This window comes from Camarhynchus parvulus, chromosome Z (genome assembly GCF_901933205.1).
Source record: "Camarhynchus parvulus chromosome Z, STF_HiC, whole genome shotgun sequence".
Taxonomy (NCBI): domain Eukaryota; kingdom Metazoa; phylum Chordata; class Aves; order Passeriformes; family Thraupidae; genus Camarhynchus; species Camarhynchus parvulus.
Window position 1 is genome coordinate 22,303,736 of NC_044601.1, and position 124,727 is coordinate 22,428,462.

Genomic DNA, 124,727 nt, shown 5'->3' on the forward strand with positions numbered 1-124,727 from the left:
ACTAGCCATACATCAATGTCTTAGTGACAATGACACAAACAGACCAGCTGACAAGTCTAGCTGGAGTACACAAAATTACTAACAGTGATTACCTGTATTATAAATGTTGTTTCCCTTTGTTAGAGAAAATATTCAAAAATAAACCAGGTTAAACCAGACTAAAGAATAACTTTAAAGAGTTATGTCATGAACCATGTAGACAGTGATAAAGGAGAGCAAGTCAGCATAAGTCTTAAATAACTTCACTTTAGTTAAAATGTAGGAATGGAAAACATGCTACTTTCCTGATTGGAAATTCCAATGGTTAACTTGAAGCAACTGAATGAGCAGCAATATACTTCTCCCCAACAAGACAAGTCAGCTTATTTCTTACAGCTCTGTCTTTTCTTATGTGTATTTATTTTCAGGCATATGTATGAACTTCCCCCACCTGCTGAACAAGAGGCTGGAAAGCAACACCACAGAAAGGGACCTGGAGGTCCTGGTCGATGGCAAGTTGAACATGAGTCAGCAGTGCCCTGGTAGCCAAGATGGCCAAGGGTGTCCTGGGGGGCATCAGGCACAGCATTGCCGGCTGGACAACGGAGGGGATTGTTCTGATCTGCTCTGCACAGGGAATCTCCTCACCTTGAGGCAATTTTGAGCACAAAATTATGTTAAAACACGTTAAACTGTTAAAGGCTGTCCAAGGAGAGCCATGAGGCTTGTGAAGGGTCTTAAGGAGAAGCCATACGAGGAGTGGCTGAAGTCACTTGGTTTGTTCAGTCTGGAGAAAAGGAGTCTGAGGGGAAACGTCATCGCAACCTACAATTTCCTTGTGAGAGGAAGAGGAGGGGCAGGCACTGGTCTCTTCTCTGTAGTGACCAGGGACAGGGCCCAAGGGAATGGCCTGATGTTGTGTTAGGGGTTTGGGTTATATATTAGAAAAAGTTTCTTCACACAAAGGGTGTGGGCACTGTAACAGGCTGCCCAGGGAAGTGGTCACAGCACCAAGCTGGACAGAGTTCAAGGAGCATTTGGACAATACATTCCAGCACATGGTGTGACTCTTATGGATGCCCTGTGCAAGGCCAGGAGTTGGACTCAATGATCCTTGTGGGTCCTTCCAACTCAGGACATTCTGTGATTCTGCGAATTTTTTTAATTGGTAAGAAGCACTCTAAATACTGAATATTTTTGTTTAAAATAAATAAATAAACAAACAAACCAAGAGATGTAATAAGAGTGCAACTCCAAAAGTAACTTCTGCACCTTTCCCTGAAAAAGAGCAATGGCTGTTATCTAAGCCAATGACCCTTTTCAACATGCCTTATTTTCCTGATGTACCAAAAGCTGTATTTTTCATATTTCTTGAAGCCATGTTCAGACAAGCCAAACAGGAATAAAATTGCTTTGGCTGAGCTAGAGAGTAGAACACAACGGTTGAAATAAATTCCAGAGCCTCCTTCCTTGGAGTGCATCAAGTGGAGAAGGACAGACCACGGTAACGGCAAGATTTTCCAGGGAAAATGAGGAAGAGTACTGGGGGAGAGTGGGTAGGGAGCGAGGAGAGAGGAAAGATATGAAAACTGCCGGGTAAAAAAGATTCCTCTGTCCCTGTCTCAGACAACATGGCATCGGCAAGCACCCAGGCACACTCATGCAAATACAACACACGCCGTGCTGTCTGCCAGACCTCGTCCTCTTGTCGGGCTGGGCGCCAACGACGCGAAATGCAATCCAATGGCGTCCCGCACCCTCCTCCCAGTAAAGAGTTATTTTAAAACTTTACGCATAGTGCTCGGTAGCAACAGTGACAAGGGATAAAAGGGCAAAGGAGAAGGGCAAGGGAGGGAGCACAGGAACAAGAGGAAGGGTAAACCCTACCAAAGCTGTTGCAAAACGGCTGCAGCAGCATCAGCGGGGAGACCCGAGACGGGAAGGATGGCTCAGGGTCCGGGAGAGTCAGGGACGGCGTCCGAGCCCCGGCGAAGCACCTTGCGCCGGGCTCGGCACCGGCTGCTAGGGTGGCCCCGGCCCGGCCCCGGCCCCGCCTGGCGCTGAGGGCGCTACCACGGCCGGTGTTTCCCGCAGGGCAGCGTAGCGCAGCCCGCACGACAGGCGAGGCGGCGGCAGCGCCGCAGGAAGTCGGCGCCCGAGGGGGCTGGCACGGGGGCGGCGGTGGGGCGGCCCCGCCCGGCCCGGCCAGGCGTCCGCAGCGGTCGCCCGCCGAGAACCCCCGCCAGCACCCCTCGTGTTGCCGCTGATGGTGCTGCCGGGGTCCTGCTGCCCTCTCCCGGGACTCGTCCCGCTGCCCCAGACGGGCGCGTCGCGGTGCCACCGCCCGTGCCCCCTGCTGCTGTTCCGCTCGCTGCTCGGGCTGGGGCTGCTGCAGACCGGCCTGGGTTGCGCCCTGGTGGCTCTGTGCTTCGGGGCGCTGTCGCTGAGCAGCGCCCCTCAGGTGAAGAACGCGTGCCCCCTCTGGGCCGGCTCCTCGGTAAGTGACGGCCGCGGGCCGGATACGCCATGCTGGGGTCCGGCCGTGCGTGCTCGGCACCTGCGGGGCTGGCTGTCCCGAGGGATCCGCGATCCCGCTCCTCCGCGACCGCTTGGAAGCAGCTTCTGGGTAACGGGGCAACGGCTTTTTACTGACAGCTTTGTAGGATGTTTGCAGGACCCCAGCGGAGTTACAAGCGTCGAGACAAGCACATAGGGGGCTTATTTCCTGACGTGCATTTTCGAAAGAAAAAAAAAGTACTCTGTTATTTTGCGCTATCAGACACAGGATTTTCAAAAATTATTGTGTGTGTAGCTGTTGAATGTTTGTGCTTTGTGCCTTTGATCGTAGGCATAAGGTAGGGATAAATCAGCAATGTTCCTGGGGAAAAAAATGGATGGACTTAGCACAGTTTTGGAAAGACTACTGAAAGAAGTTATTCCATCTCCTGTTGGGCCCTGCTTTAAACCACAGGTTTATAAATATGGAATGTATGCAAGAGTTTATATTGCAGAAGCTAGGCAGCAGTAAGCAGAAGTTATTAAGTGTAACAGAGTCAGATTGATTAGTGCCAGTTTGGGCCCTCCAGCAGTCAGAAAGTCATGTACTGGGTTGGGACACTCAGTTCCTGCTGCCTGTGTGAGCAGTATCAGCTTTTCCCTTGCTTTACACATTTCAATTAAATTGCCATGTTGTTCACCACCTGTAAAAATGCACTCAGTGCAGTTTTTTGGGGATCAAGTAGTTCCTATTCATCTGTATAATGCAGTGTTCATCCCTGAATGTACACAGTCCTTCGGGGGTGAGGGAAATCCAGACCATCCAAATGACTTTGTTTGGTATCTCTTGTGATCTTTCATCCTTTTTGTTTTGTTTTGTTTCTTTTTTTTTTTTTTAATTCTAACTCTAGGTTAAAAGTTTATATAACCAATGGACATTCTTTGAATTCTGCCCACAGAATATGTGCTTTTAAAATGCTTTAAAATTGCATGTGTAAGATAGAGGTATTCAGTATTTTTAATAATCAAGAAGGGTGTTGATTTTGTTTGGGGTTTTTTAAATTATATTTCTGAAACAATAGTACAATCAGAAAAGTTATCAAAATACTGTTTGGGTGTAAAAATATGTGTGAAAATTTTAGTCCAGAAGCAACCTGGAAAAGCAGATGCCATTAAAAGCTGCCTGCTGTATCTGGTTGGCTGCTCTTTGGTTTGGTTTTCTTTTCATTATGGATGCTACATGCTGACTTGTGAGGGGCATGTCAGGAAAATTTTGAGAAGGACTTTCTTTTCTTATCAACAGATGTAATGAAATAAATTTGCAGTCATGAAGGAAAAAAAATTATGTCAGCGCACATTGATGTGCTCTGTTATAAAATCATGTGTCCATTTTGCAGTTGGAGAATTCAAAAAATACTTTGTTATGAAACTGCGGTTATGTATGTGGTTTTGCAACACCAGTGATGATATCAGTAGGTGTTTTGGCCAAGTTGTATATGCGTGTTACGCTAGATTAGATTGATCATGTCAAGTGAATGAAGTTATAGAAGGGATTTATTAAAAATACTAGTGGATGACTTCCTGGTTGTTCCAGTCTTCCTGTTTCTTTTTGGGATAGGAGCTTGGCTGGCTTAGTCACAATGTCCATCAAGTTAAAAGTATAGCTGTTGACTTATGGGACGTACTTAGAAACTTATTTGCCTTTCTTTATAGGGTTCCTATTCTTCTGTGAGAGAGTATTCAGGTATGCTGTTTGTTTCAGTTCTACAGCAATTCTTTACAATTTCTTAATTGTTTGGTCCTATAAGATAAAGAAAGAATCATAAGGTTCAGTTCTGTGATTTAGCAAGTTTGGTCTAAAAACTGCTGTTGCAGAAGAATGTGCTTTTATTTTAACTTCTTTCCTCACCCTGATACTGGCATTCATCTGATTAAATAGCAAAACTTTTCAGGCAGGTAGTGGTAGTGCTCTTTATTGATTTTGGTAGGGTTCATGCTCTGGGTTTTAGCTCACCAGAATGATCAGAAGTCAGCAAAAGGGAAGAGGGAAGTAGGCACTTACTGAAGTGCTGAGATGGTGATGGAGAGAGGGGAGGAAAAGGACAATTTTTAGATTTGCCTAGCCATGTTGCAGAGAACAAATACTTAGTTGGCTGAAAGCAGTTATTTAAGGCAAATGTGGAGGTTGGAATTGCTGATATACTACTTGTCCCCATGCATGTTTTCTGGGAGGCAAAAGTAAGAAACCAGCATATGTAACTTGGTTGTTATTTCGCAGGATGCTCTTAGGAGCAAAGAACTTCATCAGCGTAGGTATTCTCTGCTTTAAAGTTCATCTTCGTATCTTCCCAGCATTGCTATAGTATTCCAAAGTACAGTAATAAAAACAGTGTAAATAGCATTTTGTAAACAGTTCTTCACTTCTTGGTGACGCCATGTTTTTTTATGTTGTAGGCAATCTTATGTGGAATTTTAGGATTAACAACATGGAAGAGGCCAATGCGGCTTTTGGTAAGTATGGATTAGACTTTGTAAGGAAATTATAAAAAAAAAGAGCCTAATTTAATAGTTGTCATTAAAAAAATAATCACCCCTTTCTCCTTTCAAAAAAATAGTGTCGAGTCTCTTTTCAAATTGCAGAATCATAATTATTTAAAGAGAAGTCAAAGACCATGCAAGGCCATAGTCATTCCTGCATGAATGAAGTCCTCTGTAAGGGCAAGAGGGGACCATGTCTGGAAGAATTGTTAATGTTATTTAAAGCACACATTTTATGTATTTTTATGTATAAGAAAATGCTGGCTTAGAATAAGTAATTTAGTTCTCCAAGGTCGTGCAGCTTAAACTGAAATGAGGGAGATGGCTTTAAATCCTAGCTTAGTTGTAGTGTTTTAGTTTTTGACAATGGGTTTGAGAGCTAATGTAACACCTTACAACAGGATCCAGTGCTAGTTTCATGTACAGTGGACATTGCATTGCTGTGAGAGTAGATTGATGTGCAGGGTGTGTAAGCTGTTTCCACATGTAAGTGAAATCTGAAGCTGTGTAGCTCTTAATGTCTCAGAGTTGGGATTTGAAAAGGAGCCGTGGAGTTGCTTTTGTTTGTGTGTGAGTTTAGCGAGTTTTTGCATTTGGTTGGTTGATTTTGATTTGTTTGCTTTTGTGTATTTGCTCAGAATTTTTTACCTTACTGTCACTTCTGAAGACATTTTTCGGGCCAAGGCAGTTGTTTTAATTTTTCTGCAGCACTCTTTTGGGGTCCACATGGGTATCAGTGAGGAGTACCAAGGATTATATGTGTGAGCTGTGGATAGAATCATAGATTTCACCAAGGTTAGAAGAGAGATTTGAGATCATCAAGTCCAACTGTCAACCCAGCACTGCCTCAAATCCCTAAACTACATCACTCAATGCCAGATCCAGATGCTTCTTGAACACCTTCAGGGATGGTGACTCCACCACCTCCCTGGTGCATCCTATTCCAAAGCATGACCACCCCAACAGCAAAAAAGCTTTTTCTAGTGTCTGATCTGACTCTCCCTTGTCTCAGCCCGAGGCCATTTTCTCTTGTCCTCTCACTGCAGGCCCTGTAGCAGATTCAGGCCCCGACTCACCTCAGCCCCTTACAGGGAGCTGCAAAAAGCAATGAGGTCCCCCTGAGCCTCCTCTTCTTGAGAGTAAACAACCCCAGCTCCCTCAGCTGTCCCTCATGAGAGATGTTCCCCAGTCCTTTCAGGAGCCTCGTTGCCCTTCGCTGGACAGGCCCTCAGTGTCCCTTCTAAAGTGAGGGGCCCAGAACAGAGCACAGACTTGAGGTGAGGCCTCCCCAGTGCCCGGTCCCAGGGCTCGATCCCTGCCCTCGTCCTGCTGGCCACTCTGTTCTAGACACAGGTTGTGTGCCACCAGCCTTCTTGGCCACTGGGCACACGCACTGCTAGCTCATGTTCAGCTAGCTGTCAACCAGCACCCCTAACATCCATTGTTATTTCTCAGTGTGCGTTGGTTAACATGGGCAAATTTTTAGGAGTTTTGTAGATATAGAGAGGAGTGCACTGTTAAAGACTCCCAATCTGGAAGGACCATATTTTCATCAAGATAAATGTACATGCTGTCAGTCTCAAACTGCCTAAGGCTTGCGCAGTACTCCTGTGCTAATACTGCCTGTGTTCTGTGCGGTTTCTATAGCATGTTTTTGCTCTTTCACTCTTTTAACATTCTCCTTTGTATAAACCTTATTTTCCTTTCCTAGTTTTACCTAAATAGAAAACACAAATTATTCTTGATCCCCTCTTTTATTTCAAATGGTCTTTAGGATGGTCACATGCTGAAGAAGATTGCCCTGGGATATTATGCAGCAGGAAAAGTTTTTGACATGAAATTGATAAAAGCTCTGAGCAGCCTGCCATGATTTCATAGCTGACCCTATTTTGAGCAGGAGATAACACAGGAGTCTTACAGCTCTCTTACAGCCACAATTATTCTGTGATTATGTGATTCTATGTAACTGTTTGGGGTTTTTTTCTTATTTGTATGTGAATTCTATAGAAGTTTGATTTTTGATAGCCAGATTAGATCAGCCTTGACACTGGGAAGCATTTCTGCTAAAAGAGCAGCGAAAGCCTGGAACAGGCTCCTAGAGATGTGTTTGATTCCCCGAGCTATAGGTGTTCATGAGGCATTTTGGACAATGCACTTAATACTGTGCTTTGATTTTTGGTGAGCCCTGAAGTGGTCAGGCATTTGAACTAGATGATTGTTGTAGGTTCCTTCCAACTGAAATATTCTGTTCTGTGTGGAAAAATAAAAATAAATAAACATTAAACTCTTCTTGAGGATAAGGAAATAATGCCTTAAACTAGCTACAGTCTTTCAAGGACAGATTGTTAGTTTCTGTGGGCATATTTATGCTGGGCTAAATATCTATAATGTCTACCCTCTACTAACTTGAATGTTTTCTCTAGGGAGTTATGGAGATGCACTATTAAACAAATTGCAAAAGCGAGCTTCCTAAATGTCTCAGCAATGAGATCATTACACAGTCATGACTTAGAATTATGATATTCATAAGCAAGACTAGAAAACTCATTCAGAACTAAAACATACCCATTTGTCAGTTGTGACTGTCCTCCTCTTACAACTCCTTGTGTAAAGCCTTAGCACTCCCAGTGATGGTTTCTGCGCCGGCAGTTTATATACAGACACGAACGGGACGGGACTACTGAAGGATGCATCGGAACCATTTATTTTCCAGAATCTTTATAATACATAGTTTTGTCTATGCAAAGATCTTGACAGTTCGCATCCAGGCAGCAAGCCAAAGAAACTCACTTGTTACAAGTCACCAAATACTCATCCCACCCAATTACACAGAGAGAAAGCATATTGACAGTGATTCTATCTAATCAACATAAGCACACGTAGCTGGGGTTAAAACAATACTTGCTTGTTCATTTATAAGAAAACAAAGCATAAAACCCTATTCATAATTTCATAATTCATATTTCATATTCATAACCCTCTAACTTTATAGATTCCTACAGTTTCTCACTGTCTGTGTTTGGGTTTTTGTGAAGGGTCAGGCTGTCAAGGCTGCCACTTCAATTCAAGGCCTTGGTAATGGAGAAAGGAACCAGACTGTAGGGTTTTTTTTCTGTGATAGCAAGATTCTGGTGCTGCTGATGCTTGAAGAAAGCACAGGGCTGCAGTGCTGTGAGAAATGAGCTGGGGATGGGCTGTGGTGTTTCAGCCACTCGTTTTTTTCCTTGGCAGGGAGAAAGGAAGGGAAACACATTGATTACAGATGTAGTGGACCTTTAGTAGCACCGTCTGTGAAAAAACAGCCGTGAAGAGGGATGGATGTGATAAGACCTTTTAGTAAATAAAATGGAGAGCCATATTTGGGTTTTGCCATCCACACTGTTTTACAGCTGTATTAACAGTGTGGGACGATACTAGATAAATAATATATCTCTGAGAGAGGGTACTGCAAGGCAAAATTGTCATTTATTTTCAAGGACATTTTTGCAAGGAAGGCCTAGCCTTGAGCAGTACAGCTGCTGAGAAGTCTGGTTTCAGTCCTTCCTTGATTTTAGGTGTTTGCAGAATTTCCATTATGGATATCGATATCAAGTGTCAATCAGTTTTGGAACTCAGCTTGTAACGCTTGTGCTTTGAAGCTGATTTTTCTTTGAGGTAATGCTGAGTTAGCACTGGACTCAATGGTCTTGGAAATGTTAATGATCCTATGTTTCTTCTTCTTTAGGACTGTCCAAATACATTAATGTGAAAAGGGAAACTCGCCACCCACCCCTCCAAGTTACATGGGTATTGGCTCTGAACTGTTCTGGGCTCAATCTTCCTCAATGTTACCTTCCTCCATGCATAGAATCCAGTTTCTTTCTCTCTGCTCCTAAACTCCTTCCTTTCACACAGCTTCAAATCTTAGTTTTACCTGAAGGAACTTAAATTCTTTCAGAGAGTACGTCAGTTCTCCCTTGTTAGTTTGATTGTGGGTGTTTTGAGGGCAGTTCATGTCTTTGACAGGTCATGCTAGCTGCTATAGTGTCTGTCCTTACTTATATGCCAGATTGGACTGATTGGAGTTTATGTTGCATTCCCAGGAGTTGCCAGGAGCCGTTCATGCTTTGCTGAATAAAGAAGCCCTTAGCTAGTTAAGCATCCTTTCCTTTCAGTCACGCACAAATTAGTTACAGCCCTGGAGAGTGCTTTTTAGGTGACTCTCTGTGTTTGTTTCTGGTTTTGGGGTTTTTTTCTCCAAGTGAAACAAAGACTTCAATTTAAGCATCTCTCTGGTGTCTGTTTGGTGCTTGAGTTCTGCTGCTAAAGAGGAGATGTAGCTGTGATTGAAAGAAAGGGAAAGGGGTGCCACCATCCAACAAGACACTAGCTTGTTGTGCTGTGCAGTTTAACTGCTGCGGCTGCAAGTACTGGGGAGCAGACTGGTACCTGCAAAATGCATGGGATCAAGAAGTCAACAGAACACATGCAGGCTGGTTGGATGTGACTGGCTTTCAGCTGTGTCAAGTACTGCATGCTTTATACCGTTTGCTAGCACAACAGCTTTTGTGTTCATACATGCTGTTGTTTTCGTGTAAAGCTTTGAGGGGTTTGACAGAAAAATCAAGAGTTGCACATCCAGCATGAGTCATTCAGTCTCGATTCTTCAGATGTTTTACAGTGTGGTCACATAAGGATTTGAAATTTTTATTTGAAGCACTTTAAATGTGTTATTATAGTTGGTTAATGAGAAATATCTACAGATCTTACTTTGAAAACAGAAAAGTTTATGGAATTCAGGCTTTATTTATAACCTGGAAATTTTTGAAGAATTTATTTAATTGAAAATTTTTATCCAAAGAAATATGTGTTCCAGAAAACTTTAAATAAAGATTTCTTAGGGCTGACTACTGCTATGATATCTGCACCTTGACAGATTTTCATTAATTTAACTAAAATTTAATGTATAGATCAAGATACTTCATTCAGGCAGTGTTCTTAAATTTTAGCTCTGCTAGTAACAGTGAACTGTGAACAGAAGCTCCCTATCATGTCCCTGACCCTGAAAACCAGTCTCTCCATGGGCATGTGCTTTATGACAAGCATTTGACTTGTGAGAACTACTGTAGTAGTATCTTTTTTACCTGTATTTTAGAAGTAAAATAGTTCTGTATTAACCTCTTTGCTCACACTCTAGACTCCAGCATTAAGTCAATAAGTAGTAATTATGCACAGGTTTTAAAGTCAGTATAAGGAAATTGAAATACTCTTTTAGTTGTCAGATTATGAAAAGCTATTAGAAGCTTTTAGCCATTTATATGCTGCAAAAGCTTTTCTCTCATACATGGGGCATTTTAGTGCTGCATTTAAAATATGTGTCTTTTTTATTAAATGAATTAATTTGTCTTTTCATGTGGGGCTTTCCTTTGTCCACCGTTGTACTGTGGGTTTCCATACAGTACAATGAATAGCTCTCAAAACTGACAGAAATCTAATAAGGTCTTATGAGTTTTAATTATTGCTATTGCTGCTGTGCAGGTGGGAAATTAATAAACGGATGTACTCTTTTCTACAGGATGTTTATAAAGAATATATGTAGGCTGTAAACTGATATAAGAGTTGTTGAAGCAACTGTTTTTTCTTTCATTTAAGTGCCTGCTTGGGCATCAGTCTTGCACGTGCATGTTCAAGTGAAAGCAGTTCCTGTCTGGTGTTAGATACTTGCTTCAGTGGCAGCAGCAGCCGCAGGACAAACAGGAACTTCCCATTCAGAATGAAAGATAGTGTCAGAGCTTTACTATGCAAATTTATTCTTCCTTGGAGTCCTCAAAAGGCATGATGATGGACTTTTTTACCTGAAAGAAAGATCATACATGCAAGACCTTAGCAAATATGAATAGAATACACTTCACTTTCGTGTAGTTTAATTCATATGAAGGTTCCTCATGGCTTTCTGCAGCTGTTCACAGTCCATGTGTATCTAATGCTCTGAAGATGAAGCTGTGAGCCAAACTAAGGCCATAGTTTGTTTCCGTTTTTATAACTGCAGTCAACACCAGTTACATCTATTTTAGTTTTTGAAATACCATGTTTGCCTTTCTCTGTTCTTTTCTAAATTGAGAAGAACTTCTCTCCTCTGGGTAGGATCTTCTGTTGCTGGGATGAAGTGTAACCCCTGTTTTTACTTGTAGGTGAGTAGACGTTTAAATTTGAATCTGCAGGAGAATATAAGTAACTGAATAAGCTGATAGTACATGTTAGATGGAACAGTGAGTGACTGAATAAGTGGGCACAGAAGGTTGTGATCAGTGGTGAAAGCCAAGCCAGCCAAGGACCAGGGGTGAGCCTGAGGGGTAGAAAATGAGGGGCCAGTACCACTGAAGCGAGTGCTCTGCACAGTGGATCTGAGTGCACTGTCAGCACAGGTGATGCCAGACTGGGAGGAATGGCTGATACACTAAATATTGCCGTTTGGAATGACCTAGACAGGCTGAAGATTGCATTGAAAGGAATCTCCTGAAGTTCAGCAACATGGAATACAAAGTCCTGCCTGCGCAGGGAAATTATCCTATCACACAGGAGGGAACAGCATGGTGGAAAGCAGCTCTGCAAAGAAAAACTTGGGGATCCTGGTGGATAACAAGCTGTCCATGAGACAGCGAAGTGCTCTTGTGGCAGAGAAGACTACTGGTGTCCTGGGCTGGATTAGGCAGAGACTTGCCAACAGGTCAAGGGATGTGATCCTTCAAACACCTGGAGAGGTATGAAAGCTGTGGCTGTTCAGCCTGGAGGAGAGGAGGCCCAGTGGTAATCTCCTGCATCTCCATTAATAGCTGATGGGAAGGAACAAAGAATAGTAAGCTGAACCTTTCTCAGTAGTGCTCACTGCCAGGACAAGAGGCTGTGAGCAGAACTGAGAAAATGGGAAACTCCATCTGAACATGGAAAACAACTTTTCTACTGTTCTGATGGTTAAAAACTGGTGTAGGTTACATGTAGAGATAGTCAAAACTAACTGGGCATTATATTCAGCAGCTTGCTGTAGGTTGTGACGGTGTTCACAGGGCTCTTAGATGAGGGAAGAGACGAGGATTTGACTCTATATTTCAGAAGGCTTGATTTATTATTTTATTATATATATTACATTAAAACTATACTAAAAGAATAGAAGAAAAGGTTTCATCTCAGAAGGCTAGCTAAGCTAAGAATAGAAAAGAATGAATAACAAAGGTCTGTGGCTCGGACAGAGAGTCTGAGCCAGCTGACTGTGATTGGCTGTTAATTCCAAACATCCACATGAGACCAATCACAGATCCACCTGTTGCATTCCGCAGCAGCAGATAACCATTATTTACATTTTGTCCCTGAGGCCTCACAGCTTCTCAGGAGGAAAAAATCCTAAGGAAGGATTTTTAGTGAAAAGATGTCTGCAACAGTAGGTCACAGAATCACAGCATGTTCTGGGTTGGAAGGGATCTTATGCTTCCAGGTCCCTTGTTGTGACACCTGCTTGAACAGCAGATTAGATTTAAATGGTCTCAAGGGGTCCCTTCCAATCCCAGTTATTGTGTAAAAATGCTGACCACTGATTGGAGCAGAAAGAAAAAAGATTCTTTCTCTTGACAGTCAAGTACAATGTCTTGTCAACTGTCAAGATGTGTGGTAGAGAGTTTTGTGGTTATGGTTCAGATCATGGTAGTATTTTAGATAGAATCTAGAGGAATTATTCTTATCTTGTGCTCATTTGGCAGGATTTTCTGAATATTGGATTATTCAGTCAAAAATACACTATATCTATAAAAAAAACAGATCAAGATTACATTTGCACATGGTAGAATTTATTAGAACATAAATGCAGAACGTATCATCCTTGTTTCACATATTTATTATAATACTCTTTCTCTTCCTATTTGTTCTTTGATTTCTGGCATTCCTTTAGTAAAATATTAATGATTTTGTTTGTTTTTCAAAATTTTTAATTAGAAGTCTTGATTTTAACTGTAACTTTTTATATAGCTTTTTATATAGCTATAGATGGAATTGTTTCCATTGCAGCTTCTGTACCACAGGAGACAACTTAAATGTGAGTTTGCTAGCTTATTTTTTTTTTTTAATCCTTCTTTACTTTGGCCACGTAACTTCTTTTCTCCATTTGTCGTTGTCATGGTTTGACATCCCAGAAAATCTATTTCATCTCAAACCACGACAGTCATCAGCTGAAAAAGGAGAAACACACCTCTTGGTTTTTTTATTAATATAATTTAATGAGAGTTGTGCTATAAATATGTTTTATGTTGAAACAGCTTCTGTTTCACTTACAGTATTGGCTAATTCCTAATTATCAGTGCCCTGTGTTGAACCCAGTTGAAAAGTTTTCTTTATATGAAATACCTGTGTATACCAAATTTTTTTCTCAAAGTAGTTTTTTGTTAGAAGAGTAAGTAGGATAATTTAGGTAAAAGCGTAAGGAAGGCGTTTCATTCATTTACATTCTGAGCATGGTGCAGTTTTTAAAAAATCATTAGATTCTGTGTTTGCATGGAAAAAAAATGGCACTCAGAGTGCTTTCTAGAACGAAACCCCTCTTATCTGTGGTTTTGTGATTAGTACAAAGCTAGGACAAAATACTCTTCCTCTTAATAGTTTATAAATTATTTTGTTTTTAGTGTGTCTAACACAAAGTAGTCCCAGTTCTCTACAGAGATTCACTAATAGCTACATCAATTATTAGGGGTTTTGGGATTAAAATATACCTTACAGGATAGTGTTATCATCAAACTAGCAATGACTAGTAATGTGCAATTGAAGAATTTAACTTGCTTGCATAGTAATGCTCTTTGGCTCATGTCCATTCATTGGGGATTATTTCCCTGAACCTCAGAAAATGGGAACATAATTTGTGCAACAGCTGTTACTTCTTTCTGCTTCAGAATCTAGGTAGCTAACCATGGTACATCAGATAAATTTATTTGGAAGGCCATTGTGTTCTTTGCATGTTTAGGAAGTCGTTGTTACTGGATCTTCTGTACGTCTGGAGCAGGACTGAACTCATGTCCCTCATAGAGTCCTTCTCTTCCTCTGTATTTTGTGATATCCTTACTTGGACCATTTTGCTACAAAGAAACCTGAGTGAGCAGATTGTTATTAAGAAGGATGCTTTAGGACGTTAAGAATCTGATACTTGCATTGTGGGATTGAATGCTTAAAGAGGAATCTTACCTTTATTTGTCTCTAAAGTAGTAGTCTTACCCAGTACTTTTTCTTGAAGTACAGGATATTTTTGCCTGTATGAATGGGGCCAGGGATGGTTCTTTCGTATGTCCAAAATCCACATCCAAAGTCATGTAAGCATAGATTGTAAGGTGAAAGCAACACATCATTTTGTCCGCTGCTTCTGCTTGTCCTTTTTTCCTGTATTTATTGCTCTTGCCATTGCTTGGTTTCTGGTGTTTTATAAACTGTGAAAGTATTATCTGATTTCCTAATATTCTGGTTTTAGTAGCCAGGAGGAAATGAAATCATGCGTCTCAAGTCTCTAAAGTGTTTCCATCTTTATTGTACTGGAACAAACATTTTTCATATATTTGTGCTGCAGAATAATTTTGGAAGTGTGCACAGTGAATGTTGTCTTAAGATGTTTCTTCCTCTTCAGGTTTCTTTACTGTTCTGAATGTGTTGAGAGTTAAACTTGGTGGGAGAGTGTGACACTCATTGGAAGTTGGGCAACTTGCAGATCATACTTTGCACTCCAACAAAACCTTTAATTTCTTGTACTGTTATTACTGACATTTTCAATAGTTGCATAACTAGTCCAGAATTAGGAGAGAGAAGACAAAGAATTTTGGGAATAGGTTAAGACACCTTGGGGCACTGAAGTCATGGGCAGTTTTGAAAAAGCAGAGAGTCATTCCCAGCTTCAGCTTGTGAATGGGATTTACTCTGTAATAGTTTCCTTGAGTTGGGTTTCTGTGCCCACTGCAGTTAACTTTGTTTTCGTGTTCCAGGTTAACCTGTTTGTTCTGCTGTCTATGATCAGTTTTATGCTGAACGTGACTGGATTAATACTAGGATGTCAAGGCATTCAGTTTGCGTCTGGGGTACCCAGATGCGATTTGGTAAGCACGCATACTGATTTACATGGATTTCTTCTCATGATGGCATAGTAGCTTGCTGTGCTGAGATCACAAATGTTCTGATGTAGAGTTGCAAGTAATTAAAGAACTAGCACAAGGGATTTTTGTAGTAATGTAAAAAATATAAACCATTGAAAAAAGCCTGTGTGTGGGTAATGGTGAGCTACCAACAAAATGTTCAGTTCATTATAATGTGTGGGTGGAATTATTCTTCCTGTTTTGCCTCACCTGGGAAGGACCATTCTGTGATACCTTGCAGCAGAAGCTGTGAGAAAAAAAAATAAGGTAGATGAAATCATAGTAGCTTTTCAGAACACTTCCGCTTGAGGAAGATGCAGGAAGGCAGGACAGAATGCGAAAGATTTTTCTCAAGTGGTTGTCATGAGAAATAGAAGAATCACTATTGATGAACGGGAAACTGTGGAATAATTGAAATTTAAGGATACAGTACAGAGTCACTTGTTGATAGAGATGATTGTGTGTAAAAGCTTGAAGGACTTTGTGGGCTAATGGAACAGATCTTTGAATATATATTTTCATTCATTTATTCTTTCAGGAAAGCTGTTGTTAGTTCCTTGACATACCAGTATATGTATTGCAGTGAGAGTCCAAGATTATAAACCCATGGGAATCTAGATTAATCCAGTATCACTGTACCAAAGCCATAATGAGAATTAATGATGATATTCCAGATGAGGTGGTCAAATATTGCAGGAATTTCTGAGTTGTCTGTAGTTGGAAATATAGGGTACAGCAAAAAGACATTCCTGGAATCATCAGTTATTTTGTAGAGTGGCTTCTATAGGTGGAAGAGTGCCAACATTGTGACTCCAGAGTTTGAAAGCTAAAACCTCGATTATTTCTAGATATGGAAGCATTGAATTTCTGCTTTGAAAACTAAGATGATAAGATTAATTTGAAAGTGAAAGTTACAAAAACCTGTGGTGTACAGATATGGCTATTAATGATTTGACTGCGTTGAAATTAGAGTTGAGGGTTTCATTCCATCCATAGAAATGCAAGATATATTCTTGAACCATAGAAAATGTGTACAGTTCATATAGAGGGGTTTGCACAACAGTCAGAGAAATAATTTCTAGGCAGTTATGCATTGGAAAAAGTATAAGTAGTAAAATAGCTTAGCAATCAGTGCAGCTTTGATTACAATAAGTTGTATTTAAGTGTTTTAATGCAGTACCCGTAATACTTTCTCTCAAATAAGAAGTGTATAACACAGGAATCATTGGCATACCAAACTGTTCAGTTATATGATCCTGTATTTCCAGTCTGCTTTGTAGTCATGGGCTTAGTTTAAGACAATAGGTTCTATATTATGCAGGTAAAAATATTGCATAAAACAATTAAAAAGTCGAGTTTTGTTTTTTGAAGATGGATATGGATGAAAACAAGACTTGTTTTTGCTGTGAAGAACTTCATCCTACTACCTGCACAGAAGCAAAGGCTGTACTGAAGCTATACCACGTGAAGTCATGCAGTGCTGCCCACCGTGTTCTCAAGGTACCCTGCACACCCATCAGTGGGTGCAGTATACTGCTTTTATAATGTCCATTCTCATGCAGCAGTGCAGAGCTGAAGTGTTTACTGGGAAAAACTTTGTTATTTTTCTGGCCAGTCAGAAGCTCTTCATGGTACTGTAACATGACAGGAGGGGGGAGGGTTTCATGTCTGGGTTTTGACCAGTGCATTGCTGAGCCAATAAGCAGTTCTTGCCTGTTTTTTGTATTTAGTTCCACCAAAACTGCTGTTGAATCCAGACAAGATTACAGGGGTAAATGAGATCTAAATTTTAGCTAATTATTTGATGCCTTTGTTAGTCTTTTGCACTTCTCAGCTTTTTGTGGCTTACAAACTGCTAAAATAAAACTCCCAACCAACACCATCTTCAAATATCAAAAGGCTTTGACATGTCTTTAATGGTGATCATCTTGAATCTGTATTTCCCACAGAGAACTTATGAGGAAGGTTGTAATTCTTGGATGAGTAAATGGATAAATCACATCTGAGCTATATTAAACCCTTCTGGATCTCTCTGTCAGGACAGTAAATAGTGTAAAACAAGTTTTGCGAATTACTCCAGTCTTGAAGATTGTGCTGAAGACTTCATCCCATACATTTTTTAGAAGTAATTGCCATGATCATCCCTGTGTTTTCTCTATTTGTTTTAGTTTTGTATTATTACTTATTATTATTTTTACATTTACAAATACCATTGTTTAATTTTTTAATTTCGATATTCTTCATGTTCTTTAGAAGGTTCTCTTAGCTCTTAGTGCCCTGAATGCTCTCACTGCCACAGTTTGCTTCACAGCGGCTGCCCTGCATTACTTACTGACACTTGCATCACGAAGATCCTGCAGCGTAAGTGAGCACCAGGCATTGCCTGCCATAGAGAGTGTACAAACAGTACTAACAGATTACACTGTTCAGCAATATTTATAGCTCAGAAGGCTTTTAACACAAGTTTTTTTTTAATAGGATGAATGTGAGATTGAAGGTGAAGATCACAATTTGGATCCTGATGACTTTGTCCCACCTGTCCCACCTCCGTCCTATTTTGCAACTTTTAATTCTTGTACTCCACAAAGTCACAGGTAAAACTGTACACTCCCTTTCTTCTAGTGTCTTTTGAAACACTGCCTAATCTTTTTTTTTTAAGATTGTTTTCTCAGGTGAAAAAGGTTTGTGATTTTAGGGGGATTAAAAAAAAAGAAGGAAAAACCTATTAGTTTGGAGAAAGCATAAATACAGTGTGGATAAGGGGGTAAAATTTTGTGGTTTTGAGTTTAGATTCTCTAGGAACTATTTCTGGGCGAGAGAAATACTACTGCTTGACACAGCTGAAGACTTACATGATGCTGTCAAGAGGGGGTGAGGACAGCAGTGGGAAGCCAAACACAACCATTTGGCAAGCCAGAGACTCTGAATGGTGTTCCCCCTATGACCTGAGTCGTTTTCCTTCTCCCTCTTGAGTTCTTAGGGCTGACTGTAGGGTGTGTTTTGACTGCACTGCTTGAAAAATCCCTTACCTTGCAGGTTATTTGCTCTTAAAAGTAACTTGCAAGTTGGCTTTACTAGTTTATGACTCACGTGGGGCTGTTGGAATCCTGGATGCTGAGAATTTTAAACTTTCTGTGCTTATAGGCATAGACCCACAAGAGAACACTGCATTGGACCTGAGGCTGTGAAGAAGGCTTCCAAAACTCACTGATAGTGCTGAGATAACGGGTGTGTAGTTGGTTAGAAGTGTGTAGTATCACAGGGTGGAAAACCTAAGAGTTTGGGATTTTAGAATATAGAAATAAATATGAAGCAAGATGGAGGTTTTAGGGTGGAGTCAGGTTGTTATTCTTTACCTTCTTCCTTCTTTTTCATGGGTTTGTGACTGTGATGTTTTGTAATTGGGCAGAAAAGTCCACATTGTGGACTTTTGGGATCAGTCTTTGGGATCAGTCATTGGGTTAAAAGGGAAAATAATCTAGGTGTCATTAATTGGATAATTTAGTGTTAAAAGACCTTGTAACAAGAGACTGTTAGCCATTTTGTGCCTTCTAATGAAAAGCTGCAGAACTCATGGTTGTGAGACTGTTTTACTCATAAATAATAAACACCTGAGTCAGAACATGAACTAGTATCTCAAGTGCCTTCAGGGCTGCATTATTTTGTTCTGAACATACAATATTTATGCATAAAGTATTACGGTGCTCAGGCAGACTGTATGACTCTTTTTCAAAATTCCTCCTTTTTGCAGTGAGCAGGAGTGTTTAGTTTATTTCACTGTTTCATCAGAAATAGCATGCATGACTTTCAATACTGTATGTTCCTGGCAGAAGTAATTACAGATTTTGGGATTGCCTGGAAAATTATAACATGGCACAACAGTAGGATTTAGAATGAACAGGTCCTCTGAAACACTAGAGGCTGGATTTGAATTCAAAATACTACTGAAATCCTCTATTTAAGTATTGGTTCAAGCAGCTTATGACAACAGAGTGGAATGTATAATGATCTCTTTGTAAGAATAATTATTTATGCTTTTCACAGCTCTCCTGCTTTAAAACGGACCATTTGTTCTTTGTCTAGCATGTCATTCTGGATGGTTATCTCCTTCCCAGCAGCAGTACATATATATATATATATATATATATTTATATTTATATTTTATATTTATATTTATATTTATATTTATATTTATATTTATATTTTGGGGGGCACAGGAGGGTCTGCTGAACAGTATTTAAGGCTTCTGTGGTCTAAAATTGAGTAGCTACCTTGCCCGTGACTGTGTTAAAAGTGGTTGATAGTAATACTGAAGTAACGATAGTAATTACGGGCTGATAGTAATGCTGATGATGACATCTTTCTGAAGTCAGGCTACTTGTTTTAGGGTGTTCTGGGTAGTTATACAGGAGTGCAGAAGTTAAAGCAGCAGACTGGCTTTATTTCTGTTTTGGAAGATGAGTAATTATGACTCAGCCCAGGCTGAATCCTCCAAGAGCGGCTGAGATGGGATGTGGCCATTTCTCAGTCAGCCTTCTCACACTTCTTCCTCCCAGATTGTACCCTGAGCTCCTTTTAGCTCCTGTGCCCTGGCTTTCTGTGCTGAGCTCCCTGGTCCCTGCATCCCAAACCTTTGTGTGCAAGGAGGGTGTGACAGGAACCACATCCAGGGAGGTGAGCCCCATCTGCAAGCTCCGAGACAGATATATCCTCTGAAAAGGGAAACACTACACTCATCAGAATTTGTGCCAAAGACATGTTTGGAATGGGCAGGCCTACTCTGCCACTCTTTAAATTGAAACATCAGGGGTCCAGATGTCAAAAGACAGTTGGTTTGCTCGCTTGTTCATGGGAAACTTCTACATTTGTTGTATTTAATAGCAAAAAAACCCCTAGCCCTTCAAGTGTCTGGTCAATTCCTATCTCTGCTCTTGTTTCATACAGTAAAAAATAGCAATTACATTATTTTTCAGGGTTGGCACAACACAAACAGTGAGAGCTGAGTTTCCAGGTGAAAAATAAAATGTGAAGTTTAGCAGGAGTTGGCCTTTGATCTTTGTGGGTCCCTTCCAGCTCAGGATATTTTATGATTCTATGAAAGTGTCACAAGACGTGTAAATTTAAGGGAAGGGATAATGCATGTTGGGCAGCAAGGCCTAGAAATCTACCTCAGTTCAGTTTAAAATATTGTTCAGATACCTCCTGGAAATTACTTTTACAATTAAGGGACTCCAGGGAGTGCTTTTCTAGTTGCATATTCTGTAATAAGTTTTACCATAATTGTTGGACATAGCATTAATTTTCAAGGTATGACTGAGCTGGGTAGGCCAGATCAGGCATGTTTAAAAACAAAACTAAGATTCAAAACGTATATAACTTTGTGGCTTACATTGAATGTAAATTCAGCATCAGCATACTAGGAAAATGTGAGGAAGTGATGTTGATGGAGGATCTGTCTCCAGAATTGTTCTGAAGCCTTTTGGAACAGATTAAGTAGATTGTAGTTAAAAACTATTTTAGCATATTTTGTTTTCCCCATTTTTAAGATTAAAAAAGATAATGGCCAGCTGTCAAAATATCTGCTTTCCTTTCCTCAGATTTCTCTGTGCATTACCTCCGTTGCCTTCATAAGGGGGCTTCCAGCTTCGCGTTTTGAAAGTTATATTCTTTTCCTGTCTGTGCAAGTGGTCTTCCATCAGCATTTCTGTCATTCTGCCCTTTTCTCTGAGCTTGCAAGAAAAAACTTTCACAGTCATCTTTGTTCCTTCTAGCCAGTCTCCAGAGAAGCCCTAAATTCTGTGAGGAAGGACTTGCTTTATAGAGAGTAGCATCCACTAGTGATGGTGAATGAAACCTGACCAAAATTCAGAGAGCAAAATATGGGTTTCTGTGTGTTTCTTGAGGTTCCTGCTCAGCACCAAATCAGCAACTAAAATTAAAAAATAAAAAGCAGAGAAGAACTGAGATGCTTTGGGTCACAGACTTCTCTGAGGATTGTGTTGGGAAGGTCGTCTTGCTAGCTCTGCTGTTGACCACCGCATTGTTACAGTGTTCCTGGGGCAATGTAAATGTATGTTTATCAAAATTAAGGCTTCTCCAGGCACTATTCTATTTTCTTCCTTCTCTGAGCTACTTCCTAAGAGAAAGATGTTGCAGTAGAAGGCCTTTGGGATTTCTGCTGTGGTAGAGGTTTCAGAGAGCTCTTTGGAAACTGAGGAGTAAGATCAGCTATGAGGTGCCTTTGCCTCATACAAGCCTTTGGAATTGGTCAGCCATAATATTGTTGCCTTTCACAAAAACAGCCTTTAGTTTGGATTTGGCTTTTTCTGTGCAGCTGTATCTGAGCATAAAGCACCAGGTCAGAAGTATCTTGAATTTAGGTTATAAGTAAGAACTCAGTGGTTCACAAAACTCAGAGATAGGCTGTCACATTTTGAGTGACAATCTGTACTTTAATTTTTTGTCACAAAACTGAATCTCTGAAGTAAAACTGGAATGGGTTCCTAGGCCCTGTGCTGCCCAAAGATGTTTGAACTCTGGGGAACACACTAGAGAGGCACGTCCTGAGGAGCTAAACTGGGAATTATTCCTGCAATCTTCTGAGACAAAATCTTGCAGATCTTGGCGAGTCCAGTACCTGTGACTTGCATCCCAAAATCTGATCTGGCACAGAAAGCCGGTGGGGTTTGGTAACAGGTGATGTTTTTCTGCAGCTGTAAGGCCATACTAATAGATTTGATCTGTGTTATTTATTGCAGCACACCTGTCTCTGATGTGATTTCACTGCACTATATTTATGTAACACGAATCAGAGGGGTTGAAGTGTACTGCCCTCTGGACCCACCTCCACCCTACGAAACTGTGTGCAGCTTAAAAAGCTCTGAGCAGGTATGGGCCACAGGAGTTTAATGTCTGGTTTGGTTTTTTCCATTCTAAGGGAGAGGTTGCACTCAAGCATGGTATATGTACATCCAGAGGATACATTTGATTATGAATGTAAATTTCACCAAAGATTTTAATTAGTCATTTATCTCTGAAACTGAAAAGTTTTCTCCACTTGGAAAGCTGCCCAGGCATAGGGAGAAGGAGCAGAAAGCAATGTGGAGCACACCTGTTGCTGGTTATTCTAAAAGACTTCCTTGCTTTACTCTGCTTACTCCTCCCATGAGGGACTAGGTCAAGGTTTTTGCATCAATGGCCATTCTTTTTCACTGGTGTTTTCAAAAGACAGGCACTTTTTCCCAGAAAATACTGGATAGGATCAAATTCACTGACCTAGTTGATGAATATGAATATTAGACTGAAGATGAGTATATGCACTGGCCTTGATTTTGCCATGGGATTGAAGTCATATCACACAGTCTCTCTGTAGTTAAGAACAGGTATTACATTTCTAAGGTGGATGTTGCAGTTCTTAGAAACGCCAGAGAAAGGTGGTGACTTGTGATTTTTCAACTTTTGTATTCTATTCCAGGGAGGTGCACTTCAAATAAATGGTGTGGAAGAGCTTGATTCAGGGGAAGTAAGTGACAGGCAGTCCTCTCAAGGTAAAAAGTAATTTTAATGTTTGTTCTAGAATGTTCCCTCCAACACATACAACTTAATGCAGCAGCAGCAGCATTAGTTCTTTGACAGACAGCCACCATACTGCAAACCAGAAATACAGAATCATGATTGTTTTGGGGTGGGACCAAGGATTAATATTTAAAATGTTTAAAAGCACAGCAAGTTGTTTTCATGCAAGATACGGAAAGAAGGATATGTTTCCTTTTTAGTAACCCAAAAGTTAGGTTTTGACACTATACCCATATGTTTTAAGAAATGATGTCCACCTCTGGTGCTTCCCTTTGCTTAGTGTATGTGATGGGGCCTGGTAACATTTTGTTGCTGGTAAAAATAGGAAAAGGATTGAATAATGCAGTACTGTGTGGACTAAACTGGGAATTACTCCATTATCCAGCCTATACTGGAAGAATTACTAAATAATTTCTGCATCCTGGTACAGGAGATAGCTAAACTTCTGTTAGAGACCACATCAAGTTTGCTCTGCACTGTTTTAGAAAACCATGGCTGCCACTCAAAAGTTTTTTTTAGCCTAATGTTTGTTGCAATGTAGGCTTGTGGCTGAACATCATTAACTTCCAGCTTTTCTAGTACAGCCCATGAAAATGTGTTCCAATTTTCATTAGGACTTGGCCATTATGGCAAGATTGTCTCATTTGCAATATCCACACAACAGAGTAAAGACTGGGGCAGGGGGGAAGCCCCAAATCTTTTATTTAAGTGCAGCCTGTCTTCTGCCAGCCTACTTACTAAATTGTAAAAACCCTTGGGTTTGAACTGCATCAGTTGGAATTGTTCCAGTTATATGGAGTCAGGGGGAAAAAAGAGTTTGCGTAAAGTCATACTTTAGCCAAATGTCAGCTCTGTCAAAATCCCTTTAAACTCTGACTGTCTGCCTGAAACCTCTGAAAACAAGCACTTGGGTGCTTATGGTGTCTTGCTAGCTGTGATAATCAGAATGAAACCTTTTGCTACAGCTCCTCTGGATTTCTTTCTCAAAGCTTTCTTGTGGATAAAAGTCCTGTTGCTGTCTCTGAGCTTCCTGTGCTCAAACAAAAAGAGGTTATCAAATATAAGGATACATGCTAAAAAGTTATGGGGACTGGAAACAGGAAAAAAATAGCATAGAAAATGCACTTGCAGGGAAGGACAGTCAGGAAAGTATTTTGTCTTGTTTTGTCTTGTCCAGTTTTGTTTTGTTTTGTTTTGTTTTGTTTTGTTTTGAAAAAAGGCTCTGATACCACATTGTTTGAGGCATTTGTATTTAAAATTTTCCTTTAGAAGAATCAGACCTACCTGAGCACATATGGCAAAGGGTACCCTCCTCTCTATCATCCTAACTGGTTTGTCCAGTATTTTTTAATAAAAATGTCTGTAAAGAAACATTTAATTATCAGCCTGCCTGTTAAATTCAGATAAAAAAAGAAAGTAAGCCTCTTAAGAAAGAAAATTAACTCTGCTGCTTCTTCTAGATGCCAAGGCTTCCTAGAATTTAGGAAAAAAGAAATACATGGAGCAGAATATCTTTCTTTATTTAAATTTGGAGAGGTGTACTACATCTGGCTGGAATGGAGTTAATTTCCTTCATAGCAGCCTGTGTTGCTGGTTTGGATTTGTAACCTGGGGGGAGTGTTCCAGCATTGTCACTGTTCAGGGACTGGCTGGGATCAGTCACTGGTGAGTGACTGCTTTTGCATCACTTGTTTTCCCTTGAGTTTCTTGGGTTTTTTCCCTCCCCACCTCACTCCAGCTGTCCTTAGCTCATGAGTTCTGCCACTTCTGTCCTTCAGTTCTTCTCCCCATATCACTGGGGAAGTGTGAGAGTGACTGTGAGGGACTGAGCTGCCTGCTGGGGTTAAACCACTGGAGGAGGGAAATACAAGGATGAGGCTTATGTTGGAATTGTGGCAGAGGAAGTCTGTGGGCGGTCTCAGCTGATGCAGTGTAGCAGTCTATAAATAAAACTTGATCTTTCAGTTTATACTGGCGGGCTGTCATGCCAGGGCATTCGTGTATGACGCTGTGATTCCCTTGGCATCATCAGGGCTGATCAACTGAGCATAGCTCCCGATGGAAGTTAGAGCTGTGGACTACTCTGCCAGCAGAGTGAGGGGAATCCTGACTGCTGTCTGCAGGAGGAGCTGTAAAGATTCTCTGTGCCAGCTAAAATTGTTTTACTGACTTCGTAATCACTCCTGTGAAGCAGAAAGGGACTTCCCCTGCTGACTGCAGTAGGAAGGCAATGCAACATTTTGCTGGTGGCAGGAAGTGCTTAGCTGCTCTGTATCATTACAAACTAGGTGTACGCATTTCCAGTTCACACCACCATGAGACAGTTATCTCTCTGAAACATTAACATTATTAAGGATTATCTTAAGATCACAAAATCTGTTGATTAATCTCTTTAGAATTTAAAAAAAATACCAAACAAACAACCTCTCCAAAGTAACAGCAGCATTGTACCTTCAGGGCTTACTGCTAACACAGCTCCACTGGTGTTGAAAAGGTTAGATTGGTGATGGATTCTTTAAATCCTGCATGATTCTTGATCTGCCATATTTTGTTGTTGTGCCTTACCTTCTGATTTGCTAGGCTGGTACCTGTTTTATATAGGTTGTGTCACTCTTTCTTCTCTTAAGAGATTCTAAGTTGCATTTGTGTAGACAATAAGGTGCTGTGCTCAACAAGTACATATCATCAAAGCCTAAATTTTCTTAATGCTCCTGCCACTGCTGCATACCTGTTAAGAGTGACACCACAGATTTTTGCTGTGTTCTGAATAAAAGACTATTTACATGAATTTGGTTTTGTACTGGGTTTGCATGACTAAGTTTTGGTAGTGGCAGGAAAGCTGCTGGAAGGTTTGAAGCTTCCTTTATGCCTGGCAGAGCTCCAAAGATGGACCTGCTGCTCGAGAAGACTGGACCAGTTAGAAATTATGGTAACACCTCTGTGACAGCATATTTAAGAAGGGAAAATAAGTTACTTTGCAGATGTATTGGTGGTCAGAGAAGAGTGAAGTGAGAATATGTGAGAGAAACAGTCCTGCAAACACCAGGGCCAGTGGAGAAGGAGGGGCAGGAGGTGCAGAAGTTGCTTCAGGTGCTGGAGCAGAGATTCCCCTGCAGCCCACGTTGCAGCCCATGGAGAGGCAGCTGTACCCTTGCAGCCATGGAGGTTCACAGGGATGCAGAGATCCACCTGCAGGTCATGGAGAACCCCCACTGGAACAGGTTGGTGTGTGCAAGAAGGCTGTGAACCCATGGGAGGCCTGTGCTGAAACAGGCTCCTGGCAGGGACCTGCAGACTGCTGGAGAGAGGAGCCCATGCTGGAGCAGGTTTCCTGGTAGGTCTTGTGACCCTTTGGGGGACCCACGCTGGAACAGGACTGACCCCATGGAAGAGTGACCACACTGAAGCGTTTTATGTAGAACTGTTGCCGTGGAATGGACTCAAGCTGGAGAAGTTCCTGGAGAACTGTCTCCTGTGGGAGGGACCCCACACTGTGGAAGAGAAAGGACTCCTCTCCCTAAGCAGCAGCAGAAACGTGCCATGAACTGACTGTAACCCACATTCCCTGCGCTGCTGCAGGGCAGAGGATGAAGCCCTGGGGAGGGATGGGGAAGGTGTTTTTAAGATCTGTTTTACTTCTCATTAATTCTGCTCGTTTTTGGGTAAAGTCAGCCAATATCCACGAGCTGAATCTGTTTTGCCCATGATAGTAATTGATGAATGATCTCTCCCTGTTCTTATTTCAAATAATGAGCCTTTCATTGTATTTTTTCTCCCCTGTCCAGTTGCAGAGGGGTGTGACTGTGGTGGGTACCTGGCATCTGACTAAGGGCAGCCAACTACAAATTTTTTAACTCCTGAATGATCAATGAAATTGTTTTTTGTAATATGCCAGGTGCCACTAGATGGAGGTACAGAACCAAGCTTAGTGAGAAGTGAACACAGCTGCATCCTGTCCTGTTCATTAAATGGCAGCTCATAGTTTCACTCTTAGGAAAAGAAGGAGTGGGAAGGATGTAGCATATCACAAGAATGCAGGAAAATATTTAAGTAAATATTTTAATTCCTTTTTAGGGGCTGGTCACTGATTAACAAGATACCTAATTGCAAAAGTTGACTGACCTCTCTGACTGTATGCTGTCTTATCTTGGTACAACTGCCTATATGCAGGAGGATTTGAGGCTCTGTGAGATTTAGTTTTTCCCCAGTAAAGCTGTAGTTCCCTTCTCTCTGATCAGGTACTTTAAGGTGATTTTTGTACTAGGGTGTACTAGACTGTAGTCAGCCTTATGCAACTGGTACTCCGGTTGCATAAGGCTGAACAGGTTTTTGAAAACATTTAAACAAGGTTTAGACAAATGTTACTGTTCAGTAAGTGTGGGTCTGTGCATACATACATGCACCTCTGGACCTTTGTGACCTCTGTCATTACAGATTTTCAGATTTCCCCATTACAGATGGGAAAAAAAATCAGTCTCTAATAATGGCTTCTACAGATTAGCTTTATTTTGACTACTTCTACTTTTCTGTTTCTGATTATTCAGCTGAAGAAATTCAGGAGCCTTCCAGCAGAGTGAGCCTTTCCCCTTCAAATGCATGCTGTGTGCCTGCAGGAATGAACAGGAGAGCCTTCAGTCCCTTGCGGAAATGTTCCAAAAGTGACCCTGGGCTCCTGCACTGCCAGCTGCCTCAAGGTGACTCTGTTTTCTCTGTCAGTGATTGTGTAATGGTTCTTGGAAAGAACTTTTCAGAAGTTCGGTACATCAAACCTCGTACCTGCAGAAATCAGCTGCTGTTTCCCAACAGAGCACCTGCATAACAGTACTTTGTGCTTTGCCAAACCTTCTCCACCTAACTCCTTATCGTGCTGTTTCAGGTTTTCATATCTAGGAATAGGGTCTGTAGCAGGGTCTGGGTATGAGGGAGGGGTAGTGGAAAATGAGGAGAGAGAGCACACAGGATTCCTCAGTGCACTGACATCTGGAGTCTTACAAGTGCACTTGTCAATGTGAGCAGTAAGGCATAATTAGCTTGGGGATTTTGTATTAGCCTATAAATTTGCTCCCCTTTTATCAAGCCTCATATTGTCAAAAAAAAACCTCTAAAAATCCACCCATGGTGGAGAGTTGATGAAATTGCTTTGGTGTCAGTGATCTAATTCTGTTGCTGTGGGAAAACTGCTAATGTGACTACACAGTCTGTGATACTGCTGACAATCTTGAAAAAACCTGTCAGGAGTCACACAGTTTTTAGTAGAGGATATTGGAATCTCAACAGTAGCTGCTGATACATGCCAGCACTCAAAATGTAAGTGCCAATGGGGCATGTTAGTAACAGCCATTTATTTTGGATATTGGGAGCATGCCTGTCTGGATTACACTTGCTGGTTTTGTGGAATGTTTTCATGGTTCTGCTGTATCATGTGCTTTTTTTTGTCCTCCTATCAACTTCCACCACGGCGGCCCAGAGAATCTGCTGCTGAAGCAGTAGTTACATGACACAGAAACTATTCATAGCTGTGAAAGCAGAGTGCTTCCACTGTTAAGAGACCCCACGTCAGGAGCATTTGGAAGCTTTAGGCTCGGTGTTCCTGAGGTTAGGTCTGTTCAGCAGTTAGATCTGAGTTAGTCACCAGTGCTGCAGAATAGGAACTCACTGCAACAGAGGAATTTGCTTCGAGGTAGTGCCCTTCTTGCTGGGAAGTTTTGTGTCTCCTCCTAACAGTTTTTGGTCTGAAGCCAATATTAAAGTGCTTTTTGAATAATCTGTAGGTGTGGTTTTGGGTTTTTTTGGTTTTTTTATTCATTTTAATGGGGTCAAAATTTGGAAACTTGTTTATACCAAAGGCAGTGAATTTTTGACCAAAGGTAGCAAAATTGATTCTGTATTGCCCTTTGTTTAGTCCTTGCAAGGTAAATTTGAATGTTTTGGTGTGGGTTAGGTTGTTTTGGTTTTTTTCATTGAATTTCAGTATTACTAGCTTCCAGCTTTGCAGGTAGTGATTTTCAGGTACAATTTGTCCTCTTGACTGCTAATAACTAGAAGTCAGGAAGAGTTTAGGAGACATCATAAAAGCCTTATACCTTTATGTTTACATTAACACTCAACAGGCATTTCAGGTCTCTTCAGATGAGAAACAAGAGAAAGGAACCAATTGTACACAAAATGACAAAGAGCTTTCCAAAGGGGAAGAGTCCCTCCAGACACTGTGACATGTAATATGCACTCAGTCATAGCTACATATGACTGTTTTACAGGCATTTTGTGTAAATCTGATAGAGTGAGCCTTCCAAGCCACCCTGACCATACCACACTGTCAAGTTGTACAAGGTTAAACCATGCACTGCATCCTCACTGAACGAGGAGGGGAGTCTCTGGGAATACCATGAACTGTGCAGATTGTTTACTTGTTTTTTGTCTTCGGGGACAGTGCTCAGCTGTGAAACTGCAACACTCAATGATGTAAATCCACTGAACGCTGTCACCTTGCGGAAGAGCTCAAGAGCCAGAGCTTCGAAGGGAAGACCCCAGTCTCTGATAGACTATAACTCTTACATGGACACTAAACAGCGTGTGGCATGGATCCTTGAGCAGTCCTGCAGCATGAGCCCAGACATACATGACTTGGTGGAAAATATCAAGTCTGTTTTAAAATCAGATGAGAAACATATGGCAGAAGCTGTCACCAGTGCCACTTTCCTTGAGCAGGTAGTTTTATTACTTGTACTGATCAGATGTTGCCCCTGGTTCGGAAGTATAGGTTTCCATTTGCCAGTCTGTGTGTCAGAGTTCTTGGACCAAACTAGCTTCCTTCAGCACTACAGTTCCATGTAGGGCGTGTGTGAGAGGCTGTGACATTTTCTGCTCTATCACCTAGAAGCCAGAGTATGTGTGTATTTAAAAAATGAGTCAGTCTTCTATTGAGGAATCATGAACGGTAAATAATGTAACAGCATTTTATACTGATTGTGGCAGAAGAGAGGGAGAGATGTTATAAATAAGCAATTGCTATTGGAAACCTGAAGGAATGGAGGCTGACATGGAAATTTTTATGTCAACCCGCTAGAAGCAACTTTTTTGTGTTTGGCTCTCAGGATAAAAATAAGACCTAGTGCTAAAGAAAGAAAAGCAGAAAATAGAAAATTTGTGCTTACATTAATGGAGTGAATATCCAGAACTTTCAGACAGTGCACACTTCATCAAACAAGTGTTTTGGTAACTTACAGACCATTTGGGTAGATAAATTGATTCATGCATAGCACAAGTGATTTGCTATGACAGCTGGTTTTGGTTTGGGTTCTCATGCAAAACACATCAGTGTCATTTAGGCTCTGCAGATAAAGTGGGATTTCCCACTGCAGCCTTCAGGCAGCAAAAGCCTTGACAAATTTGACAGAAACAGGAGGAGAAAAGGCTCCTTATGAGAATTTAATTTATCACACAGGCCTGAAGGTTATTACAGTTCAGTAGCTTCTGCAAGGAAGCAATATTTAGGTTCCTTCTATAACAATACCAGACATGCCATAGGTTGGAGTGAGGGAATTCCTGTGCATCTTTAGTTTCCCCCTTTTGAGGGGGAAACTAAACCAGCCTAACAAAAACGCCACAAACAACAACAAAAATCACCCCACTCCTTTTCCCAAGTAGGACTCCTTTTCCCGTGCCTCCTTGGCAAATGCTAGGGGTTTTAAAGCTTTTTAAATTATTCTTTAAACATAACAGACAACACTACAACTAGCTTCTTCCTAGTTGGGTAAAAAACTATTCTAACAGAACAAGAACTAGAAAACAAAACTGATTTAAACTTCTCTTTTATTTTTAAAGGTGATGACACCTGCCCAGCAAGCCACATCATTGAGAGTCCATGTGTTGCCTTCTAGATTGCACCCTGGATCGCTGTACCTGGAGAGCTGTGGTGACCTGAGTACTTTCACCATAGAGGGAGAACAGCTAGCAGAGAGGAGAATCCAAAGAGCAGAACATGAACGGCCTCACAGTGTTATTGGTGTTATTAGAGAAACTGTGCTTTGAGCTGGCTTTTTGGTAATTCCTCAGCAGAGCACTCCTGTCAGACATACACACACATACTGCAGAGGAAAATCATCTCTGGCAAGTGGGTGGATGGGTTTGTCAATAATCACCTTCTTTTTTAATACTCTTATGCACAGACTCCAAAGGGGGAAGATCATTCAACAAAGAGCAATGAGCAGATTGAAAGCTGACCTTTACTGGGCTCTCAGCTGCAGCTCGTCTGTTTGTGATACATTGGTGCCCTCCATCTCTGAAGTTTGGTAACGTGTAGTTGTGGGGTATGATGATACATCATCCTTGTGGAAGGAGCTGTCAAAAGCAGTATTGAAGAACTTCACAAATTTTTGGCATTTTGGCTTAAATTAAAATCTCCTGTCATGGAGACCTTCAGATACGAACTAAGTAAAAAATGCTGAACAGAATTCTAAAATTATTCTTTATAAAGGAAGGCTGTTGATGTGCAAACTGTACTAAAAATAAAATCTGTCTTAAAAAAGTGCTCTTTTGTCTCAGTGAACTTCTCTCTTAATGGCAGAACATTATTTTTGTCTTCATGATGGAACAACATCCAAACCCAAAAGCACAGGTGTTTTGCAACAGGTGATGATGGCTTGTTCCTGTCCTGGGAAGAAAGGCACTCTCTGGGTAGTTTCATTTAAAATGCTGTTTGTTACAGCAGGTGCTATGAACAAAGAAGCTAGTATAGCTAATTTTATATTCCTTCACATGCTGGGAACCCCAGATTGTGCAGCATCAGGCAGGGTACAAGTTATGCAGATCTGACCATTTTACCCCATTTAGATCATCTGACATAATAAAAATTTTCTTAGAGAACAACTCTACTCATCACTTCTACAAACAAAAGGGCTGTTCACATGGGACATTACTGCTGCACATCTAGACAAAGGCAGAGACACACATGTACTGCTGGGTGGTATTTACATTTTGAGTACCACTGGGACTGCCTGCAGGCTCCCTTTTTAAAATAAACCATCTAAATTTATTCTGTGGCCAAGGGACATCCCTGGAGGTCCATCTGTAGGACCAGCACAAAGCACAGCACAGGCCTGGCCCTACTCAGGTAAGAGGCACATGGATCACAAACTCTTCATGTGCCATGATTTTAGGTCAGGATTGCTCCATATGCTTCTGCACTGAACATTTATTTAAATTACAGTCCCAGCCCTGACACTGTCAGTCCACGCAAGTCACCAGCATCACCTCTTCACCTGCAAGGCTCTACAGGGTGCTGGAACTGGGGTGGGGTCTGCTTGTCCTCTGTGTGGATCCCAACCATTAAAAATGCTGAAGGAGGGGGCAAGAAACATGTCCCCTGTGTATACAGCAAATCTGCTGAAATTTTTGTCTGTACTGCTAAAGTTAGGGTTTATGTTTATCCACAAAAATGCAGAAAAGTTTGTAACACAGAAATTGGTATGTACAGATAATGGAAAGAATAAATAGGAGGATGGAGGGTGGTACACAGGGGAATGCAGAACAGAAGCTCAGCCTGTCTATGCGCCCTTGACCAGGGACTTCGCAATTTCTTCCATCTGTCATTTAAGCAACTGAGGTGAAATACTTCATTCTCTCATGTTGATGGTATTTGTATTTCATGTTATGAACAGCCACTAAGTGGCTGAATGCCCATGTTTAGTTTTCTTCTGAATCAGCTGGGGTGTGTATTGTCATTTTTGTGCTTTCAAAGTACTCATGAGAACCTATGAGGCACAGAAAATCCTATGAAGCCTCACCAGAATCAACAGTCCCTGGATGACTTTTTTTTGTTGACTTTCAAATATGATCATATTTTTCATAATCTCTTATATTTTTATTTTATGATTATATATTAAAAAAAATTAACCTTAGCACAGGCAGTTCCAGGATTAATTCTAGGGACAGACATATCAGAATTCTACTTTTATTTATTGAAATGATATTAGGTCTTCAGTAATAAATCATGCTGATAACATTTAAAGGAAAACAGTGATTTCCGAAACTACTCTAAGTGTGAAGAATTTTTATCAAAGCCCCATTTATGAAAAATTCCTACTTAAAGTTATTCAGTCAAATAAATAATATTTCCGTCACAATCACAGTAGATTAGGACTTTGTTTAGGAGCACTAGTGTCATGTATTGCCTGAAAAGAATGCTGTTTTAAAAATAAAGGTAACAGCATTGCTTCATGCCTGCAGAAACATGGATAATAATTACTCCAGACTAAGTGGCAAAAAAGAAGTTCAGACACCTTCCAATGATGCATGCATTCAGCATTGGCAAGTCAGCCTCTAGGTCAGTATGAGCAAATTCTCAGCCTTGTCTGAGGTATTTTTGTTTCGTATTTTATTGTTGCAAATCTTACAGACATTAGCGCTCTGTTAAATGAAGGAATGTAGCACAGTAAATACATCACAACAAAATAACTGGCCAGAAACCCCTCACCCTATCCCATCCAAAGCAAAAAGCCCACTCTTCTCCCCTCTGTCTCTCCCCCAAATCAAACCAGCACAGCTTCATTAGAGAGGTCAGAGACCTGTGGCAGAAAACATCAGAGTAATTACATTCAGTAGATGTGCAATATCAACATTCCAGGCTCACATATATTTATATATATATTTATATTTTTATATAGAGATCATTAAATGTTTACAAAGAACAATATTGTTACAAATACAATACTATGCTTTTCCCAACGCTTTACAATAATTTCTATTCATCCTCTTTACAGAACAATAGTACAACTTCATAGTCTAGGTACTGCGCTAAATATATACAAGAGATCTCAACCATGTTGCTGTCTTGAGAAATACATATCTTTTAGAAAAGAAGGAAAGCTAGCAAACCTGGAAATCCAAACTGAGACTCAAACAAGATTCAAAACAAATGTGAAACTTCTCAAAAATAAAAAATACAAGGGATGTTTCATCCTTAATGTAAACACTGAAGAGTTAATTAGACTGTACGAAGCAGCAAGGATGAAAGAAAAATAATTCAGGTCTGTCACTGAAGAAGGAATGTAAACCTTTGAAGGAATGTTCCTTTACATCTGTTAAAAATCCCCATATCTGATCTATCAAACCGCTGCAACAGTCTAGAGAACAGCCAGCTTTCCCATTTGAGTTCCATTTACTTGAAACTCTTTCTGTTTACAGAGTAAAATGGGATTGTTTACAAGACTGCTCTCAGAGGTGTGCACACACTATGGACCTCTCAGTTTAGAAATTTTATGCACATACTGTAACTGAAAAAATGAGATTTTTTTTGCTAAGCTCTGGTCCTGCAAGCATTCATTTGCTTAATTTTAAGCACATACTTAGGATGAACAGTAACTTCACAAACCCCCAGCTGCAAGATTTCCAAAGAAACAGTGGTTTCTTCTCCTAACACATTTGCACGTTCAGATTTTCATCATTTCCCCGTGAAGTGAGCTAAAGACTTCACCACATGGGCTAGACAGAACCACAGAAACAAGTGAAGTGGAGGGCATACACATAGCAGGAACCAGAAGCATGATAACTGTGTCTTCAAGAGTTCACTAAGTTTCCTCAGGCAATTTATGGAAAGGCTGCACTGTATAGAATCTTCTAAATTGTACATGGTTATATACCATATTTACATTTATTACTATATATATGGAAAGTTCTAGAAAAAAGGTTCAAATTATCATAAACCAGATGTCTACAGTTAAACAATATACTCACAAGCCATTAATTATCTTGTTGCTTCAGTGAGGCAGCAGAGTTAAGTACTAACCTGGAATACTAACACCATTCTCTTGTGCAATCTGCTATTCTGGAGCCTTGGATTAAATTATGTAACAACAATAAATGCAGTAAAATCAAGTCATTGTACATTAATCTCAACACTAAAACATATCCCCTTACTACAACAGTTTATGCACCACTTCATTATGTCCCTTAAATATCTGCTTTCCACAGAAATACAGTTCATCCTCTAACTCTGATCAGGCCATGGCTATCCATGACTTTAGAAAGCCAAAAAATGGACCCCTGACAAGAGTGCTCAGTGGTTCTCAGCAGTGTTTGGAACAAGTGCACATGCACACACCCACTTCCATGAATCCCCATAGCAATGTCTAGGATCATCACTGGACTGCAAGCAACGCTTACATTGCACAGCTCACGTCACAACAAGTGAGACACAAGTGACTATGAACAACACCGCATTTGCAAAGCAGAAGTGGCGTGTGGCTGTGTGTTGTCTGCTCTTGTTTTCATCTCACTGAGCCTTTCCATCACAGCAAAACACAGCACAAACTGTTTGTTTAAAAGAAATCAACATACTAGCCTGGACTAAACGCATGGTTCAACTTCAGTATAAACACCAGTATACAGTCCTGAAAAAAAGTAACTACAGAGAATGTAGAATTCTCTCACTAAGAAGAAAAGACACTGCTTCTTTTTATTTTGAACCCTCTTAAAAAAACCAAAGGACCCAACCCAGCCCCCTTTTCCCCTTTTGTCTCTAGCATGCAACTTAGAGGCTAATCAAATACAAGATTTCAGACATCCCTACAGTTAATCATCTTCATACAAGTGCATATAGTACACACATATCTCTTTTAAGTGCCATATATATGGGAAAAATCACAAGCTAAATTATATAACAAAATAAATAAGTTTATTCCTGCCTCATCCTTTCAACTGTTACCTACATATCATGAACTAAATAGGAAGTCAATAAAATTAGACAGGTCTTTGGACAAAAATATATGTTAAAACTGGCTCAGAGAACAAAATTACTTAGAATAGTCTGCAGATCTCTTATATTCAAACTTCATAAATAGGAAGCACAATTTTAAAAATGTCTATATACACTGGCACACATGGCTATGTGCACCAAAATCGGAATTAAGAGCCTAGAAAAGTGTAGCTATTCAGCAGATCCCCTCAATATTTTTCTTGTGGCTATTTAAAGATTCTCCCCCCCCACTTCTTTAACTTCTAAAATCAGGAAGGGACTATAAAACACAAAGCTGAAGAAAACTAGGAGATAGAAACCTGGGGGCAGAGAGAGGGAGGCAGCTGTAAAAAATGCCTCCCAAATTTCTTAGTGTAAGTAATGCAAGAATAGCATGCTTCAGGAACTTATGGAGTATCTTCTGGAGTCCTACTATCATGAAGAACAGATGACAGAGGGGAATTAAAAGGTGTGTATTTGGACAATTCATTTTACAACAGCAGCATTTACTGAATCTTCATAAGCAGGCAATTTTTCCTGAGGGCAAAATAATCCTTTTGGTATTCTACTTTCCCCACAGACACAAACGTTTAGTACTGAGCTTGGTGCCTGTGAGAAAACAGGGCAAGAGAACCAAGGTCACAGGCAGGATATCCAAGAGAACACCTTTTACCCTCTACTTCTATCTATTTGGTAAAGTAATTTTTCATTCAGCAACATTTAATTTACTCAGTTTGTAAAATTACAGCCACAGAAATAAAACTGATTATGTAGCATGAAATAGAGCCATCTGTGAATACTGCTGTAAACTATGCTGCTGTTATTTTCCTGTTTTGCATGTGGAGCTGTATGAAGTTTCACTTGTAAAAAGATGCAACCAAAATAGTTCCACAGATACATTTTGCCCCTTACCAAAATGGTGGGAAGAAGAGGGAAAAGGGATGAAGGAGAGAGCAACAGAGTATTTGTGTCTGTGATGCGGGGAGAGAGAAAGAAATGTCTTTGCAGACACAGAAATGCAGCACTAGAGAGACAAGCACTAATGAGGAAAAAACATCTTCCATGCACACTGTGGCGGTGAGGTGCCAGCTTCAGATGTAAACTGGTTGCTCTTGTGCAGTCAACAGTCTGTACATGGCAGCTGGCATAGTCTTCATATGGATCTAAAGGAAATAAGCCAAATTAATCCATGTTCCTAAACATGCATACCTCACGTGAAGGACCCAGATAAGGTCATACAAGGCAGGAAAAAAGGTAAAACTTGAGAGTTTTCATACCCTTATTAAAGTATTGCAGGTGATGATTTTATGAAACAGTATGCTTAGTATTGATGAACCATCTAAAATTGTCCACATGTCCTATTTTCAAGGTACGGTTCTTCTAAAGCATAGAAGTATGGGGCAAATAATGAAAGAAATGGTGCACAGGCTTGCTCTCACTTCAGCTTTTTAGATTTGATAAGCAACGGACCAATAGTGGTAGAACAGAATTCCAACACAGTTTGTGTTAGAAGGGACCTTTCAAAATCATCTAGTCCAAACTGCCCTGTTGCAGGTATCAACAGTTTTCACTAGAACAGGTTGCTTAGAGCCCTATGTAACCTGGCCTTGAACACTTCCAGGGATGAGGCATCCAAAGCTTCTCCGGGCAATCTGTTCCAGTGGCTCACCAACCTCATAGTGAAGGATTTCTTCCTATGCCCGACCTAAAAATCTACTCTCTTTCAGTTTAAAACCATTGCCTATTGTTCTGCACTGGAGACCCGGTAAAAGCCTCTCTCCATTTTTCTTAGAAGCCCTCTTTACACATTGAAAGGGTGCTGTCAGGTCTCCCTGGAGCCTTCTCTTCTCCAGGCTGAACAATGAAACCCCTTTCAGCCTTTTCTCACAGGGGAGGTGCTCCAGCCCTCTGACCCTTTTCATGGCCTGCATCTGTATCTGCTCAAGCAGGTTCATTTGTTTATGCTGAAGGCCCCAGAACTGCACATAGAACTCCAGGTGGGGTCTCACAGGAGCAGAATACAGAAGGGAAAATCACCTCCCTGTTGGCCACACTGTTTTTGATGCAGCCCAGGATACAGCTGGCTTTTTGGGGTTTCAAGTGTTCATTCCTGGCTCATGTCCAACTTTCCTTCCACCAAGTTCCTCTCTTCAGGGCTGTTCCCAATCCCTTTAGGCCCAGTCTCTGTCGATGTAGGAGAGTGCCCAGACCCAGAGGAAGGACCTTGCACTTGGCCTTGCTGAACTTCACAAAGGTTACATGGGCCACTTTTCTGGCCTGTTCAGGTCCCTCTAATGGCATCCCTTTCCTTAAGCACCACTGATCATGATGTCACCTTCAAACTTGCTGAGAGTGCAACTCAATCCCACTGTCCATGTCACTGATGAAGACATGACAGACAGAGTGCCAGTCCCAGTACAGTCCCTTGAAGGACACTGCTCGTTACTGGTTTCCACTGGTTGTTACTGGTAACAGGACTGAACTCTGCTATACTGCCTAGACACATTGCTGGTTCTTACCTCACCAACAGCATTTGAGAGGATGTGAACGATTTTCTCATGGGGTGTTGCTACAACGCTCTGCCCATTGATTTCAATGATCCGATGGCCAACACGCACACCTCCTCGCTCTGCAATGCCTCCTCTCATAAGGCTACAGATCTGCAAGGGAGAGCACAAATTTACCATGGGCTGGATAAGGAACAGAGACTTTTGACTACCCGTTTTTTGCCTGCAATACATGAATCAACATTTAAGTGCAGACTTGCAACAGCAAATTCTAAGATGCAATCTATCACTAACTCCAAAGCAAAATTTGTTAGTGACGAGTAACTAATGGATATTCTCTTCCAAGAGCAGAACACACTGTCAGAAAAGGCTGTTTGTGTTGTACATCACAAGTCTTTTGCTTTGGAAATTTGAGCGTATGAAGGACCTCAATTTAATGATGTTTGTTGGGCAGATGCCTTACAACAAAAAGGATTAAGAACAGGCTTTTTCTTTTGAGATCATGCAATGACTTGGTTGAAGACATATATGATGCATGCTGAAAGCAGACCCTTCCACACATTTTTGGTTTTTTTAAGCCGAAACAACTTTTTTATTCTTCTGTCTGACTGTAAATTTGTGAAATAAGTGGAGTCAAAGACAAAACCTCATATTAACACAACTTTTATATCTCAGACTTGACAAATGCAAAATCCTGCTTGCTGTAAGGGGGAAAATAGCAGCTTTCCTCTCCTCACACTGAAACTTAACCACAAATGGAGAGGAAGTTTCGTGTGTGTTAAAGCTTCACCAGAAACAGTGGAAGCTACTTACTATCCCATTCTGCACACTGAAGCCCAGCTGATATCTGAGGTCTGGTCTTCTGATCAAGACTGTGGTTACTGGAGGACATCTAACTATGTTCAGTTTAACCCGGGCCTGGTTTTTCAAACCCTGAAAAAAAATACCAAACTGAGAGTTAAACATGTAACATGAGTAGAACAACAACAAAAAAAAAAGGTGTTGGAATGCTGACATGGGAGCAGCCTTGAATAAATAGATCTTTGTATGCATTGTACCAGAATCCCATCACTGAATGCCAGACACAAGGGCATTCATCATGAGATGAGTGATAAAACATCAAATTTTTCTTGCCAAAAATCCAGCAGAGTTTTGTTAGGAAAATTAGATTCCTGTTGGCAGTTTCTTCCTTTGATAACAGAAGTCATATGTAAAAGGATATTAAATCAGGTCTATGCAGCTCACCAAATGATCAACAACTTTTAAATAAATAGCTAAGTTAGTTTTCAAACAGTTGCTTCCCTATACTAATATATTAAATTCTGTGAAGCAAACAGTAGGTCCCCCTTGTATCATCCTTGTATAAGCAGCACTCACATAGTTTCTATTATTCACAGAATCACAAGATGAGTCAGGTTGGAAGGGACCACTCTGGATCATCTGATCCAACCTTCCAGCTCAAGCTGGGTCATGCCAGAGCACATGGCACAGGATTGAACCAGATGGTTCCTGAATATCTCCAGTGAGGGAGACTCCATAGCCTCCCTGGGCAATCTGTTCCAGTGCATGATCACCTACACAAGTTATTCCTTTATGTTCTCATGGAACTTCCTGTCCATCAGTTTCTGCCCATTGCCCCTTGTCCTGTCGCTCAGCGCCACCAAGAAGACCTTGGCTCCATCCTCTTGGCATCCTCCCTGCAGATACTTACACTGATGAGGTCCCCTCTCAGTTTTCTCTTCTTGAGGCTGAACAGGCCCAACTCCCTCAGCCTTTCCTCATAAGAGAGATGCTTTGTTCCCTTAACCACCTTTGTACCCCTCCCCTGGACCCATTCCCAGAGCTCCATGTCCCTGTTGTGCTGAGGAGGCCAGAACTGGACACAGCACTCCAGATGAGCCTCACCAGGGCTGAGCAAAAGGGCAGGATCACCTCCCTTGAGCTGCTGGCAGTGCTCTTCCTGAAGTACCCAGGACACCACTGGTCTTCCTGGCCACACAGACACACTGATGGCTCATGGAGAGCTTGTCCACCAGGATCCCAGGTCCTTTTCCACAGAGCAGCTCTCCAGCAGGTCAGCCCCAGCCCTCCCTGGTGCATGTAGTGGTTTTTCCCCAGGTGCAGGATCCTGCATTTGCCATTGCTGACTGTCAGAAGGTTCCTCTCTGCCCACCTCTCCTGCCTGTTGAGGACCCTCTGAAGGGATGCACAGCACTTGGGTGTCAGACACTCCTCCCAGCTCAATCAGTGAACTTGCTGAGGAGGCATCTGCCCCTTCATTGAAGACGCTGACAAATAACTTAAAAAAACTGCACCAGTATTGAACCCTGAGAGACACTGCTACCTAGAGACCTCCAACCTGACCCTGTGTCACCGATTATGACCCTCTGGGATCTGCCATTCAGCCAATTCTCTATCCACCTTACTATCCACTAACCCAGTCTATATTCCCTGAGTTTGTCTACTAGGATATTGAGAGAGACAGCGTTGAAAACCTTGCAGAAGTTGAACATCCACTGCTCTCCCCTCATCCATTCAGGCAGCTGTTTTTCCATAGAAGACAACTAATCTAACAAGGCATGATTTACCTTCAGTGAATCCATGCTGACTACTGCTGATCACCTTATTGTCATCCACATGGATAGAGATGGTCTCCAGAACAAGGTGTCCCATCACTTTCCCAGGGATAAAGAGAGGCTGACTGGACAGTAGTTCTCTGGTTCTCTTTCTTGCCCTTTTTGAAGACCAGGTGACATTTGCTTTTCTCCAGCCCTCAGACAAATCTCCAGATTGCCATGAACTTTCAAAGATGATGGCCAGGACCCTTACCATGGTGTTTACTAGCTCTCTCAGCACTCATGTGTGGTGGTGTTCACAGGGGTCCCAGGAAGAGGGAAGAGATGAGGATCTGACTCCATCTTTCAGAAAGCTAACTTATTATTTTCTTTTATATATATATACTATATTATATTAAAACTATACTAAAAGAATAGAAGAAAGGATTTCATCAGAAGGCTTGCCCAGAATAGAAAAGAATGGAATGATAATAAAATCTTGTGACTGACCAGACAGTCCAAGACAGCTGGATTGTGACTGGCCATTAATTAGAAACAACCAAGACGGACCAATCAAAGATGCACCTGTTGCATTCCACAGCAGCAGATAATTATTGTTTACATTTTGTTTCTAAGGCCTCTCGGCTTCTCAGGAGAAAAAAATCCTAAGGAAAGGATTTTTCATAAAACATGTCTGTGACACTCATGGATGCATCACATCAGGCCCATGGATGTTCAGATTTTGAGTTTGCCTAGGTGTTTGCCTTAAGTAACTCAATTCTCTTTGACCAAGGGAAAATATTCCTTCCAATATTTCTTTACCCTGATCTCCTGGGTCAGAGATCCCTGAGGGCTGGTCTTGACAACAAACACCAGTCAAAAGGCACTGTTCAGTAACTCTGCTTTGTCTGTCTCCTCTGTCACCCCTTGCTTCAGTAACATGTCCACATTATCCTTTGTTCTCCTTTTGTCGCTGATGTATTTGAAGAAGCCCATCTTGTTTTCCTTGACATCCTCAGTCAGATTAACTTCCAAATGGGCCTTGGCCTTCCTCGTCTCAGCTCTCCTTAGTCTGACAACCTCTTTATATTAATACCAAGAGGCCTGACCCTGCTTCCATCTCCTGTGTATTTCCCTGCTTATGCTTGAGTAATGACAGGAGTTCTTCCTTTATCCATGCAGGCCTCTTGACCCCTCATCTGACTTCTTGCACATTGGAATGCGCAGTTCTTGAGCTTGGAGGAAGTGATCCTTGAATATCAACCTCCCCTGCAGGGCCTCTTCCCATGGAATTCTGTCAACATCCCTACAGAGGCTAAAATAAGCTCTCCTAAAGCCCATGGTTACCGTCTTACTTGCTCACAGGCTGGCCCCAGTCTTCACACCTCCAACAAGCCCTTTCCTGTTTGTTGGGTGAGGTCATGCAGCACACCCATTTCTTGTGGGATCCTCCACCATCTGTGACAGGAAGATGTCACCAGTGCTCTCCAGGAACCTCTTGGATTGCTCGTGTTTTCTTGCGTAGCTTCTTCCGAAGAGGTCAGGGTAGTTAAAGTCCCCCACAAGAACCAGGGCCTGTGACTTCAAGGCTGATGTGAGCTGTCTGTAGAAGGCCTCATCCATCTCTTGACCAGACATCCTGTAGCACACACTCGCAAGTGTCACCTTACCAGTCCGCCCTTTTATCCTAACCTTTAAATTATCTACTCACTCATCATCTACCTCAAGATAGAGGTTGATACATTTGAAGTACTCTTCCTCCCTTCCAACTGAGTTATATCACATTCACCATGAACTCCTTGCTACTAGAACAAAATTGAATGAGAAAAATTTATTTTTACTGTCAGAGTGGTAAAACACGTATTACCCAGAGAGGTTGTGGAGCATCCAGTCTTGGAGTTAATCAAATCCTAGTGGGCACAGCATTAAGAAGCCTGCTCTATTTTGAACCAAAATGTTGGTCTCGTCCAGCTACAGGAGTGACTGCCAGACTCAAGAGATTGTGTTCATATGGCTCAGTGAAAACAAAAATGTAATAAGCCACAAATAAATGCCAGCTTGACCCTTTGTACAGCTTTAAGTACTCAGAGCTCTTGGAGACTGTTAAGAGAGATTTTTGAAATTATTAATTCCCACAAAATATAAGCCATAAATCCATTTATAAATGAAATTCACATAAAGAACTAAATGCTTTCTAAAAAATACAGCAACTTGCAGCTCACTTAATTAAACACCTGCCAATTCCAGTATCTGCTTCTAAATTCCTTTCATACATACAGTAGAAATCTAGGTCCCACTGCAATCAAAGTATCAGACACTGACTTCAAATGATTAATTCTGGAAAGTAGTTTCTACTGTAGCTAAGGTAATACACTGAAGTCTCTACATAGAGTTTACTACTGCCGATTCTGTTGAGCTGAGCTCCAGATTCAACAGTGACCTAAGTAACTAAACTGGCATCCTGGCATGATAAACTACCTTGAAGCCTGTTTTCTTGTCAGTGCCTTAAACTGGATGTAATCAACACTGGGTGTAAACAGCTGTCCCCACAGTGCTGAGCTCAGCTTGGCTCATTCTTGAAAGTTGCTGCACGACAATGAATGGGTGTCTGATCACAAAATGACAAAGCTCATGGCTGTGGGAGCTGCCTGTGCTCCACGCTCAGGAGAAAGAAGATCTGAACTCCACCTCTTCCATGACTATGGACTCCTCTACTCCGGTGAGGAATTAGCAGTGCACCTCACATGCTCAAGGGCCATTCACTTTCTATAGGCAGATCTGGACAACACCATATACTGCAGAGAAGAAGGACTTCTCAACTTGAACTACACTGTGGGCACGATATTTATGGAAAAGTCTAAGGGGCTTTTGACTCAGCATTCTAATCCTGAGAGGTGGGAGTCATGCAGAGTACCGGGGATGCCCATTTCTACGAGGAATTTAAGTGTCTAACCTCAGTCATCTGAATTCACTCAGGGTACATGCACAGAATAGATTTGATACTGTCATGCCCTTACTTCCCTGCTGAATGTGCAAGTTACCTACATGTATTCCCTGGGATAAAAAAAATAATGTCATCCCTAATAAAGAATCCTTTTAATTTTACAGAAAATGTATATATTTCAGTAGTGGGTGATCTTCAGAAGTATAGAGACTGGTAACATAAACTGATCAGAAACAAAAAAAATTGTACTTTCACCACCTTTCTTTGTTTATCTAGTTCCTGAGTATACTTCTGATAGGAGCCAGTACCAGATGCTTTTGAAAAAGACAGAAGTAGCATAATCTTATTAGGGAATAGCCACTGCACATGGAAAGCTTCTTCCAAGCTCCATCAGTTTGCAACTGGCTTATGGCAAATTAGGACCAGAGATCACATCCATAATACAGAATTATCTTGTTTGAAGTGTTTGTGACATATATTTATCCACATAATATTATCATCTTTTCAAAGGAATCCTTCCAGCATGCTAAGGAAATCTGAAATTAGGCATATTTCCACCACATTTAATGATCTGCACTTAGATAATTCATATACATATTTGTTTCCAAAAGTGCTATATGAATAATTCCAGATGTGTGGTTATGAAGATCTGCAAACATACAGATTATCATCTCTTCAGAAAGACAAAAAAAAAAAAAAAGGCTGGCAGTTCCTGTGGAAACTGCAGTAAGTATCAGGGAAGAAGAGAAAGGCCTGCAGAAGCTGGAAACAGCAAAGCTGGTTGGTTCTGTCTTGACAAAATACTGATGAGCACAATAAAATCTCCATCTGAATAAAGGAAGTATAACTTATCACAGTTTTAGAAATAAAAATTATGTGGGATGGGAAGCAATTACAAAGAGCCTAAATTTGAAGGGTGTTTTGCTTTGATGATGCTGGCACAAAGATATGTAATACAATTTTTTTTCTTCCTTTCTTCACAGATTTAAGACTGGTTTTGCCATGATTTCAGTTTGTCACACATGCTGTCATTTCTACTGACTGAATCTAAAATTACTGCTTTGGTGACTTATGCATCTATTACTTATCAGAACTCAGTATTAACAGTTTGGGAAGCCTGAATGGGAAGTCTTTATAACAAACATCTCAGTTCAAGTATTAAGAGATAATCCATAAAGGAAAAAAAAATTACTTTGTACTTTTTCTTAACATGGCAAATTTATCTTGTAAATGGAAATTTATTTTTCAATTTAAAAAAATACAAAGTGAAAGAAAAATTTGCATAATACAACTTGTTACCAAAAAGTTGCCTAAATGAATAAGTCTAACAGGTACATTGCTAAAAATCAGGGAAGAATGTCTGTATAATGCACCACCAGCATTACATTATGTGTCTGTATGTGATGATCTGCAGAACTAGGCAGGACCATTTCAACAAATAACTAATTTCAATAAATAACTAATAAATAACTAATTAACTTTGTCTCAAACACTCTCTAGTGATGCATCTTTCCTGCTCTTTAAACACTGATGTTGAAATACTTATTCCTTTGTATGCTACAGCTGCTCTAGGCACTGTTCAATTCCAGATGACCTGCAAGCTTTTCACTGTCACATACTTTTCTGACAACTAGAAGAAAGCTCTTCCAATTAAAATGCCCCATTTTATGGAAGTGAAGAGAAGAACCAAATAAGCAGAGCACTTTGAAATAACTTGGGCAAAGATGCCACAGAGGGTATGTCTTTAAGTCAAAGTTTTAAAGCTTTCAAAATAGGTATAAACAAACAAACAAAAAAGCATTTACTCTATTTCATCCAAATATTAAGAAGTATTTGACAGCTAGTAAGACTTATGACAATATTAGGCACCTGTGCCTCCATTTGTGATATAAAATTTCAATATACTGTGTACCTGATAATATCTTCCTTCTGCACAGAATATTCCTTTGTGAAGTTGTGCACAGAGTCCTGGTACACAAGTAAATAGCACAGCAGTCTGGAATGGCACTGGATATTGTCATTCTGGACTTGACCAAGACTTTGATGCTGCCTCTCAAGATAACGTCACAGCCAAGCTCAGGAAGTGGTTGGTGAGGTGGATTGAGAACTGGCTGAATGAGAGTTCAGAGGGTTGGGATCAGTGGCACAGGTCTATTTGGATGCCTGTATCTAGTAGTGTCTCCCAAGCTTCAATACTGGGCCCAATCTTATTTAACTTATCATCAGAGATGTAGTGCCTACTGAGAAAGCTCACTGATGACACACAAGCTGGGAGGAGCGGCTGATACCCAAGCACTGTGCAACCCTTCAGAAGGACCTTGACAAACAGGAGGGGTGGGCAGAAAGGAACCTTCTGAAATTAAACAAGAGCAAATGCACCTGGGGAGGAATAATCCCTGGCCCCAGCACAAGTTGTCCATGAGCCAGCAGTGTGTCTGTGTGGCCAAGAAGGCTGATGTTATCCTGGGATGCTTCAGGAAGAGCACTGCCAGCAGCTCAAGGGAGGTGATCCTGCCCCTCTGCTCAGCCCTGGTGAGGCTCATCTGGAGTGCTGTGTCCAGTTCTGGCCTCCTCAGCACAACAGGGACATGGAGCTCCTGTAGCAGGCAGGTCCTGTTGAGGGCTATCATTAGGGGATTGGAGCACTTCACTTTGGAGGAAAAGGTTTACCGTTGGACTCAATGATCTTGGAGGTCATTTCCAATCTAAAATTGCCACAGTTCTGTGAAAGGCTGAGGGAATTGGCCCTGATCAGCATTGAGAAGAGACAACTGAGACGGGACCTCATCAATGATGTTAGATTACACTACTTTCAGTGGTCACAGTCAGAAAATTGGTGTGGTGTAATTTACACTATTTTTTCAGATCATGAAATGCAAAGTGCTATGCAAACATTTGGTAAGAATTTACTTCAGTTTTATACTTTATGCTTTTCAATTATGTCTCTTTAAAATGTGTAGCTACCAGAAACATTTTCCCTACCTTTATAATGCTCTGACATGTTGAGAGTGGTAAACCAACCAAGCTGGTCCCATTGATTGACATGATCTGGTCCCCTATGTTCAGCTTCCCAGACTTCTCTGCCGGTCCTCCATGCATCATGTTGGCTATGATAACTGTAGGCAAAATGGATCCCCAGCCAGACTCAACAATCACCACACCTAGAATTTCTCCCTTTTGCTTTTCAATGTAAACCTGTATAGTAAGAAAAAGTGTTTAAAAAAAGAGTTTCTTTTACACCCATGGAACTAATATCATCCCCCTCCAAACATTCACAAACCCAACAAATATACCCCTTTTCATTTGCAACCTGCCTTCCTAATTCAAAGGCAAAACAAGATAGGGTACATGTTTTACTATCTTTCATTTGCATTCAAACATTAAATGACACACAATACAGACTTAGTGCTGAACACCCCTCAGAAGTAATTTCTGTTTATGAATAGAAGAAATTCCAATGAAGGAAACCCTGGTGCCATGGGCTTGGTAGACAAAGCTAAATAAGAAGAGATTGCAAGACTTTACAACTTTGCATTGGAAAAACATTACCTGTGTGCTTCAGTTGCACACTGGTTCATTTTTATCAAGCAAGCTGCAAAGCCTTCTGGCACACACAGTTATTTAAAACCTGAAATCAATCATGTTCATAAACACCGCTGCTTCTATAAATTTTATGTTGTTCACTGTAATTTTTTTAATTGTATTAATCTGTTAATCTGCTTTAAGTTCGCATTCAAACATGTCTGAAAATTGTTTGGTAAAAAGAACAGAAACAGATGGTAAATCAGTTGACTGCAGATAAATTTGGGGTTCACTGTTTGCATTTGAAACAGAACAGATGACAGGGTGTTCTATTAGGGAGGATATCCTAGACTAACTGAGATAATTTATAGGAAGTATTAATGGTTTTTTAGTTTCTGCCAACACAGGCCTGCAACTGATAAAGAGCAGCTGAATATTTGTGGGGGAAAAAAAAAGGATACATACATCTTTGCAATTTTCAGATTTGGAGAAGTGAATCAGATCATCATTGTACATGTCCTGGGTATTAAGCAAGTCGCTATATTCTTTCTGGCTAAGGTCTTCTGGGTTGATTCCATTTGCCCTCAGAAATTCTTGGTAGGCCACACTAAATGCTTGACCTATGGACTGTGCAATCAGCTGCGCCTGTAGCAGTTCCCAGAAAAGGGAAAAGAAAAGAAAAAAGTGAAACATTCTGATGCTCATATCCACTGACACTTTCTGTTACAATCACACCGTAAAATGGATCATCAAGTTGATGAACCTACAAGTTACTGCAATCCAGTCTAAAAAATATTTGTGCCTCACAAATTAATTTTAAAGACCCACAAAATCTCAACACATTCAGGTCTGCCATGAATCTAGCTCAGTAAGCAATTATAAATTACAAATATGAGAAAGACATCCTTTCACAGGTAAGAACTGCTAATGTAAGTGTAAAGGTAGAGCCACCGCAGTGACTGTGGGTTTCACCTATCATTCTTCCCACACATGCTGCTCCCAGATGGTACTCCCTTCCAGCAGAAGCAACGTTATTCTCCGAAGCAAGCAATGAAAAAGAAAATGTCTACTAGGAAACACACAACCACATTTAAAAGGGTATTTCCAACTTTTCCTACCATCCTTTACAACATTGATAGTGACTCCTATCTCAGCCTCAGACAAAAAAAGGAAAAAGGCAGCAACTCGAGACCAGATCAAGCCCTAAAGTAACTGCACATGGTCATATGCACCTCCTTCTTCATCCTGCTACTACCTTCAGCCTCTATCCCCTACACTTATTTCCCTCATTCCAACTCACATATTCCTGGGAGTTCTCTGCCTCCTTCCTACTCATTCTGTCCTTTGTGAGCACCCTCTTGCACCTGCAGCTTCCCAGAGTCTTGTCTGCACCCAAAGCCACCAAATGCACCTCTCACTACATTGCATTGCTCCCACCATGAGCTATTTGATTCCTGCAGCTGTGGGACTGAAACTGGGCAGCAGGCAGACGTGGGGAAAGTTCTGTGCCAAGCAAGGCCAGAGGGATGCCCAACTTCGACACAGTAATCGTGGTCAGGCAAATAAAGGGCAGGAGAGCAAAGCACAGCATGGTGCAGAGTACTGCTGTGTATAGGTGGAGAGATTCACCCAGTGAGCACTGTGTAGTGCACAGGAGGTGGCTGTGGTGTGCACTGAAACACAGGGCCGCCTATGGCAAAGGCAGGGAAGAGAAACAGAGAGCTCCACAGCTGACAGTGGAGGCCTGGCAGAGTACTGGTAACGAATGAATGCTGCTCAGGTGTACTTTTATACAGTCTGATGGCCATTTTTAAAGTCCAGTTTGGTCCCTAATAAAGGAAAGGTTCCCAACACAGAAATAAAAATGTTTTATCTTAGCTCAAACTAGCACTAAACCTGCTAATGAGAACAGCATGATTGCTGGTGCTGAAAAGACCAATATGTAGGCCAGTAGTATATTACCAAAGCTAAGACCAATTTTGACAGCAAGGGCAGCAAGGCTAATTTTGACAGCAAGGGCAGCAAGAAAATGGGAAAACTGCACCTCCATAACTTGGTAACATAAGTGAAGAGTGCAGACTTTACATTCATATACATGCATCTTCACTCCCAGGAAGAGATCAGACCCCCAGCATTTGGACACATCACTAATTTATGGTTCAACTCATCTAAAGGTACACCTCTAAACAGCTGAAAATCTGGTGCTGTCCTCTTTAGACAAAGACTCATCCAAGCAGAGACATGTTCTGGCCAACATCTACTCACAGGCTTACAGCTTCTGTTTCACTTACTGTGTGGATTCTGCCAAGTACCCAGCCACCCCAGAAGAAGAAAAGACAGGTTTTATAATATAAACAGGCCACATTACTTCACTGACGGTATAAAATCTTTGAAGCTGCCATTTTGTTGCTGCTGCAGTCCTTCCATTCTGACTGTTAGTCACTTCAGTATTTGAAATAAATTTGACAAGTTACCAGTGAGCTATATACCATGACTAAGGAGAGCTGATATAATCTGCAGGTTTTCAGCATATTTTCCCCTTGAGCTTTTCTTAGATCTACAGGCATTTTACAAGCCAGTTGGATTTACATAACACAAATACAGGCTGATCTAAACAAACCATAGACTGGGAAGTTCAAATTTTAGCTAGCCAAAGTATTAACAGCAGCCTAGGAAACAGATCTGGAAAGTATGGATCATGCAAAGGGTCAGACCACCCCACAGTAAAGGAAAATAAGCCCAAGAATGTGGCACCTGACAGTTTGATTTCTGCTTTTACAACTTGTCCAGTAAAAGAGCAAGCAGTGTCCAAACTTGTGACTAGAAACACAGGAACAGCAGCCTCAAAGTGGGTAGCATGTCAAATGTTATTAACCAAAAAATACATTGGCTACTGTATTTCATACCAGATTCTTAAAAGGCTTTACAAAACAGGTTTACAAAACACATTATTTTGTGGAAAGAATCCAGAATTTTTACATGCTGTCAATTTTGATCCAGGATTACTTTCATCAGTGCTCATCCTTACTTTTTAACTGCAGCAGTGGGTCATGTATACACACTCATGGGCAATAATATATTCAGGGGCAATAATATATTCAGACAGAAGTTTAGAGGGGATTACATTAAATTATTACATAAAATCAGCTCCTTATTCAAGAAAACCTTCCCATCTCAAAGTCCTCGCTGTACACTGTAGTTTGGAAGACATGGAAGAAACTGGTATTTTTACTTACTTCTCTTGAGCATGTTAGTTTCCCACATTACTAGGGTTAACTTGACTGTGATCCTAAAAACTGCGTATCTAACCACTACAATCTAGTAAGTTTGATTTTACTTTTCAGTTACTGAAAGTTACTGTTAAAATTACATAAAATTGGCAAGTTATAAACACTGATTGTCAAGACAGGAGATCAAGTCCTGTGTAAAGTAACTTAATCCTGTGTAAAGTACCTTAACTGTGCCGCAGATTAAAATTTAGTCATTTATGTCTCTATTCAGCATATTTTGGGATTGCTGAAAACTTTCTTTGCTGGCTTTTTGGTATGATGACAGTAACTACAGCCCCTACACAAACCACCTGAAAAATAAAAAATCACCTTTCTGGTATGCATCAGTGACTGATCCTCAATGCAAGACAGGATTAGAATTTCCCTATGAAAACAAGCATCTCTGATAGACTTTCCCTCTCCTATGCAAAATTTGAGCTGGTATTTGTAACCTGCAGCAACTGGACCCTCCTATCACTGATACTGGAAGGCACTGAAGAAACTTTAAAAAAGTAAGCATTTCTACAAACACCAACTTCCTGTGACATATCATGTCCAAACATATAAATGGCAGGCAAGTTCCCCTGCTTAGATGAAATACTGGGTCCAGTTCAAAAGCATATAGGACCACTCACAATGGGCTTTGGGCCTATCAAAATTGCTTACTTTTCCACCCCTAGAAAACTGCAAGACAATGTAATTGCTTACATCCTCAGACTCAAAGACATGACAAATCATTTTGTACTGCCTCTTTCCATCTTGAGAGGGGTGAGATGCTTCCACATTGTCCTGGGAGTTAGAGCGTGGCATTCGCCTACGAGCCATCAGAACAACTATATTTCCTATATCAGCAATGTAAGAAATGGTCCGCAGGGGATGATCCATCATGGTTTCCTGGGGAATAAGAAAACCAACATAAGCAGCTGCTTCAACTAGGATCTTATTGGACATCTAGCATCATACAAATATCTGTAAGACCTCTGTTAGGTGAAATCTGTAACATCTGTCATGCGTGAAGGGAAATACAACAGAAACCAAGAGTTTCATTTTCCAAAAATAAAACAAAGAGAACGTTTTACAGCATTTTTTTCTGTGGAAAAGTACATCAAGACCTGAATTGCAGAACCTGCATATGCTGAGCATGTATGTGTACAGGACTACAAGCAAATTATTGCAGCTAAATATTTTGGGCTACTCTGGGCACAATCAATACTTGATGTAGCATGGCTTAGAAGACCTAAGTTGACTGCAATTATCTCACCCACAAATTCTAATTATTTCTATAGTCAGACACACCGGAGTAATTGCTTGTATGACATGGAACTTGACCATGGATTTCTGCCTAGAGGGGAATATAAGATCCAGCACATTTTAAAGACAAATTTTAACATGTACGTGAAAGTCTATTCCAGTAGTCTTTTCCAACAATCCTAACAAAGATGTCTATGTCTATACCTGTGTGTCTGCATTCAGTACTTTTATTCTCTGTGTAGAAATGAAGAGGTCCACTTCAGTCATGGGTTGAGATTCACCTTCTGGAGCCTGCAAATAAATGGATTAGAGTCAAACAAACACATTAGGTAACATACTTACTAATAATGATGTTAGTTCACGTACAGGGGTACACTAAGACACAGTTACCAGAACAGCAATGCAGGATAGAGTATTAGACTGCAGAAGCAAAAGATAAACACAAAGATGTGGAAACTATATCATATATGTGAAAGTGAATTGGGTATTGTTTGAAAAAAAGTTAACCTCATAAAAGCTTGCCTGCTATTTTTTCCTGATTCAGTAAAATTATACCTGACTGCAGCATGAATTATAAAGATTTTTTGAAAGTAATATGATTTTACCATTTTCTGCACACTATGAATCCCACTTCAAATAAGATTTTCATACAAGCCATAGAAAGGCCTAATAGTATCTCCTGCCTGAGGAATTTTTGTTTTGGCTAGCAGTGGCTGCCAAGACCAGTGGAAAAACCTGTACCACAGGAGGTACTGTTTGAGCTATTCTTAATGCAGCTCTGGCAAGAAGACCTTCACAGTCAGACAAGCAGTCAGACAAGATACTTTTCAAGCAGTAACCCACTAAAGAAGTAATATTTTGTTAATAGAAAGCAAACATTTGTAATATTTTTAAAATTACACTTGTTAAAAGATAGTTGAAAGCTCCACAAACAAAACAAAATGAGTCAATCTCAGTATATTACTGTATGTATAGACAAACTTTTTTTTTGCATCCAGCAATTTGACATCTCTGTGAGTCAAACAAAGCACTCCAACATAAAGATTAAATTAAAATAAAAAAGTCTAAAAAAAAGTAAGAAACCCCAAAACAAACAAAAAACCCCACAGTCCATTTTAATCCATAATTTTACAATGTGTAAACCTTTGCCATGTCAGTCCTGATTCTTTAATATGCATTTTGGGTACTGCCTGTAACCATTTGATAGATCCAATCTTTCTTCTATTTCTAACATGAAATGGCTAATGAGAAGCAACAAAAAATGGCCAATCAGGCAACTGATTTCCCAGATATGTCATGGTGGCTCAGAAACAAATCTGAAAAAACCTTGCTGGATGCAGAAAATAAAACCACAAAATAAAAAGAAAGGGAAAAACCCTCCCAGAAAACAAAAGAACAAGCATAACATCAAGCTGATGGAGTTTGTACTGCACCTTCTTCCTGCTTTTGGCTAATTTCTGGGCCATCTGCTTAGCATGGAACAAACAGAGACAGGAGAACAGTTAGAAGAACTTACAGAGACTCCAAATCAAGCAGGAATCTACAAACTAATGTCAGGGCTCACAGACTACTAGCTGGTCTAAATTAGTCCCTGCTTAAATTAAATTCCGCCTTGTTTTTTTTTAGCTTAAAAAATTGTAAAATTTCATGTTTAGCACAATTAATTTCAGAAATTAAAAGAAACAGCACCAAAAGAGTCAGGAAGAACACAAAAGGATTGTTTTTTCACTTAAAATGTTACTTGCAACAAACAAGGTAATTTTGAGTGTAATTGTTGAGGCTTGGTGAGGGGAGGATGGTTTAAGAAACAGAAGAGATCTTCCCCTCACTTACAGCAGTGTAAACCATTACAAGAAGTTATTTCTTTTGAAGGTACACCAATGTAAAAGGTGAGAGAAAAATTGTATGCTTTCTTTATTATTACAGGTTTTTCAGATCTCATACCTCAACAGACTTCAAAAAAACAACCTCCTTAACACTATGCTGCTTTTTCCTGGAAAAATGACATGACAGAAGGTAACTGTCACCATCATTTTCTCTTTCTTCTGAGCAAATAAATCAGCACCAATGTTCACACAGTGAACTGGTCAACAAATCTTCCTGTGACACCTACACAAAGATATGTCCCCACTATCACATTTTTTCAAGCAAGCAGTGGAGCATGTGTTTCAGCTCCAGAAACACCTTAAAAAACATTTCTACTAACAACCCAAACAAACATAATTTTTACAGTCTTGAGTCATGAATTCAATCATGAATTCAAACCAATGGTGAACTGAACTTAACAGACCTGCTCATTGAAGGAATGCAATACTCACCAGGCTGGCAATTAGCCCTTAACTTCCAACAGTAACAGGCTCTTTTTAAATTAAATTTACAGGCGTGCTCATGGTGGGAAGGAGGCTTATAGTTACAAGCTTCAGACAGACTCAGCACTAGCTACTTCTACAAAGAGCAAATAGGAGGCCTGAATCATATGACACATCAAACATTTTAATACTGATGCTCACAACTTAAATCTGTCAGATTTTGTCTAAACAAATCTGAAAGCAGCTACATAAAGGTTAGGCCACACTCCTTGTTTACAAATAGAAATATTCTCAAAATAGCTTTTAGTCACCCTTTTCAAACTAAGAAGTATTTTATAGCCTGGTAGGTTATTTTGCAACAGGTGATTGCAAACTATTGTAAAAGCAATTAAAACTGCCTTACATGGCAGGCTCTTCATTACATTACTCTCAAATTAAATTAAAACTCAGAAATAATATACTTATATTGAGTAACAGCTGCCTGTCATACACTGGGCAAGGAGGAGACACTCCTTAGATAGAGCATTTAGATATCCTTCCAAATTCAAGCCTTTCTTTCTCACCTTTCCCAAACTTTAGAATCATGGACCTCCCAAAAGAAGAAAAGTATAGGACAAAATTAAGAAAAAGGAGACAGGGGATGAAAAAAATCCTGGAGCTACAACTTTAAAATGTAGAATCAACAATTTACCAAATTATACTGAAATTCAATATACTGAAAATTCTGTTCTTCAAATGGAAGCATACTGAAGAACTACTTTCAAATATTTCATAAAATAAGGCAATGATATGGATCAAGCACTTTTAGTAAGTGATTTAACACTGCATGGAAATGTCACAAAAGAAGTTATGGTCCATGAACAACAAAAAAATTGGGATAATTCTATGCAAGACATTTTATTAAACAAATCCTCGTTATCACCACATTATTTTGCTAACTCAAATCAAAGATTATTTCTGTACTCCTAGAAGAAAAAAAAAACCCGAATATACCTAATCCACACAATTTTTTTTTAATATACAGAATACAGGATTTTCATTTAAGGTAAATGAAATGTATTTATTTATATAGATGCAATTTCCAAAATTACAATACATTAAAACCCAACAAGCTTCTGCTTTTGCTACAGAGAGGTCCTAAGTTTATTCAATCCATTTAGTCCCTACAAAAAATGTTTTGCAACTCAGTGAGCATGGAGAGGACACCGAGTGTGTGAAAATGTGTGAAATACTAAACTAAATATCCCACATATGCGTTCTATCTTAAATTACACTCAGAAATTAAACCAGGTGTTACCTAGAAATGTTCAAACCTACCCCACAGCATGCTAAAAGTGCCTCCTAATGAAATACTCCTAACTACATTTGATGAACAACTTCAAAGCAGTGCATCTGTTTAAACTTAGCTGGACTTCACAGGGATGAAGGCCAAGCAAGAAAACACCCAACTCTTGTACTTTCACCTGAAAAGATACTTCTTTAAAGAAGAAGCCTGGAGAATTGTTTTCAAAGTCTGTTCATATTCCAAATGAATGAATACGTGGTCTGAAGGCTCTGCTAAAAGGAGTAATTTAGACATTATTAAATTCAGACAGTACACACTTTTGTGAAGGTATAAATAACAGGGCTCAAACAAAGCTCTTCACCTCTTTTTAATACTCAGCTTCAAGTCTGTGTATTTTAAAAGCTCATTCTTAATTTAAAGCTTTGTTTTCTTCAACAGTGGAGAAATGGTTGACATACAACAAGAAAGGCACTCTGTAAACAAACATGAGTAGGGCCATAATTTACACATCTAGGATATGGGATATCTGATGCAGTAATGAATCTGTCAGCAGGAAGCCCATCTGTCATAATCAATTTCTCTCTGAAAATTATTAGCTTTAATGGCAACCAGCAACAAAACCAGCCAAAACCAACCCTTATAAGCCAAGAAGCCTAAGGTGCAGGGGGATTTAAAGCCTGTGCTTTACTTAGAAGTAGAAAGCAGTAACTGTCCAAGAAGTCTTCTAAGGTAATGTGTACAATATACAAGTCAATAATTTTCTGAAATACATCGAGTTTCATAAAATTAAATACACCAGCTAGGTGTATTTTACCAGGTAACAAATGCTATCACTCAGGCCTCAAGCCTGAGGCAAAAGCACTATAAGAAAGGATATCCATGCCTGCTGATTTACACAGATGCACAAATTATGGTGTTAACAAGTAAAAGGCATTAAATAGATTTCTTCTGTTTTGATGCACAGAAATGCTGAGGCATAACAGAACCCTCAGAAGAGTATTTTGCTAATGAATGTCTACAAAATATGTTTTGTATCAGAGAAAGATTCTATACTCTTACACCTCTTAGGCCCAGTTTGAATCAATTCAGGTTTTCTTTTTGTCTACCGTAACCCTGCAATCTTTTTCTTAAGTGTATTCCTACACAAGCTTTACCTTCTAGGTACAAACTTCCTGTGGTTCAAGTTCCACTCCTGATACCTATTTCCTATGACAACTGATGCTAATCTTTTGTTTCACCCTCCAGTGACGTGTCCCTCCTAGATCCAGCCTCACCAAAGCCCTCGCTTCTCTCCCTTACCTTTAGTTCCTGTTCACTCAAATCAGACAAGTTTTCTAACACACACCCAAGCATCAAGAAGGAACACAAAGAGGCTACTAAACAGAAGGGCAAAGCCCTATTTGCTCAGAGCAGGAAAAAAACAGACTCTATAAGAAAAACTCTTCACTGCAGGTTTGTGTAGAACACACCAAGACCTTCCATTGTTGAAAAAGCTGCATGAAACATATTTTTAAAGAATGTCACTTAATCCAGAGTCGCCAATGAACAAAGATAAATCACTCTTCTGCAAAAGGTTTCATAGTTCAACGTAGTAAAGACTTCTAAAGAGATGGTGGAATATAATCTCTAACAGGAAGGCTACATTGCCACCTTTTCTAAAATGTGAGTGTTTACAAATTTCAGAGACAAGGTTACAAGAGCTTATGCATTTGAACACCAGCAAAATTACATTTTTTGGAAGTTGTCTCAATGGCTCTATTTGGAGCTTCTGCGTCAAAGTTATATACAGAGACTAAACTGAACACCTGCCATTGAAAGCAGTGGAAGGAATAAAAGGAGTAGGAAGCATCAGCTGACCTTAACAGATAATATTATTGGTCTTGCTGAAAACCTCTCCTCTTTCACTCTGTTTTATATAATTGCACACCAAATCTGGCTGGAAGCCAAAATAAAATATACAAAAGAAGAACATACAGATATTAAAATAAGAAAAATTCCCAGAGTAGGTTGTGTTAATTAGCTGAATTAGCAGAAGATGAAGCTGTGTGCCTACTAGCCAGCCATGTATGGGTAGTGGGAATGTTGCAGCATCCTGTACAACTGTGCAATACTTCATCCACACACCTTAATTTCAGCTGACAATGTCATAATTGTAACTTACTGTACAGCAGCATTCCCATTGCTGGAAATGGCCTGTACAGAAATCAGATGGAATTTCTCTTTTGAAACAAATTTTTTCAGATTCCAGGACAAATTATTTTTTCCCCACTTCTCTTTACCATCACAGGGTTTTTTTAATCAGCAAATCAGCTCACAGCTGTTATGTGTGGAGAAACAAGTGTCCACAACAGGGTCAAAAAGAACTGCAGTCACTACAACAGTAGCAGCTCCATTCAGTGCCAAGCCAGAAGCAGCTGCAATACTTACTAGTTATTTCCTTAACCTGTTTTCCCTCCACACCCAGGTAATATCTAACTTTGACCACCACTCACTTCAGATTCTGGTTTAGTGTACACAGCTTGAGTATTACCACAGGGAATTAAAATGACCTGGTAACATCCCCTTATCAGTCTTGTTCCATAAGCAGCATACGCGATTTATTTTGCAAAGGAAAGGTGAGGCACCTTTCATTCTGAAACTACAGATAACCCCACCTGAAAAACATACTGCATAAGAAAGAAGTTCATATCCACAATCATAAAACAGCCATAGAAGAAGCGGCAGGAATTACTCCTCACCTTGATCCTGCTGACAGCTTCCTGAGCCTGCATCATTCTCACATTCTTGGATGGAGTTTTATCAGAAAGGAGTTGAGTTGAACCAAGGTAATTGGCAGCAAAAATGATTCCATCAATTAGGTCTTCAGGATCGCAAGGTCCAGGAACTGTAATACAGGAAAGCCATCACTGAAGACAATCATGGTGAAACACAGCAAAAGCAGAACTGAGACAACTTGAGTCTGTACCTGATGGCTGCAAATCCTCCTCTGAAATACTTCAGTTTAGCATGACAAAAAGGCAACCAGCACTTTCAAAGGCACTAAAACATCAAACTATAATTGTATCGGAATTTGTGGTGGGCTGACCCTGCCCACCAAACCCCTTCTATCGCTCCTCTCCTCAGAAGGGCAGGGGAGCAAAAATATAGTGAAAGTCTCATGGGGCAAGACAAGAACAGGGAGAGATCACTCATCAGTTACTGTCATGGGCAAAACAAGACTCCACTTGTGAAAACTTGTTTCATCTATTACTGATGAAGACAAAGTAGAATAATGAAAAATAAAAACAGATGTTACAACACCTTCTTCCTGGACTCACTTTTATTCCCAATTTTCTTTATCTCCTGCACCCAGAAGTACACGGGAATGGGGGCTGTGGTCAGTTCATCACATGCTGTCTCTGATGCTCCTTATTCATCATGGAGAAGAGGCCTCACATCCTTCCTCTGATCTAGAATGGGATATCTCCTACGGGAGACAATCCTTCAGAACAGACTGCTCTGGTGTGGACTCCCTATGGCATCACAAGTCCTGCCAAAAAGCCTGCTCCAGGTGAGCTCCTCTCTCCAATGGGCCACATACTCTGCAGGGAGCCTGCTCCAGTCTGGGATTTCCATGGGGTCATAGCCTGGCTTTTTGGGCATCCATATGATCTGGCATGTGGGGCCCTCCCTGGGGTCCTCCAGGGGCTGCTTGTGGGTATGTGTTCCACTTCGAGCTCCACTGGCTGGAGGGGCACAACTGCCTCACCATGGTCTTTCCCATGGGCTGCATGGGAAACTCTGCTCTGGCACCTGGAGCACCTCCAGTCCTTCCTACTCCACTGACCTTGTCTTCAGAGATCCCTCTTTTACACATTCCCAGCCCCTTCTTCTCTGGCTGCAGTTGCTGTGGAACAGAGTCTTTGCCCCCTTCTTAAATACATTATCCCAGAAGTGCTACTACTGCCACTGATGGGCTCAGCCTTGGCCAGTGGTGGTCTGTCTTGGAGCCAGTTGGCGCTGACTCTATCAGACAGGCAGGAAGCTTTCAGCAGTTTCTCAAAGAATACACCCTTGGTGCCTACCCCACTACCAAAACCTTGCTACACAAACCTAGTACAACATCTCTCCAGCCAAAGCTACAATTGTTAACCCAGCCTGTTTCTCACAATAGCTCATTGTTTGTGAGTAGGGATCAGCCTGGAGCATGATTTTTCACTGTGATAAAGGGACAGACACAGTTACTTAGCTCGCTCCTCACCCATCAAAAACAGCCTTGCAATTCTCAGACCAACAGTCACAGCAGAAAGAGGAAAGGTGCAGTTTCATAGCTGCCATCAGGCTCTTTCTTGCTTGTGCATTAACTACAGTTGGTGCAACAGGCAAGAACAATCTGCCCAGAATGCTCAACACATACCACACATCACAATATTTTTATGCCACAGACCCTTAAAAATAGTAGTGTTAACAAGGATACTGTGTTAAAGTACTGAATTAAATAAAAATGTTATTAAATACACAGAGCATGGGCTCTCTTGATGGCAAACCAACACTCTTAGTCCAGAGATCCTTAGAGATCCAACACCCATCAACTTCTGGAAAAGTGGAAAGTGATGGGGTGTAAAGTGTTCATAACCAAGCAATGCAAATCCTTACAAAGCAGCACTTAGGATTTGTAAGATTTTTAATGTTTGGCAGCCTTATGTAAAAATTTTATACATGAAAATGTTCCATTTTGACACCACGTTTAAACTGTCATGATCCAAAAGTGAGGCTGGTTAACTTAAGCAACTTCCTGTTCTTAAAAGTAAGGGAAAACAATTGTTCCTCAAGACAAGTGAAATATAAATCATATTAAAGAATGCTCATGGTAAATATGTTCACATTTTATCACAGAACACCCGTGTTTATGTTTGTCTTTCTTTTTTCCTCTAAAATCAAGGGGTATCTTGTACTATAAGGTGATGGGGCTTTAAGTTTGAAATTACTAACAATGCCAATTTTGTTCTAATGATAACATATAGGACTAACAACCTCTCAGAATGAGCATGCGTGGCTTTGGCCTCAAGGAAAAACAAGTCATTATAATGATTAAAATAAAAAAGAAAGATCTGGAGACAAGTATCACACTGAAACTATACACACAGACAGAAGCACACATATAAATCTTGTGAGCAAGCTTGTCTTCCTTATAATTTTTTTAACACAAAAATTAATGATTAGCAAATTTAAGATGCTCATCTCCAGTGTGCAGTTTGCTCAGGCAGTATGTATCTTGAAAATTCTCAAAATGAACAGTTATTTGCAAGCACATGACCTAAAGAAACTGAGTTATTTCCTTAGGGAAATTCATGCATTTGGAAGTACTACATATTTACACAGAAATCACACAGCATTCTAAGTGCTACTATTACTCTACACATAAGGCCTTTTCACCACTTCCACCACTATACTAAAGAGGTGCAAAACTTTTTATAGTACAATTTCTGATCAAAATTAGGGGGAAAAAATGGGAAAAGGTATAAGACTCTAAGAAAGTGCATATTAAACCCCAAAAAAGGTAATGCTCCAATTGCATCAGAGGTGAGCACACAGACAGCACTGTTTTTTAGAATACCTCCTCCTTTTATTACCTCTGACAACAAAACTATTACCTCAATGAAAACATAGCATAGGTGCTGGCAAATTTTTCCTTGGACTGCTGGTGCATAAAAATGGAACATTTGTAATTTTAAGGAATTTTGCACTGGACCAAGCACCAAGAAAATTTTAGTGTACCATTTATTTTTTTCCTAAGGTGGAGATAATTACTTTTAAAATATAGATATATATTCCTATATATAGAATATATAGTCCCTTGATAGGACTATCAATAGGAGATGAACTTAAATTCTAAGAGAGATCATTGCTCCAAAATTCCAATGTTTAGCTATGAACTAACTGACATTCTGGTCAGAGATTCCAAAACAGGCAGCTTATACTCTGAAGACTAAAACAACAATCAATTTGCAGTCTAAAGAAAATTATCACATTATCAACTAAACACCGTATACTGTAAAGCAATCCAAAGAGTGACAAGGAAGTCCAAATAAAGTATTACATCAACTGTATTTCTAAAATTTCATCAAGCACATGGAACAACCACTGTCAATGGAAAAGTAAAAGCAAAACAAAACAAAAAACTTCTATTTTCTGCTTCTGTCACAACTGCACAACTGAGCACAACCTGTGCTCCTCCTGCAGAAGAGACAGGATGCAGACTCATACAAAAAGTAACAGCAGTTCATGGGGCAGGTAACTTGCTTTTTCATATTGTTCCGAAAAAATTCAGCACTACTGAAACCTTAACTCTGAGATGGGATGCAGTATTTAATAAAGAGACAAGTAGTTGTTAAACAAAGCAGATTTTCACTGGCGGGCCTGTCCATAAATCCAGCTGAGATTAGATTGAGACTGCCAATTGAAATCAATGCCAGACAGAGCCCTACAGTCTTCTTGCTTAGTCTATTTATCTTGTCCACAAACATTCTTATGTGTTGTGCAAACACCATAAAGAAAGCAGTGTTTTAAGTGATACCGAGGGGAAAAAAGAGCATAACTGATACAGACACAATGAATGAAACACCAAAAAACTAAAAGCTCCATGTTTCCGAATTTCTGAAGGAGCACAGTAGGATTTAGCTCAGGTTCTGAATTAGACACAACGTAATCTAAATCAGTACACCCAACCCTAGTAGCTTTTCTATTCAGCAAATAAAAGTAAAATTTTATGCATTATATAGGTGGGTTTTTTGATGCGAAAAAAAAACATTTAGAAAGTGTAGAACTATCTTACCTTCAACATACGTTGGAAATGAAGCCAAGCTTTTTCTGGACTGTAATTAAGACAAAAAGGATTTCAAACAGAACATAGCATGCACAAATATGCATTAAAAATTTCTCCGTGCCAAAAAAACCCAAACTTTAATTAGCCATAGCTATTAGTAAAGATAGAAACACTTATTATTATTTAAATTTATTATTTTCAAGCCCTAAGCACCTACTATGGTAAATTCAATGTATTCCACTTGTGTCTACTTAGTAGACAATATGGTAAGACCAGACTTCACTTACTTGTTGGTCTTCACAAGTGCATTAATTATCCACCAACAGGTGCACTACTTTTAATAATCAAGAAATATGGAGGGAAGTACATAATATCTCAAAGATACTGGATCTTCCAACTAGAAATAAATGCGTACAGGAATATAAAACTTGCACTTTACTGTTATAATTCATGACTGAAACCATCCTTAACAAAATACAGTTATTCATTAGGAATGGTTTTAGATGTATCCTTCACATTAACAGTGCCTACAAAAAGCATTCTAGATTTTAATAGGTTAGGGAACAGCCTCTGTTCTCTGGAATAACGGGATTCACCATGACCTCAGCACCAACTGGCTTACACGGTATGGAGCACAAGAGCACATTTGGTAGCACCAATTACATAAATAGTGAAGGAATAAATAGAACCTTGACCTGTGCATGCAAATACACACACTAAAGTAATACCATACACCCTACTGGTATTTTCTGTGAAAGACTATGAGACTAATCCTTCAGATATCTGATGGCTACAACTTTCAGTGGGTGAGGTTCACCACTTTGTTTAATTAATAACATAAACCATATACAAAAATTTATCAAACAAAATTGTATGCGGCACTATATAATTTGTAACGGATATACTGAAATACCTGCTGCTACCATAGGCAGGTAAGTGGATAGTTAGTGAATTTATGACTGATTGTACTATCAGTAACTCCTCCAGTGACTGCTTAATATCATTCTATTAAAAGAAAATCTATACACATGATCAGAATAATGCATAAAATCTTCAGTAATTTTAAGTATCATTCCAGATGATGTATGTAGCAATAGATGCCAAATTATTTTTCTTTGCAACAGGCAACTTACCAGGATTTGTGTACTAGTGGAAAACTCAGGTAAAACAAGAAAGGTGACAATTATGTAACAGGTTGACTGACTTAACCCCAAGGAGTCTTTTCTTTTGTAAGATATGGAAAATTTATGTTAACAAATAATATTTTTAACCAGCGATGCATGTATTGCTATAAAATAAAATTAGTGAATTATAAGCAAAAGGCATGTGAACAGACAACTGAGTCTGTGCAAGCTTTAAGTTCTTTTCATTCCCTCTGAAAATTACTAAGCTGTTTGAGAATCCAAGAATCCTGTCCATCAGGTTCTGCACTAGCATCAATAAAGATGTCAATAATCAATGATCTGCTGCTGCCAACACATTTAAGCTGCTGTGAGAACACTGACATGCCTTCTCACATCTGTGGCTCTTTCACCTCCTCAGATGAATGCTCCTACTGGAGCATTCCACCTATCCATATAGACTCCAACAAACGTTTGTAATAGTTGCTGATGTAGTGCTAAAGGGGGCATTCAAACACTGGGGTCTGGCAGGCATAGAGGACAAATCCCCTACAAACGAGAGGCAGCTCACATACATAAATACTTTACAAAGGATATTTATTTTTAAGCAGTGAAGAAAATCTTTGGTACAGATTTAGCAACTGTTCACCACCCTTACCTAGTAACTTAATTTTCAGGATAGAGTGGTGCAAACCACCATCATGTATGTCTTTATTCTCACTCAAAAACATAATTTTTCTTGTTTATTACCCAGGTAGAAAGGCATTCTACAAAAACCATTAGAAGAGTAAAGTAACAGGTGAAGTTACCAACAGGTGGAAACCTACACCTCTTAATTTTATATAGTCATGAATAATGAAACATCAAGGTCACTAATATTTTATTACTTTCAATAATCTTGTTGCCATCTGCTATTAAAAATTTATATTTAATAAAAATGTTTCTCTAAGACCTAAAAATCCAGAATTTATGAGGCTGTTTTATTACTTTTATTCTTGCATTAGAAATACTAAAGTGGGAATTATTCACTATCTGAGGGAAACTAATAGCCCAATATAATCTACAGTAAACCTAGTTTATCACCTCTGTAATTTGAGTAAGCACATCCTAACAACTGAAATCAACAGTGTTTTGTTTGTTTTCTTTCTTTGAAGAAGTTTACTGAGACCTAAAAATAGCTAAAATATAAAATACATAGTGATAAAGTCTGTAGCAAAGAATGCTGAAGGCTTTAATAACCTAACATTAAAGCACAGGAAAACTTAAAGGCATGATTTATAGTTGAAAACATCAGAATATGAAAAATTATGAGTTTCTTCAGTCTTTTGAAATTTTTCATTATTTTGTAAATGCAAATGCAGAGTGGTACAACTACATACATCTTACAAGTTTTTCCATCCCTTGATAATCGCAGAAGTAAAAAGGAATGAATGGATTATCTGTGTTTCATTTTTAATCCACTTATAGTAGATCAGGTTTTTAATTTTGAAAAATAACTCATCCATTGCTACCAGTAAAAATATGATATTTTATTATGGCAGTTTCTAGATTGTTTTCAAGTTTATGAAAAATTTTTGCAGATTTTTCTGTTTACAGAAACTGCTACTCTATCCAAATCCAAATCCTTTTTTCAAATTTTTTTTTTTTACACTATGAGCAGTTCTATTCATGCTTATTTTGTTTTGGTGGAAGTCCTGCAGCCTAAAGCACTACCAGGTAAGGGGAAAAATCCCAAACTATGTAGCTTTATTCTGAGAAGCCTCAAGTGAGGAACTGAATTCTGATTAAGAATCACTTGCAGGCCAGTTTCTACAATGGCAAAATATTAAGCAGCATAATTTATTATGTAAAAATTTAATTTAAGCCCTTTTTCATCTGGCTGACAAATACTCTTTCTTAGCGGGTGGAAAAAAGGAAAAGCCTTCTTTATTTTGTCTCTGCTACAGAGGGGATGTTGGCTGTTTGGTAAATTAGTACCCTGCAGCCTGTTAAACAAATTTAAAAATTTAGTGACAGCTGAACAGAGAGTCAGAAATGCCAGGACAAAGAGTCTTCAGTATGTTAGAAATTCAGTCAAGCATAAGGTAAAGAAGCATAAGAAAGAAAAAAAGAAGAAAATGGATTGCACAGGTACAAGGGAGCAAGGAAAATTAAAAGGCATAAGCAGCATGAACCAGACTGTGGCCTTTAAAAAGGTTTTACTCTACCTCTTTATTAGTGGAAGCCTCTGCTGTACTGCAGACATCCTGGTGATGTTGTCTGCTTGATGATTCAGCACCACGAGGTGAAGAGGAATCTGGAGATGGAGACTAGACATGGCAAGAAAATCAAAAGTTATTTTGACTGCCCAGTGTAGAAATTATTCTTTCATTTTCTACATCCTATGCTCTGACATTCTAAGAAAGAAAAGGCAAAGTCACTTAAGAGTAAGCTGCGATGGGAGAAAAGTGACCTTAAGCAGCACACAGGGATTCAGCTAAAGTTCATTTAGTTGTCAAACTGGGAGAAATGAATAAAAGACTGAAACTTCCCCATAAGCACACAGGCCCTCAGGTATTACTAACATGAAGTGCTAAACTAATCTGATCTGAGCAGAGGAAGGTCACAGTGGTTGTCCATAACAGTTATTCCGTTATCTTAGAAAACAACTTTCATAAACTGTGCAGAGTAATATTGGTGTATTCAAGAATTTATTAATATATTCAATGTCAATTCAATACCAGTTTAATCAAGGACTGGGACTCCTCAATCTAGATACAGTAAAGACTTGGAAAATATTCAACAGTTCATGCTGTCAGCTCAGTACATGCTCTTTAGATCAGATTTCCTCATTCTCCTTTTTCCATAAACAATTCATGGAGAAACTCTCTATGTGATTGATCAACAAGTATCTTGATAAAGGGGAAGACTGTTTTGGGAAAGGATATTCTACCACAGATAATTCCTAATGAATGCTGGTGATGAGAAAAAACTGTAGCAAGGTATCTGAATTACAGAGTAGGGGCCCTGGTATGAGGGTGTGACACAAGAGCACAGAATGTGGAACTAATGAAGGTGACCAAAATGAAAGAGTACAAAGCTTTAACCCAGTAGGCATTTCTAGAGGCAGATTTTAAGGAGATACCTACAAAATATATCTGCCCAAGCAGATGAAAGTGAAAATCCTCAAAAGGGAAATTTAGCATTTACCTACAGCTGGGTATTCAGCCCAATAGCCCTGGCATCCTACACTCTAACATAGGAAGAACGCAGCTCCAGCTGTGCCAGCTCAACAGTTCATCACTGATGGCAAAACAAGTCAAATGCTATTCTTATCTTTTCATAAACAGTATGACATAGCTTTTCTCTGAGTCAATGAGTCATATCAGAAAAGGGGTACATTTCCAGTGGTCTGAGCTGGCAGCAGCTCCACCCTCATGCTCTGCATCTACTGCAGCCGAAAAATTGGGTTCCATGAAATAGTCTACAAAAAACCCACAAAACAAAACCAGGAACAATAATTAAAACCCCAAACATCTAAGTTTCTCTTAGCCTCCCTTAGATATGAAATGAAACAAAAAAACATAACTCCCTTCTCCACTTATTTCTCTTTACAGACATTCCTCTATCTCAGATAGTAACTAAATATTAAAATTATAGTTAATTAATAAATGCTTCCAAGGAGTTAAGAAGCAATTCTTTACAGATATTTCCTGTGTTAAAGAGCAATCCCTGCATCTTCCTGTATTTTGAATCACAACTGCAAGAGAGAAAATGATGCAGCTGTGAAACCATCCCCAGAAAGCTGGCATATGATTGCACCATCAGACTGAAAAATTACTTGCCACACAAAGCACGTGAGCAGGGACTGTGGGAGAGATACAGGCTCCCTTGAGTTGCTGTGTAATTACCAGTCAACAGTGTCACAGTGATGCAACTGCACAAATGGTAACTCCTATTTACATAAGGAAGAGTTTTCAAGGTGCTCACATTCTTATTATTATGCAGTATGTCTGTATTAGGAATAAATTTAAAAGGTTCATTATACTATCAATGCAATAATGGCATCTAGACATTGTAGCATTCAAGAGCATTCTTTAAACAAGAAAAAAAATCAAGTTAAGCATGGTATGTGTAAGTGCACACACACAAAAGCGCTCTTTACAGCGGCTGAAAACTCTCATATTCACATACTGAAGGATAAAGATTAATGATTTCATTTAAACCAGACAATTAGCATTAAGAAATTGCACATAATTTGAAATGTACTAGCAGTTACTCCAGTAGCACTATAAGTGCCTTTATTCAGGTACTTTTATCTATAAAGTATCAGAACTAAGTTATTACATGGCTTTCCATGTGCCCTCTTTGAACGGCTGCTCAAATATGTGTTTTGTGTGAGAAAAACCCCTGAACAACAACAACCAAACAAACAACGCCCCCAAAACCAAACCAAGAACCAGAACTACCAAACCCAAGTATCAAACATCTTACAAAGTCTGCTGCATGACAGGGCATGAGAGCTGTCCTTGAAAACATTTGTACAGCAAAGTCCAGTCTTTGAAGAATTAACACTCAGTTCTCTTTGACACCAAAACGTGTTTTTAGAGGCACTGTATATAATGTACAAGGAAAGAATGCAGAAGAAATATTTTGATGGATCATAGTGGATAGATAATTTGCACAGCTGCTCTAAACAAAGTCTAAAATAAATGCTTAGCAACTGTTTCACTGCCATTTGTTATGAACAAAACAAGTTTTAGAAGCCTAACAAAGCTGTTATTAGAACAAACACAGTAAGGTCACATGATGCACACTGTTATTAGGCACAGAGGTCTATTAATGGAATTAGATTTTTTTTTACATGCAGCAATAAAAACCTGATAGCTATCCCTTTTTCCCTTGAATTTCTACTTACATTTTTCTTACGATACTCAACCTGGTACATCCAAAAATTCTCCATCTCAGTTTTGGAGTTGTTCAACTCTTAACATGCAACCCACTCCACCTGAGAAACCTTCCTTGCCCTTGTGCAGAGGGATTTAGTAACGGAACTTGTGAAAGGAGAGGATTGTGTTGCATCTAACCTATCCAGGTCAATCAGCTGTTTCCTATACAGCTCATGAAGAGACATGTAACTGACACTGAAACAGTGAAACTTATAAAAGCAGTGTTGTTTTATGTGCTTTTAGCAGCAGATCATTTGAAGAGAGTACAGCTTGCCGGTTACATAGGTTAGGACAGAGAGGATGAAATCATAGAATCATACAGTCATAGAATCTTTTATCTTGGAAGAGATCTTAAAGATTATCTAAATTTTACTGCCCCTGCCATGGACAGGGACACTTTCCAATACACTGGGTTGCACAAAGCCCCAGGCAGCCTGGCCTTGGAACACTTCCAGGGATGTGGCACCTGAATAAACTGTACCAGTGCGTCACCATCCTCACACTAAAGAATTTTTCATGGTATCTACTTTGTCAATTTGAAGTGGTTCTCCCTTGTCCTATCGCTACATGCCCTTGTAAGAAGTTTTTCACTGACCAGCATCCCTAAGTCCTTACCTGCAGACCTGCTCTCAATGCATTCTTCCAGTTTGTGTTTGAGACTGCCCTGGCCTATGTGCAGGACCTTGCACTTGGCCTTGCTGAATTTCATGAGGCTCTCACAGGTCAGGTCTGCCTCTCAAGCCCACCCACATCCCTCTGGATGGCAACCCTTCCCTCCAGTGTGCTGACCAAACCACTCAGCTTGGTGTCGGCAAACTTGCCAAGGGTGCACTCAATCCCAATGTCCATGCTGCTCACAAAGTTAAACAGCACTGGTCATTTTTTGTTTTGAAAAAGGTGGTTTATTCAGAGCTTTTTTGTAGCACCATATGTGTGGACAAATCAACAAATGCTTCAGAAATTTAAGATTCACTTAAACAACAGGACATTACATTTGTCACTAATGTTTAGTGACAGTAGTGACTAGTATTTGTCACTAATGTCTACCTACAGGTATTATGGCACAAGTATGGCAAATTCCCCTCGTACATTAGCTCAGGAGACAATCGGATAAAGCGAGAGCTTAAATTTTTAAATTTTATTTCTTTTAGAGATAGTGCTCTGAAAAGAATCCATAAACATTAGGAAAAGGTCAAAGCACTATGGAATCTTCAGGTCCCATGCACAAGCATAGCCAGATGCATTCTATCACAAGAACTGCCTATATCAGGACAACTATGGCAGTAAATCTCCCAGGCTTTAGGCCAACTATGTGATGGCAGTGTCCTCTGTCATTTGTACAGCTCAAATTCTGTTCACTAAAATACAGATTGAGAACATAGGTTTTAGTAGGCATAAATATCCGTAAACAATGAAGCTAAAAGCTAATGATTATTAGTTGTCTTTGTTGAAAATTTGTTTTAAGTACAGTGCTAAAAATGGTGGGCTTGATAAAAATATTACCAACTTAGCACTTCAAGCATACCTGCATACTGTGGCACAATCTGTGCAATTCAATTTATAATTCTGACACGGGGATTTAACTTTGTACTGTAGTACTGGTACAACTGCCTCTGCAAATACCACATGCACTTACCCATCAGTTTGCTGTGTGGTCCAGGACCTGCCCCCTGTCAGGCTCTGCATACATGATAGGAAAGATGACCTGAGACAAGGTTACTGGCTGAACTGCTCCTTCAGAACAACACATCAGATTAACTGTTATAGGACCTCTCCATAGAAGAATTTCAGGCAGCCTAAAGAGATGCCCCCAAAAGGCTCCTCCTGTGCCCAAGACAACTGATAAGCACCATTTGTCATTTTAACTACTGCCCTGGGTAGCTAGCATCTGAAGTGAGGGGCTCTGTCAACAGGCAACTGTGGGTCAGGACTCTGATCCAACAGCTGATTCATGCAGTTGCTGCCACAGAAATGACCAATTTGCTTATGGGTAAGACACTTGCTGGTAATCAGAAATCAGAAATTATTCCTGCCTATGCAGATAACATCACGTACTACAGTCTTATTACACATTTAACAAAGGAGATGTTTTGTGTGTAGCTTGAGGTAAACAATAGCAATAGATCAGATATGCTGGAGTGATCACATAGGATCACAGATCAACAAATGCAGTTTGGGAAGTTTTGGTTTGTGAAATTTTCCCTTATCCAGGTGATGATGTACTGCAAAGACAGAGCCTCCTGTCACTTACCATCATCTGGACAATGAAAAACAATCCCATTTGAGAGATCAAACTCAGTGCTGGCTGCTTCTCTGGGTACAGACTTCCTTAGCCATAGCTTCACTTCAACTTCCAGTGCAGGTTTATGTGTCAGTCTGAAAAAAAAAGACTGTGGATTCTTCCTGTGTGTTCAGAAGATTTTAACTGTAGCAAGTGCTGTTTTAGTTTTCAACAGCACAGAAAAATCAAGTTACTTTCATCTTTCAATGACTGAAAAACGTAATCAAAACAATATTCAAGGGGTTATGTATCCAGCGCTCACCATAATTTAGAAGCCAGTAATTCATCTGGGAGTGTTTGCCTTCAAGCAGACTGATCGCTAAATTTAAGCTTTCTTTTGTGTGATTGATAATGCTCTGTATTTTAGTTTGCTTTGGTTCTTTACTGATTTTTGGTTGGGGCATTTGGGGCTTTTTTTCCTGGATAAACGTAAGTCTGGGTCTCTCATAAATGACAAAAAGCTGACCTATAGTTTGTGTACTCAACAAACAGTTTTAAAAGACCTACTCAGAAAAAAACTCAACACACTGTCAATAAAAATTCATCTTTATTTCAATTGTTTCCTTTTCCTCTTTTTTCCCCTTAGTTCATTTATTACTGAAGCCTGCTTAATTATTTAAAAGACTTCTCCATTGCCTTTTAATAATACATTACTCCTGCGGTGGAAGAAGTGAAGCAAATTCATCTCCATGAAAACACAGGTATCAAAATTGAGAAAATCCTGCAACTGAGAATGCAAGGGTTGAAATAAAATATACATAACCAAAAAAACAACAGAGAAGCAAAACAATGCAGCTCAGTTCTGTTCCACCTGGCAGACTTGTCTTCAGCTCTGAATTTCTACTTCACAAATCTAAACCACCCACATACGTGATTTTACTTCGTATTAGGGTTTATTCTAGCATCCCGCCACCTCAAATGTCTGCAGAGGAACCGAGATTATAAACACCAGTGACAGGGCTTTGCAAAACCAAAGTCTTGTCATGCAGAAACAAATTATGTCCTGGACATCCACAAAACTTGGTTTTCAGATCTATTACCCCAAGGATAACTGAACAGAGCTCAGAAAAAAGTCATGGTAATTGGTCCTCAAATGGACAATTTCTACCTCCAAGCCACTGTTTTCTTCTGATTATGGCAGAGTTGAAGCAGTCAGCCTGCTTCCACTCTCTTTAATTCACAGCTCAAAAAATGCTACTTGACTTTTTGAGCCCTTCTAGTGCTTTTCTCAGTACGTTTTTGTACTTTCCCCAACTAAGTAAGCAACTCTTCTCAAAGCTCTGTAACAAAGATACTTTTTTTCCATATACTTTAAATACCATAATATTTCATCACATTTTGAATTATCTACTACACAAAACTGTAATCCTTTCCACTTGAACATGTGGATGAACATTTATCCTCAAATCCAGATCCATGCTCTGCATGTATTCTATTTAGACCTTTAAACACCATAACTTCTGTGCTTAGCTAGGCACATTCACAGCAGGTTTCCAGTGGAGAATCTGACAAGAATGGTGAGCAAGACCTTGCTCAGCCTGGAAAAGAGAAGGCCTTGGGTGACCTAACTGCAGCCTTCCAGTGCCTGAAGGGTGCCTAAATGAAAGCTGGAGAGAGATTGCATGAAAGAGCATGTAGTGACAGGACAAGGGGGAATGGCTTTAAACTGAAAGAGGGCAGGTAGAGATTAGATACTAGGAAAAAATTCTTTACTGTGAAGATGGTAAGGCACTGGAACAGGCTGCCCACAAGAGATGCAGCTTCTTCATCCCTGAAACTGTTCAAGGCCAGCCTGGATGGGACTGTGAACAACCTGGTCTAGTGGAAGGCTGGAACTAGATGATCTTTAAGATCCCTTCCAAAACAAACTATTCTATGATTTCATTATTTTTTGAGTGAACAAAATCTCTCAATTTCACGATCATAAAACACAATCTTGTTCCATAAGAATCGACAATGCAGTTCCACAGCCTTTTCCATCAAGAGCCAGTTTCCTGATGCCACACTTCTTGCAGCTGTGCAGCCCTAACTGCTATTGTATTTGAAAGAGAGATCTTCATGAGGTCATATCCAAATGATGGTCTGCTTTGGTTTAAAAGGTTTCTGATAAACAGACTTTGGAAATATATGCCAATTGTACAGACGTCATTTGTGTGGCAAATGTTAAAAAATACTCTTACTGTCTTTATTCAGAAGACATTGAGGATTTTTCACCTTTTATCACATACACAAGTACACCTTCCCCACAAACTCACTGTCCAGACCACCTCTGATTCAAGTGAAAGCATACATCATTAAACCGAGGTGCACAAGCTACACGGCAGCTAATATTCTCCATTGTTAAATATTAAAGAGGTACCTCTTTATTTATTTATTCACAGAACTCCGCTCCCTGCCTCCTACACCACAGGACTACCAGAGTTTATTACAGCAGAATTGTCCATGAGGAGTGAGCAATTTACTTTTCTCATACACCTCACCAAACACTTCTTTTGAGAAGAAATATCCACGAATGACTGATAATCCTGGTAGATTAACTTGCGAATAAAACTGGTATCAGTACACACATATACAGTGATCAGTATTTTTCTTACTGTCGCAGTCCTTGCATGTCTTTCCTAACAGACCCAAACTATACCTAACTACAGGCTAGCTAAATACCTCTAAATTGTTAACTTCTTAAAACAGTCTCTGGACACTTCTAAATGGCATCGTACCAAACATTCTGCTGTGAATGTATTACCCAAATGCTTAGCACTGGGCAGTAATAGCCACTTTCTTGGAAAAAAAAAGCAAAGGAGGCTGTTGTATTATTTAATGAGCCTCAACCACAAATCATTCTTCTTGCTTCACTGGTCTCCAGTGGACAGCTTCTAGCTAAACAAAAAGTGACTGTTGTTTGTGTCTAAAGAAGTCTTATGAGTTTCAGTATCACATGATTAAGAATGCAGTATTATTAGAAATATTTTCAGGTAAGTTCTATCTCTGAAAGAAAATTGTTTAACACAATTTGAGGATAGTTTTCAAAGTAGACCTGCAAAATAACTGAAGGCAAAAAAAGCATCCAATTTGCATTATTTATCTGCAGCAATTTGATACTTCTAGGGCAAGAAAATGGTGTCTGCCTGAAGGTAAAAACACTCACATTTCCAGGTCAATACTATAAATCAGACTGAAAAACATCTCTGGCATATACTGGTTACACTGAAAAGCCCCCATCTGCGATTCTGCTTTTTTCTTGAGGGGGACAGAAGAACAATTTATAGTTAGATGAATGGGCTCCAACTATATTTTTATTACATTGACCACTTATGGTCACTTGGTCAACACAAGCTATTTTTGCCCAATTTACAGCAATTCTAAGCAATTCTAGGAATACTGCATTAAAAAAAGCAGACCGTTTTTGAGCTGTCATCTAAATTAAAGAATCCAGTAAAACAAATATATATCTCCTCTTCAGAGAAAAACAAAATTCCTACTCAGTCCCAAGTCCCTTCTACAAGTCTGCTCCTCAATTTGCTATAGATTTTCTAAATTATTTGTGCCATTTACTTCTTCCTTCCAAGAACACAGACGCTTTGTACATCTACAGCCATCATTTCTCTCTTTGATGAGCTATAACAACTGTCATTATAAATCACTGTTTTGATTTCAGCCAGCCCTGAAAATTTCAGTCAGGTTCTTATCTGACATGGTGCAAAAAATATTGAATGAGGAATCAAATTTTTTGAGCAAAATGGGAACCTCTTTGTACTTCAATATCTAATGCATGCAGAGACCACTAAAAATACCTGTTTTGCTCACTATACGAGCATACCAGGCTGAGTCATATCAGCACATATCTGAAACGTTCAATTCTGCAAGATGCACCTGGTATATTTGGAGAGCAGGTGAAGCACCTTCAGAAGAACTTGGTGCTCTTAGGATCCACAACCTAATGTCACCAAGACCATCATGGCAATTTGTTATAATTAGTTAGGAAGCAACAGGAAGTTCTTTGATCCTCCAAGCAGTAACAGCATTTTCAGACAATATCGGAAACAAAACGTGTAGAAAAGAGTAATGTGATCTATTTGAAAATATGGACAGAAATAATTTTAGTTCTGTAAACTTCTGAAGTGAAGTTAAAAATAAATCCACACAAAGTAATCTGGGGAGATTTCTTCCCTCACATGACTGCAATCAACTCTGTAACATACATAATTTTAAAAATATTTGCAGAAATAACTTTTGCAATACAGTTGTTTGTTTGGGCTTTTTTTAAGGTTCAATTAGGTTTTCTATTAAGAATCAAGAAAAAAGCCCTACACCACCCTCCTCACTGTGTTTCCAACAGTTTTGCGGGAAAAAGAAAATCTGGAAGCTGTATGCCTCAATCAGCTTGCATGTTTTTACAGCATCCCAAACACCATGCTCCAAAAATCTCTTCCTATCTGTAGAATACAGATAGTTTATCTGCCTTCCTCATTTTGAAGGCAGACAAACAAATCAGAAGCCTGTTATAGATATACCTGGCATGTGATCTTTTTTCACTATCTGAATTCCCTTTGCATTAACTGAGGTGTCTTGAATAGCTCCCATGCATTCCTAGAATGCTACAATAATTCAGTCTAAAATACCAAAATAACACACCGTAATTTCTACTTCTGCTGTTCTTCAAAAAAAAAACCAACCTAAACCAAACCAAAAAATAAAAAGAAAAAAGAAAACACAAAAACAAACAAACAAACAAGAACCCAAAACCCCAAAACAAAAGCAAACCCAAAAAACTCCAACCAAACCCAAACAAAAGGTCACAAAACCCATTCCACAGCAATATAGAGAAATGCAGCAATGTTTGCAGGTACTGGCCCTTAAAATAGTAAGATAGGTACATGTAATAGATACTTTTTGGTCAGTAAATTAAGCCTCCCAGCTCTTTTTGTATAAGGCATAAATTTAATCCATTTAATAGTTGTTTATGAGCTTACTATATAAAATAATGCAGAAAACTGATAAAACTTATAGTAAAAATTAACTTAAAGACAGCTGGAACCCCAACCTGGCAGACAGCCCTGATCCAAGATAAACCTTATGCCAAAAGCACACAATTTCAGAAATGCTAATGCTTAAATCTGAATAACTCCCTTCAATACTCAGGTTGCTGTAAATACCACTTTACAGTGATAATGTAATACACTGAGTTCTAGACACTGCAAGTTGACATGCAAGTTTTCTAGAATATGAATCTGAACTATGATATCATCAAAAATAATATTACCAGATTTCTGATAGAACTGTTGGGACTGTTACATGACAGAACATGAAACTTAGAAATTTAAGAGTTAACAAAAGCATACAAAGATAGACAGTAGAAAACTGCTTGGCTGCTAATCTCAAATATATTATGGCAGTAGAAAACATAACAGCATTTGTTTCAAAAAAGACACATAAAGAGCTTCATGTGACAAATTCTTATACAGCATACCTGGGGTCAGCAGTGTTAAACAAAGAAAAATCTGACTACTTGATAATGCACATTTACTTCTCTTATGCTGTCCAGGGTACAAATTTAAAACAAAGCACTTTTTCAAGAATGAGACACAGAACAAAAATAAAATGCACCCTCCCTCACTGCCATGCACGTCACAGTTAAAAAATTAGACACATAATCTGAGAGGTGAAAGCTTTGTGTACTCACATCCCCATCTAGCGGCCTCTGGTCGTCAGAATCCCTGGAGGGACTGATGTCCTGTCGCATCACCCAGATAGGCTCCTTAGGTTCATCAGGGGTATAAGGAGAACGGATGGTCCTCGTCTTCACTTCCTCAATAGCCTCTTTAATATCCTTAATGGCCAGTGAAATTGCATCTCTTTTTTCCTTGCTGTACCTCTGGACAGATTCTCCCGTACCAGATGTAACTCGAGAACCAGATGTTAGCTGGCCATTACTTTCATGCCCACCACTGACAGGAGCCTGGCCATGCTCCAAACTCTGCTCTGACTCTGGCATGTCTTCAGCTGCCTTATCTAAGCTCTGGGAGCTCATGCTCTGCTTCACCTCTGCTACAATCTGATCAATGTCCTCCTCTTGTTCGTAACTATCCATTCTTGGGTAGGGTGCAAACTCTGCTTCCTTTTCAGGGCTGTCAGACTCTCCGTCAGACCGTTCATCATAATGGTGAAGGCGGGCACCAAGTGCCTCCTTGCGGTAATTGTCAGCTTCCTCCCTCTCCCGCTCATACTGCTGGATGCCCTCCCTAACATCAAGATCTGGTGTGTCTCCTATTTCCTCATACACATGCTCCTGCAGCCCATAGTCAGCGTAAGCCTCGGCATACTGTTCATCCTCTCCTCGGTGGAAGAGGCGATGTGTGTAGACGTAACCCGAGTAGGCTGCGTTCATGGCTTCCTCGTGCTCGATGGAATGGAAATGTAAGTGATTGGGCAGTGTTCGGTTATGAATGGCCTCACCATGCTCAGCCTCAGCATTCTCCGTGTACTCCTCGGACTCAGGTCTGTACTGCACTGCATACGCACTCTCATCCTCATTTTCCTGCACTCTCTCAACATCATAACTGTCCTCCACTGTGGCTATCACATCCCCTTCTGCAGTATCTGTGTGATTGTGGAAACCACTCTCAGTGCTGGCTGACCGAGCTAACATGCCTTCCTCCTCCTGCCCAGACAGGCCCACGTGGCTGCTGTTGGTGTGCCTTGGGTAGCGAACCGCATACCTCTGCTCCTCTTCCACCTCTGGGTGCTCCAGGTCAGCTTCCACTGACTCACTCACTGCTTCGTTTGCTGGCTCTTCACTGATCTCCCCCTCAGGTGGTCCAACCAAATGGTTCATGGCAAATTTTGGACAGTAGGTCACTTATTCTGCTGACATTTTGTCTATCACAGCTGGAAAGAAAAAAAAATTCAGACATTACTCCCAATAAAAAAAGTGGAGTTAACAAACAGAAGCAACAAAATGCATCCTTCCTTCCCAGCAGACAAACATTTGACTAAGCTCTGCAATCAGGTAATAGACAGCACAACAGTATCATCTCCCATGCAGATCTCCAACAGCAGCAACCAATAACAACACCCTTGGGGACTGTACTTCCCTCTTCCATGGACAAATTCTTTATGGAAGTATCATTTTCAAACAATCCCTTGGAGATACCTGTATGCACTGCAGTAGCATTGCAAAGATGCTGGCCTATTAGAAAAGCTAATTTTTGCCAGGAGCTGAGATTTTACCATGGCAGAGATGACAGAAATATCACAGAATCACAGAATTTCTAGGTTGGAAGAGACCTTTAAGATCATAGAGTCCAACCCATCTTCTAACACCTCAACTAGATCATGGCACCAAGTGTCAGATCCAGTCTTTCTTTAAACACATCGAGGGATGGTGACTCCACCACCTCCCTGGGAAGATGATTCCAGTATTTGACCACTCTTTCTGCAAAAAACCTCCTCCTTAATTCTAGCCTGTATCTCCCTTGGTGCAGCTTGTGACTGTGTCCTCTTGTTCTGTCTGTTGTTGCCCGGAGAAAGAGACCGACCCCCAGCTCACCACAGCCACCCTTCAGGAAGCTGAAGAGAGTGATAAGGTCACCTCTGAGTCTCCTTTTCTCCAGGCTGAACAACCCCAGCTCCCTCAGTCGTTCTTCATACAGCTTGTGTTCCAAGCCCCTCACTAACCTCGTTGCTCTTCTTTGGACACACTCAAGCATCTCAACGTCCTTCCTAAACTGAGGGGCCCAGAATTGGACACAATACTCAAGGTGTGGCCTCACCAGTGCCGAGTACAGGGGAAGAATTACCTCCCTGCTCCTGCTGGTCACACCATTCCTGATACTGGCCAGGATGCCCTTGGCCTTCTTGGCCACCTGGGCACACTGCTGGCTCACATTCAGTCCGCTGTCAACCAGCACCCCCAGGTCCCTTTCCACCTGAGCACTGTCCAGCCACACCGTCCCCAGCCTATAACGTTGCAGGGGGTTATCGCGGCCAAAGTGCAGGACTCGGCACTTCGACTTATTGAACTTCATCCCATTGGTTTCTGCCCATCCATCCAACCGTTCCAAGTCCCTCTGCAAAGCCCTCTGTCCCCCTAATAGATCGGCACATGCTCCCAGCTTAGTGTCATCTGCAAATTTGCTAATGAAAGACTAAACCCTCATCCATGTCATTGATAAAAATATTAAACAGAACTGGCCCCAGCACAGACCCCTGAGGGACACCACTGGTGACTGGCCGCCAGCTGGATGCAGCACCATTCACCACCACTCTCTGGGCCCGGCCATGCAGCCAGTTCCTAACCCAGCAAAGAGTGCTCCTGTCCAAGCCACGGGCTGCCAGCTTGTCTAGGAGTATGCTGTGGGAGACAGTGTCAAAGGCCTTGCTGCAATCCAAATAAACAACATCTACAGCCTTTCCTGCATCCACTAGGCGGGTTACCTGGTCATAAAAGGTGACCAGGTTGGTTAAACATGACCTACTCCTCCTAAACCCATACTGACTGGGTCTGATACCCTGGCCATCCTGTAAATTCTTTGTGATGGCACTTAATATAAACTGTTCCATTATTTTGCCAGGTACTGACGTCAGGCTGACTGGTCTATAATTACCAGGATTCTCCTTTGCACCCTTTTTGTGAATGGGTATCACATTGGCCAGCTTCCAGTCATCCGGAACCTCACCAGTGAACCAGGACTGTTGGTAAATGATGGAGAGTGGCTTTGCAAGCTCATTTGCCAGCTCTCTCATTACCCTGGGGCGGATCTCCTCTGGTCCCATAGATTTATGAACATCCAGGCATTTCAGTAGTTCTTTGACTGCCTCCTCTTGGATAATGGGGGGACTGTTCTGCTCCCTGACACCATCTACCAGCCCAGACGGGCAGGTGTCTTGAGGCCACATCATCTTCCCACTAAAAACTGAGGAAAAGTAGGCATTAAGCACTTCCGCCTTCTCCTTGTCTCCAGATACTAAGTTCCCTCCATTGTCCAATAAAGAACAAAGGCTGGTCTTACCCTTCCTTCTAGCATTAATGTATTTGTAAAAACATTTTTTATTATCCTTTACAGAAGTTGCCATTCTAAATTCAAACTGAGCTTTGGCCTCCCTAATTTTTTTTCTGCATACTCTAGTAGCCTTCTTGAATACTTGCTTAGAGACCTGATCCTCCTTCCAATGCTGATATATCCTCTTTTTATTACTAAGTTCCTCCAAAACCTCCTTGCCCAGCCAGGCTGGACGTTTACCCTGTTGACTGATCTTTCGGCGCACAGGGACAGTCTGTTCCTGTGCCCTCAAGATCTCTGTTTTGAGGCATGCCCAGCTTTCCTGAACTCCTTTGTTTTTAAGGGCTGCTTCCCAAGGGACTCTCTGAATAAGTCTCCTAAACAGGCCAAAGTCTGCCCTCCGGAAGTCTAATGCAAGAGTCTTACTGGTGCTCCTCCTGACTTCATCAAATATTGAGAACTCTATTATTTCATGATCACTCTGCCCCAAAATATTTCACCTTTGCTCCAGCACTTTCCCCACAGATCACTAACTTGGAGCACAGGAAGGCTGCTGTAATGTAAAATAGCAGATTTAGTCCTGTCACAGGAGTCCAAAGTTACTCAGATACATGACAGCTATGCATTCAATACTCTTTCAGTATGACATCTTCAGGTGAACTAGGCACCCTAAGCACTTTTAAAAAATCAGTAGAAATTAAAGTTCTACTTTCAGGGCACAGTACATCTGAAGCACCTGTTTCTTCTTCCTAGAGAAGAAGAAACAGGTGCCTCTCCTCTTCATCTTCCTAGAAACAACACAGTTATCTTCCTGGAATCTACCTATAATCAGTTTAAGATGGCTTCCTCCCTAAAACATGGTGAAGACATTTCTAATATTCATAACCATGACTGCATTAAGACTAGAGCATCTAAGCCTTGCTAATTGAGTAAAAATCTCAAAAGGTCATACGGTTACTAGAGAAGTAATAAAATAATGCCAATAATAAAAAATATGCAGGGAACAGAAAAAGGCCCATCTAGCTCAGAAGGTTTTATTTTTATTAAACAGTTTCAGCTTTTTGGAACCTTGTCCTATGTGTTTAAGATGCAGTGTCATAAAGAGGACATGTCATGTCCTTTTAGCTACCTAAATCAAGCCACATATCCATAAATAAAATACAGCTCTAGCTTGTGATTTACAGATAAGTACTAAAAGAAAAGGTACCTATTTGAAGACTGCTAACTTGAAGGATTTATAAAAGCATGCATCAAATGACAACTAAAAAAACTAATGTGAATGTGAAATAGAACTTGGATCAAATCTAGTAAACTGAGGCAGGGAGGCTCAGGTGGCACTTTGCTGACTAAATGAGCTCTGTGCAGAAGAGCAGTAGGAAAAACTTCCTGTGATGAGAAAGTAACAGCAATTTCAGTTGCTATCTATTACAGAAGCTGACAGGCAGGCAAGCCAAGGTGCGAGTCACTTACACTAAACTTCCACAGGAAATCCAGAGGGCGCAGCTTCCAGCTCAGTAAACACTCCTTGTTTTTGTACATCTAATGTTTTAGCCCTTTAAACAAAGGAGCCCTTAAAAAATTACAGTTGTAAAGTAATAGCTAATAAATCATATAATGTGGACCTATAAGGATGTTGTACACAAACTAATCCCTTTTCAAAATAACTATGCAAAAACACAGTTTGTTTTTTCCAGCTAATGAAGGTGTGTAAGGTTTCAGTGACAAGATAAAGTCTTTTCCAGCTAAGACTTCCAAGACATTAGGAAAGAATGGACAGAATACTAGTGTATATACTAGTGTGCACCAGAACTAAACACTCTTCCCCCCACACAGCATATGGTAAGAAAGCAAGAACAACAATATCGGACAGCCTTCCACTTTCAGCCCACAAAAAGGGTGAGGATGCCAAGGTGCAAGAGCTCTTTGAAAAGTCCTTCCCAAGGAGATTAGAGCAGAGGAATAAATTCGGTGCAGGTAGCTTGGTTTGCACCCCACAGTGTGAGCTGCAGATTGAGCTCAGGGTAGCAGGAGCCTCGGGCAAGAGGCCAGGAAGTGCCAACTCTCTGCAAAACACAGGACACAAAGATGCTGGCACCAGTCAGGTGGATGGACAAGATGGATACTGAGACACAGCCAGGGCCAAAGACCCAGGAGGAGAAGTGAGACTTCGGCACACTTGGACTGTGAGGGGACAAGAGCCCAGGGGTTCCTTTCTCCAGGCTCCATCCCTCAGAGGCTCAGAGCTTGAGTAGTTTCTGTGTTATGGCACCATGAATAAATGCCTTTATGGAAAGAGACATCCAAGCCTCTGCTGTGGGAAACCTGGGGTCACCAGCCTGTCGTGGGTTTACAGGAAGCAGGTTTTCTGGGAATGGAGTGGCCAGAGGCCAATAGGTGTCCAGATTTTAAATTGACACCAGGCTTGGCCACTGAGGGTGGATGCGCCTCTGAGAACACAGGGGTTAGAAGCAGAGCACTCCCTTGGGCTCTCTCTTTGATTTCCGGCCAGCAAAGAGCCAAGGCCTCCCCTGCCCGGCTTCGAGCTGGGCGGGGGAGGGGAAACCTGCGCCCGGCAGAGGTAGGCCTGACCCCTCAGGATGGAAGGGTGGTGGGGGCACCAGGAGGCGTTGGGCACCCCCCCAGGAAAGACAGAGGGAGAGAGGCCCCGAGAAGATTTGGGCAGCCCCCCCCACCCCCCAGCTAGAAGATGAGAGAGAGAAAGCTGGTACAGGCCTGTGGCCTTGAAGTGATATCGGCCTGTGAAGAAGGAGGGGGAAGGGGGGAGTGCAGCAGGGAAGGAGCCTGGCCGCGTGCAGAAGTTTGTTAACCCCTTTCTGGACAATGAAGACCTCACAGAGCATTTGGACCTTTCCCGGAGGGGAGATGGAGTGGATGATAAAGAGGAAATGGGCAAGAGAATGACAGTCGGAGCAGTGAGTGAGGCTGGGAGAATAAAGAAGAGGCCGGAAAGAGATGATGGAGTAGCTGGTTGCTGGACTCTTTTTGGTACAGCCATGGACAGAACCGTGCTTCCTCACGACACAGAGGCTGCATGCAGCGGGGAGGCGATGGCTCAGAACTGAGAGGGTTCAGTGTTGGAGACCCCCCGGCCCCAGGGGGTAGACAAGTATGGGGGGGAGAAGAGGTCCCGGGATGAGAGAAAACTGTGCTTTTTTTGGAACTGGTCAAAGCACCCTTAAAAGGATAACCCTTGAAGCAGCTCTGTTCCTTGTCCAGTGGTGAGAGCACTGGGCATGCAAGGAAGAGGTCACCATGGCCCCAAGAAGGACTCCTCTCCTCTTGATGGACTGGAATTGAGTATTTACAGGGTGATGGATGGAGACTTGAAATTTGGAAGATGTATTGGAAATGTGGTGGGGGGGAGGAGGAAATGCTTTTTGTGGAGTTTTCATTTTCCAGGTGTGTGTGTGTGTGTGTGTGGTTTGTTTTCCTTTTGTAGTTTAGTTAATAAACTTTTTTCTAAGGTAGAGGCCTGCTTTGCTTATTTCCTGGTCACATCTCACAGCGAACACCAGGGAAGTATATTTTCATGGGGCACTGGCATTGTGCCAGTGTCAAACCATGACACAGCCAGGAAACCTGGGCTGACCCTGTGAGAATGTGCAAGAATCAGGGGGGACCAGTCAGGTCACTACGGTCCCAGCTGTGACAGTCCCTGGTGACAGAATTGTGACTGTCAGAGTCTCATGAACAGTGAGGCTGGGAAGGCTCTTTAATATGGCCTGCTTTCATTTAAGTAAATTATAAAATTTCCACTCTTCTTTACATAGAGAGAATTAGGCTAAAATAGAGGGTTGATTAAAAAAATCTACCTAAATTTGTTGCATTCAACTAGCCCCTGACTTGGGACTCAGTGTCATTGGTCATCCCCAGAAGAAGGATAGTGCTAGCCAAAACAAATCAAGATACAGATAAACACAGGATAATGATCAACTTTCTTAAGTTTTATCACATGTATCCTGATACATCTTTTACTTAATTGTGTTTTTAGAAAAGAAGGCAAAAAAATCAGCTACATGAAGATTACTCAAGTCAAATAAGGTATCAAATGCCATAATTTTTATGACAATAGAAGTACTGGTAATTGCTGAAAATAAGATATCCTGTTTTAGAAGTCTTAATACATGTTTGCAACATAATGAGTTTTATGGACAGATGGCATCGCTGACATGTCTTAGAGAGATTACAAATCACAAAAAATATGGCTGAAAAACACCTGGGAGACCCATCACTTTCCTTTGTCAAAGTTATAGCTTCCAAAGTTCCACATGTAAAATTTTTCTCATTTAAAGAATTCCCTCAGCTTGATTTCAACTACTGACATCCCAAAACTTTCAAGGTTGCGTATTTTGAAGGGAAGAGGAGGAAATGTCAAGCTTTACTGAAAGCTTTTTACTGAAAAACACCTTTCTGCTTGCCTTTCCTCCTATAAATTAAATTCCAGCTTTTAACTTTGAAAACAATAACTTATTATTTATTTTGAAATCTAAAAAAATTCTTATTTGTTTCTAAGTAAGTTGACTTAGAAATCTGATCTGAATGAAATGGTGTCAGGTCACCTCAGTGTCAGTAACCTTCAATGAAAAGTAAGCTTCCAAGTCAAGAACATTTATTTTACTGTTTAACAATCAGTCTTTAGGATAGTGAATTAATGAACACCCATGAAGACTGGAGGTTAGAATTTACTAAACCCCTGTTTGTACATGGTAGCTGGAAGACTACTAAACCCCACTCATTATTTATTCTTAGCAGCCCTTTCCTCAAACAAATACAAGGCCTGCCTGATGCTTCCCACCAGACAAGCAAAAAGCCCTTTATTTCCTGCAAGTGAACAAAAGTCAATAATCTACACAAAATACCACAGACAGAAGAGAATATAAGCAAGAGAGGTTATCTGACCTTGGAAATATAGACACAGCACTGATCTGAATGATATTATAGTCTCACATTAATTACCCAGAACAGCAGCTGTGCACTGGTAATCAAACATATTTGGGAAAGTGCTCTGTAAGCACTCTTAACTTTGCACACAGGACTTGATGGACGAATGTGTCTCCACAACAGAGAAATCAGAGGTTGATTACTACTGCAACTAACTCTTTGCTGAAGGTTAAACTACCTTCCTATCTGTAAAGAAGAGAAAAAATAATATATCCATATATTTCTTAAGCAACATAAAGTTGAAAGTTTAAGAATTTTTCTCTGCTATTTTGAAACACCACCAAAGGGCAGACTATCATCCTAGAGCAAGAACTCAACACACAAGTCAAGTTCTACTCAGGAAAAGATATGTAGTAAGAAAACGTGAAAGCGCGAGTATTCAGATTCCAATTTGGTTTCCCCTTTCTTACCCAAGTCCAGATGAATAATTGTTTGATTTCTTGTATATGCAGCCAGAAAGGAAATAATTCTTATTATTGTTGTTATTATTATAAATATTACTTTAAGGCTTTATTTTATAAGAGCATTATGTATTATATTTCCACAATTTAATGCTGACTTCAATAAAAGCTCACACTCTTGATACATCTGTCAGCTATAGTTAATGTCTCAAAACAAAGCTGTGTGCCCCATGGAACTAGACTACACACACACGTTTTTCTGTCACATCAAGGATAACAGGAGAACTCAGGAAGGGACCACAGGAGGTCTCCAGTCCAACCCTTCCCAAAGCACAGCCAGCTTTGAGCTAAGACCAAGCTTCTCAGGGCCTTATCCAGTTGGGGTTTGATAACCTGCAAGACTGGTGATGGCAACAGCTTGTCTGGGCCCTGATGCTAGCAATGGACTGTCTCTGCAGGAAAAATGTTTCTTCCTTACAGTCAGTTTCATTTTCTCCTGTTTCAGCATGTCTCAAATGCCTCTAACTCTCCTTCCCACCACACACTACTGTGAGGAGCCTGGCTGCATCTCCCCTGTCCTGTGGGCAGTTGACATGGAAGCCATCCCTCCTCTCAGCTGAAGCAACCTGATCCTGCCTCTCCTGTGTCTCTTGTGGCTTCCCATCATTTCCCATCAGTATCATCCCTGTATCAGGAACTCAAAAAGGAGGCAGTACCCAGGTGGGTTCTGGCAGGCCCTGAGCAGAGGGGATAGTTCCTATCCTACCCTGGCTCTCAGGATCGTGTCTGTCTCATACTGCCCCATGTGCAGCTGACCCTTATTTTACTGCCTGGGCCTTGTCCCAGATCTGCTACTTGTCCCCACCAGACCCAGCCGGTATTGTCATGAGGGGTATTTACATACACACATACTGAGTTTTTTAGTAATTATTTCATTTATAAGAAGCATAACTGTTTCTTCTTATTTGGCAGCTGAATGTGTGAGCAAAATAGTTTTGTCTTCCTTAAAATACTTCAGCCACATTCACCCATGTCTTCCATGAAAAATAGCTGTTCTTTCAACATACTTACACATAACTCCAAATGAAACTAGGAGTACAGGGGCCTCTGACTGAATTTTCAAAGGCATCTCACCTCAAGTGGAAGTCTTCTTGGCACACTCTCTGAGGAATTTCATAAAGCATCTCTGTTTTCCTGACTTCAGCAATACACCAATGTTTCACTTGTACAGATCTCAACAAGGCATACAAACACAAGCTACCTCTCAAAAAACCAACATAGTCTTTTAGCAAAAACAGATGACTTTGAGAAACACCTTAATTTTTTTTTTCTTTAAAAAGCCCCTATGGTAGGAAATTTCTGAGAATCTGACAACATATGCAATACCTGCTTTGAAGGAGTTCTCCTCCTATATCAGGTAACTCTTTTCTGAACTGCAACCTGCTTGGGAAACCTCATTGCTTCTGCTGTCATGTGCTAAGTAAGCTCATCCAAAACAGCTTTAAATAAAAAAGTTGTGAAACTTATATTTCTTATCAGTCAGCAAAAGCAGCACCTGGAAAGTGACACTAACATCCCACAACATGCACACACACACACATATTGGTTCATAATGAGGCTGAAAAGCTGTGAACACTTACAGTAACTATAAAGCAGAAAAGCTGCATGCACAATATTGCTCTGCACACAAGAACCCACAATTTTTGTTAACAGTAGACAGATCCAGAATTTATGTTCTACCAGCATTTAGAGCACTCAAAACATTTTACACTTTTCATCCCTTCCAATTCACATCTTATCCAAAGCTAAAATACACTGCTGAGCAAGAAACACCATTCAGTAATCTTCAATGCAGGCAGTCCAGATCTCTTAAATACTTTAGGGCACTGGAGATGGGGAGCACTCTGATTAGAAAAGGAACAGATCCCTCTCACCACCTAACATTTAAGTCATGCCTGCACAAGAAATAGAGGCAATACATGGATGGAAGCCATCCATCTGCTGCCAGAGAAGGTTAATAGATATTATGGCCCAAACAGGCAAAATTAACTAAAAGTGAAAAATCTTGACAAGGAACCACAGGCAACCTCTGCAGTGAAGTGCAACAATTAGATACACAAGACCAAAAACACTTTTAAAAACACATCACAAATCCCAGATCATAAGTGGTTAAGGGAATAAAACTGACTATTGTCACCACCAAAATGATTACGCTTCCTAAATAACAGTCCTATTAACAGGTAAACTAAGGAAATTTGGGGTTCGCTTTCACTCTGGTGTCATTTTCTGGCACGTTACTGCTGAGTTTATTCCTGGGTATTAGGTCTTGCATCTTTAAGTAGCAGACAGATCATCTAAAACTTAGAATGCTGGAATTGTTACTCTGGTATTCAAACCATGGTTACAAATAAAATCAATTTTCAAATAAGAATGAAAAATTTAAAAAGTACATAAGCACTGTCAGAGTATCACAGCATTTAAAATCAGTATTACAACGCGAAACTAATGTCAATATCTGTTAGAAGTACAACTACGAAAAGTGAATCTATACCAAACCTAAGTTCATGGCTGTTTGTAATTTACCATTCTTTCTCCCCTATGTAAAAGGGCAGAACTGTCTCAGCGAATAGAGTATAAAATGCTGGGTCCTCAGTGATGAATTCTGAATTCAAATTATCTTTACACTAGTGGTATTTTTATAGCAATGAAGACAATCTTTTCTCTCTATTTGAACAAAGAGGGATTAGATCTAACCTAACAAAAGGAAAAAAAATTTAAAAATCAGCCTAGGAAGCCTAATACCCTTTCCATCCCCTTAAGAGTCATTACTAGTGGAATATAAATAAATGTAGACAAAACTAAATTATATGATCCAGTGAACTGCAGGACTGACAACATAAGCAATGCCTGCTTTGGCTACCTTCAGGGTGAATAAGAAGGCCTCAAGCCTTACTGACACAGTAAGAACAAATATGTCCAAAAAATCCTTGGATTTTCCTCCTCTGGCTACACATAAAGATTTGATCAAACCTTTCTAGCTATAACAGGCTTACTCAGTTGCATTCTAGGCCAGTGTTGCACAGTCTAGATACAACTATCTTGGATGCAAGCGAGACAGAGGATTCATTGAATTGTCCCTCAACTTTCCCTCCTTAAAACACCAATTCTGTCACAGGAAGCAAAGTTGTCTATTGACTTAAACTCTAGCTTTTAAAATTCTTTTGTGTAATCAATCCACAGGTTCTGTCAGGTACACAGAAATATTTGGATGATGTTGAGATCACTTCAATGGTTTGCTAGAATGTGATAGAAGGCTTTTCAGCAAATTCACAGCTATAAAGAATACCAAGGAATACCAAAGACAATAAAGTCCAGCTAGTTAAGTCTGTCAGCCTCATCAGCTTCTTCAGCTGTCACAGAACACTGTTTCAACTTATGGAATTGGTACAGAAATAGTGCTGAAACCCTGATAACTTCAGTCACTCAATCAGCAAATACATTTGTTCTGAAACACTCATTATTTCCTGAGAATTTCAAGTTAAGGATATTTCCTCATGGAAAGCAGTCATGGTTCAGACAGCATAGAATTAAAAGATCTGATTCTCCTTTAATTCATTTTATTTCACAAGTTCCAAAGGAGCTATACCTGAATTAAACTCAAAAATGGGGACAAACAGGATACAGAACTTCCTTGCCTTTCATGTACTTAAAAATGTACCACTGCCTAGCAACTGTAACACATAGTTACCAGAAACACTGGATTACAAAACTCCCAACCCCAACCCTCCACCCTATTTTTATACTAGGAAAAGGAAACACCTCAAAATAGACAGATATTATTTAAACTTTTATTTTTATTACATTTGCACTTTACTATATGTCTTTTTGACAATGACTTTTCCAAGTCTTTCTCTGAGAAAGTCATTGCTGAAGACAATATGTAGGATGTGGAGGTATTATTCAGAGTGGGGAAGTACAAGCCAGTCAGAGATGAGATAGCTAAAATTCCCCGGTATTTGGTCATGAGCATGCAAGTTCTTGCCAATCAGAACAACTGAACTAACACTTTTTATCTGCGATACAATAAGCTTTTAAAGGACCTGATATATATCTGGACTGCATTACTAAGAAGAAGACTTCAAGTACTAGCTAGTTTTGTCTCTTAGTACTTATTTCTGAGTGACAGCAAGACATCAGGTATCTGCTTCCATTCACAGAAATTAAGTAAGCAAGAGCATGTAAGGGCTGCGGACTAATAAAAACTCATGAAAGAACAGTGAAATCCCACCAACAAAAGTATTTCATTTAGAGTCACAACTGAAGTGACAAGCAAAACAAAAAACCTCCAAAAACAAACAAACACCCACAAAATCAAAACAATATATTAAAAAAACCAAACAAAAACACCAAACACAAACAAAAAAAACCAAACCCAAAAAACAAACAAAAAAAAAACCCTTGGTGGCTTCAAATCGCAATATTCTCAGAATTAAATGCTAATTTAACAGATTCAGTCTTCTGGGTATACTTGTAGGTATCTAGGCGGGGAAAAACACCTCACAAGAAACAAGAACTATGACACAAAACAGATGCAAAAGAGAAGGAAGTAGGAATGCATACATGTAGGTTACAGGAGATTAAATTTAACTTTTTTCTCCTCTCTACATGGACAGCTGTCTCTTGTACTCTATTTTCTATTACCATTTCAGCCCATATAATAAGCCCTATCTCATCTCTAACCATTAACTTCTAACACTTGCAATCATTTCACTACTTCTATTTCATAAAGAAGCTGCTGATTCAATCCACATTAAAAAAAGAAAATCAAAGCTACACAGTTCAGCTCACGTGTTTCCAAAGGCTCCAAAGAAAACTGATCTGCCACTTGTATTTTCTCATGGATTGGCAGCTGTGTTCCAGTGCCCTACCATACAGATAGTTCCACAGCCATCTCCAAAACTATATGGGAAGATGTCATACAATTACTTCCAAGCATAGTCCTGAGGAAAGAGGTAAAAAACTCTCAAGCACATCTTCCACTGTTACAACCTTTCTGAAATGCTGCGGCCACTTGTCAGCACTAAAGCAGATGCACCACAAGGCACCGCACACCAGATTTTCATTAGCATGAGTGGTCTGTGTGGCTAGACCAGCACCTACCTGCATTTGACTAGTCTCACCAGACAAATCTGCCTGCTCCAGTCTCCCCAAACTAACTTTTTCCTATCTCATAACATTAGCAATTCTGTGCCTTCTATGAGTTTGAAAGCAAGATACAACCTGCACTACCCCCCAGAGCTGATGAGACAAGGGTTACTCGTCCAAACGGGGAGGACATCAACATCGTTCGTTTCTCTGAACTAGGAAGATCTTGACCAAGACCTACTTTTTCAGCACAAGCACATTCCTGTTACTGAAAATAGGTGCTCCAAGGTGACTACACATGAAATCTGTTCCCCAGACATAATTAAACCCTAATGAAGGCTGGCATTTCTCCACATCTGCAGCTTATAACAGAACTTGAGGAGTATTAGCAATTGCACTGTTCGCAGCTCAGGGTGCTCAGATGCAGAGCTTGCTCAGAAATTACAGTCTGAGCAGGGAAATGGAAGTGATGCCTGGTTGCAGCCACTGGGGTCCCATCAGGTTAAGAAAAAAAAAAAATCTGTTGATGCTAATCAAGTTAACTAGATCATACACACTACACTACCAGACAGTGCAAATCAAAAGCAGATGCATTCTGTAAAAGGCACCCATACACTTGCCAGTCTCTACCTGCTAAGGAAATAAACTGACCAGAACACAGCTACACAGGAGAGTTTGGAAGAAAAAATTAAGAAAATTGAGGAGAGTCACCCAAGCACGCTTTTCACAGCTCTATGCAGTATTTACAGCTAGAACCTCCACACAGACCAGCTCCAGTCCAGGTACACAGACAACAGGAAAACGGATACAGTGTAACAGCATTTAAAGATAAAGTCACAGGCAAAACAGAACATAAATTAAAAATGTTCTCAACACACACAAGGCAGCAGTTGCTTAGTTTTAAAAATTATTTGTACCCTGCCCGACAATAGTTTTGTCTACCTTTGAAAGAGAAACGACAACCAAAAGTTATTTTTTCTTCTCTTTTTACATAGCAATATTTAGATTTTAGTAGAAGCATGTATTCCATTTAAAATATTTTATTATGCATTCCTAACATTACAAAATCCTTTTATATTATTAACACACCCAACCAGTGGAATTACAGTAGAGAAAAGTGGCAACTAAAAAGGGTGATTCTAAGGTAAAACATATTTAACATGAAAAAAATTAAAGGATGAACAGAACAATCCTGAAATGTTTCAATGCTTGAAGTACTTATTTAGCTACTCACTGGTTAGTATTTTTATCCTTTTTGATCGCAGTCAGCCTGACTTTCAATGGCTTCTTTCACTTACCCTCAGAAGTTATTATTAAGGCAATGCATTTCAAAGGCACCCATAACCCTTTCTCTACAGGAAACAGGAGCCCTAATTATCTTGCTCTGTTATATTTTATAAAGTGAAGATAAGGAATTTCTTAGCTGTTCCATTAAACCTAGATAGGGGGGATTCTACAATTCCAGGGAATCATATATTTGAAATTATTCTGGGTTGGTTTTTTTTATTCCTTTTCAAGGAAGTACCATTGCTCCAAGAACAGAACGTCTTTCTCATCTGAGATCCAAGCTTTACTGGTATTCTACTTTTTGGTGGTATTTACCTCAAATTAAAATCCATGCCCTGGTGTTTATTATCCATCAGGCAAAGCATTGGTCTGACTTCTCTTCAAATACCTGAGCTTTGCACATGTGACATGATAAGACTGTACATGCTAACTTCCCTTTTCATTGCTATACTACAGGATCCTTTCGTTTTTAGTTTCTTAAATTCAAGACAAAACGTACTGAGGATGTGATTTCTCTCATGTTTTAAAACAAAGGCAGGAAGTCACCAAATTAACTCTAAACATGGAACTAGATCGTAAAAGCAATGAAAATTAAAAAAGAACTACACATTTCTTATAGCTTTGTAGGTTGCTACAGGATTATTCTAAGTTTAACACTTTACGACAGAATTCAGCACCGTGTTTCAAATCAGTCAGGCACATGGCTACTGTCAGTATTAAGCTACATGAACTTCACTGGACAAGTAAACTTTTAGCTCTATAGAAGCTGTAAAACCCATGATCAGTAAATACAAGGTCCTAAGAGGCACAAACCATTATGCTCCCAACTTTTTGCTTGCTTGAACTGCCGCATACATAGTTTAGAAAGCCCTGCAATTTTCAAAGTTTATCAACCCAAAACATCCTTTCCATTATCCTACAGGGGACTTACATTGAATTACCAAGCTATTAGACATTCACTTACTTTTGAAAGTAGTAACACAATATACTCTTCATTACAGTCTTCTGAAACTCTGCCAAAAGGGTTACTAAAAACTAAGACTCCAAAATGCTATTCTGCCATACACTTCTAAACACGTTAAATCAGCCACCTGAATAGAACAACTTTTATGTATAAATGCAGCTGGTCAACAATAGGAATTTTACACAACCAAATTTCAAGCCTTTCAAAAGTTCAGGCCAGTTTTCAAACAGCTCACAGTTACTCGTGAAGATCCTGAGCTCAAATACACATCATCCAAACTCTGGAACAAAATGTGAGTCGCTACAAGCTGAATGTTTCAAAAATTTGATTAAAGCCATGTTTAAAAAAATTCAAATTAGTCCTGGGAAAACAATGATGGATCTTTCAGGCCTATGTCCAGGGGTTTGGCTTTTCTAAAAGACTCTGAAGTTCTAACTCACATCAGTTCTAAGGGAAAAAACATCTTTCCGTGACTTAGGTGAAAAAAATGGAAGCAGAGAGGAAGGTGAGGGAGCATGGGAAAAAAATCTGCAGTTTGGAAAGGGAATAGATTGTCTTACACACTTGTCAGAGACAGTTTCTCAGAGTAGGTTTAGCTATGTGTTTTAGCTTGGATCTGAAGGATGCTTTTGAAGGCAATTTGTGATGGTCCCCACAGACTGTACTTCAGTACACATTGTGGAGCAGACTTGGATATCACCTAATATATTTCTTCAAAACAACCATCAGAATTGGCAGAAAAGAGGTTTTGAGCTAAGAAATGCAGGTGAATGGCTGCAAAATAGATTAACCTAACAGCAAAATCCTAAAAGAAAAAGAAATAGTTGTAGTGACAGAAAAAACAATACATTATTAAAAAAAACCCCAAACATAGAGTATCCTTTTCCTTCCCAAAGATTCAAATAAAACCCAACCCAAGCCAACCCAATCCAAGCCAACCCAATCCAAACAAACAGAAAAAAACCCAAAAACCCAAACCCAAGAAAAAACTCTAAAACCACCAAAATAATTCTTTGTACTATGTTATTTAATTCTGGATGGTTTGAGAATCTAAGTAACAATCACAGTTCAGCTAACCAAGCAAGCTGAGAAGCCAAATACAGATTTATTTTACAGCTTATATGAGTAACACCATGCAGACAAATATTTAGAGGGCTCATACGGGAAACCTTATTACTACCCTGGAAAGCAAATGAAAAAAAAATCAGCAAAAGGAGATGTTCAAGGTGCAATGAACAAGAGCCAACAAGCTCAAAATCAATAACTCATACCTGCTGCAAAGAACTAAGCCATTAAAAAACACTTAAGGAAAATAAGCAAGAGAGAGTTTGCTGGTACCCCACAACAGAAGGACAACACCATCTGAGTGACTACAAAACAGAGCAGCCAAAGGCTGCTGAGCAGCAATGACATCTCCCTTGGCTCCCAGCCATGGCAAGTGCAGCCAACTCCCATCCCCACACATTTCCCATGTCTCAGAGAGGGTGGCCTCTGTACCATCACGGTCCAGGTTTTCCTCACCTTAGCCTCATTTATGCATAATAGAAAATGAAGGTGTGGCTCTCTTTGCACTGTTTTGCCCAGAGGAACCTGAACTCTGCAAAATAACAGACTTAAAGAAAAATGGACACAACCCGTCTCTGTTCTCTCCTGTCCTCACCCCACAAGTAACTCTTTTGGTCATACACTGGGCAATTCCTCCTATCCACGTACATGTGTGGGGGAAGACGGGTGCCTTCTGTGAGAGCTCAGCTGGCAGCAGGGACAGCAGAAGTCCATGTCCGGACAAGACGTGCAGCACCAGCAGGTGCTGGGGCTTTGCCAACCACAGACCTAAGCATTCGGATGACAGTATTGAAGGACCATCTGCAAGCACATTAGCTTCCCTAGATTTCCTGCCAAGCTGGGGGGCTTGTTAGGTTTCTTCCAATAAACCACACTTTTTACCGTTTTGGTCCCAAGGCCTGTATTTCTCCTGTCACCTCCCTGAAAGACCCTGCCCAGAGTCACAGACAATGGACTCCTCTACCAAATCCCAAAACCCTCAACTGTGCATCCCCTAAGCAAACCTAGGGCTACTCAGAGCTCTTCAGCTGCCCACTGCCGTAACTGATTGCAGGCTCTAAGCTTCACAGCACAAACACTTGCCAAATCTGGGTCATAATTTAAGAAGAAACTACCTCAACTTTTCCCTCCTGAGCTGCAGTGTCAAGATGGGGTGCAGGGCTTGCTCCAGAAAAGAGAAGGTGGAAGAGTCAGAAATGAAGGGGCAATGTTGAGCATGAAAAAAGCTGAGGGTGACCCAAGCAAGGGGAGTGGCTTTATGTTTCATCCTTGTTTCTCACCATGCAACCCTATTCTAATTGGCAATACATTAATTTTCCCCAAATCAAATCTTCGCCCATGACAGCAACTGGAAATCCTGCTCTTTATGTCAATTTACAAACCTTTCCATATTATTTTCTCTTCAGGATCCTAGTGAGGAGGAGGAGCGAGAGACAGGCAGAGAGATGGCAGCCAGGGAACATCAATCTGCCACAAGCTCAGTGAAATAAAATAATAATTATGAAAACAGTATTGACATATATTCAACTCACTTTAACGCAAATATTGCTTTAATAACAGGGGGAAATTGACTTCACGTGAGTAAATAAAAAAATTTACCCCCGGAGCGTTTGTGGCCATATTTTTTCCCTTTGCCTCCTGGGCAGTGCCATCCCAGGGGAGCAAGCTGGCGCCACTTTCCCTTTGTCTCCCTGTGGCAGGCGCCATCTTGGAAGGGGTATTTCCATCATTTCAGGTTGTTCTTTGTTCTGAGGAAGTTTGTGAGACTTAGAAATTCTGTATCGCGTGATTATTTACTGTATTTTTTTTGCTTGTTGCAGTTTTGCTTGTTAGTAAATGCTACTTTTTGACTCTTACAAATCTACTTGCATTTCTTCTAATAGGTGGAAAGGGCCTGGTTGAAACTAAGGGGAGGTAACTCATTTTGAAGTGTCGACCTCTTTAAATTGTATTAAACCAAGACAGACACACATGTTGTTGGTCTTCTCAATCTGCCAACTGTTGCGGCACTGAAAAGCCCATTTTCCAGGCCACTCTCCAGCAATAAATCAAAAAACCCTCTGACATCACCTTGCCTGGCTTATTATACAACAATAACATTGGCTATTTAAATCCTCAAAATTCTTATCTACACTCATTTCTATTTTACTTAGTGCTGTCTTAAATAAAATGTAAATGAAGAGCCCTTTGCTTGGACTTTTGTAGACTTTCAGTTCTAATGACACAAGACACTCAAAACATTAAGAATGACACCTTTCTACCAAATGTGTGAATATGAAATAAGCAAAACCATTACACCTTCAATAAATAATGTATTCAAAAATAGCACAGACAAGCCACCATAGACTCTTGTGGTTCTTGCAAGTTTCATGATCACAGCTACGGAGGATACTTTGCATTTTTTAAAATTGAGTTTCTCTGCATTTTTTTTAATGCAGCAGAACACAAAAACCATGATCTTTAGTACTCCCAAAATCTCTTAGAGCTGCTCTGCAGTACTTGTTACCTACAGCTGCCTTAGAGGACAAGGTATTACCTTAATAGAATTGCAAAAAGAAGTCTAATTCTACCTAATAGAATTACAAAGAAATCCAAAGTTAGAATTAACTTTCAGAATTCAAAATCAAATCATTTTGAGCCCACATTTATTTTATCCTTTCCTTCTATGAGTTTTGCAATTTTTGATATCAGTTAAGGAAACTAGTGAACTTTAATGCAGGCATTACACTGTCCTAAAAACAGACACTATAGAGAATATAATACTACTAATATACTTTAATACAAGGGGTTTAGTCTGAAATACTTTCAGTGTGAAGCAGCTTAAATACAGCACTGTGAAAAATGCTGTGAAAGTTCCTTGTTTCCTTCTCTTTGGCTCTCACATCAGAAATACACTGAGGACTATTTTTCTGAATGCAATGTTTTATCATTCTGGTCTATATTTTATGCACCAATCCAGCACTGAACACAAAACCTCCGAAGGATCAAAATTAAAATTTCAGATAAAGGTCACTAGGCAAGAAAAGTACAGAATTTGCAAAAAAATTAATAAAACCTATAAGGACCCATAAAGGTGGGATCAGGGTAAAGATACAACTCAGAGGAATGAAATACCTACCTGCATAGATTTCATTATTTTGGCTTCTTTTCTGCATATTTTAAAATACCTTCGACACCCTCTAGACTACTGTATCTTGGAATTTACTGCTTAAGAATTAGGCATCCGTTTTAAATTCTGTAAACACATCTTCATGGACAAGGGCAGAGAATACATTCTGTTACATGTTAGTCAAAGGGAAATAGCTACATATATTCAGCATTGAAGGCTCTATCAGTCTGTGTAACCCAAGTCCTGAACAAGAATAATTCCTGACTGCTTATTTTTAGTACTCATTTACTTTGTGCTATTTAATATGTTATTGTTTTGCTTTTGTACTCAAAGAAACTTCCAATTTGAAACTTTTCTTAAGTTTAACTATACTGTTCCATCTGAAAGCCCTACAAACATTACACTGCAACAGGCAGCAGGCTGTGCCAAGGTACAACCTGGATGGAAATTCAACAAACAGAAATGCTGAAACAGACTGATTAGGTTAGCCATTTGTTTATACTGAGACCCCATGTTATACTACAGAAAGGCACAGTGTAAGAATTGGAGCAGAATGGATTTGTGTATTATATTAGTACCCAACATGTTGCAGTTCACTCTCCCTGCATAAGCAATTTCCATTTCTGCTCTCTCAGGCCCAGCATGCTATTTGTGACATGAATGAAATTATATTGCTATTCTCAATTACTTAGATATAGAGCAGTATTTTGCACCAAACCTATCTCCTTCAAATTTATTCACTTCCTCTGGGAATTACGTTGGACATTTATCCCTAATGTAGAATGGCTCAGTAAGCAGAAAGCACGAGCAGAGCTCATTTTAGAGACAAACACTCAGGAAAACTGAGCAACGGTACCATCAGCCTGCAGAACTTGTTACTGAATGCTTGAGGTGTTGCTGACTTCATTAATTTGCAAACATCTACTGTCCTTTTAAATTGCATCACAGAACTTGCATTCAAAGAGAAAAAAGTGAAGTGGCAGGAAAGAATCCATTATCAGTGCTCACAGTACAAATGTGCTCTAATCCAGTTCATGCTCCGTCACAAGTCAAAGATTCTCAGACTATCAACCCCACAGGATGCATATCAGGTGAAAATACTTAACACAGGCATAGGCAAGCACAGAGGCTTCAGATTCTGACAGAGAGAGGATCAGGTGATCTGAGCTTTCTGGGATTTCACATCTACTTGAAAAGCAAGAAAGCCATACTCCTTCCACTCCCCCTACATTATCTGCATAGAGTGTGCTCAGATGTATTACAATTATTAACTAACCTGGGAGGGAGCTTGTATTCAATACAGAATTAATACAAGTTAACATGTTTAAATCACCAGTAAACAAGAAGCCATTACATTGTGTTTACAGCTCTCCCTTAAAACCACAAACTGTAAACAGACCCCCTTTACAGATACCTGCTGGGTATGCCACAACATTTCAGCTCAACATCTAAATTACATATTGGAAGTCAGTGGTTACTTGACAAAGCCATTGGTATTTTCTGTATGGTTCTTCTTTTATCTGCTACAGATTACATATGATATCTAATCAGCAAAAATGGAAAAATAATGGATGGAGTAAAGAACTATAAAGTTAGTCATAAAAGTAAGTATATGAGCATTATGAAGGAGGTACTTTTTCTGCAAATACTTGGGATTACCACTTCATGAATTAAAACAATTCTATTGCTCAGATAAATCAAAAGAAACTCAAATCCCTATGTCTGGCTAGTCTTGGTCTTCTAAACCATCTTCTATTACTACTAAACCAAAATTAATTCTAACACCTGAAGAAATTCTGATCAGGCAAGAAAAAGAACCATATAATCATATGCTGAATTAGAAGGGACTCATCAGAATCACAGGGTCCAACTCCTGGCCCCGCACAGGACACCCCAAGAGTCACACTATGTGCCTGGGACCATTGCCCAAATACTTCTGTCAGGCTTGATGCTGTGACCACTTCCCTGGGGAGCCTGTTCCACCAGGGCAGAGCAGAGCAGGACAACCCCTTCCCTTGCCTGGTTGGTGGTGCTATGCTTGATGCCCCCCCCCCCCAGGGCACAGGTGGCCCTCACAATCTACAGTGGGTCCAGAGCTACATGAACATTGTTGGTCTGACACACACAGTTGCTTTGGCAACTGCCAAATTCAGTTTGTGTTCTTTTCAGAGGAGAAAGTCAGTATTTTCCCATTATCTCAACAGCAGTTTCATAAAAAATGAATGGTTTTATTTACTTTTATGGTCTCTTCTTCCAAACTGGTCTGGAACTAACCAGCAAGAATATTGCATGGAGAACAAAAAAGGAAAATAGATACTTTGCAAAAAAAAGGTGGTGGTTCCAAGTGCACTGATTTACCCCCCTGCCTGCAAAACCAATCAAACTGCAGTTCTGTGACAGCATATCAAAAACTCAGCAATCATTGAGTCATATCTTGAGATGCCATCTGACATTACCATATAAATGTGCCTGTCCCTGAAGCATCAGTGATAACCAATTACATTTCTGATATATGTATTTATCCATGGCTACTTAGTCAGATTTGAGTGTTTTGATATTTTTACTGCTGGCAGTTAGGAAGCTCTCATCTGACTCTTCACCTTTTCAGGACAAACTGGTTAGTTATACCCAGTCCTGCCAAACCAAGAACAGATTGCCTGCTGCCTCTTTCTTCACTTAAGATACTTTCAGTGCTCTATACACACTATCCCTTCCTCAGCTTAAACAATCTCCAGTTAATTGTGGGGATTCCTTCTTCACTCAGCCTGTCCTCTAGAGACTTCCACGACCCTCCTTCAAACTTTCATCAGCTCTCTCCAGCACAGCATGCCAAACCGGATACATTACCTGAGCCCACACTGAGTACTTCGCACCTCTCCTAAGGTTATATTCCTCTTCTCAGTTCAGCACCTCCCTTCAGTACCAATACTTCACAGCCAACCCATCTCGCATTAGCTGCAATCCCCACAGAGGTTTTGGCAGACCTGTTACTTATCCAGCTGCTCCCTCCCCACAATTCCATGCACCTTGCTTTGGCACCTCCTGAGGGGCACCTCCCATCCTCTCTGAATATTCACTGTAGTTTTCTTTTCCTCCTACATCCTGGTGGATCCCCTTCAAGACTGCTGCCTCTCCACTCTAGTTTTCAAACCTCTGATGAAAATCTTGAGTGCTACTGTCAAATCCTGAAAATACAACCTTGATGCAGGTTTCCACTTCAATAATGAGATTCCTCTCTGTGGATTGCATACTATGTTTTACAGCTGAGATTACAATGAATTTCAAAGGAAGTACAACATGAAATCCACCCAGACTCTCCCCACTGCCACTCAAACTAATAAAAAATTAAATAAATTTAGACCAGGGGCTTATCAGGAAACCTTCTATGAAGTGAAGCAAAATATTAAATTTAAAATTTAAAAAAAATTATCACAAAAAAAAAGCTGACTCAACTCATAGTAAGAGGATACCTTTGCAGCTCACCTTTATCAGAGGAAAAAAAATTGAAAACATGTAAAAAAAAATCATCAAAATAAACCACAGCCTTTGAACAATTCTCCCTCAGGAAGTGAAATTAAAAATACAGAAGTCAACAGAATAATAAAATCATATATTGATAAAATAAAACACTACATTCAAAATCCTTTTAAAAATGAAACTAGAGTAACTCACTACAATTAGATTAATTCTGCCATCTTTAATCTGCTTTTAATGGAAATCTCTTGAGTCAGCCATAACAAAGACTACTTTGTCTGTCAATCACCTGTCAATTCAGACAATAATATCCAAGACAGAAAACAAAATACCAAACAGAACTGAAAATGCCAACCCTTTCCACTAAGATGTGCTAATACATCAATTTTGACAGCCTATATTCTACTTTATCTCAGAGAAAAGGTTATACACGAAATCAATCTACTGTCTTGAAAATTTATTTCTAACAGATGAGTTTGCCTCTCTGTAACCCCTTATTTTCAATTATTTGCCACTATAGCAGCAGTCACACAATAGTGAGAGTGATAGCAAGGATTCAAAATTATTTCAAATATTTGGTGAAAAATGTAAGAGAACAGAAAGAAAAAAAAGAAAAAGGTCTTTTCAATAAAATCAGTTCTGATTATCACAAAGTTCTGCATTTCTTCTGAAGTAACTGAAACTACTCTCTTGAGGAGCTCATTCACTTGTTGGGGCAAATAAAAATACTACTATTAGCTGCATGACCTTTCTATGAAAGATGACTGCAACTGCAAAATGATGTGTACTGAAACTAAAAACAGTCCCCTAAGGATTCTAATAATCTCCTTCAGTAACATTTTATTCAATTAATCATAACATAACTTCAGACAGAAAGAAAAAATGAAGTAAAGAAGCAAAATTAAGTAATCATGGTCTGACATTTAGCTTATGGAGAATGAGAAATAAATAGTTTTTAACAACAAAACATTTAAATTCTCTTTTTAGAAACGTAATTGGAATTCTGTACTTCATATAGCAGCAACTCTTTAAAGATCTATGGAGAATGCAACTACCAAATCATCAAAGCCATAAGCAAGAATGAATTTATAAAGCACAAACAATAAAATTAATATTTGTTCATAAGCAGTTTTGTGCAGAGCAAATTATATATATGAAGTATACATAATGTTTTTATTGAAGTTGATACCACTCAAAAAAAATGCTGGCACAATTAAATCTTCATTAAAGATTTAAGATATTCTGTTCCTGATTTTCACTTACTGTTCACCACAAAGAAAACAAAGAGCCACTCAAGCTTGTAAGATTACAACCTATAAATAACATTACACTGGAAAAAAACACCCTGTGATTAAAGAGGCTGGAAGGTAGGCTGTTTTGCTAATCCACAAACAATAGTTATAAGTGATTAAACATTTGTTTATTTCTCACACTTAACTTTTTTAGTCACTGGCCAATTTTTAATTTATTTTATGAGAGTCTCAAAGATAATGGAATTTCTTAAAGCTTCAGAAGCAATCCCAGCAGGTGAAGGGGGAGGTCCAGCAGCAGCTGGCAGGCCAACACACACATGGCATGACCAGGCCCACAGCTCAGCAGGTCTTTGGCATGACCCTATCCTCACCCTCTTCTCCTTCATGACCAACTTCCTGGCTTTCTAGGGAGATATCTAGTAAGGATATGGGAAGTGGACAAGAAAGCAACAGACCAGTGTAAGAACAGCAGAATTATGAAATCCTTATGAATCTTACAAAAATCAGGTTCCTTGTGCCTTTGTGTAATTTCTTATGAGTGTTCTGCAAAGCATCAGAGGAATCACAGACCCATGGCTGTATTTAGTGCATCACACAGATCCTCAATGCCAGCCTCCCTTCATTTCACCAGTCCTGGCTTTGGATTAGACAAATCTCTCAGATCCTCTCACGGAAGTTCTTCCCCATAGCAGCACTCTTCTATCTATACTGTGCTAGCCACCCTTGTGTCAGGTTTCATAACTTCACTTTCACTCATCTCCAAACATATACTGTATTGTGAAAGTGAGCAGTCCAGACAGCCTACTGCTTTGAATTATTTAAGATACTGAAAAAGCTTTAGATTTTTAAACACTTGGGGCTGACACAGTTCTATACCAGTGTGGCAGGGATCAGAAGGTGCCCCACCTTCTCTTGTCAGGTGCTGATGCCAGGGCAAAGGAGGAGGCAGGCAACATGGTTACAGGCCATACATGGGAAGATACTCGGTTTGCCTGTTGAAACATTTTCAACTGCAGGTCCACTTTATGAGATTCTGTACAAATTTCTAAGTATCACACTACCCAAAAGTTCAGCTCCTTCTCTGTGTACAGAATCCATTTACTTAATAATCACTTCTTTAATTAATGATCTTCCTGTTTGGCTTTACTCCAGAAGTGATTTCTTCTAAATTTTGTAACCTGCCTATAGAAATTTTCTGACTTCTGATAAGACCATAAAGTAGCAGCAAGCTATAATAGAAAGCAAAAGATAAAGCATAGGAGGAACCAAATAAGAGCACAACTCAAGTACAGAAATGCAGCAGTGTCACTTCACTGAAAGACCATTTTCCCATTCACCTATTACCTCCCAGGAGAAGCTAAAAAGATAGCCAGAAAATAAGGCTGAATAGTGCCTCTTTCATCCCAAAAGAACACACAGGACTGCACTGCTAGCTTTTGTATTAACCTATACATTCTGTCCCAGATGAACAAATCCCTGATGAATTCTGCACAAGGTAGTGTGGTGTCATGATTCTTATTAATGCCAAAAACACTGATGAAATTGTGTAGAAACTTAAAAGTAAACAATCAAAATAATAATTAGAAGCTTTTGAAAGTTTCTGCATAATCTAAAAAATACATCCATATTGTTAAAGACAGACAATTTTAAACACCTCAGTCATTTACGTGGAAACTATTATGACTATCGTTTCAGGAAATTTTTTCAATCTATCTACATTCCCACAAATATGATCTGGATAAGGATTTTTTTTAATTCCCTCAAACTTTATAAGCCTGAGGCAAGGCTAATGTCCTCCACATTAGAGGAGAACAACTTTTAACTGCTCACAGTAAAAAATACCTTATTAACAGAAAAATTGGCTTTAAACAGCTGCCTAGAGTCCAAATTTACGAGCTTCTACAGTTTTGGAGGAGTTCTGTTTGTGGTGGGTTTTGTCTGGTTGGCTGAACAAAAGTTGAAAAAACAAAATTTAAAAAAATCATACATCAACCAAGCCATTCTGTTAGGACAGTGCGCGCATAAAAAGAGTATGGTCTACCTGCAGCTCACAAGGGGGAGGAAGAAAGTTATTTACACAGATTTCTTTTTTGAGAGCAACATAAAAAGCAAAAGCAACAAAACAAACAGAAAAAAAAAAACAACACAAGAGCAGAAATGTGGAACTTGAATGGCAAAATTTCTTTCAAATAGAATACGGGCATGTTCTCCTGAGTTCCACAATGCCCCTGTGCCACCTCAGCTCAGTTTCCAAGTAAGCCTTTGACAGTGTAAGTAACAAGCATATGGATTACACAGCAAGGAGGGACCTCCAGTTTATTCTAAATAAAAGTAAATCCACAAAATTGAATACAGTTTTGTGCTAATGGCAGGATTAGAGCAAAGCTACAGAGATTTAAATCAGATGCCTCTGAATAGTTTTCTCCTTATTAAAAACATTGCTTCTTCTAGATTCCTGGAGAAGGTAAAAATCACTATTTGGGACTTGGCTAGTTCTGCTAGAAGCAAAACAGTGAGATCTACTAAGTCAAAAAAATCTTTAAGACTCTTAGACATTTCTACTTCCTACTTTTTCAAACATCTGAAGATTTGCAATCCTGGGATCCCCAGGAAAAAAAACTCATTTAGGTAAGATATAGCTAAGCTCAGAAAATATGCTGTTGGATAATACCTTTCACTCCCACTAATTTCCACCTCAGAGATTTTGTATGTTGAGGCTCAAAAGCACAGCCTCAGCTATTATCCATGGCTTCCACAATGCCATGCTCAGCTAACCTATTCATAGCTTGGAAAAAGGCTTTACAGAGCTTTACTACAAGCTATTCAAGAGTAAGCAGATAGTGAAAATGTAAACAGAAGCATGCAATGTAATAACTACTATCAAAATAAACTAAATGCTACTTTAAATTAAAAAGGTCATCTCCCACACAAAGAGGATTATCAATTCATTACTCTTCTCCTTATTCTGCCAACACTGAAGCAGCAATGTCACCTCCATTGCTTTTTATTGTTGCTTTACACACAAAGAAAACAAAGAAAATGTATTTTTCAGGTATTTGTACTATTTTCAAATAATACAGATTTAAGTTAAACCTCTGCACAAGCTTTAGTGAGTCTTACCAGAAGTCATGGAAGACTGTGAAATCCCTTAATAATAAGCTCCAGACATCAGGCAGAAGTTGTTTAATTACACGTTCTGTATTTATTGAAAAGATAAAGCTAACATTATTAGTATGCCGGTTGAAGTCACAAACTCGGCACTTGAGCTGCCCAACCATTTCACCACTCTCTCAATGACTTCTGATCTAGGTTACATATGCAGCAACATCATCAACAACTTCCTATCAAACTTAGAACCAAACCCAGAAGTTGAGAGCTCCTGGCAGATTTTCTGGTGCCTTCAAACACCCCACACAGCACAGCAGAAGTAGAGCAGTCACAAATTGCAGCTGGCAGGCAGGTCACCAGGACAGCATGTAACTTCTCTGTTTCACTGAACAGGCTTCACATCAGAAATCAGAGCTGCAGCAGGTCTTTTGGGGCACCACACCAGAGCCAGCAACCCACATGGGCACACAGCTATGGGGACTACACAACTTTCAGCATGCTACTTCACCATTATTCCAATTCTAAAGATCTAGAACGGGCTGTCAAATAAATGGATTTCATACAGATTTCAAAAGCAGGAGGAAGATCTTAAAAATATAAAACTAAGCAGTAACTGCTGTATACATTTTGTAAAAGGTGCTTTATTGAAAACTGTGGTTTTCCAGCTCTGACTCAATACCCTCTGTTGCAAAAGCTAAGGGGTAAGGGAAGAAGAAACAAAATGTACAACCTCTTACACAGCTCAATACTTGCAAGCAAAATACATCCAAGGAATCAAGTAATTCAGTGACATGCCATACAGTGATTTCCTCAATTCTGAGTAGCACTGAACCCACAACCCCAGTTTCATACAACTGCAGTCACACCATGCGCAATCAAAACTTCAGCACTCACTCAATGGAGACAGCCTTGATGCCTGATTATTGCCTTTCAGTCTGCTGCAAGTTGTGGTCCTGCAACAGGCAGCACTGCCTGCTTTGTGTGCTGAAGGTAGTACAGTGATGGGTAACATGGAATATGAAAGTCAGGATGATTACAGCAATACAGAAATCATATTAGTAATTCTTCTACTCCTAACAAACATTTCTACAATGTCAGATTTTAACAGCATAGCAAAAAGATTTGGAGAGAAGCAACAGCAAGAATCCTCTGGGTTACAGTGGCACTGCTTGAACTTCCTATGGGGAAGAAAAAAGAAATGTTCTAAAATAGCTCAAGGCATATTGCAACCAAAATATCTATTTCACCTTTTCATAAAAACATTTGCATACAAACACACAGCACCTTCTTTCGATAGGTAGCTGTGGCCACCAAAGATACTTCAGCTAGAAATTACATTCTCCCTGGAAAGAAAATCTAACAACCAGGAGCTAAAAGAGTTTTGTTAAACTATATTAACTCCCAAATCCCATAAAGAATTTTCCAAACCTATTCCCTAGAAGCATTTCTGCTAATTCATCGCTACTATTACAGTTACTCACAACATTTACAATTATTTTTTCCCAACACTTTTAACCCTGAAACATCCATCTCTGTTTTACCACCTTCAAATAAATTAACTAACCCTCTTCCCATGTTGGTCATTATTTCATTGAGAGTGTTTGTCTAATTTTTACTATTTTTGTCTAAATCTTTTACACCCAGCATTTGATTGCACTCCCTCTGCCACTCACTGTGAATCCATCTGGTCCTGACACATGAAAGCTGATTTTTTTACAGGTTTTACTTCTCCTGTATTTTTGAAGGAGGAAAGGCAAGTGGCACAAATTGTGGTAGTAATGTGTGAAATTATATCAAAGATAGATCCATTGGTAGAGGGGATCCCTGCTAAAAACATTCCAATCCGCTGCAGAGGAATATAAAAAATCGCTACAAAGCATAACCATATGCAATTACACTAAAATCACCTGATCTTGCTTTGTAAGATCAAACAGATAAGGTACATTCCCAAACTCTACTGTATTTTACTCAAACTTGAAAGATCATCCTAAAAAAGTTGACAAGTGAAAGAGTCATGGAATGCTGTTTCAAGGACAAAAATAAAGTTCAAAATAATTTACCACGTCATCAAATTGTTGTCCTCACAGAAAAAAACATTAGAAAACTACATCTAGTGACAAATAAAAGAAGAAAAGTTGCTTAAATAAGTTTCAAGGATCAATTCATCCTGGGTGGTAAAACCAAAACTATGTGAAAATCACTCTGAAAGAGGTTGTTCAAGCTGAGGATTGCTCCCTACAGTATTGCTGAAGCCCTTGCACCACTGAGTATTCACTTCTCTGAACATGTATTTTCCCTTACTCCCTGGGAGATTATTTCACAGTCTGGTAGACATCAGTGTTGAGATGTTTTTTTTCCAATGCTTAGTTCTTTCTCTATCTCACCATATCATTCACAGTTAAATCCTCCTCAGCATACATAGCTTTGATTCAGACTGTTTCTACCAGGGTTTTTTATGATTACAGGGTAAGATCATTCCTCTTTACTAACAAAAAGGAGGTAACATTTTGTTCCTCAAATTATTAAGCATCATTCCTGCCCTGTGAACATCTATGTGTTATTTGTACAAGACAAGCAACCTAAGCTGTAAAATGCACAAAACTTAGTCAGAGTTCAAAAGTTTTTAAGTGCATTTAAAGCAAAGAGCTTCAATATCAAGACATGCTTCAACACTAGAAACTTGCTATCAAGATTCTCATTACTCTTAAATCAGTTCTTGTACTCCTTGTTCACTCTCTTCAAACAGGTAAAAAATTTTGCAGAGTGAAACCTTTTCCTCACAAGACACATTAAAAGCTTTGGACTTTTATCATGCCTCAAATGTAAAGAACTGAAGGAAAAACAAACAAAACACCTTTTTAAATTTAGAAACAAAATGCCATTTTCACAGGGTAGACTACCCAATTTCTGCCCAAAATTACTGCAGCTCTTTCTTTGACAGGGTAAGGTTTACCAGGTAAAATGGAGAAAGAATACAGGAATGCATTTGTTCCTAATAAATTGAATAAACCAGCCAAACCCTCACCTAAAGCAGTGTAGAATCACAGCAGCAACAACAGCATAACTTCATTTGCTGATCAGACACTACAAAAGTGCCATGCACTGGATATGCAGACAAGAACAAGAGAAACTGTCCATGCCAGGCACAATGAGGTCTTCTGTTCCTGTAATTCACTAAGCACCTTAATCAGCAAGGCAGAAGAAAACCAAATGCCATCTTATTCATGTACACAGAGATAGCATCCCAACAATACATTTTGTATTAATCAAAAGAGGCAAATACAAAACTAAGAAAAATTTCTTACTTTGACCATAAATTCACAAGGCCACAGAAAAAGGAAAGACTTTCCCTGAGTCTGATATATCAGAGCTATGCATAATGGTCACCACCCACTACCAAGTATTACATAACAAAGATTTATTTAGATGCTCTAGGCCAGTGGCTCCAAACTGCGGACTGCCGAGCTGTTTCCCTGTTCAGAATAGTCAAGCATCTGTCAATTTTTAAACTCTAACATACTGCCACTAACCCTGTCATGACTGTCCAATAATTTTCAACAGCTAAAGGTGGTGGTTTTTTCTGAAAAATATGCTTTCAGATTAAACACAATTCTCTCCCCAAACCTCCAACAGAGGTTCACAAGATCCTTTGCAAGGCTTTTTTCTAACCTTGATCCCTTGCATATAAAAATCCATCCATATATTATATCATTGTTTTTCTTGGAAATACACCACACATACTGTGAAGTCATGAACAGGGCTACATTTGGAGCCAGAAGAATTAATCTCCTCAGGACAAAGAAGAACAAATAGAAAACATTACATTACTTACAAACCAGATACAAATGGGAGAGAAGAGAAAAAGAAGGATTACTAAATCTCCACCACAAACAATCCGAAGGCATGTAAAATACAAAGTACCTACAGCAAAACTATTCATGTAAACAAAACACACCAGATGCAAAATAGAGTATGTACATGAGATTATGTTCCACTTGTCACAAGTGCCATGGAAATGGAGCTGAATGGTGACGATGCTATGCCTTAGAAGGAGGAATGCAATTTTTACATTCTACAATTAGGAACAGGAAAATACAATTATAACTAGCATAGAAGAAGGTTTCCTCTGAGGTACCTGGGTCTGAGACTGAAGAATCTGTGATCATAAAGATAATACTGGAAACAAAAAAGGAAGGCATTGCTACAACCCTGAGTCCCCAGGTTAGAATTTCCAACAATACTGTTGCCATTTCATAAAACATGTACCAAAACTGGTGTAGTTTCACTCCATGTTTGTTTCTGACACTTAAATGCCTCCTCACAACCAAAAGTGTCAAAAATCTCATCAGTTCTCAGTGTCAGTGCTCATTTGGTAGGCTGTAACTATCAGCAAGAGCAGACTTGGGAGCCACTACAACAGCATTAACAAACTACTGCCTGGGGGGAAAGCCTATCACAGCTGATGAGCAACAGAACAAAAGCCTAGACTTCCAATGTTTTAGTCTCTCCTTAGCAGAAAATAGCTTAAAGATTTATACACTGGAAGCTAAATATGTTGGCCTGTACATCTTCTCTTCAGGCAGGATTGCAGCTAGAAGATTTGCTCTTTGGATAATGAAAGCATGTCAGAGACCTTTCAGGAGATTCCTTCCTCTTAGTAAAAAAAGTTCCTATTTCATGGATGTTGTTTTAAAACAGCTGTGGTCATTGGTTCTTCAAGCGTCTTCAAAATATTCATTTAACAAACAAGTGTGCAAGAATAAACAGACTTCAGAAATTATAGCAGTCTGAATATGTAATTCAGGCACAACAGCAGGTGCTTTTTACATTGTATGCTCAGTCGTTGTTACGTATTTGGCATTGCCTTGGTTACAGCAAGTAACAACGCACCAACAGGCTGTGTCATCAAAATGCACCAGATGGATGCTCCACTTGCACAAATCTCTTCCCTTCCCCACTCCTCTCCTCCAAATAGGATGTAACTTTTAAGAGCAGGGACAGGCATCAACATGGAAAACCTATGTTGATAATCACTTCCCTGCCAAAGTGTAATCACTGTACCAATAACTTCAGTCAAAAATGATGCTAAAATGTGGACTTGATAACAAAAGCCACAGGGCTTGCAAGGCTTCGTGAAGTTTGACCAGGTGAACATGAACTACACACAACTGAAAATCTCAATCAAGTCTCTTTTTCTTTTCCTAAATAATCAGCTTCTGTGGCCAGCCTCAAGCTCCCTGCACACTGCCAGAGAAGGTGATTGATTTTTTTTGCACTTTCAACATCCCAATTTGTCTTCCTAGAGGGAAAAAAAAAATCAACTAGACTCCTCTGTTTCCCACATTTTCCCCACTATGAACTCACATTTGCTACTGGTTGATGTCCAAGCAGACCAGACATAAGAACAGGGCAAGGCCTCTTCCTCATCGGGTGACACCAGTGGAAAACAGGAGGGTTTATCCATGAGGCTGCAGAACACTTTACACTGAGCAACTTTTCTCTGTAACCACAGCCCTCCTTCCTAAAACCCCCAGTACTACAGGCTGTTCAAACTAAATGCAAATAATTATAGGTAACTTCACAGCACAACACCTCACATTTCAAAGATGTGATGTTTTTACACTGGCAACAATGTCTTCCCATCTGAGCATGAATGGCCACAGGTGGCAGGTGAAGACCAGTGAAATCTGCCCAAAGGAGTGAGTTTTATCAGGACTGTACACTCTGCTCCGTACGTCACTACATCTGAAAAGTTAACACAGACAAGGAGGCCACCAAGGTTTGTACACTACTACACTGTAGCAATTGTGCAAGATATTGCAAAAAGCCATCAAGTCATGGGGTTCCTGTCATACACTGGAGAGAGGGAGTCTTCAACAGGCAGAGTAAATAAAGTGACTATGGATTTGCACATGATTGGAGGAGGTTAGTCTTCAAGGTAGAAGGTATGTGCCTGATTTTTTGATACACTGAGCATAACACAGAGACAGAATAGTATAAAAACAGAAGAAGAGCAAGGTTTTTTGTGTATTATCCTTCAGTCTTTACAGTTCATATGATTACTAAAATTTCAGATTGATTTTGGAATTATTTTAACTGACTGAAAAAAATATGATACTCTTCCTTCCTTCACAAGAAACTCTGAATTAGTCAGATCCTATGACTATCCCATCCTGTGAATCCCTTCCTTGTAATTTCACCCTCTGGTTTTCAGGTGTAAAATACCTAAAAAAGTATACACAACCCTTACTGTTTCAAATGGCGAATGGCCCTAAAATTACTGTTTTACACACCATAATTTGAAAACACAAAGTTCTTGGGCAAGTAGCTAAAACCCTTTCTTTCACATACAAATGAAGTTCTGTTTCTTAATGCAAAAAAGGAATGCTTACCTTACTGTTGTTCATGCTATTCTGCTATCCATATCATACCTGGTATACATATATGAACTTGCAGTACAGTGCCTGTGGATGCCACTGCTTACTAGATCATAACACAGATTTAACACTGAAGATCAAAATTGAGTTGTGAACTGTCCAGGCTTCAACAGTTACATACTAGAAGGAAAAAAATATATTTGAACCTGTAGTCATTATCTTCATGGATAAAGTGGCTGAAGAAAAGGTATGTTCAATAAAATATGAATTTACACACCAGAAACGTGACATATAAAAATTGTCTTTGCTCCATGCACAAAAAGGTTGTTCACTCTACTTTTAATTCCTAGAGAATCACCAAAAGTCAATCAAGTTTTGAAGTAGGGACCTTTCTACTTTTCTGAAAATCTACTGTATGAATGTTAACTATATACCAGCTACAATTGTGCTTCTGGCATTTAGTTTTCAGACAACTATATTTCCATGCCGACATTCAGCTTAAACTCCTTCTACTTGCTATGAGGAGGGAAATTATCCTGAAGAGGGTCTGATAGGGAACCAGATCTCCTTTGGGAAATGCTAAATGCCACTGTCCTTGGTCAATGATAGCCAACAATGGGACACCAGTGACACAGGCACTGTCATACCCAGAGCAATGGAAGACATCAGCTGATGCTCCAGGTCACCTGGATAACCAATATAACCCAAAGAGTCATCCGATACATTACTGAGAATACTTTATATTTTAAAAAAATTACATACACACACATCCTAAGCAATATATTCTTCTCTTCTCTTTCCAGCTTACTTACTTGGCCTTCTTTGACACAAAAAAAAATTTGTTTAAGAAGCTGGGTTATTTTGACTTCAAATCCAGAAATAACCAAGTCTGTAGCTAACAAGAAATACTAGGGTTGCTGGTTTTTTTTAACAGTGTAGTTTGATTTTAATCCAAAATATGTCTGAAATATTGTTGATCAAAGCATTAAGTCTGTGTTACTCTTAAATATAAATGATTCATGTACCTTTTAAATTTGCATTCAAAAGCAGCTTAACCTAAGCTGAAATAAAGACATGCAGTCTTTACAGTTTACCAAGGTAAAGAAATAGAAAGATATGTAAGGATCTGTTAAGTACACACTCAACTATAACTGCATATAACTAGAATCAGTATGAGCCAAAGGGTGACACACTGAAAATACAACGCATTAGAACTGCCTGACTTGGACATGACTTTGAACTAGGGCTAAGCAGTCAGACTAACCATCAGGAAGCTGCAATTAAAAGTCTAAAGCCTGGGTGCTGAAGCTAATACAGAGTCAATATTATGAAGTACAGCACTGTCCCCCTGGGCTAATGCCCATCTCCCTGTCAAGAAGGCATCAAGCTCAAACATCTCCTTCCCATGCACCTTGCAGCTTGGTCCTACAAGAGGAAGATTTTGAGGACTTTGGGATTTTCTCATTGTTATGAAATAAAACTAAGATGCCAAAATCTGAATGATGCTGTGACAATCTCATAAGTGGATTACTTTAATCATTTATCAGCAAGGAATGATAATTGTTAAGCAAGAGCAGAACCGTGAGTTCATCCTTATTTATCACTCTGAAACAAAAGGTGAATACAGAACAGCTGTGAATATCAGAAATACACACCAAGTTTGAGGAAAGGGTATTTAAAATGTCCACTAAAAATGCAATGGAATAACAAAGCTAAAGGCTGGTTTTGCACTGATGCCTATTTAATACAAATTTCTGTCAGCTCACCACAGCCTTCTTAGTGGGAGAGATTTTCTCATTAAGTTAAATGTGACTGCATTGCACATACGCTAGGAATGCTGTTTAATAAATATTCCGTTTCTTAAAAACAGTGCTCTAATTTTGAAACTGCTGCAAAATAAATTCACACCAAGAACATAAGTTTCTAAACTAGTGAGCAATAATTTCCTCCATCATGACCATCTAAAAAAAATAAATTTGAGGTCATTGAATTGGCTAATACAGCAAACACATCTGTATTTCAGTGCTTTCCTAAGGGGAATGGCAGTGGTAAGAAGGACTTAAAAACCAGCACTCAACAGGAGGAGATCACCATTACCCTCCCATGGTAAACGCCCTTCGCCCCAACACTCCTGCTGCCCCAAATGCCAGCAGCAAAGCAAGCAGCTTTCTGCAGGGCAGCTTCTTCGGCAGAGGATGAGGAGGGCAGGCTGGAGGAAGGCCTCTGTCCATCAGTCATATCCCATCCCACCAGGACTCTAGCAAAACCTGCTGCATGAGCTGGTATTGGATACCAATGAGAGGCACAGCACTCCATCTTAAGAGCTTCCTGCCCTGATTAAGCCAAGAGTTACAAACATGGCATGTGCAGCCCTTGTCTCAGTCACTTGGTTTGAGCAGAGCTTAGATCAGATGGCATCCAGGGATCCTTTCCAATTCAAATTACTCTGTGATCATAAAAAAGCTGGTGCGAGAAAGCTGTTAAGAAAAGAGAAGGGAAAAAACCTCAGCTCCCCCCACACCATACAACAACATACCAATCTCCTCTTCCAACACTGGAGGCAGTACCCACCCTCCTAACATTTACCTGGGACAGTAACATATTAAAAACCTACTGGTTTTGCCTGTTTTTTGGATTTGAAGTATTAGTTAAAGCATTCTGCTGATGTTAGCCTGAGAAAAGCTGGAGCGAGAGCTTTTACTCCATGCTTCTTCACCTGACTGGCAAGAGCTTTTTTAGTCTCAGCTCTTCTTTTAAAAATGTTTTTCCCAATTTAATTTTATTTACTCTAAAGAATCACATTCAAGACTTCCAAATCACCAAGATTTCAAACATGATCAAAGTCCCATCAAAACAGACACTACACAAATACACAGTAACACTAAAACTGTTGGCATGAACTGCAACTTACATATCAGAATAAATAAATAAAATTTTAAAAATCCACAAATAAAACTTGAGCATATATTAGGAAAACCAAGTCACAGCTGTGTATGTTTAAAAACTTCCATTATGTTCTTTCTTTTTTCTTCCTCCTTCCTTTTACCCAGATCATCAGTTCTTGTTCATCCAAGTTTTGAGAAAGCATGTTTATTAAGAAAAAACTCAAATCAGAATGACCGCCACAAGAAGAATGATCAGAAAGCTATTGTGTTATGTACAGAAGTGAAAATTCTTGCAGAGAAATGAAAATATTTAATCAAATCAAAACCAATAAATACTAGATATTGAATGAACACCTTAACCACATACACACAGAAAGGCATTTCTCACCCTGACATGCATCCCCAAAATGGAAAAAATAAGGCAAAAGTGAGTCAGTGTAGGGTAGTCAAATGAGCTTCGCCAAAATGAGCAAGTTTTGTAGCCTCCATGGCTCTGCTGTTCTCGTGTTTTTCTGACCTGAGCTCAACTTTTGAGTTCAGAGTTGGAAAATTAAATTCAGCAGGCATGTTCCTGATATACAAAAAAGGTTCAGAAGAGTCTGAAAAAACTCTGAAAATTAGTTGAAAAAAGAAACTACCACCAAAAGGATTCAGCCTAAATTCCAGGTATGTGTTGCTCAGTTGTGACTAACTCAATGATTTTAATGAAGTCCCTCACTCCCTACAATTACATTTTTCTCAGATGGGTGACAAGGTGGTCATCTTCTTAAGGAAAGTAGCATTTATGAAAGGGCTCATCAGAAAGAAAAGACACAATTCTCAATTGCTGGCTTGTGAACAAGATCTGATGGACCAAACAGCCCAAGAACAGGCTGGAAAACACAAAGGGGAAGGTATATGGCTAAAAAAAATAATACTTAAACATTCTGAATTTTTCATTTTAATTGGAGAACATCAAAGGACATCTCCTCCTTTTGCTAAGTAGGAAAAACAGAGGCTCCCAGTGTGGTTTACCTCATGCAGACTAGATATTGTTTTAAATACTTCTAATACATTTATTTCAGCTTCCTTGATGATGTTCAAAGCCCCACCGCTTAACCACACACAGCTTCTTACACAGGCTCGTGGGTGATGGAAATTTCTCCCAGTACATATTTTTAATTAGACAGAAATCACCACAGGAGACATGACAGACCAGGTGAGATGCCACCTGCCTAGCAGCATCTCTTTAGAAACAGAACTCCCTAGAAACAGAATTGCACTTTCATTCCTCCTTTCACGTCAACATGGATGGTTTCTAGCAGAAAGGGTTTAGTGTGAAAACACACGTTCTTATGTTTCTGGAGTACCTTCAGCTAAGTCCTCTGCCATTCACGGCTGTCATGCACCCATTGAACTGCTTTTGTATTTATTCCTTCAGAATTAGGACAGACATTATCATCACGTGCCTGCATTTGTGAAAGCAGCAAATAAAGATGCTTCCCTAGGCCCCTTCAGTAAAGCAACAAACATGCAGATTTTTGGCAGAACATTGATGCGTGCAGAAGAAACAGAAAAATACTATCACACTGCTCTTAGTAGCTGACTTATCCAATCAATCATTATTGTGAAGAAAAACCAATCAATCTGTTTCTCAGAAACCTTTAACCCCTATGCAATCCATATTACTGGCAATCTATTGGAAATAAATGAGCAAAGGGTTGTTTGCTAGAACTCTCACTAAGAAGGAATCTTCCCCTTCTAGGAAACCAGAAAAACACATTTAAAAATGCATTTATCAAGGCTTCACTTAAGCCTATGGTAATAAGACCTTCTTCAAAGTTAAGATTTAGTTAATCAAGCCACACTGCCTATGGACAACATGTATTAAACTGAAGCACCTCTAATATTTTTAATAATCTTTTTTAAGATCTCAAGAAAAAAGATCTGATTCTTTTAATTCATAATCTCATGTAAATCCAGAACAGCTATAATCAATAATGGACAATTCATGTGCCAAGGGAAAAATGCTGAATTTGAAGTATCTAGGCCATGAGATACAAGTGAAAAGTTTTAGCTCTCAGCTTGATTTTTCCTGCATTTTGTCTATTTGAAAACACTGAACTTTACATTATAATTCTTTCTTTGTTTTTTTAGCATGTTCATTCGTTTTGGTTACTAACCCTGAACGCACATACATATAGCAACATGGTGTTTATTTTCCCAGCCACGTTTTCTGGACTTACAATTAGTTTTTCCTGCTTTTGCTTGCCATAAACATCACCACACACTGACACAATCTAAAGCCAAGCAACAAAACCACTGCAAATGACTGGCTACACTGGCCTGTTAAAAATACAAAACAAGCATCTGAACAGGAGATTCCATTTTGTTTTACCCTCATGACTTTTCTGCTGGTTGTACTGCTGATAAGCACTGCTTATAAAACAAAATGTTATCTACGTTTCAAAGATGCACACAGACCTCATATCGAAGGCTTTTTAAGTTTAAGAACATAAGCATTGCATGTGACTGTGGCTTAAAATGGTATCAAAGAAGTCAGAAGCCAGCTCCTGGTCAAATTAAAATCCATTCAAATGTCATACACAAAGAGTTCAGGTTTCTCATTTGCATTCCCATTTAGATAGATTACACAAATTTTAGCCTCAAAATTAGTACTCCCTTTATTCAAAGTGTTATGGATTACTTACATTACCACAGAGTAAACAAAATCTTCAGATATATAAGATCCTCAAAATAATAAGGGCATGGTGGACTACAAGATTCTCACTTTGGCATCCACAAAGATCTACCACATCCCGTATCACAAAATCTCTTCTAAAGCATTAGCTCCCATGCTTTAAATACACGAAGGCAATTCTATATAAAAAAAAAAAGAAAGAAAATGAAAAAAAAATACCAGAATGCATTCCCTTCCCAATATACATGAAATTGCAAACTTGTCATAAAGGATTTCATATTAAATAACCAAACAGGGTTATACTAAAAAGCTTTGGCATGTCTCCCTCTTCACACACCAGAACTATCTTTTCTATCTACGTAGATGTACCAAATCACCTTCCCAGCATTCTTACATTTTTGAGCTGAAGAGCTAATCAGTAAATACTTTTGATAGCCTTTCAATAGGCTAGCCTTGCATCTGCTAAGACAGCACAGTAGCCAGAACATTTGCTATTTTAAGGGAAGATAATGCACTAATGTAAAATAGAAATATCATTTTAAGCTGTAACTAGAAATGTCCAAAACTCAGAGCAATGAATTACATGATTCACAGCACCCAGCCAACCTTGAACCACCATTACTTTGTAGAAATCAGTTTGGCCTAAAAGCTCATTGATATATTAATTTCAGACCACATTTTCCAAGGAAGGCAAGCTGTCTTTGACTAAGGTTTACATTTCACTCATTAAACATCCAAAACACTCATCTAAGGTACACTACAACACTAAATGTTCTGCTTTTTCAGAGTTTCTTGTGGTTGTCCATTATTATTCACTCGACATTTAATTTTTCTGTAAACACACATGAATGCACATAATTCAATAGTAACTGTTCTCCTTCCCTCCTGAACAGCATTTCTGGGCAGTCTATCCTGCCCCTTTCTCCCACAGCACTAGACATAAAGGCAAACCTGCACCTCACTTTTGATTTGGCAGCACACAGAATAAACACATTCTATGTCACCATCACCTTTTGGGAAGAATAGACATCACGTGCTTGTTCCTGATATGGGCCGCAAAGGCAGGTGCAGGTGGTCCAGATTTAACAGCAATGCAGCAGAACCTGGAGTACTATGACTGGAATATTGGCAAGTTATTTGGGACCCCATGGGGCACAGCTGCAGAGCAGTCTCAAAACTGCAGCCACCTGGGTGTACTCTTATCAGCTGGTGTAACGTGACGTATGTCAAAGACAAGAAAAACGCTACACGGCTGATCTGCCCTACACCCACATTAGCTCACTCTTAATGTATGCAGAGTCAGGCAAACACCTCTGCCTTCTAGTTCCTCAGCAGCTATGAAAACAGCCAGATCTGCAATGCACTCTCTAAACCAAACTGCAATTCCACAGCCCGAAAAATCTACAACAGGAGAAAGCAAAAAGATGTAGTTTTCCATCCTAGACCCACAGTCCCATCTCTCTTAAAGAGAAGATTTATGATGGCAGTAAAACAAGTCTTGGTAGACTGCTCCTACTGACTCTGATCCTTACAGAAAGCAGATGTAATGTACATGGCTGCACTGACCACGACTGTGATTCAGGCAATCATTGTTTTCAAACTAAAAAATTAAAAAAAAAAAAATCAAGACGTCTTCCATTTCCTGAAAGCAGAACGTGATGGCAGCAGATGTCACCTTCCCCCCAGCCGAGGGGTGGAGAGCACGCTCCACGGGGAGGACGGGGAGATCCGGGCCCCCTTGGGTTCCCTGCTGCAAACCGGGACGGGGCCGCAAACCCCGGTAGCATCTCCCGACGGAGGGGGCTGCTGAGACCGTCCTGCTGCGACGGCGATCATTCGATCGCCGGATGCGAAATCCCCACATTGCCCCCGCCCCCCACCAATTCTCCTTTCCACCACAGAAAAGGTGCGCGTAGGAAAAAATAAAAAACAGCAAACCAGTGCACTGGTTTCAGCTCCACGGCTCCACACGACATTATTCTACACGCACCCCACCCCCATCAAATAAAATAATGGAATAAATAAACGGAGGGAAAGCACGCAATGCCTTGCCAGAGGCCGGGATGAAGGCGGTCATGGCCGCGTTGGCGCCGCTCCCCGCAGCCCGGGGCAGGTGCAGAGCTGCCCCGCTGGCTCGGAGATGCGCGCACGCCCACGCAGCCGGACAGAGGCCGCTGCAGCGCCCACACCCCGCTGCGGGCGGGAGCCGCCGGGCGGGACCGGCCCGACACCCCGCTGCGGGCGGGACAGGCCCGGCATCCCGCGCTGGGAACCCGCCCCGTGGGCCCGCTGCCTCTCCGAGACCGCGGCGGGGGCGCGGCCGGACCCTCCTCCCGCTCCCGGCCGCGACCCCTCCGCACCTGGCGCGGGTCTGCGTCGCCTCCTCAGCAAGCAGGGCGGCTCCGGCTGGGGCGGCGATGCAGCGCAGGGCGGAAAGCCCAGCACCCGGCCGCTCCTCCCGCGGCCACCATCTTCCTCTTCCTCCTCCTCCTCCTCCTCCTGCCGCCACCAGCACCGCCCGGGCCAGCCCCTCCCACCGCACCGCCCTCACGCGTCAGCGCGCCCGCTCGCTCCCTCCCTCCCTCCCTCCGCCTCCCGGCGAGAGCGGGGCCCGACGGGCGTGGGCGGTGCCGCCCCGCTGGCCCGGCGGGGTCGGGGCTGGGCTCGGCTGGGCTGCTCCCAGCGCGGCTCCTGCTCCGGCTCCGCGCCGGTCACACGCCTGGCGCTCTCCGGACCGGCTGGCAGCGCCTGGGCAGCTCGGAGCCAGGGCGGCCTGCAGGGCACCGACCCGTCCGTCTCACCTTCCCTGGGCACGGGACCCGCAGGCTCGGTGGCCCAGGAGGGAGGAGGTGTGAGGGTGGGTTTGCCAAGGCGCCGCATCCGCATGGCAGCTGCGAGCAGGCCCTGGTCGTCCTCCTCACCTGGGGAGAAGCTGCAAAGACCGAGGTGCAGCACAGCTAACCAAATTGTGCACGCAGCCTGCAGGGAGGCTTACTGCTATGCTAGGAAGGGCTTGGCAGCGCCTCTTTCCCACAATACCTACGCCCGTGTTCGTGTACACAAACACAGTGTTGCATCTATAGTCTGGCTGTAAACTATCTCGCGTATATTCTCCAAACTCCTGCTCCCTGTACTTAACTGTCTCAGTGATTCCACACATGCAAACAAAATCCTGAAGTCCTCAAGACAGTGTCTTGCATTTTGTGGTATTTAGACAAAATAAACTATCAGAAGAAATACAAGGTTTCTTTTTCACAGCCAGATTGATACCTAACCAGCTTTTTCATTTTAAAAAAAGCCGGGGGACTTTAAAAACCTAACAACTGATGAAAAGTTGTAGTATTGGCGACCTAAACTGGTACATTTTGACAGTATTGTTAATTTATCTCTTTGACAGTATTGTTAAATTATCTCTTCATCTGTTGTGTTAGACATCTGTGAAGTGTTTAGGCAAACCCCACCGCAATCTACATATAAAGGCTTCTAACTAATTACTATGATAACTTGGTGTTACTTTGGATTTAAATTCTGTTTTCCCCCTTCTGGTGGATAGAGACTTTTTGGTTCTTGGTAACATCACCACCTATTCCCCTATTACGATGTAGTTCAGCCACTCTGTATTGCACAGCTGCATTTCTAAATGCCCAAAGCCCAAATGCTACAGTATTCTCCAAATGAAGACTTAAAAAATGAGACTATGAAAAAATATGTTGAAAAGAATGAAGAAGTGAAGGAAACACATTTATTCTTTGGACAACTGCTACCAAAGCCCCTTCGTCTCTTTTTAATACATCGTAACACTTCATTTCTTTTCCTCCTATGCTAATAGTTTCTATTTATCACTGGTTTTCTATCCTGTTCTGGAGGAACGTAACATTTGTAGCAAAAATAAATCGGCTGGAGGCCATGTCTGTTCCCTTCTTTGCTATGTCCTGTATGTATGGCCCTGGAATAGCCCCGGGTTACCACGACTTAAGGTGTATAGAATATGCATGACAGATTTCCAAAACTATCAATTCTTGGAGAGTTTCGTTAGATAAAACACTTCACTCGCAATCAAGCTCCTTCCCCTGCTCTTCCTCTCAAAATAATGAGGCATCTGGTCCCGAATCGGATCTTTGTCCTTCTCCAAGAGGGACGTTTGCCCAGGTGACCTCTAGGGGTCCTCCCCGACCTACGTTTTTCTGTTACATTTCTGTCGTTTAGAATGATTAACAACAGCACTCTCAATGACTGCTAAATTATATCCTAGAGAAGTTTCATGTCATAAACGCATTTTTCTCACACAGCTCCAATTACCGCATGTGTTTCACAGCCCATGATGTCAGGTCTTTTAGCACATAAGCTGTCTGTGAACCTGAAGAGACGGACACTGCTAGAACACAACAGTATTAGTATTGCTAATGCTGTATTAGCATTGACCTTCAGGCTCTTCATTTCATTATCATCATTATTTAGTGAAATTTAAATCTAGAAAATTAAAACCAACTGAAAAACCAGTAGGAAAAGCGCCAAGACTAATCTATAACATTTATAAAATCATGTAGCACTGCAGATGAATCAATACTGTGTGCTGGATATTAAATTATAACCTTCTGAGGGTGACAGTTTTCTAAGTAGCTGTGGTAATCAGTGACAAATACACATCAGCCAGCTTCTGGCATATTCAGACAATCTTGCTAGGTAAAAAGTGCTATTTACACTAGACCTATTTTTTCATTGTATGGGGGGGTCGAGGGGGGAGGGAGGGAGAAGGGAGGGGGGTGTTGCTATTTATACACCCATTAGCCTAGATAAAAGCTTTGGCCCTGGCAGTTCAGACACATTTTTCCTACATTAGCCTACTAATCTAGTCAGCTTCCATGTGTTTTCAGGAACTGGACATTGCAGTGATCTTAGGTGTGTGTGACATTATTTTCAGGCCGGGGCCAAAAGAAAAACAGCTTTCACAGGTTAAAAGACAAGTGCAAGCTTTTTAAGGTCAGATAGCTCAAGACCCTGAAGGGCTGGAAATGAATGCTTTCTACTGTCTGAAAGCTTAGGATTACAGCTTTCATATCTCAAAAAGCATTAATCACTAACTGTAGTGGTGTGTGCATTACCTGTTGCTAGAAGAAAGTAGGCTGTTTCAGGGGTGCTTGCTGGTACTGAAATAGGTGGGTTTCAGAAACCAAAATGTTTTCAAATTCTGGTACTGGACCCATGAGCTAAAGGAAGGCAGTTTTATGAATAATATCTTCCAGACTCAATCATCTTATCTTCTTTACTAGCTTCTTGGTCTGAAATAACTAAGTCAATAGCATGGTTTCAAGCATAAAAATCCAATTTTGTCAACTATTCCGACTTCCCATATAAAATTTCACTGTGCCTTCATCCAATCTGTCTGTAACTCCTTAGCAGCATAGGAAACACTTAGGTTCCACAGCCAGTGATTTTCCGTGTCAGTAATGATACCTTAACATAACCTCCAAGCACTCCTGCAGTCTCCATGCGCACAAGGAAGATGCTTTTCTTTATCATTTAGATATGTGTAGTCTTAAGGGAGTATTGGAAAAAATCAAACATTTTATTCTTTAAATGCTTCTTCTATCTTATCTTTGATTATATTTTATAACGCATGAGTAATATAGCCTCTAATCAACTGAGATTCAACATCACTTTAAGCTTTCTAGTGCTGTTTCAAACATTAGCCACTCTTCCCAAAAAGTTGGGGTGCTTGCTTTACAGAATATGAAAAAAATCCACGTTAATTCTATAGTTAATGAAGTGACTGGATTTTTTTTTTTCTGGTAAGGATTGTTCATCACTTCAGCAAATGGTGTGCTCACTGGTGGGCTGGTTCCTGGAGTCAGGTACTTCTGAATGCAGTGCCATAGAAATCAGTCATGTGATCAGCCTAACTGCTTGGCAAAACCAAGCCAGAAGTAGACTCAGGTCCAGTTTTTTAACCCATAGTGTCATGGTTTAGGAATGGTATTCCCCAATGTAGTGTTGGCACTGAAACATTACAACCCATGCACCATCCATTCACTCCCCTGGCCCCTCTCTTCCCCTCATCTCTGCAGAAGGCTAGAGAGGAGAACCGGAGGTACAAAAGGCTAGGATCATGAGTTGAAATAGGAGCAATTTACTGGAAGCAGCAATGAGATAATAAATGAACAGTAACAGCAACAATATTAATAACAGAGTGTACAACAGAGGTGAAGGATTCACATGTGCTCACCACACAGACATGTTACCCTTTACCTCCTGCTTCCCACTACCTGACTGGAAGAGACCCCTTCCTCTTGCCCCTGTGCATGCATCAGGTACTATAGAATAACCTATAGGTCCTGGTCCACGCCTCTCCTGGCTACTGCAGAAATTAACCCTGTCCTGGCTGGAACCAGGACACTGGGCCTTTCGTACAGGGCCTGTTATTTCACATTTTAAAGCAATGATTTGGCACTACTGTCCTTCCAATTTCAGCAAGTTTTCAGCCTCAGTTGAGGCACTTCTACTATTAACCCAAATAGGTCCAAGAGAGAGCAAAAGGAGATGCACCCAGCCAAGGATCCTTGGATGCGTAAGCTACTTTCTGCTAACAAAGAGAATCCAGCATCTTTTGCATACGGGGACTTTCAGAAAGTGCTGCAAGTCTTGTTATTTCAAGATGATGTTTGTGACAGATATCAGGTGCAATCTTGTACCATTTGCTCTTTGAAGCATCTAAATGTCCCAGCTATACTATGCAAAAAATATATCCATTATGTCAGACCTGCTGTTTGAACACTTTGCATCTTAAGCCTCACCACACTGCCTGGCAGTATGGAAGTGCTCCTTTCAAAACCATTCGAAAGAGCACCAGGGAAAGCAACTAAAAAAAAAATTATTTGCAAGTGGACAGTAATTGTACATGATCCCTTTTCACGTGTCAGTCTCATAATACTGTCATACCTTGCTGATGAGAATGCTGTAGAAACGCAATACAAGTTTGAGGTAGTCGGCGTCTTGGTCAAAGCTCAGTGAATACAGAAAACAGAACAAAAAATCCAACCCAGCTTAATTTACTCCAAATTAATGAAAAAATCATTCATCTAGCAGCCTGTATTCAGACCAAGGGAGCAAACATAAAATAAAAAACGCCAAGCATTTCTACTCAAATACAAAGCAAGTGAAATAAACAAGGTGTAGCAGAGCCAACACAAGAGATGCTGTCATAGCAGCCAGAGATATTTGTGTGGTTTGAATTATGAGTAAAATTGGACAATAAAGCCTTGTGGAAAACTTAAATAACCTTCATGTTCTCTGAAGAAACAAGAGGAACAAACTAAATGAAAACAACAGTCTGTCTAGTCTTGCGTATACACTTGTATTTACTTACATTCAAATAATAAGAGCTATTAATGTTTCTGAAATCTGGTTTTCAAGGTGATGGCAAAGCATAGCAATAAATGGACTTCTGTATGTTAAGTGTGACTGAAGGCTGAAAATAGACCCTCCTCCTTGTCAAATCAGCCCAGGAGGCTGGCTTGTTTAGACCAAGTTCTGTTATGTTCACTATAGAAAGACCCTTTTACACCCTCCATTTCGAAAAGCTTTACTTAGTGGGGCACTATCATTAGTCACTATATGATAGATGGCAGCAACAAACGAGGTGCAAAGTGAATTGAAGGAAGACGTATTTCATGCACTAACATCTTTTACTCTTAGCAAGACTGCTGGGTCAGGTTGAAGAATGACTGTCATTTGGAGAGGTGAAAAGAGTGGGCAGAGCACATGATTGAAAGGTGCTGATGGATGGTTAGGTGAGAAATGTTTCAGCATTAGCATATGAACCAAATTAAGGCAAAAGGCAGCTTTTGCCAGACGAGGAAATTTCAGCCTTGATTGAAGTATATATACAGGTGTGTTCACATATAACTATTTTGTCTTCAAAGAAGGAAAACAGAAGAAAGGGCAAATCCTAGGTCTAAGTATTTGTCAGTCTTAGGAGAGTTGTGGGAGTACAGGCAAATTTAAATCGTTGACAGCACAGTTCCTTTAAATAGTCTGCTAGTTGTGCTGTAAAGACGTAGCAAACTCCTATGATTATATGCAAACCCTTAATTTTTCTTCAGCCTAATTTTAGATGAAGTAGTCTGATATTTTATGATTTATCTCTTGAGATATTTTTGTTGCCATGGTTTTACTACATATCACCTCTAGAATAAATTGAAATATGTTAACAGAGTCAAGGAAGTGCGCTTTTTTTTGTATTAACTTCTATTTAAACGTAGCCTGGATTTATTTATAGTTTTATTTCTTTATATTGGTCTGTACTGAAGATCATGCTTCATAGGTACTTAATGCACCTCAAGACACCACTAATTGGAAAGCATTTGCATTTTAATTGTTACTATGTCACTAATGGCATGAAAAGGGAAATGGTCAGAAACTGTAATGTTAGAGACCTTCCTGAGCAATGGCTGCAGTGAAAACATATGTGCAGAAATTACTTTCAGCAGCAGCTTTTTAAATGAACTGTAGGAGGCAGGAGCATAAACAGTTAACCTGCAATTTTTTTTTTTTTGTGTGTGAAATACGTTCACACCAAAGTTATCATCAACACTAAGACCAAATACTGTGGCTCATACCTGGTATATCACAAAAATGACACAGTTTCTTTGCTTCAGTTACAACATTGCAGTATTAGTAAATATTAGGTCTGTTATTAATTAAGCAAATACTTTCCAGCTACTGGTTTTGTGGAATTTAGAAACTGCAATTACAAAATACATATATATACATGCATATATATACTTGCATTGT

The 124,727-nt window shown here is 40.1% G+C and overlaps 2 protein-coding genes across 4 annotated transcripts; one reads left to right on the top strand and one right to left on the bottom strand.

The window, feature by feature from the left end:
- The first annotated feature begins 2,245 nt into the window (after positions 1-2,245).
- Positions 2,246-30,749, top strand: FAM189A2 (family with sequence similarity 189 member A2). Its single transcript, XM_030969436.1, has 11 exons — positions 2,246-2,476; positions 4,930-4,986; positions 14,997-15,107; positions 16,515-16,643; positions 17,397-17,504; positions 17,622-17,737; positions 21,902-22,031; positions 22,618-22,690; positions 27,263-27,410; positions 29,141-29,426; positions 30,543-30,749. The coding sequence occupies exons 1-11, from the start codon at positions 2,246-2,248 to the stop codon at positions 30,747-30,749; spliced, it is 1,596 nt and encodes a 531-aa protein (XP_030825296.1).
- A 4,426-nt stretch (positions 30,750-35,175) lies between these two features.
- On the bottom strand, positions 35,176-118,454 carry APBA1 (amyloid beta precursor protein binding family A member 1). Of its 3 annotated transcripts, none has more exons than XM_030968071.1 (13): positions 118,298-118,454; positions 75,909-77,113; positions 65,227-65,328; positions 61,908-61,947; positions 57,832-57,977; positions 52,933-52,965; positions 51,704-51,790; positions 50,957-51,142; positions 47,445-47,624; positions 46,440-46,652; positions 38,772-38,891; positions 37,971-38,111; positions 35,176-36,614 (listed from the first exon to the last, which is right to left on the bottom strand). In XM_030968071.1, the coding sequence occupies exons 2-13, from the start codon at positions 77,058-77,060 to the stop codon at positions 36,543-36,545; spliced, it is 2,472 nt and encodes an 823-aa protein (XP_030823931.1). In that variant the 5' UTR covers positions 77,061-77,113; positions 118,298-118,454; the 3' UTR covers positions 35,176-36,542. The 3 variants fall into 3 exon arrangements, with proteins under 3 accessions (XP_030823931.1, XP_030823932.1, XP_030823933.1); XM_030968072.1 differs by lacking the exon at positions 118,298-118,454 and adding an exon at positions 115,948-116,261; XM_030968073.1 differs by lacking the exon at positions 52,933-52,965.
- Positions 118,455-124,727: the final 6,273 nt, after the last annotated feature.

What these genes read in the sequence shown, in the direction of transcription:
- FAM189A2 (XM_030969436.1), top strand. Translation starts at nt 2,246, where the DNA reads ATGGTGCTGCCGGGGTCCTGCTGCCCTCTCCCGGGACTCGTCCCGCTG. An exon ending in GGGTACCCAGATGCGATTTG is followed by an intron (nt 15,108 to 16,514) that starts GTAAGCACGCAT and finishes TGTTTTTTGAAG; the next exon opens with ATGGATATGGATGAAAACAA. An exon ending in CTGCCCACCGTGTTCTCAAG is followed by an intron (nt 16,644 to 17,396) that starts GTACCCTGCACA and finishes CATGTTCTTTAG; the next exon opens with AAGGTTCTCTTAGCTCTTAG.
- APBA1 (XM_030968071.1), bottom strand. Translation starts at nt 77,060, where the DNA reads ATGAACCATTTGGTTGGACCACCTGAGGGGGAGATCAGTGAAGAGCCA. An exon ending in AAGCTGTCAGCAGGATCAAG is followed by an intron (nt 52,966 to 57,831) that starts GTGAGGAGTAAT and finishes CATGCTAAGCAG; the next exon opens with ATGGCCCAGAAATTAGCCAA. An exon ending in TCTCAAATGCTGTTGGTGAG is followed by an intron (nt 36,615 to 37,970) that starts GTAAGAACCAGC and finishes TATTTCCTTTAG; the next exon opens with ATCCATATGAAGACTATGCC.